The sequence below is a fragment of the Petaurus breviceps genome, unplaced genomic scaffold, assembly GCF_028583685.1.
Source record: "Petaurus breviceps papuanus isolate PSGF00001 unplaced genomic scaffold, PetGlider_PUasm1.0 688, whole genome shotgun sequence".
NCBI classification, from domain to species: Eukaryota; Metazoa; Chordata; class Mammalia; order Diprotodontia; family Petauridae; genus Petaurus; species Petaurus breviceps.
The window spans coordinates 27414985-27559163 of NW_027186457.1; the positions used below are offsets into that span (position 1 = coordinate 27414985).

Here is a 144179-nt window from a genome sequence, read left to right on the forward strand (position 1 = left end):
CTTCACTTTAATTTGATGATATATGTGTATTGACACAGATATTTTAGATCTGTACATCAAAAGAGGCATAGAAGATATCATGAAAAATATATAGGACCATAAGAGGTGAAGGGTCACAAAAAGAGAGTAAAGGATACACAATAGGTAGGCCATGTGTTCTACTGGTACCTACATAATGTCAAGTGATCTAGGATGACTTCCAACAGCAGAGAGAGCATTCCCAAGTGGAGGATTTTCTGGAGAACAAGGATTACCCAGGAATGGCAAGCATGGACGGGTTGTGATTTGCATCACTGAAGAGACTACCTACATCAAGGAAATCCTAGGTCTATCAAAGTTTTGGAGTTTGGGGAATAGGGAAAGTGAATCTTGAAATCAAGTAGTGATAAGGTGTCAAAACTCCTGAAAGGCTAGGATTCACTATTTTAAGGGTTTTTTTAGATGATGAGCTAGAAGCAATGTATGAAAGTTGCAGAGAAACAAATATAGGCTTGATGTTAAGGGAAACTTATTAACAATTAGAGGGGTCCAAGTGTAGAATGAGCCACCTCAGGTTCCCCCTTAATAAAGCTGTTCAGTAAAAGCTGAATGACCACTAGTTGAGGGTCTTGTAGAAAAGATTTCTTATTCAAATATGGATTGGACTAGATGGCTCTTGAAGGCCCTTTCTACTCTGAGATTCTACTCTGTGATTCAAGGGATCATATACTTAGTGTTTAAAAAGAATTCAAAGGCCATTTAATCCAACCACATCCCTTGCCCATCAATTGGGAAATGGTAAACAAGTTGTGGTATGTGACTGTGATGGAAGACTATTGTACTATAAGAAATGATATGCAGGATACTCTCAGAAAAACCTGGGAAAGACTTACATAGGTCGATGCAAAGTGAAATGTACTGTGTACCAAGTAACAGCAATATTGTGAGATGATCAGTTGTGAGTGACTTAGGTATTCTGAGCAATACAATGATCCAAGACAACTCTGAAGGAATTATCACGAAAAATGCTATCCATCCCAGAGAAAGAAATGATGCTGTCTGAATACACACTTAAGCATATTTTTTTTTAGTTTTTTTTGTCTATGTTTTCTTTCACAGCATGACTACACATGTAAAATCTCTATCAAGTTGCTTTCCATCTCAATGGAAGGAGGAGTAGGAATGGAGAGAATTTGGAACTCAACGTTTTAAAAATGAATATTAAAAATTGTTCTTACATGTAATTGGGGGGAAAATAAAAGACTAAATAAATTTTAAAAGGCAAAAAAAAATCCAACCTCATCCTTTTATCAATGATGAAATTAAGATCCAAAGTTATTAACAAGAAACTGGTATAAATCTTGGGAGTTTTGCCAATTATAAGTGTAAGGGTGTGCACCTTTCAAGCTTGATAATTTTGCTGACTGGAAGAAAGGAGCAAAGACAAATACAAATGTGAGACTTGTATACAAAAAATAAAATATGAAAATATTGGGGAAGGTGGTGATCAGAAGAAGTAAAAAACACTTGTGAGGAGAGAAAGAGTGAGAAGTAAGAGAGGGGTGGGATTAAAAAAAAGCAAAAAATAGAATGGAGAGAAATACACAGCTATCTTAACTATAAGTGTGAATGGAATGAACTCACCTATAAAATGGGAGCAGATAAAAGAATGAATTAAAAAACAAAACCCTACAATATGTTGTTTACAAGAAACACATTTGAAGCAAAATAATACACACAAGGGAAAGGTAAGGGGCTGGAACAGAATATATTATGCTTCAGCTGAAATAAAGAAAGCAGGGGTAGCAATCATGATCTCAGACAAAGCAAAAGCAAAACTGATCTAATCAAAAGAGATAAAGAAGGAAACTATATCTTCCTAAAAGGTACCATAGACAATGAAGTTATATCAATACTAAACATATATATGCACCAAATGGCATAGCATCTAAATTTTTGAAGAAGTTGATTAAGTTACAGGAGGAAATAAATAATAAAACTACTATTGGGAGACCTCAACTTTCCCCTCTCAGAATTAGATAAATGTAACCAAAAAAATAAACAAAAAAGAAGCTAAGGAAGTAAATAAAATTCTGGAAAAGCTAGATATGATAGATCTCTGGCAAAAACTAAATAGGAACAGAAAGGAATGTACTCTTTTCTCAGCAGTACAAAAAAATCTCACAACCAAATGCAGAAGAGCAGAAATAGTAAACACATACTTTTTAGATCATAATACAATAAAAATTACATTCAATAATGGACAATGTAAAGAAAGGTTAAAAGTTAATTGGAAATTCATTAATCTAATCCTAAAAAGCAAGGGGATAAAGGAACAAATTATAGAAACAATCAACAATTTCATTAAAGAAAATGACGAGACAACATGCAAAAATTGATGGGATACAGCCAAAGCAGTACTTAAGGGAAAATCTATATCTCTAATTGCTTTCATCAATAAAACAGAGGAAAAGCAGATCAATGAATTGGACATACAACTAAGAAAAATAGAAAAAGAACAAATTAAAAATCCCCAATTAAACATCAAGGAGGAAATTTGAAAATCAAAGGACAGATTAATAAAATTTAAAGTAAGAAAACCATCTAACTAATAAATAAAAGAGCTGGTTTTGTGGGGAAAATCTATAAAATAGTAAACCATTGGTTAATTTGATTTTTAAAAATGAAAGAAAACCAAATTGCTAGTATTAAAAATGAAAGAGGTAAACTCACCACCAATAAAAAGGAAATTAAGACAATTTTTAGGAGCTATTTTGCCCAATTTTATATACATATATGTGGATGTATATGTATACACACAAATATATACATTATAATACATATATATTATAAATGTGACGATCTAAATAAAATGGATGAATATCTAAAAAATATAAATTATCCAGATTAAAAGAAGAAATAAAACACTTAACCTAATCTTAAAAAGAAATTGAACAAAACATCAATGAACTTCCTAAAAAAAATCCCCAGGACCAGATGGATTCACAAGCAAATTCTTCCAAACACAGAAAGAACAATTAATTCCAATACTGTATAAACTATTTGGAAAAATAGGTGGAGTCCTAACAAATTCCTTTTACAACATAAATATGGTGCTGATATCCAAACCAGGAAGAACCAAAACAGAGAAAGAAAATTATAGACCAATTTTCCTAATGAATATTGATGCAAAAATTTTAAGTAAAATACTAGCAAAGAGATTACAGCAATATATCACAAGGATCATACACTATAACTACATGGGACTTATTCCAAGAATGCAGGGCTGGTTGTGACCCTGAGCAAAATAAGTTTGCCTCCTTCAGCCTCAGTTTCCTTAACTGCAAAATGAAGGAAATGGCATCCAGGACACTAGAGTTTTTTCTCAGACTCTAGACGATAGACCAACATCAGAACAAGAAAGCTTTGCTCACCTAAATCAACTAAGCCCTCAATGAATATCTCCACACTGCTCTGAATATCTTTCCCCTGCTATGGATAAATCTCACCCTCCTTTCTTTAACTGTTAGGGGTGGGAGGGGGTAATGACGTGGTTGGACTCTAACTTTTAAAGCCTCTTTTAGTCTAAATTTGTGACCTTGTGATTCCTGACTCCAAGACCTTCATCTACTATAATGCACACTCCATTGTAAAACAGAAGCTGCTAACGGTTACCCTAGGCACTGAATATAAAGGGTGAGTCAACTTTAAGGATTAGGAAATTTAAATTTAAGCCGGGCTCACATATCCAATCTGTGGCCAAATCTTGTCATTTCTGCCTTACTCTGCCCATTCTCAACACTCACACAACCACCACCCAGGTACAGGCCTTTGCCTTCTCATTTGCAATGGCCTGCTGGTTGGGCTCCCTGCCTCCAGTCTCTTCCCACTCCAGTCTATCCTCCCCTCAGCTGCCAAAGGGATCTACCTGAAGTGAAGGGCTGACCTTGTCATCCCACTAGTCAATCAACTCCAATAACCCTCAATTGCCTTTGAGATTGAATATCAAGTCTTCTGCTTTGCAAAGCCCTTCATAATCTGGCCCCTTCCTACCCTTCCCTCTGAGATTGCCTGCCATCTGTTCTGGTTAGATCTGGTATGTACCTGGTTATTCACAGGTTGTCAGAAGGTGAACCCCTAAAGGGCAGGGACCATTTTTGTGCCATAGAAGGTGCTTGAGAAAAGCTTGTTATTTTGGGATGGGGCGTGGGGGAAAGAGAGGGAGAAAAATTTGTAACTCAAAATCTTGTGTAAATGAATGTTGAAAACTAAAAATAAATAAATAAATTGGGAAAAAAAAGAAAAAGAAAAGCTTGCTGACTGACAAACTTCATGATGTCATACATAGGGCACTCTTCTGTCTCTAGAGTCAGAACCTTCCCTTCTACCCTACATAGGGAATTCTTGTTCAGACATGGGTTGGATTGGGTGAGACATGACCACTAAGGTCTTTTTCCAACTCTATAAAGTTGGTGGAATTATGGGTGAGGGAATATCAGCAATCCATGTCCACCAAGAACAGGGATGAAGAATTGATCAGTTCTCTGTTCAACCCCAGAACTGCTTAGAAAAAGAGATGGAATTTCAGTAAGTGTTTAAATGGAGAAGAAAAATGTTGAGGTTAGGGAAAGGGGGCAAATCATGTCCAGGGTGGAAAGGGGGAACTACAGGCAGTTAAAAGAATCGAGTTTGGGGCAACTAGGTGTCGCAGTGAATAGAGCACCAGCGTTGGAGTCAGGACCTGAGTTCAAATCCGACCTCGGCCACTTAATACTTGCTAGCCGTGTGACCTTGGGCAAGTCACTTAAACCCAATTACCCCGCCTTCCCCCCTCCAAAAAGCAAAATAATAATAATAATAATAAAGTCTGGTGGGGAAGACTCTTGTTTAATGACTGATTAAAACCACTAATCAAGCTGATATCACACCCTCTCCCAACATCAGGGCCACACAGAGAGTTTTATAGGCTTGATGGCTTTCAGATTACACAGAGGATCAAGCCTTGGACTTGGAATCAGGAAGTCCTAAGTTTAAATCCAGTGTCAGACATTTACAATGTGACACCTGAGCAAATCACTTAAAGCCTCAGTTTCCTGATCTGTAAAATAAGGATAACAATAGCACCTACCTTCCAGGGCTGTTGTGAGGATAAGATGATGTAATATTTGTAAAGCATTTTGCATATGTTAGAGGGTTCTATAAATACTAGCTAGTAGGTAGTAGCAGTAGTAGTAGTAGCAGCAGCAGAAGCAGAAGCAGCAGTAATGATAATAATAGTAGTAGTCTGCCACAGGTGTCTCCTATTAGCTCATAAAAATCGAGAGTGATATCTGAAAACCGAAACAGCTGCACACACCTTAAAGGAATCACAAATTTTCTTTGGAGATAAAACACACACACACACACACACACACACACACACTTCAAACTTTAATAAAACAAATTTTTCATCCCAAAGTTGCAGCTTGAACATGAGGAGGGGTAGCTGGGGTAGGACATAGCTTAATTTTCATAGTTATGAAAATTTCTGATCTTAGTGACATTTAAAAAGATTACCTGGGCTCTTAATTAAGAAATCACAAGATGATTTGACACAAGAGATAGTTGGTTCTTTGGGAAGATGGGTGACCAGAACAAAATTGCAGCACTCACATTCTCTAAGGTACCAGGAGGTCAAGGAAAGAGTGATGGATTTCAAGTCAGAAGACTAGGATTTGAATCTCGGCTACTTATTACCAGCCCTGCTGCCTCTCTGGGCTTAGGTTTCTTCAGCAAAAAAATGAAAGGGTTGGACCAGCTCATCCTTAATGTCCGTCCCAAATCTAAATCCTATTATCTAACCTCAAAAAAAAAAATCCACTTCAGAGCAAGACTTTTTTATGGGAAATATGATTCTAAATAGTTCTCTAGAGTTGAAGACCATCATAAAAAGCTCTTTATCAAAAAATATCTTATTGAATATTGAACTATATTAGGTAGTATGTTGCTTTCTTTTTTCATCTTTTTGAACTGAATTGGGATTTATAGGGAATTTCCAGTCAGGAACCTTGTTCCACCAATGCAGGTCTGGTAGCTGTTCTGCAATTTGGAATCAGAAGAGCTTTCTGGGGCAGTGAGAACTTAAATTCTTTAAGAACTTAAACCAGGGCCCCAAAGCAAGGATGTCTCAGAGGCAGGGCTTGAATTTAGATCTGTCTAATCTAAGCTCGATTGAAAAACCGAGTTGGATGCTTAACTAGCTGTGTGGTCCTAGACAAGTCACTTAACCTCTGTTTTTCTTAATCCCCTGGGCAAGGAAAAGGCAAACCACTCCAGTGTCTTTGCCAAGAAAAGAGTCCGACACAATTGAACAACAACAAAATCCAGTACTCTTACCTCTTCCCCCAAGCCTCCCCTGCTTTAACAACAAAAATCTCCCTTCTCTTCCTTCTTGTCCTATAGATTAACAAAATATGTTGATTCACCAAAGGATGAGAATCAGAAGAGAGTGTGGGACATTGGCAAGATCACTGCATTTGGAATCAGAAGCCATGGGTTCAAACCTCAGGTCTATTACTTTACTAGCTGCATGACCCTAGGCAAGTCACTAGCCATTATCTGCCTCAGTTTCTTCATCCGTAAAATACAGATAAAAACAGCACCAAATTTATAGGATTAATATGAGGATCCAATGGGATGATAATTGTAAAGAGCTTAGCACAGTGTCTGGCACATAGCAGGCAGGACATGAATGTTAGTTCTTCCTGCTGCTACTATTATTACTACCTTGGACTGTGGTAGATGGCCTCTCAGGGCATCCTCACATCAACCCAATGACTTCAATGCTATTATTATACCCATTTTACAGATACGGAAACTGAGGTTAAGAGCAGAGTTGTCCAGATCCACACTGCTAGTAAGTGCCTGATTTGACTTTAATTTTCCTGACCCCAAGTGTGAAGCTCTATCCACTGTGCCACCCTGAACTGAAGCACAGCAACACCCTCCTCCCCTCATCATCTTGGGATCCCTAGCTTCCTTCAGATGCTCCTTCTTACGGAGAGATTTCTTGATCCCCTCAGTTGCTGGCCCTCTCTCCCTCTCCTTCCATCCTGGGCAACAAATGTATGCAATTTGCATTTACTTATCTACGTACATGTTCCACTCTACTGCTTAAAGGCAGGGGCTGATTTTTATGTCTCTTTGTATCCCCAGCACCAAAATAGTCCTGCAAATAGTAGGTGCTGAAAAGATAATTGTGGACCTGAACTGAACAAGCTTTTCTCTTGTAAACATTCCCTTTGACCAGACCAGGACAATGATTAAAATGCCTATTTCCAAGACAGTTGTTTGCTATATTATATCATTCTAGACAATTCTGTAACATCTCCTCTAAATGCTCCCTTCTCTCCTCTGACACCGCCACCATCTGGGTGCAGGTCCCCATTGCCTCACTGCTGCCTGGTCTCCCCACCTCTACTCACTTGTCAAGCTCATCTTCCGAAAGCTTAAGCCTGACCATGTCACCTTGGTAGTCAAGAAACCTCACCGGTTTTCTGGTCACCACCAGGATCAAATAGAACACCTTCTTTGGCTTTTCAAGCCCTTTATAACCTTGCCCATTTCTACCTTTCCAGGCTTTTTACACTTCTCCACATACTCTTCAGTCTAGTGACGTTGGCCTCCTTGCCCACAGCTTTCCATCTCTTGGGCATTTTCACTCAGTATCCTTCAAGCCTGGCCTGCTCTCTCTCTGTCTCTCTCTCCCTCCCTCCTTCTCTCTGTCTCTCCCTCCCTCCTCTCTCTGTCTCTGTCTCTCTCTGTCTCTTCCTCCTTCCTATGTCTGTCTCTGTCTCTCTGTCTCTGTCTCTCTCTTTCTCTTCCTCCTTCCTCCCCCCCCCTTCCCCACCTCTCTCTCTCCCTCTCCTTCTGTGTGTGTGTATGTGTCTCCCCACCCCTGGATCCCCTAAAGTCTCAGCTAAATCCCCACCCTCAGCAAGCCTTTCCCAAACCCCCTTTAATGCTCATGCCTTCCTTCTAAAATAATCTCCAATTCATGCTGAATAAATCTTGTTTGTACATTATTGTCTGCATATTGTCTTTCCCATTAGGCTGTGAGATACTTCAGAGAATGGCCTGAGTTTTTTGCCTTTATTTGTATCCTAAGCACTCAGCACAGTCCCGATACAAATTGGGAGTTTAATAAATGCTTGTTAACTAACTCTTTTATTAAAAGAAATGCTTATTTGTGAGCATCCTATACCTACATTAAATAGAGAGGTTGGATTATACAGAATAGTGAAAACTGGAAAGAGCCTCAGGAGCCATCTAGTCCAAATTCTCCATTTTAACATGAAGGAAACTGAGGCCCAGAGAAACAAATTATTTGCCCAAAGGCCACATGGGTAAGAAGTGGCAGTGCTAGGATTGGAACCCAGAATTCTGACTTCAAATCCAGCTCCCCCTTGGGCGGCCAGGTAGCACAGTGAGTAAGAGCGCCGGCTCCAGTGTTGAGAAGACCTGGAGATCGAATCCTGGGCTCAGATACTCAGCACCACACCCAGAAATAACTGGCCGTGTAACCTTGAGCAAGTTACTTAACCCCAATTGCTTAGGGGTGGCCAGGTGGCCCAGCGATTAAGAGCACCGCTCCAGTGTTGAGAAGACCTGGAGATCGAATCCTGGGCTCAGATACTCAGCACCACACCCAGAAATAACTGGCCGTGTAACCTTGAGCAAGTTACTTAACCCCGATTGCTTTAAAAAAAAAAAAAAAAATCCGGCTCCCTCCAATTCACCTCCCACCAAGTTAATATTCTAAGAAATTCAAAAAGTTGGGGGGGGAGGGCGGGTTCAATGCTTTATAACATGTCAGTTGCTTTTGCCTCATGGGCATCACCATCTATCTCTACCCGTTTGGAAGCTATGGCAAGGAACACAAAATCATGGCATACAAAATCTGTTATTTTAAAATATGTTGTTGACAGTAGCAAATTCTAATGGCATTCTTGGCAGTGACCTCAGGAATTATGGTCAACAGAGTCCCAAAGATTAAGAAAGAACCCACTATCAAATTTTCAGGGAATGGTCCTAGAAAGGCTCTTCTCAAGTTTAAAATAAAAGGAGCAACTTATGTAGATGGAAGGGGGAAAGTGATTTCAAGGCAGAAAACTCTAGAGGAGACTTGACTCTGCCCCTTGCTAGCTATGTGACAAGCCACCTAACCTCCCTAGGCCTCGGGTTCCTGTCCTGTAAAATGAGGACATTTGGACCAAAGAGTTTTTTTCAGTCCTTCCAGCTCATTAGTCCATTAGCCAAGGAACAATTATTAAACACCTACAATGTTCCAAGCACTATATTAAGGATACAAAAAAAGGCCAAAGAGAGTCCCTACGATCAGCTATAATCCTGTGATCTCACTCAAAAGTCATAAAGGAAAAATAGATAAACAGTTTACAAATTGTTAAAATCCATAAAAACTATTTCTGGCCTCACTTTTTTTTCGTCTCACTTTTCTTATTTGCAAAATTAAGAGGGTTAGATTACAAGATCATTAAGCTATGATTCTATGAGTGTCTTTAGTTAGCCGAGGAGCAAAAAGTACTTTAAAATCAAAAAAGTCTAGCAGGCTGGTAAAACATGTCTCTGGAGTGTCCCACAGGCTGGTTTGCCTTCCCCAGAGACTGTCTGACAAAGATTGTCACTGCTTTGTCGCTGACTGAAGGAGAGATTCAGCCAGCCCACCCCCCCTCCCCAATACAACAGCCAGAGGGAGACCTGCTGGATGACATATGAGCTCCAAAGAGTGTGGGTAAAAATAACCAGTCCTCAAAAAGACATGATAAACGCCACACAGCTGAGTGACTTGGGAAGTGATTTCTGACTCCTCAAAAGGGAGACTCAGTTGTTTTCGGAGGGTTTGGGGTTTGTTTTTTGTTTTTTAATTTCACGCAGGCACAAAAACCATGGAAATCTGAAAGCCACCAGCCAACCACTCATGCTTGGCCCTGACAACTGTAATCTACCCTTCACTTCCTCCTCTAGCCACTGAGGCCAAGATTTGGGCCAAAGTTTTTCAAATTTGTGTTGGTACGTTTCAAGCCCCAAACCTCACGTTGGGGGGAAGGAAGTTTAGTAAAAGTAATCTCGATGCACTCGAAACCTGAGGACTACTTGTGCCAAAGCACTGTTTTTTCCTGTCACTCAGAGAGGAAGCAAGGGGAGGGGGGTGGAGGGGAACCATCAAAATCACAGAAGAACTCACAACTCTGGAGGGCTAGTCCAGAGACTAGGAATCCCTAACCAGAATCGACAATCCCAGAAAAAGAAGGTTCTGCTTGTGTGTGTCCTCTGCCTGCAGCCCTGGGGGCGGGGGACAGACTGCACTTGGGAGGTGGGTGAGGGGGCCCCCGAACCTCAGCCTGGAAAGCCAGACGCAGGAAGGGCGCTGGGGTTGCTGGCTCAGGAGAGCTCCCGGCCGCAGCTCCCTGGCTCCCGCAGCCGAGGGCTTGGGGACTTGGAGGGGCCGGTTCTCACTTCCAAAGCTCCCCAAAGTGGCCGCGCGCGGTGGGTGCACTGTGCACCATCCCCGAGCGTGACTGGGGCCGGAGGGGGGCGGGGAAGTGTCCGCGCAGCCCGGCTCCCGGCGAGGGCTGGCTGCCGGGATCGATGGCTCTCTCGGACAGAGCCCCCCCACCCCTCGCCCCGCGTCCGCCTTCCCCAGCCGCCCAGCCCGCGCCTGGCCGGCACTCACCGGAGAGTCGTAGGAGAAGGCGCACTCTGCCTTGTAGACGCGATCCCCGGACCTGGGGACGCGGATGGTGGGCATGTAAGGGACCAGCAGCTCCCCGAGGTCTCCTGCAGCCATCTTCCCGGGGCCGGGGCCAGGACCCGGGCCGCTGCCGCCGCCGGGGCCGCCGCCGGGGCTGCCGAACAGGGCGGCCCGCTGCATGCTTCCGCGCGCGCGGGAGGGCCGGAGGGAGGAGGACGACGAGGACGAGGAGGCGGCGGCCGCGCTGGCACCGGCACGGGCGCGGGAGGAGGCGGAGGCAGGGCAGCGGGGCTGCGGGGCCCGGGCGGCCGAGCAGACGGGGGCAGGCGGGCGGCGCGAGGCGGCCAGAGCCCGGGCGGGGCGGGGCGCGGGAGAGCAGGGAGGGGGACCAGGCTATTTTTAATCCAATGGCGAATCGCATCACCAGCTGCAGCGGCCGCGGCGGCAGCGGCAGGAGGGGCAGGGATGGGGAGGGCAGGGGAGAGGAGGAGAGGGGAAGGGAGGGGGCGCATCTGCTCCCCGAGCCCGGAGGAGAGGGGCGGGGGCGGAGGACGGGGGGGCCGCCAGGGAGGGTCAGCCCCGGAGAGGAGAGCGGGGTGACGGGGAAGGAGAGGGAGAAAGAAGAGGCCGGGGGTGGGGGCTCTCAGTCGGGCCCCTTCCTCCTGTGACAGTGTCTGCCTGGGAGGAGGACAGGCTAGTCTAGCCCTTCTGAGACCCAGAGCTGGAAGAGACTTCAGAGGCAGTTGGTCCCGTTCCCCCTCCTCGCCCTCCTTTTACAGAAGAGAGAAGAAATAAGGCCTAGAGAGGGCAAAGTGACTTGGAAGCAGAGCGTGCAGCTGGCAGGGACCTCAGAGGGCATCTCGTCCACCCCCTCATGGTGCAGACGAGACAACTTCACTCTAAAATTACACAGAAGAGTGTCTGCATGAGGGGAAAGGGGTGCCCAAAGTCCCCACTCTGGGAGACTTGGCTTGAAAAATAAATGAGGGTCAATTGAGAGACAGCATGAAGGATCCCTGGATCTAGGCCACTGAGGACCAGAGTTTGAATCCTGGTTATGCTGCTGATTAGCTGAACGACCATGGCCAAGTCACTTCCCCCTCTCTGGAACTGAGGGTCCTCCTCTATCCCAAAAGGGGGTCTGCGATCTGGGATGGGATCACTAGTGATGCCTTCTAAAGGAGGGAGGTTTGGAATACACAGCATCTGGAAGAACTATAAGCTTGATCCTCACCACAATCCTGGGGCTGGGGGAGGGGGTAGTTAACCCGATTTGTATTTTCCTCATTTTGCAGAGGAGTGAATTCAATCTCAGAAGTGGAGTGACTTCTCAATGCAGGGCACCTCCTGTGGCAGGGGGTCACCTTAACTAGATAGAGTTTGGTCACCTTAACCAATAGAGTCCCATCTTCAGCAAAGGCATTTACTCTAATTTAAGCAAGGATAATATTTCCAAGTATTTCCCTCAATCATCAGGGGCTTGCTCTCTCACAAACACACCCAGATGCCAGGAAGGGGAAATAATGGGCATGAAACTTAAAGATCGGTGGTGATAAGCTGCAGGTAACCAAGGCCACTTAAACTCCAGAATCCCAGGACTTCCTTTTTCTCCCCAAGAAAGGTTCCTTCAGGTTGCTCTGCAGTTGTTCAGCTTTGGATGGCTCTAGGAAGAGCCATTTTCTTGCAGAGTACAGCATCTCTGATGGACCAACAGCTCAGCTGGGCTGCTCCTCTTTGGGTGCCCTGTCTCACCTGGAAGGGTCAGTCTGCTGTTGGACTGAGTCAATCAGGGCACTTGTGGATGTTCAGGCTCCTTACAGGAATCCTTTGAGTTGGGCAGGGTGTTAAGTCATTGGGTTAAGTCAGGACAAAGGCATCTCTTTTTGACTGGGAGTCCTACAAAGCCCTATCAGCTAGGATGATGACTCTTACTTTAGCAATGGCAAATGAGTGCCTAAATTCAATCAGTTTCACTTCCCATAGTACCAATTCTATTTCTAACCCTAATTCCACAGAGCCAAGTGCAGGGAGAAGTATAATTTAGCTCTCCCCCAAAACTCCTCTGCAAAGATCTAGAAAATGAATCAAAGTCCTAATAGGGAAATACAAGAAAAGATCTCAGTGAATTGTTTTCCCAGCACAGATCAACAGAGAGATCTATGGACACTAGCGATGGAGTATAGTTAGAACTGCTGTATCAAATATTCCAGTTCAGTCTAAAAGACCAAGGTTGTACACAGGGAAAGAAGAGGTCTTGGATACATCCAGAACTGCCTGCCCTTGTGAAGCCTTCAGGAACAGGTGTTCTTCATTGGCTACTCTGTTGCTCACTGCCTGGTTCCAGACCACAGATCCAGGGAAAACTGAAGAGGGGACCTGTACCTATGGATGGTGGTCCAAGGCAAGGAGTCATCATGAACCATAAGCTAAAGATGGAACAAGGCACAAATTCAGAACCAAGCAGTAATTGTCATTTCTGGGCTCCAGTCCAGTTTGAATCCTGTAGCCAAACAACCAGGGAGGGAAATCCAAACCAAAGGGGAGCCTACAGTTCTATCACAGAGCCAATAAAGTTTTCCAGCTGACTGAGTTCAGCAGCAGTCTACTGGAACTCTAGCCAGGGGCAAACCCACCAGTATGTTGCTCAGACCCAAACCAAGGTCAGGACCTTGAAGAGTTCAAATCAGAAGGGCAGTGATCAGACTTGGAGCAGAGCACTGAAGTAGCACTGAAAGCTTGTAGGTTTCCAGCCTGAACTGTCCCTGAAATCTTAGAATAACCAACACTCAAAAACTCAATCCAGACATTACCTCCAAAAGTGCATGGAATTTGGCCCTAACAAAGTCAGGAAGTATGTCGCAAGAATGAACAAAGAAAAAATAAAGAATCCCACCATAAAGAGTTGTTATGGTGACAGGGATGGTCAAGACACAAACCTAGAAGAAGAGAATGACTCCAAAACAAGAAAAGATTTAAAGAAAAACACAGCTTGGGCACAAATTTAACTGAATATCTAGTAGAGATGAAACAAGAGTTGCTTTTTTTAAATGAAATGACAGCACTAGAGGAAAAATTAGAAAAGAAATGAAAGAATTAACTGGTCACTTCTGAAAACCTCAAATTGAAAACCCCCAGGAACAGTAGAGACAAAATCGAGAGCTTCCAGATTACAAAAAAATACCACAAGCAATCATAAAAAAAGAATTCAAGCACTGAAGAGCAATAGTCAGGATCACATACAATTTAGCAGCCACCACTATGAAGGAGTGGAGAGCTTGGAATATGATATCCCGGAAATAAAAAAAAATAGACCTGCAAAAAAAAAAAAGACTTACAACCAAGAATAACCTACCCAGCAAAACTGAGTAAAATTATATGGGGGAGGGGGGGAGAAGAATGAATCTTTAATAAAATAGAGGACTTTTAAGCATTCCAGATGAAAAGACTAAAGCTGTGTAAAAATTTTGAAGTTCAAACATAGGAGTTAAGAAAATATAAAAAGGTAGACACAACTAAAGAATCATATGGTGCTAAACAAGGATAAACTGCTTACATTCTAATATGGGAAGATGATACTCATGTCCCCTCAAAGTCTTATCAGCAGGAGTCATAGAGGGAGTCTGATCTGTCAGAGGTCCTGAGAGTGATTTGTTATGCTTTGATGATCTTTAAAAGAATAGAAAGGGAAGAGGGGAGGAAAGGAAGGATAGGAGAAATTATTTTACATAATCTGAGTGTGCAAGTATAAGTCTTATACAAAGAAGAAGGGGGGAGCAGTCAACATTTAAACCTCTCCTCTGAACTAGTCAAAGGAGGGGAAAATATACACACAGAGAGATGGGGACAGAAATATGTTTCACTCAACAGGGAAACAGAAGGGAAAAGTAAGAGGAGAAGGGAAGGGGAAAAAAAGAGACAGTAGATTAAAGAAGGGATCAGTCCTAAACAAAAAAAAAATCAAATTAGGGAGGATCTGAAAGAGGGGTTTGAAAGAAAATATAAACATTTGGGATTAGGTTCTGGGTGAGGGAAAGCAGGGCAAGGAAGCAGAATCAGATTGTACCAAATCTAGAAACCTATGCTGAGCACACATCTTTCTCACAATCCTCTTCTTTATAAAGAGGGAGAGAGAAATAAAGAGAAGGAAAAGTACAAGAGAATAGGATAGAGGGAAATAAAAAAATTAATAATCATAACTCTGAGTGTACAAACAAAAATGCAACTAAAATTAGAAAAGTAGGAAAATCTTCGCAGCCAATTTATCTGATAAAGATCTTGTTTCTAAGATAGATAGGGAACTGATTTCAATTTTTAAGAATAAGAGCTATTCCTCAAATTGAAAAATTGAGTCTATAACCAGGCAGTTTTCAGAGGAAGAAATCTAAGCTATCAATAGCAATATGGAAAAAATGCTCTAAAAACACTAATAATTTTTAAAATGCACATTAAAACAAATCCAAAGTCTCACCTGACACTTAGGTTGGAAAAGTTGACCAAAATAGGAAAAAGGCAAATGCTGTGGAGGAATAAGTACATTAATGCACTGTTAATGGAGCTGTGAATTGCCGGAAGGTAATTTGGAGCTATGTCCAAAACGTTATTAAACTATGCAAACCTTTTGGCACAGGGATAAAACTACCAGGTCTATATTCCAAAGAGATCAAAGAAAAAGAAAAAGGATCCATATGTGCAAAAATATTTATAGTAGCTTTGGGGGGTTGGCAAAGAACTAGAAACTAAGGGAGTGCCCATCAGTTAGAGAATGGCTGACTGAGATATGGTATAGGAATGTGATGGAATACTTAGGTGTTATAAGAAATGATGAAGGAGATGGTTTCAGAGAAACCAAGGAAGATTTGAATGAACCTATGCAGAGTGAAGGGAGCACAAAGCCAAGAGAACAATTTGTGCAATGGCAACAATAGTATGAAAACACCCAACTTTTTAAAATGCAGGCATTCTGATCAGTGCAATAACCAATCACAATTACAGAGGACTCGTGCTACCCACCTCCATGGACTCAGAGTACAGACTGAAACATTTTGGGGGGACATGGCAAATGTGGTCATTTATTTTGCTTGACATGTTTGTCATAGGCATTTTGTTTTGCTTTCTTTCTTTTTTTTTTTTTTAAAGCAGTCGGGGTTAAGTAACTTGCTCAAGGTTACACAGCCAGTTATTTCTGGGTGCTGAGTATCTGAGCCCGGATTTGATCCAGGTCATCCTGCCTCTGGAGCTGGTGCTCTTACTCGCTGTGCTACCTGGCCGCCCCTGTTTTTCTTTCTTCAAAGAAAGGGAGGAAGAGTTGGAAAAAAAAAAAAAGGTGAATTTTCATTGATTGGAAAAATAAAACAATTTTAAAAAATGGATATTATGTTGATGAATAACTGGGGCAAAGTTATGGATGCCATCTGTGCCCTGGAGGCAGAACCGCTTCATGTGCAATTATGGTACTCACACCTCTCACCCTTTCTGGGATAAGGATTGTGGTGGCAAAGAGTTAGAAATTGAGAAGATGCCCATCAATTGGGGGATAACTGAACAAATTGTGACACATGTTAAGTAATATCTCTTTTGTATCTGAAGACTATTCTCTTTATCTTTGTTTCTCACAGTCATTTAGTCTTTGCTAACATCTCACTGGCAATGATCCCCACCTTATATCTATGATATGAGCATGCAAGTGTATGAGAGTCACTTAGGTAGTAGTGAACAAAGAACTAGACTGGGAGATCTGAGTTCAAATTCTGACACTTTTTAACTGTATGGCCCTGAACAAGTAATTTAACCTTTGGTTACAGTTAATCTTATCGGTAAAACGGGGATAATAGGGGCGTCTAGGTGGCTCAGTGAGTAAAGCGCTGGCCCCGGAGTCAGGAGGACCCGAATTCCTTCTGGCCTCAGACACTTAACACCCACACACAAAAAACTAGCCCTGTAACCTTGGGCAAGTTACTTAACCCCAATTGCCCTCCAAAAAAGGCAAAAGGAAAAAAATGGGGATAATAATAGTACCTATCTCATAGGGTTATTATGAAGATCAAATGAAATAACATAAAATACTTTAGAAACCTTAAAGCCCTATATAAACATTAGCCATTATTATTACAAAGGAAGGAGGGGAGGCTGAAGCATCAGGAAACCATAATCTTTTAAGTGTATATGACATTTGTCCCTCCCACTGCCCAAAGAATGTAAGTTGCTTGAAAGTAGTTGGTGACATTACAAATTGATTTGTATCTTTTGTGCCTAGCACTGTGCCTGGAACAAAATAAATGCTTGTTGATTGATCTGTCCCTTGTCACATAGATAGTAAATGCTGGAAGTGAAGTTTGGCTCCTAACTTCAATTCCAGCAATCTACCCACTGCCCCAAGGAGCCTCACTGCATATCTTCCAAATCTCAATTGATCTTTCCCACCTCAGACTGTTACCTACAGAAGCTTGATCATCTGCCATTTATTCCCTTAAGTCTTTGTGCCAATCACTTAACACCCCTGAGCCTGTTTCTTCATTTGTAAAATGAGAGACTTAGGCCAGATGCCTTCTAAGGTCAGTTACAGTTCTGTGATCTTTCCAGCCATTGTTTTATCAGCTCAAACTGATAAGAGAAAATGAAAATCAGGCTTGTTTTTAAAAAGTGTGTCCAACAAGCACTTCAGCTTCTGATGGATGCTATGCCATTTTTCCTTTGGCTTCCTTTGGAAAGTTTTCTGTTTCAGGGTCACTCTGGCAAACTTCATGCCTGTCATTTTAAGATATCCATATTAGTTCCTATCTTCACATATGCTATTCCTCCATAGACATTCATTTCCCTCAAAATAAATAGCGAATGGTATTAGATTCAATATTGTTCAGGCATGATGGGTATAGTACCTCTCGCCTCTGCTGTTCCTCTTACCCAGAATGCTCTACCACCTCACTTCTGCCTCTTGGGACCCAGAGCTCCCATCAAGCCTCAGCTCAAGTGGAGCCTGGGCCCCTGACCTTTCCAGACCCACCGGCTTGTTGCTGCTCCCTCTCCTCACCCCTTCCCCAATCACTTTGCATTTACTTTATATACAGTATATTGACTTAAATTCCCCCCAACAGAATGTGTGCTTCTTTGAACCCACACCCACCACCATGCCTGGCAAGACCAAGCACTTTGATGCTTGTCAAGTTGAATCAAATCACATGCCTTGCATTTCTTTTTCAAATATTCAGGAATACTTTTATATATATTAAACTCCATTTGGATTTTCTCTAGCTATATCTGAATTTCTTAGATACAAGTCACCCAATATTCACCTGATACATATGGAGTTAGTAGGAATAAATGAAATTATCTGGGACATTTCTTTGAGTAACAATTGCTTTATTTCCTACCTGCCTTACATTGATTCAGCTCTGGCTTCTCCTCACTCTTGCAGTATCAATCTTGGGGACCCTAGAAAAGGGACCCTAGCCTGGAGGAAAGAAGGAAGCTTAGAGCTTGAGATCCCTAGAGCCAGAGTCCCCCTCCCTCCACTCCCAGCATCCCCCCCTGCTCTGGTGACATCCTCTTAAACATGGGGCAGAGCCATTCAGGCTCACTTGACAGTTCAAACTTGTGCTCAGTCTCCTCATCTATAAAAATGAAGGGCTTAAACTAGACAATCTCTAGTCTTGGTGCAAAATTTGTTCTCACTTGTCGGCCTTAAGTAAGCTTTGTACCCCAGTTTTGAATATGTGAAGGTCTATAAGCTTATTTAATTATGGAGACAAGGTTGGAACAGGACTTTTTTTTAAAAAGGAGAATTTAAATTCCTCTTAGTAATTAAAAAGACATATAAGATCAACAAAACAACTTATTAAAAATGAAAAATTTAAATAAAAAACTAAGCAAGTGGGGGAAAAGATTGAAATGAATTTTGGAAAATTCATTAAGTTTAAAACAATCAGGCTATATAATAATAGCTAGCATTTATATAGTGCCTTGACGTTTGCAAAGTGATTTTATATGTTATCTCCTTTGAGTCCCACAAGAACACTGTGACATAGGTGCTTTTATCCCCATTTTGCAGATGAAGAACCTGAGATTAAGTGACTTGTCACACAGTGAATGCCTGAGGTCAAATCTGTACTAAGATCTTCCTAACACCCCATTCAGAACTCTAGCCACTGCTCTACCTACCTGCCCCAATATGAGTGATTCAGTTGGCAGGTGTTTTCTGGGAACTCTCAGTTAAAAAGACCCACTCAGAAATGAGCGAGTCTGGCATAGCCCCAAAGAAGAGGTATGAGAAAATACCTTTGGAGAGGGAGGAGGTCCCGGAAATGGAATATTGCATATATTTTCAAATTGTTTTCTGTGAATTGATCCATTTTGTTGATTTTTTTCTCCTGAGTTCAAATCCAGCCTCAGACACTTAACACTAGCCATGTGGCCTTGGGCAAGTCACTTAACCCAAATTGCCCTGCCTTCCCCCTCCAAAAAGCAAATATATATATATTTTTTTCTTTTTTTAATATGGGATGACTCTCCAGGAGGGGGGAAGGGAAAGGCTATAGGAAGAAAATTAGATTATTAAAAACAAAAGATATCAATAAAAATTTTTAAAGAAGATGTAACCTTCTCCATGAAACTAAAGAAGGAAAAAAAGAAATGCCTGGATTTTTATATATGGGATTTAACCAAAGGTATGTTGGTAAATGTTTAACAACTGGATTAACCCAAGGCACCCTTTTAAGTTTAGTCAGCTTTGGTAACATCTGGGTGAAAGACCCCAAGGAGAATAGTAACCCCACAATAAGCCTAGATTAAGCCTCAGAGAAAAAAATGTCCTGGACCAAAAGAACTGCAAGAATATCTGGGGAAAATAATATAGATACAAAGTGGAAAGTCTAGGGAGGAAAGAAAGGCAAGAAAAATTAACATCTTAGAATAGATGGTTTAGAACTTAGAAAATAAGTCAAGGAATAATAAGAATTATATAAAACCCATGATTTTAAAAATATACTGTATACAATATTTCAAGAGATTATAAATGGAAATTGCCCAGAACTGTTAGGACCAGAGCATAAAGTGAAAACAGAATCTGCTTATCACCTCTGGAAAGAAGTCCCCAAATTAAAACTCCGAACTACATCATAGCCAAAATCCTGAGCTACCAAGTCAAAGAAAAAGTACCACAAGTGGTCGTATAAAAAGGAGTTCAAGCCCTGAGAATCAGAGTAAGGATCACATGTGATTCAGCAGCTCCCACCTTAAAGGAGAGGATAATTTGGAATTGCAATACCATAAATACTTAAGACAAAAGATAACCAATCCTGGAAAACTAAGTGTAATCCTACAGGGGAAAAGATAGATCTTTAATGGAATAGAGGAAGAATAGGCAAATTATAACCAAGGACCAAGTCCAGTACACCATCTGTTTTGTACTGCCTACAAGCTAAGAATGGTTTTTACATTTTAAACATAATAAACCTGTATTTTAAAATGTAAAAAAAAAAAAAAACACTCAGCTTGGAGGCCGTACAAAAGCAGACAGTGGGCCAGATCTGGCCCACGGGTTGTAGTTTGCTGATTCCAAACATTGCTGATGAAAAAAGTCGATACTGAGGAGATTTTTTAAAACAAAAATGCAGGCACCAAGAGAAACACAGAAAGACTCACTTATTTAATTGAAAGGGAATATGCAGGGATGAATTGTTTATATGTTAACAGAAGGATAAGAAACAAATGTCCTCTCAGAACCTTAATATCTTTGAGGATCATAAAGGTAAAAAAAAATGATAGAGTCTGCAGGTGGTTTTGTTCTGTTTTAATCATCTTAGCAGAAAATAAAAACATGAGGGATAGGGGAACTATACTGGAGAAAATAGGAGAAATAAGCCAAGGGAAATAACTATTGCATAATAGAGGTATATAAAATGAAGAATATATCGGCAGGGAAGGGAATGGGTTTACCATCAAAGTCATTCTTATCTGAACCAGATAAAGGAAGAATGAACACAATTACAGAGAAGAAGAGAGAGACCTCAATCCACAAATACATTAAAAGGAAATTTAAAAAAAAAAAGGACAAGGACAAGGGAAGGTTAGAGAGGGGTCTAACAGGGAGGGCTTGATAGGTAAAGAAATGTAAGCAAAATAAATTTAGATGCTGGAAAGAAGATCATGAAGGGGGAATTAAAAGAAAAGTAAGAAAGACTGAGTACCTGGGATGAAGAGCACAGGATAAGGTGCAAAGAAAAGCTGTGACCAAGAGGAAACCAGCTGTTTCACTTGTAACATCACAGTTGTCTGGCAAATTTCTTCCCTTTTACCACCTTCTAATTTGTAAAGGAGAGGTGGAAAGAAAGCGAAAAAGAGGACCAGAGGGCATGATGAAGGAAAATGTTCAGTTAGTAATCATAACTGTGAATGTGAATGGGATGAACTCACCTATAAAATGGCAGAAGATAACAGAATGAATTAGAAAATAGAATGACAATATGTTGTTTACAAGAAACATATTTGAAACACAAAGATTCATAAAGTGTTAAAATATAGGGCTGGAGCAAAATCTATTATGCTTCAGCTAAACTAGAAAAAAGCAGAGAATAGAAAACATGATATCAGGTAAGGCTACAATAAATACAGTTATGATAAAAAGAGATAATTTATATAAACTAGAGACTAACAGTTCTAAAGAACTGGTTGCTCAAAAAACAAATTATAGTAATGACAAAAAACAAATTATAGAAATTTCATTACAGAAAATGCAATAAAACAGGTATACAAGTACATTGTTGGTGAAACTGAATTTGTTCAGCTATTCTGAAAAGCAATTTGGAACTTGCCTGCAAAGACACCAAACTGCATACTCTTTGACGCAGATATATCACTACCAAGCCTATATCCCAAAGAAATCAGAAAAGGAAGGAAAGGACCTATGTCTACAAAAATATTTATAGTAGTTCTTTTCATGGTAACCAAAAGCTGAAAACTAAGGATATGGCTAAACAAACTGTGGTATATGAATGTAAAAGAATATATATATATATATATATATATATATTTTTTTACCATAAGAAATGATAAAATGAGCAGTTTCAGAAGATTCTGGGAAGACTTCTATGAACTGTTGCAGAGTGAAATGAGCAGAACCATCCATGAGAAAATGTTTGTAAAACATCAGAGAAAAATAAGATGTCAGAACTTTCAATCTATGAAATCAATGCAATGATAAACCATGAGTACAAAAGAATGAAGATGAAATATGACACTCACCTCATGCCAGACAAATGAACCTAAAATAGAGAGAGAGAGACATACATTTCCAGATATGGCCAATATGGGGATTTGTTTTTGACAGATTATATATGCCTGTAAAATGTGCTCAATGTGGGAGATTTGCACAGAGGAGAAAGGAGACACTTTGAGAGTGGAAGGCATTAGCCGATGGAGAGGTTGGGATTTGAACAGTCTTGAAGGAAGCCAGAAAAGGAGTGTGAGGAAGCAAGCACATTCCTGGTGTGGGGCACAATTAATACAAAAGGCACAGACAGAAGAAGGAATGCTGTGTGTGAGGGACGAAAGTAGGCCAGTGTTATTGGAAAATGGTGTATCTAGGGAGAAGGTCTAAGAAAACTGGAAAGGTAGGAAAGTGGGGGTGGAGAAAGGAAAGGTGGGAGGAGAAAGGAAAGGTAAGAAAGGTGGGAGGAGAACTGGCCTCGGTATAAATCCTGCCTCTCAGATCACTTGATCTCTCCATGTCCAAGGCAACTCTTTAGGAACTGGCTGAGTAGGTGAAGACCTGCATTGGCAGGGTAATTTAATTGTCTTTGAGTTCCCTGTGCCAATGAAATCATGAGTCTAGGCCCATTCCCAATCATAATAATTCACATTTATATAGTTGTAACAGTAGTGATCAGGGGAACTCCTGATTTGATGGACAGGGGAAAACCCCTATTTGCCAGGAACTAACAAGTAATCTTTCCTTCATTCCACAAAGGGGAATGGCTAGGTGGCTCTGTGGATAAAGTTCTGGGTCTGGAGTCAGGAAGACCTGAGTTCAAATATAGCCTCATATTTACTAGCAATGTGACCCTGGGCAGTTCCCTTAACCTTTCTTTGCCTCAGCTTCCTCATCTGTAAAATAGGAATAATAGCACTTAGCTCCAAGGGCTGTTGAAGGGAGATAATATTTATGAAGTTGTTACCACGGAGCCTGGCACATATTTCCTGATAACTGATTACTACTCCCACAGTGTTGTGTATGTAGTAGTCACTGAATACTGAATGAATAAATCTTATCGACAAAAGTGTACAACCTTAGTTGCTGCATCCACGACATTTTAGGAACTTCAGTGGAAGACAGTATGAAGACTATTCTGACTAATACCAAGAAGACAGTGGCAGAGTTGTAACTAGGATGGAGTGCCTGGGGCTCTGTCCTCAAGCATTAAAATTTAAAGGGTACAATATTTCCAAATGACAATTCAAAAAGAGGATGCATTTTTTTTTACTTGTCACATTTACATTTTGACAGTTCTTTCATTCTTTCAGCAGTATAAATACAACTAAGCTTATGGCTTCTACCGTAGTTAGCAAGAACAGCTAAACCAGGATGATAATGCCTCCATTTCCCCAGTGGCCCATTCTCTGACAGAGCTCCTAAATGATTCAGTCTCATCCTGTTCCCTGATAGGAAGCAGCCTCCCTTAACAGCAACCAGGTGTAGCCTTACTTTACCCAGTCTTTGTCTTTGGTCTCCTCTCCCACTCAGCTGAATTTGCCTTCTCTACTTCCTTTATTCTTTTCAGATCATGAATTGTAAAGTTGATTTGAGAGGTGTGTAAAGTGGAACCTCAGAGTTGCTTTCATTTGCACTTCTCTATTAGCAATTTGGAGCATTTTTTCCTATTTTAATGAATAACCATTATGCTTCAACTTACTTCCCAGAACTATATTAAGATCATAGTTGGGAAAACTATCTGAGTACTAGCTTCTCTGGGTAGATAGGGGAAAGAATGTGGCACAGGGTAAAGAACCCTGATTATGGAGTGAGAAGATATTTGCCAGCTGGCATTTGTATAATGTTCTTTTCCCCTGTTCTAGCACTTCCCATAGGTCCATAGACTCAATTGATGTCCTAAATTCCTAATCTTCAGGTATCTCCAGGGTATCTAGATTAATGGGCATAAAGTAGTGGTTGGGCCGGGGAGCCAAGAACTCCCGAGCGTTTTCCATAGAAAATGCTTACTGTCCCTCTTAATCAGCATTGCTACTTCACATTGCTATGGGTGGACCACAGGTGCACCCATTTGCCTATAGAAGGTGATCAAGGTAGGTTATTCATTTATTCATTAAGCAAACAAAATAATCACACTTTATTAAGCACCTACTAAATCCCAGGCACTGTGATAGACAAGAAATGAAATCATCTCTGTAGTCAAGTTTATATTCTGGTGGGCAGGGTACAACATGTACTTAGACAATTAAATACAAAGTGAGTACAAATTAACTAGGGGCAAAATAAGGGAGAGCCCTAAGGACTGAGAGGATTAGGAATCACCTTCTCCAGGATCTAGGAACTGGAAGAAGTTTGGAATTCCAAGAGGCAGAGGTGAGGGGGGAGAATATTTCCAGCATAAGAGACCTCAGAAAGACAGGAAGTAGAATTTCATCTAGGGGAAATAGCAAATAAACCAGTTTGGCTCGCCTATTTAGAATGTATAAAGGGAAGAACCATGAAATGACTGGGGCCACTTTGTTGGTGGCTTTAAATGCTAAACAAAGTCACTTATATTTGATCCTAGAACCAAGAGAGAACCAGTGAATACTCTTGGCCCGGGGAGTAACATAATCAAACCTGTAGTTTAGGAAGATAATTTTATAAGCTGCATGGAAGATGGATCAGAGAGATCAGTTAGGAGACTTCTTAGAATATAAGTGAGATGTGGTAGCCTTGTGAGTGAGCAGAGACAGTTGTAAAGGATGTGAAAGGGGCAAGAATTGGCCACTGATTGGGGAGGAGGAGAGGGAGCATCAGGACCATGTTAGCCATTAAACGGCTAGGCATTTCTAAGAACACTCTGGACCTTTTCCTTCAGAAGAGACATAACCAAATTAAGTCCTTTGTGAAAGTGGAAGAGGAAATATGACTCAATAAAGAATCTGAGGCTTGTAAGGATGTTAATCTGCCGGTGACCAGTTTGAAATGAATCCTACAACTCTTGGTGCTACAAAGTGTGTGTTGTCTGTGTAAAGTGAGTGTCCATACAAGTTGTCTAAATGTGTAGAAAGAAGAATCCAAGGAAGGCATTGAAAGCTGGAACTTTGCCCACTCATCTTCAAGGGAAACTAGGATTTCTACCTTGAGTGGTATAGGAAGAGAGGTCAAAAGGCTGACTGCTCTGTTCTCCACTGAGAGAATAATATTGGACTAGAATTATCACTCTGTGACTCAATAAAATATTACTGGTTCAGGGTCGCAATTGATTCAAAACAAAAAGCCCTAAGTTTTTCCTATTGCTAACCCTTAAAGAGGGGTGGAAGGTAGCCCTTAGCTCATACTTGCCAGTTTGACTCCTTCACTCAAATGTAAGTTACACAAAAGATCATCCTAAATAGTGAATAGCAAGTGAACTCATTTATGCAAGCAAATAGTAAACAGAAACTGGAGTTGTACAGATTAGAATATACCAGAAAATACAGAAGAGTGAATGAGCTCTTGAGATGAGAGTGAGGTGAGATTTCAACCAATTGAGAAAGAAATTCCAATCTCACCCCAGGGGAAAGTTCCTGAAATCTCTAGGGAGACTGAATAGATATCAGGGACATATTGAGGACCCAGCTCTTCCTCCATGTCTGCAAGAGTCTCTTTTTTTTCACTTTTCATTCTGGAGTTGGTCCTAAGATAGGCTGAAACCACAAGTGTCTCAAAAAGAGAATGAGGAATATCTTTCCTCTCCAAAGCACTCACATTAACTCTGTCCCATTGCAGGCATGCAAGATCACATCAGCATTCTTTCCACCAATTAGGAGAATCTCATGCAAAATACTACAGGCTTGGCTGGAAACCTGAGTTACATTCCAAGTAGGAAAGACAGACCACTCCCTGCTCCCTCCCAACAGGTCCCAGAGGGGAGTAGAGAAGACTTTTTCCAAAGAAGAGTGGCTTTCTCACCACTCCAGAGTAAGGGTCAGGATGGTGAAACAGAAATGTATAATTAGAACAAGAAGCTAGGCTGTGAAGGATGAGGACCCAATGGTCAAACATTGGCTCAGGGAAGAAATTGAGTTTAAGGGGGCAGGATGCAATTGTTGGAACTTGTTCTAGATGAAGGGAAATCCATCTCACAAAATTCTCACAGACACATCCTTCAAAACCATATTTACTGAGACAGTTTACAAAAGCAGGGTGATTTAAAAGCTCAGATATATCAGAACTGTGATGGACTTGGAAGTGAGATTACAGCAGCTGGGTTGAAAAAAAAATCAGAATCTAGATTCAATGCAGAACTGCTTACGCAATGAATTTTTTCTGGATGACAGAGTTTATTTGCAAATGCCACCCGGGAGCCCCCAGGAATGTTTCCCAGTGAAGGACATTCCAGGTGGTTAGCTCAGAATTAAGGCAGTATGCCATAGTGGTAAGCATACTGACTGTTGAGTCTAGGTTAAAATCCTGCCTCTGACACTTACTTGTGACCCATGTGATCACAAGCAAGACCCCCTTTGAGTCCAGTTTCTTCAAGAGTAAAAGGAGAGAGGTGGACAAGATGGTCTCTGCGGTGCCCTCCGGCTCTAAATTTATGAACCTATAAAGCTTCATTAAATGAACTGGATACAAGAGGCAATGGCTACCCAACATGGTGCAGAAGAGAAAATATGGAACTTGGCACCACAAGAGCAGAGTTCAAATCCTGCCTCGGTCACTTCTTTCCTATGTAACCTTGAGCAAATCTCAGCTTTTTTAAGCCTCAGATTCCTCACCTATAAGATGAGGGAGCTGGACTAGATGATCTCCAAGGCCCCTTCCCACTCCGGATCTAAGATTCTAGATCATACACAGGAGGCAGCTACATACCAGGGCAGGTACTAGAATCTGTTGGGCTCCACTGCCAACTCAAAAAGGATCTCAAGGGAGCCCATTATCTCTTAGGATGACTCCAATTGTTGGAACTTCTTCCTAACATCTACCTCTTTCCAACTTTGACCCATGGCTCCTACCTGGGTCCTTTGGTGCTGGGCAGGACAGGTTGAAACCCTCTTCCATGTGATGGCCCTTCAAATCCTTGAAAACAACCCTCATGTGCCACTCTGAGCCTTCTCTTCTCCAGGATCAGTTTCCCCATCTCTTTCGACTGATCTTCATGTATCACTCTCCTGCATTCTTCTTCCACACAACTTATTCATGTCCTTGCTAAATTGTGGTGTCCAGAACAGAACCCAAGGCTCCAGGGGTGGTCAGACCAGGGCAGGGGATAATGGGCTATCTGCTCCTCTTCTCACAGGCCAAGATCACACTTGCCTTTTGGGCCACCATAGCATGATGTGCCCTTAAAGCCAACAGTTGCTTTCATTTGAACAGAAATGGATGGTAGCTTGGATCAACTCAGACTGGCTGACACAAAGTAGCCTCAAGCATGTTCTACATTAGCACAATGCGAATTAATAGTGGGTTGGCCTTAAAAATGAGGGTGAAAACTTCCTTTGGGGTCCCCTGACAAATGAAGAGCTCTACTGGCCTAGAAGGTCAGAACTCCCTGGGCATTGCAAAGAGAGTGCTTACTTAGCAAGTACTATGGAAAACAGATTGACTAAATGACTCAACAGATGGAATCATACAAGGCCAAGAGGCCAAAAATTCATTCAATGGAATAAGATAGCAGTTAATTTGTATCATAGGGGAGCTCATACCTGACACAAGAGGATCCTGAAGCCTATCCCAACTTCAAGTCATTTTTTAGGTCCATATCACCTCTAACTCACCAGGAGGACAAGTTATTTCAAAGCAAAATATATATAATTAAATAGGGGTTTAAATCTGTGATTTCATTGGCAGAAGGAACTTTTAACAGACAAAACTTCATCCACTAATGCAGCTAAACAACTTCTGCTCAGAGAACTGCATAGAGTATTAAGAGCTGAAGTGCTTTGCCCTGGGTCTCACAGCCAGTATGTGTCAGAGTCAGGACTTGCATCCAAGTCTTTGTGGCTTCCATGCCAGCTCTGCATCCATTACAGTGTGATGGTGACTATACCATGCTGCTTCTTGGGACAAGGGCCCTGTTGAAGACAGCCTCCCAGAGGGTGAACCTAACACCTCATCTCATTGCCCTGGTGCCACCACTGCTTTTACAGCCAGTCCCAATGGGGATTGGCTTTGCCGGTCAAAATTTTCTTCTTCCAGATTATCCTTCCAAACTTTGTTGTTGGTGTTGTTATTGTTTCCAAAAAATTCCAAGGCTCTGAGAGACTCCTTCCGCTTCACGTTCAATGTATCCTCTCTGGTTGTGATATTCAGGACCTCCCTCCTCTCAAGCAGTGAACACTCTGAGCCCCAAAGTTTTGTAAGGGCTTTAATCCAGAGAATCTGTGCTCTCTCAGGCATATGTCCTTTACATTCATTTGTACAGAAATGGAAACACAAGTTTCCTCGTTTGGGATTCAAGGGATCCATTCTCTCATTGCAGAACCCAGATGTGAATGTGAATAAACAATTTTAAAATATAAATCCTTTTTCAATTTTTAGACCAGACCGAAGATTCATTGGTATTGGAAATTCCTAATGAATAAATCCCTTTTACTATTGTAGGTCAACCCTTGTTCTAGACCTTTTTTAAATTTTTTCATTTTGATTAGGATTTTGATACACATCAAAAAAATCATAAACATATAAAGAACAGAAAAATAAGATAATATATGATATTATGAATCTCTATTACCTATAGCTTTTTAAGGTATATGTTAAAACTCTGAGGTACCACCTCACGCCTACCAGGTTGATTAATATATCAAAAAAGGAAAATTATAAACATTGGAGGGGATGTGTGACCCTAATGCACTGTAGGTGGAGTTGTGAACTAATCCAACCATTCTGGAGAGCAATTTGGAATATGCCTAAATAATAACCCATTAAAATCATATACTGCCACTTGTTTAGCCATTCTCCAACTGATGGACAACTCAATTCGACTAATTCTTAGTCACTACAAAAAGAGTAGATATAAATATTTTTGTATAAATCGGTTCTTTTCCCTTTAAAAAAAAATCTCTTTGGTATACAGACCTAGTAGCATTGCTCAATCAAAGGTTATACACAGTTGTAGAGTCCTTTGGGCATAGTTCCATGTAATTTGTAGACTTGAAGGAGTTGCCTAAGGACCCTCGAGGGTAAGTGATTAGGCCAGGATCACAAAGCCAGTATGGTTCAGAAGTGGTTCTGAACTCAGGACTTCCTGACTCTTAGGCTGGCTTGCTAGCTACTGTGATCTACTGTCTCTCCAAATACAAAATAAATTACAGAGTAAAAATTAGACCAAATGATATTTTTAATTCACAAAATGTACTGAATTCTTGATGGAAATGAAGTGGGTGTCGTTGATTGAGGAATGACTGAACAAGATGTGACGTATGAATGCAATCGAATATTAATTGAGCCTCAAGAAAATTAATGATTCAGAGAAATATGGAAGACTTATATAATCTGATGTAGAGAGAAGAAAGCAGAAACAAGATAAGAACATACACAGTGACTACAATATTGTAAATGAAAACAACTCTAAAAGGGTAACTATCTTCTACTAAATGCAATGACCAATCTTATACTTAGGGCAGGTAATGATGTAGTAGAGTGCTGGGCCTGGAGTCAGGAAGAATACAGGTCACATCTGACCTCAGACACTTAACCAGCTGTGTGACCCTGGGTATGTCACTTACCCTCTTGTTTCTTCATCCATAAAACGGATACAATAAAAGTACCTACTTCACAAGATTGTTGTGAGGATCAAATGAGATGATATTTGTACAGGGATTAGCACAGAGCCTGACACATAGTAGGCACTATATAAATGCTATTTATTATTAGGAGGAAGAATTATCCTAGGAAACATATGATGAGACATATATATGCCCTCCCTGATTAAAGTGATGGGGGGATGGGGGGGACGGCTACAGATGCAGAATGTTGCATATACTGTCAGATGGGATTTCTGGGTTGCTGATTTTTCTTTATTATAAAGGAGGCATCCATGGGATTGGTGTATTTGGAAATATCTGTAGTATAAAAATCAAAAGACATCAGTAAAAAGGATTCTAAAATTGGTTGAGAAGAGAAAAACATAGTTTTAAAATAAGCCAGGTAGGGAGGAAGAACAAGTGAAATGAGATGAGATATCAGGAAATTCATACCATTCTGATGGAATTTTTAGGAAAGTCATTCTGTAGTTCTTTATCGGATCTTTCCACCGATCATAGCTTCTTGTTACATTTTCTCAGGGAGATTTTAATACATTTTGGTGCCTTTTTTTTTTACCAGGGTAATGAAGGGAAAAGAAATCAGCCTAATTTTCTTGCCACTTTTTCTTCCAATGCCTCATTGAGTCTGTGATCTCCAAAGGCACACACACATTCTAAGTCATTCATGCCATCTTCTCAATCTGTCCATGCTCTCCCATAAATCCTCCAGAGAGGAAGGTTGAGACCATTCCCTGGCTCTCAGTGCTATGCTTGCTCAGGATGTCCATCTGTTAACCATCACTGTAATAAAGTGACTGATTGACCAGCAAACCTTGGCTTGCAATCATATGTTTCCTGGATGATGTCTTTCCTGTTGCTTCTTATGTGCCAGTCATCATTGGCTGTCTCCTTCATCTTACTTTTACACACCTTAGATCCTTCCTTTGCCCTAAACATCGCCTGTGATTTGGGGTTTTTTCAGAAGAGTAATTGGAAGGGACAGCTCAGTGGTGCAGTGGATAGAGCATCTTAACTTGGGGGTCTGTGAGCTTTAAAAAAAATTTGAGACTCATATTTCAAAATCATTAGTTTCCTATTAGTCTATGTATTTTATTTAAAGTATTTAAAAATAGTCTTCTGAGAAGGGGTCCTTAGAACACCAAGGGAGTCTATGACACACAAAAAAAAGAGAATCCCCACTGTAACATACCCAAGTCAGTCATCTGGCCTCTACTGGTAGACCTCCATGGAGGGGGAATGCAACATCCCCTAAGACAGTCGAAGATCAAACAGACCTAAAAGTTCTGTTATTTGTACTGAGCAGTAGCCCATATTCACATAGTTCTCTAATTAGTCAAATAAGCATTTATTAAGCACCTCCTAATGAAGGGAGATCCACTAAATTAATCATAGCGAATAGAACTGTCTTCTTCCAAAGCCCTGTGATGACTGCCTGGAGTTGGGTCAATTTGATTTCTGAAAGACTCCACCAGGGGAGTTTGAAGTCCTGCTCAGCGAGAAAGTCTTCAGGAGCAGGTCTGGATATAAACTGAGGTCACCTACCTTGATGCTTAAGAAAAAGAAAATAAGTATGAACTAAAGCATGAGCTTTTATGAAGGTTCTAACTCAGTTTTAACAATCATTTGTTGACCATATTTTAAACATTGATCAGGTGTCAGGCACTACTGTGTTGGGTGTTCTAGAAATTAGAGGCCGTTTACATACTACCAGGGGAATTTTAAATAAAAACCCACACACAATCCCCCTTGGTATTATGGAGATTTGGGTTTTATATAATATGTGTCTAGAAAAAAAAATCAGAGAATGACAGCTGCAACACATTCTCCCTCTGAAGTCCACAGGCACAGGCTTCCATTTGGATGGACAGGAAGAACATGTATCAGCACCCCCTCAAGAGGAAGCTAATGGATCCTCAGCTTGTCAGGGAACTCAGTCCCTTTCATGTATACAGATGCCAGGGTTTCAAGAGGAGTGGACAGAAGGGGATATAGTGGCTATATATGGTTGCTATCAGGAAAAGCAAGCCAGGCACAGAGATGCCGATGACATCAAGAATAGGAATGTTAAGAGGGACATTTGTAGGAAGAGAGAAGCAGGGCATTAGTTACTGGGCAAACCCTCCAATGAGGGTCTTCTCTGTGGCTCAGTATGGTATGGAAGTGATCCTGGGGTTGGCCTGGCAGTACAAGCTTGGCTCTTGGGGGTTTTGTTGGTTTTTTGTTCATCTTTCGTTTTCAAAGAGGACCAATGACATCACAGGGTGATGTCTTACTTGTGAGTGAATCGAATTTAAGTGAGGCAGAATGGCACAGAATCATAGCCCCTGCACATCCCCAGCTTTTACAGCCACAGATGAAAGTTGAATGAAAGGTGGGTACCAAGACAGACCGGTGTTAATCCCAGCTATCAGGGAAGCTGAGGCTTCCTCAGGAATTCTGAGCTATAATTGGGCTAATATGGTAGTACTAGGCAACATGGCAAGCCTCTGGGAGCCAGGGATACTCCTGCCTAAGAAGGCATGAACCACCGAGGTTGGAATAGAGCAGGTCAAAGCTCCTATTGAGCAAGTCAGGGTGACATGACTGGACCTGCATTTAAAGAAAATCACTCTGGCGGCTAAGTGAAAGACATAAATGCTAGCTGTTATTACAATCAGCTTTGGGTGCATCAGGATTCAAGGCCAGACATCAGAGACCTTCTCAATGGACCTTGTGGGAAGTACATTTCTTTTCCTTATCTCGAGGCCACAGTGATACCCATTAGTGTCTTTCACCTGCTGTTTGACAGTCAAGGTATTAGGCCCCAGGCATCCATGGAGATAGAGGAAGCAATGTCTCAGTGGTATTCCTCCATTGACTGAACTGAATACAGGAAGGCATGCAATCCCAGCAGCAACAGAAGGAATGTGACAGTCTTGAGAATCACAAACCCTTTTCATTTATCTGCCCAGGACACCAGGATAGTGGAAAGGATTGCGGATTTACAGGGGCTAAGGCTAGATCTTCTCAGAGGATTAAGTTGTTAGGACTGGCTCTTGGAGTAAGCATGTCTATTTGAGAGGTGTTAAAAGACTGGATCACCCCAAAATAGCTCTCCCATTAGCTTGTCACTGTACCAGTAATTCCCAAGGTTCTAATCAATTCTTTGGATTAACAGACAGACCTGGACACTGTCCGAGTACAAAGAGTGGTGTTAGCTACTCATGGCAGCTTCATTGATCAGCTTAGTTAGAAGGGAAGGGGACTCCAAAATAATACAAGAAAAGACAGGTATGTTTTGATATAAGGTTCAAACCTAGAAAACACGTGCAGTCAAAGCGTGTTAGAAGTTCCTTTCTCCCATTTTGGGGGGGTGCTCAAAAAGTTCCCCTTAGGCATGTTGTAATTTATTTGCCGGGCTCCTTTGTGAAGTTGTGAATCTAAGTCTGTCTGTAGCTGCAAGGGCAGACACTGCCATCAGCTGATCTAAGGATGCCAGTCGGACAGAGAGGTTAAGCAATTTGGACAAGGTTGTTATGTCATGTCTGCTTTGTGACCCCCGTTTGGGGTTTTCTTGGCAGAGATACTGGAGTAGTTTGCTGTTTCCTTCTCCAGCTCATTGTACAGATGAGGAAACTGAGGCAAACAGGGTTAAAGGACTTGCCCAGGGTCACACAGATAATGAGGCTAAATTTGAACACGTCTTCCTGATTACAGGGCCAGCACTCTATGCACAATGGTACCACCTAGTGGTCCTGGTCAAGGTTATACAAGTAGTACGAATCAGAGTCAAGTTCTCGGATTACTCTTACCAAAGGTCTTCAATCAAGCCAGACATCTGTTTGTTGGACAGGAACATAATTGGAGATTGTAGGATCATAGATTTGGAATTGGAATAGATACCCCTTGTTAGAGGCCTTCTGGTCCAATCCTCTCATTTTACTTTTTAATTAAATGTTTTATTAAAAACAATGATGAACATCAATAATATGTACTAAACTTGCTTAGTAACCATTTACATTTTTATTATTTCTTTCAGCACACTAAGTATCCTAGCAACTTTTCAGTCCCTCTAAGTACTCCAAGTTCCCATCAATGGAGACTTAGTTATCAAGTAATTAATATATCAGTTAAGGTTGGAGAAAACAGTTGATCAAATTTTGTTTGTTTGTTTTTCTGCCAGCACAAATACTCTTTGGACTAGAAAGGGAAGGGGCGGGGGGGATGGTTAATAGGGAGCTATTGCCCAACTGAACCTCCAGGGCACTGTAAAATATTTTCTCTCTTTGCTTGAAGAGAAAGAGGAATCACAATTGCCCTTCAGAAAAGCCATACTTTGACTTGAACTACAGGATGTGCTAAGCTCTTCACCCTTCTCCTGCCTTCCTTTCTAACAAAATCGGTTGTCATTTTCTCTTTTCTAACTGTTTGTACAAACCCATGCAACTCAGAATCTCAGATACTTCTTCCCAGGGCCAGAAGAAGGAACGGGAGACACTGATTCTCATTCTCATTCTCACTCTCCATCAACAGTTTCCAAGGTATTTTACTGCCAATATCCCTCAATAATCTTTCCTCTTTTAAAATTCATTCAATCTAGTCATCCAACCCTTTCCCCATCTGCAGAGGGAAGACCTAGAAGGAGCCTCAGAAGTCTAGTGAATTTGGACAAATCATGCAATTTCTCTGGGCTTCCATTTCCTCCTCTGTAAAATGAAAGAGTTGACCCTCTGAGGAGTCTTGTTCCCCTGTCTGCCCGTTTTACAGATGAGAAAACTGAGGACTAGACAGCGGAAGGTCAGAGCCCTATCAGCAGTTTTTTGCACACCTGAACTAGTAGCCCAAATGGCCAAGTATCAACCTAGACTCCCATTACCAGATTGTTTCAATGGTTACTACTTTGTAATACAGTTTGAGATCTGGTACTACTAAGCTATCTTCCTTCATATTTTTTTTATTGACTCCCTTGATATTCTTGACCTTTTGTTCTTTCAGATGAATTTTATTATTTTTTCTAGCTCTATAAAATAGTTTTTTAGCAATTTGATCATCATGACAGTGAATGAGTGAATTAATTTAGGTAGAATTAGTATTTTTATTATATTGGTTTGGCCTACTCATAAGCAATTAACATTTCTCCAGTTGTTTAGATCTGATTTCAACTGTGTGAAAATGTTTTCTGGGCTGGCAAGGGCCAGTAGAATGCCGAATATTACATGTCTACAGCTATTTTAAATGGGACTTCTGTTTCTATCTCTCCCTACTGGGCTTTGTTGGCAATCTATAGAAATGCTGATGACTTCTGTGGGTTTACTTTATCTCCTACAACTTTGCCAAAGTTGTTCGTTATTCAACTAATTATTTAGTTGAAATAATTACAATTTAGTTGAAATAATTATAATTCTAGAATTCTTTGAGTATAACATCATATGATCTGTGAAGAGTGAGTTTTGTGGTGAGAGGTGATTATAAAAACTAAACTATTATTTTAAAAAAATTCACAGGCAAAGGAGAAAGAATCCAACCATAGGGAGCTACTATTGAAATAGACAAGACCAGGGTTTATCTTCAGAGGAGGATACTGAAGCAAGAAACCCTCTTCTGCTCCAAGTAGTAATGTCAAATGGTTGGTCACCTGTCCCAAAAGAATTCATTGAAGAGCTTAAAAAAGACTTTAAAAATCAAATGAGAGAGTCTGAGGAAAAATTAAAAAGAAAAAAAAAGAATAATCTAAGAAAAACAAGAAGATTATGAAAAGAAAGTCAACCAATTAGAAGAGCAGATCCAGAATCTTAAAGAAGAAAATGACTCCTTGAAAATGAGAATTTGGCAAGGGGAAGCCAGCAAAGTTATAAGAGATGAAGAAATAAAAAACCAAAATAAAAAGAATGAAAAAATTGAAGAGAACGTGAAACCTCTCTTAAGAAAAACAAGTTATCTGGAGAACAGATCAAGAAAAGAAAACATAAGGATAATCAGATTAGCTGAAAGCTATGATCAAGAAAAGAATCTTAACAGAATATAAGAAACAATTAAGAAAATTGTCCTTAGAACAAGAGGGGAAAGTAGAAATTTAAAAAATCCACCAATAACCACCTGAAAGAAATGCTATGTGGAAAACTCATAGGAATATTATAGTTAAATTCTGAAACCCCCAGATCAATGATAAAATATTATGAGCAATAAGGAAAAAAATTTACATATGCAGGTACCACAATTAGAATCATATAAGATCTAGTAGTGGGGTGACACTAAAAGAATTCAGGTCTTGGAACACTTTGTATCGAAGAGCAAAAGAATTGGGTTTTTTGGCTGAAAATATGCCTGGTGAAGTTAGCATAATTCTGAATGAAAAAAAAATAGACATTTAATGAATTGTCAGACTTTCAGGACTTTGTTTAAAAAAAAAACTGAACTTAATAGAAGATTTGACATACAAGAGCCAAGAGAAATATAAGGTACATACCAATGACCAATTACAAGGGACTCAATAAGGATAAACTGTTTACCTTTTATGTATGTAAAATGTAAAACCTATATCTAAGATTGTTACTAGTAAATAGGTAGCTTATAAGAAAGATTGGGGTAGACCGGAGTATGATATGACCGCCAAGAGTAAAACCATTCGAGAACAGCTAAAACAGTAATAATCTTATATAAATGAGGTGGAAGAGGAAGAACCAATATAAAGGAATTAGATGGCTGTTAGTTCTGGAAACCTACTTTCATTGGGAATGGGTTTAAGAGGGAAAAATACATATACATCTAGAAGAGTATAAAAGCCTTCTAAATTTAGAAAGAAATAAAACTCTAAGGGGAGAGAGGGGGGAGAAGATAAAGGAAGGATATTTAGAGGGGAGGATGAGGGAATAGACTAAAAGATAAATATAGTGTTTAGATTTATGGAAATGGGAGGACAAGGGAGGAATTGCTGAAGGGGTAGGATAGGTTAAGTTACAGGAAGACCAGGTAGCGAGTAGAAGTAAAGTAGAGGACTTAGGAGAGAAAGGAAAAAAGATAAGTGAACCAACATAAAAACAAAGATTAGGAGTAGAATCTATTAGGGAAGGTATATGTTTATATATCTATGTATATGTAGATGTGTGAATATATATATATATATATATATATATATATATATATATCCGTGATTAATTATAGCCTGAGGGGAGGGGGTAGGAAGGGGAAGAAAGAAACAAAGTAAAAAATATACAGCAGAGAACAAAAGAAAATCTGCAAGGAAGCAAAGAAAATATAAACAGCTTTCAACATAATGGGCAGTATTTAATACAGAGGTTTTCTTGAAATGGAAAGTTATTGCTATATATTCTGAATCCTTTCCTATGTTCTGCTGTGCACATGGCATTTTTTCTTTTCTTATTTTATATCTAAGTTTATGTTTTTTTTTTGTTTTTTTTTTTGCTTTTTGGAGGGCAATTGGGGTTAAGTGACTTGCCCAAAGTCACACGGCTAGTGTGTCAAATGTCTGAGGCTAGATTTGAATTCAGATCCTCCTGACTCCAGGGCCGGTGCTCTATTCACTGCACCACCTAGCCACCCCTACGTTTCTTTTTCTTTTCTTATTACATATTTTAGTTTTAGTATTTGTCTAAAATTAAAAAGATGAAAAAATTTGTTTCCTCATTGCTTATCCTAATTCTTTCAATTTCTTTTTCTTATTAGTATAACTAGTATTTCTAGAACAATGTTGAATAATAGAAGTCATGATGGACATCCTTACTACACCCTTGATATTACTGGAAAGGCTTCTTATCTCCATTACAGATAATGCTTGCTGACGGTTATTTATAGATACTGCTTATCATTTTTAAGGATAGCTCCATTTATTCCTGTTTTCTAGTGTTTTTAACAGGAATGAGTGTTGCATTTTGTCAAAAGTTTTTTCTGCCTGTTTGAGATAATCATATGATTTTTGTTGATTTTGTTATTGATATGATTGTTTTCCTAACAGCAAATCAGCCGGGCATTTCTGGTATAAATCCCATCTGGCCATAGTGTATGATCTTTGTGATACATTGCTATAACATTCTTGATAGCATTTTATTTAAAATTTTTTCATCAATATTCATTAGGGAGAATTTTCTTTCTCTGCTTTTGCTCTTCAGCACCATATCTGTGTTGCAAAAGGAATTTGGTAGGACTTCTTTGACTATTTTTCTAAATAGTTTACATAGTATCTGAATTAATTGTTTTTGAAATGTTTGGTAGAATTCTCCATACCTCTTCAATGGCTCTCCCTTCTCACCTGCCTCATGGCTTTCTTCAGAATTCAGCTCAAGTCCCACCTTCCACAAGATTACTTCCATTTACACTGTGTTCATCATGGACGTATGTAGTTTTATGCATGTTGTATCCTCCAATAGAATGTGAGCTCCCTGAGGGCAAGGATTATTTTTTTCTTTTTATCTCCAGTGCTCATAAGGGTTGGGGGTGGGAATAAGCATACTGGCATACCCAGAGATATGGTTTAGGTTCCAGATCACTACAATAAAGCAAACATCGCAATAAAGCAAGTCACACGAATTTTTTAGTTTTCCAGTGCATATAAAAGTTATGTTTACACTATACTGTAGTCTATCGAGTATGACTAGTATTATGTCTATAAAATGTACATACTTCAATTTAAAAATATTTTATTGCTAAAGCAAGATGAGCCTTCAGCAAGTTTTAATGATTTTGCTGGTGGAGGGTCTTGCTTCAGTGTTGATGACTGATGACTGATCAAGGTGGCAATTTCTTAAAAGAAGACAATGACCTTTTGACCCCATCAGTTGAGTTTTCCTTTCATTTGAACACTTAAAGGCCACTGTATGGTTATTAATTGGCCTAATTTAAATACTGTTGTATCTCAGGGAATAGGGAGGCCTGAGAAGAGTTGAACAGGTGGTGTTGGAGAACCCAGAACACACCCATTTATCAATTAAGTTCACCATCTCATATGGGCAATATAACATGTTACAACAGTAACATCAAAGATCACTGATCACAAATCACCATAATGGATACAATAATGAAAAAGTCTGAAGTATTGCGAGAATTACCAAAACGTGACCCAGAGACATGCTATGAGTACATGCTGTTGGAAAAATGGCACCAATAGACTTGCTCGAGGCAGGGCTGGAACAAATCTTCAATTTTGTAAAAAAAAAAAAAATCCACAAAGCACAATGAACAGGGTACAAACGTATATTTACATAGCATCTACACAAAGCCAGGGCTTTGAAGATATGGTCTCATTCAATCCTCACAACAACCTTGTGAGGTCGATGGTATTTTACAGTTGAGGAAACTGAGCTTATTAGCACAGTGCCTGGCACATAATAAACATTTACTAATTCCTCACTGACTGACTGACCCACCTTAATGATACTTTCATCCTTCAAAGGTAAGAGGAATGAACGAGCAAAAGGAAATTTAATTTTCACTAAAAAGGAGGAACTGGTTGCTGAGGTGGAAATGATGAAAACCTTGAGGGAGAAAAAACCAGGCATAGATTTGTCATACATCTTACATTATGGGAGAACAGGTTTCATGTGGTTCAGAGAAATATATAGGTCATCAAGGCAAAAAACTCCATAGAAGGAGCCAGTTCGGGAAGGATAGGAGCCTTCCAAGAATGAAAATGTATAAGAAGTCACAAAGAGGGGCGGCCAGGTAGCACAGCGAGTAAGAGCACCGGATCCAGTGTTGAAAAGACCTGGAGATCGAATCCCAGGCTCAGACACTTGGCACCCACCCAGAAACACCTGGCCATGTAACCTTGAGCAAGTTACTTAACCCCAATTGCTTTAAATAAAAAAAAAAAAGTCACAAAAAGAAAACAGTTGTGATGAGGAAGGAAAAGAGGAAATCTTCTCAAGAGATCCATAAAGATAGGCAGGGAACTCCCTAACTAACATAGATTTAAAAAAAAAAAAAAAGGCATGCATAACCACTAGGTGCTGCAGTGGATAGAGAGCACTGGGCTTGGAATCAGAAAGATCTGAGTTCAAATCCAGCCTCAGAAACTTCCTAGTGTGAGACCTTAAGCAAGTCACTTGACCTCTGTTTGCCACTGGAAAAGGAAATGGCAAACCACGCCAGTATCTTTGCCAAGAAAACCCCATGGACAAAGGTCTACAGAGTCACAAAGAGTTGGACACGACTACATTTTCCCTACATACGTGCTATCCATGCATGCTTCCCATTACTTGTGTTCTCTACGTTGTATTCTCATTGCTGTATGTGGGTGATTCTTTGGTTGTCCACTTGCTAAGCTATTTGATTAAATATCTTTTGTTTGGGATAGAAAAAAGACATGTACAAAGATGGAAGCAATGGCAGATGATGGAGGATGAATGATACAAGTGTATCATAGCACATCCTGCCACAGGTCCTGAAGCTCTATAAGACCTGAAACACGAGAAGAAAGACAAGGCTAGCACAAGGTCAACAAAAGACAGGAACAAAGGCCCAAAGTAGATCAAAAGCATTCTTCGTGGTAGCAGAGAAAAGGAAACAGAGGGCATCTACTGATTGGGGAACGGCTGAAGAAATTATGGTAACAAATGTCATAAATATAATTATACAATAAATGATGGAGAAACATGAAATTTGCATAAATTGAGATAGGGAAATAAGCAGAATAAGAATAGACATGATAACAATGTAAATGCAAAAGTTACTAAAAAGGAACTTGTTATAATTGAAAAACTAGTAATGACTCCAGAGAGCAGATCATGAAACAAACCTTCCTCCTCTTGGCAGAAGGGTAGGAAACTAATGCTATATGGTAGAAACGCTGTCAGATATAATTACTGTTAATTTGATTCTGCAGAAAAGGAAATCTATCCAGAAATGATTGTGGTAACAAAAATGGTGTGTGTTTTGCCATATTTGGAGAATATATAACCAGTATACTTCTTGGATGGCAATGTTACCAATTAATAATAAACTTAATTGAGAAATCAATTAGTCTTCATTAAGTACTCACTATATGCCAGGCAGCATACAAAAACAAAGGTGAAATATTCCCTCCCCTCAAAGAATTTACACTCCATTAGGGTAAACATGTACATACCGTGTTTCCCCGATAATAAGACCTCTCCCGAAAATAAGCCCTCCCCTTACTGTGTAAGATTCCTCTAAAATAAGCCCTCCCCAAAAAATAAGCCCTATTGAGATTGCTACTGTAGTGAAGGTAATCCCCTGTGCTACACGCTACATTACGGTACCCTCTGTATGCACTGTCCCCCCCCCGTGAAACGCACGCTGCGCTCCGAGCTGCATCTAATCAGAGCTGCAGCAGTGAGCGTGTCATCCTGTTCTTCCCCAGTGATTTGCTTATTGAATAAAGGTACATTTTTTTGTTCACATTTACCTGTTTATTAAAATTGCTGTCAATGTTCATTAAAATAAGCCCTCCCCTGAAAATAAGCCCTCTGGTGTTTTTCTGTCCAAAAAAATAATAAGACAGTGTCTTATTATCGGGGAAACACGGTATGTTGTATGTAGAGATTATATGTAAAACAATTATAAAGTAACTGCTTTAGCAGTTAATGACAGAGGAAGTCACTGAGATTTTGTTTTCTCTGCCAACAAGAATGATCTTTGGACTGGAAAGGAGAGAACAAAAACAGGTTAACAAGGAGTTCCTGACCAAATTCATCACTAGGTAGAATGAACCACTTTACAACAAAAGATGAGTTCTTCCCTCAGTCAAGGTCTTTGGGTTCGGACCAAATGATGACTTAAGATGCTGTAAAAGGCACTCCCGACAGTCATGAGATGTCCCCTCCAACTCATAACCTGTAGTTCCGGCACTATGTCACCAGGCAGCCCTGTGCATTCCTGGACCACTCATATTGTTTGAAATTCTGAGGAAAAGCCAGGCGACATAAATCTCAATCGCTGCTTCAGGTGTCATTTCAAATAGTTCACATTTTTATATAATTAAATTTTAGCCTTAAAAAGCTAAGATGTAGACAAAACATTTCCAAAGGCACTTCTTTTGGGCTTACAATAAACAATCACAATTAACATTTGGACATATTTTTTTTTCTGAATAACATGCATTGTAGGAAACAAAATTTTGCAAACATCATTCTACAATGGATCACATCTTCATCACTGCACAACTGACTGAAATATGCAGAGAATACAAGATTCCACTGTGTTTGATATTTGTTGATTATGAAAAAGCCTTTGATTCTGTAAAATCTTGCCTCAAAGGCTCTCTTCCAACAAGGTGTCTCTCAATCCATACATAAAAATAATAGCTAGCATTTACATGGCGCTTTACAAACATCATCACAACCTTAACAGGTAGGGGTTATTATTCTCATTTTTACAGATGAAGAAACTGAGGCAAACACTGAGGTCAAGTGATTTGCCCAAGGTCACAGCCAGTAAATCTGACATCGCTTTTGAACTCAGGTCTTCCTGACTGCAGGTAAAGCACTCAATCCACTGCGCCATCTAGTGGCCATCCAAAGGTACATGAAAGATGTAACAGAACTGTTCAAACATACCCTGATCATAAATACCAGCTGAGATATAAAATCAATCAGTTGATGAGGATTTATAAAGCTAACAAAGTAATAACAAGCCCTGTTCTCAAGGAGCTTACTTTCTGGTAGAGAAGACATGGGTAGAGAAAAGAATTCCAGCACAGAGCCAAGGTGAAGGAGAGATTCCCTGTGGATGGTGAGGTCCCGGGCCATTGTTTATACATGACATTGTGCTGCTTGCATGAAGCCCCAGGGCATTACTGAACCTCCTAGATCTGTAATCACTCAAGAGTTTGGCCCGACTGTTCGCAGCATTTGGGACAGGATGTCTACTGCAGGGATGATGACATCTAATTGGAGGAACACATTTGCCCATCAGGATGTATACCTGGGACCAATAGTTCAAATGAACCATGAGCTGGGCCCAGAGATAAAAGTGGGATGGAATGCCTTCAGATAATTGCAAAGCTCCTTTAATAACCCCCACACTTCTTGGAAAAGAGGCCCATCTTTTTAATACTAACACCCAATCAGGGTTGTAAGCAACAGGACACAAGTCTCTGAAGAACTAAAAATGTGTATCATAGAAGGCAAGGAAGAGGCATGTGGGGGGAGAAGATAGTCTTTAACAAATGGAGAAGGATCTCTGAAGAGGTGGAAGAAAAGCTGTCTTTAGGAAAATGTTTCATGGGAAAAAAATGTGTGAGCAATGATGACAGGTGAGCAGATGGAGTATGCCACTTGTATCATCTAAAGATCAGGAGAGAGGGGCAGCTAGGTGGCACAGTGAATAGAGCACCGGCCCTGGAGTCGAGGACCTGAATTCAAATCCGGCTTCAGACACTTGACACACTTACTAGCTGTGTGACCTTGGGCAAGTCACAACCCCAATTGCCCTCAAAAAAAAAAAAGAAAAAAAAAGATCAGGAGAAAACAAAAACAGCCTCCGGCACATGGAGAGTCATAGATACATCCCACCAAATTAATGGGAGGTCCCAAGAAAGAGTGGTACAGGAAAGGCAGGTCTGGATGGGCAGTAACTTTATATACAGCAATGGGAACATCCAAATTGATGAGATCACAGACCCATCTGTTTCAGCAGAAAGCACATGTGTGCTGGTACAGTTATCAAAGGACTGATGGTTCAAAAATTCCTTTAGGGCAAAGACTGTCTCATTTGTGTTTGTATAACCGCAGCCCCTAACAAAATGCCTGGCACATAACTCCTTTAAAAAGAAACTTTTGTTGAATGACTGAAGTTAAAAACACTTTATGTTCTTATTTTGGATGACCTGGAAACATTTACTTCCCAACGCCCTCCCCAACTCCTGCCATATGAACTTATTGTTTAGAAGAATTGAAATATATATGATTCAGAGGATAGTACAAGTAACTCCTCTATGTGTTGAAATTTATTAACAGAAAGGAAAGATGTGCTATAACTTCAATAATTTGGAACGAACATTGTCCACATCATCTTTTGTGTGAGTTCACTGTATTGAGTTGTATTGTCCTTGTGTGTTTTTATTTACATTGAGGTCATTGTTCATGACATACTGCAATAGTTCACAGAAGCCTTCCTACGCTAAAAAAGACTACTTCTGATTTTTATGTTTATAAGGAAAACAAAGTGACTAAATTTGGTTTCTATCTTCATTCAGTAGTAGACAATTAACTGAGTCAGAGTCTAACAAACGAGTAAGGTGGTCTTAGTCAATACAAAATTACTTCTACTTTTAAGAAAGGTTTACCAAAAACATGTAAATCTTGACTTTTAAAAAATAATTTTGTCCTCTACAAAGAGCCTATTTAAGTTATACTTTAAATTATTTTCAAGAGAATTTTCAGATGTTGACTTTAAAATTTTATGCATTCCAATTTAACAAATACTTCCTGTCTTTTATAATTTATCATTTTTAAATTCTTTACCTTGACACCAATTTTTTAAGAATTTTTATTAGATCTCAGCAGTTAAGATCCTTGAAAAACTCACATTCTTTAAAGAGATGCAAGAAGTGTCTTGGCTATAAGAGGTAAAAAAAAAAAACAAACATAAAAATTCTGTCAACTTCCAGAAGACTTGCTTACTGAAGCTTTTCATTTTTCTGATTTATTAAGGTGTTCATCTTTTACATAATCCAGGCTAAAAATTCCAATGCCAATTGAAAAAGACGTGCTATCAATGATGAACCAAGATGCCTATGTTCTACATGCTTAGGTACACAATTCACTTCCGATACAGTTATACTTCTTGTCCACAACTTTCATTTACTTGGGCATATCGTAAAATCATTTCCAAACAATAAATACTATCCTTTAGAAGTTCACAAACTTTGATCTCATCTAATTTTAATTGCCAATATTCATGACCTTAAAAAAGAAAACCATCCCATAACAACAAAAGCAATTCTCTCAAACTACACTGAAAACTGACTACAAGACCAAAAGGGAAATGTCTGTTTTATTCAGAGAACAATACATTTTTTTTTATCATTTCTTCATTTAACCCTCCTGAAAGACAATATATATCAGATGTGTAGAATCAATAGCTTAATGGTCAGGTACTGCTTTAGGAGAGTGATCAATAAGTTCCTTATCAACAGTTGGGTAATGAAACCAGGGTCCATCCCCTCTTCCTCGCATAAGTCTTTCTGTTTCCCGATATTTCAACCTGTAAGAAACAGAATCCTTAAATTAAACTCCAAGCACCAAGAGACCTTCCATTAAAAATGTAAACAGTTCCTTTCATCACAAAGTACAATTGCTAGCTAGTCTTATACAAATGAAAACACCTGTTTCTCTCCAAGGACAGATAAATACATATTTTAATTGTAGACACTCTACATGTAAAATCTGAGGGTAATTTTTTAGCTTCTCTTCTCCTGCTCATTCAGGTAACCCCACCAAGTCTTTGTGCTTTTATGGTCAATTTCCTCCATCCATTCCTTCCTCTGTTCTCACTACTGACACCCTTATCTGGGTCGTTGTCACTTTCACTGGGATAATGGCCATCTCCATGGAGTACACTTGCTTTCAGTCTTCCTATCCAATAATCTATATCAAGTCAGACAAGGAAAGTCATCTTCCTCCTTGACCACGTCATTCTATGCTTAAACTAATAACTCCTTATCTAGAGCACCTTGATCGAGATAGAAAATCTTAATTGTAAACTTTATTAAGCTCGCTCTTTTCTCCACATTTCCCTACCCTATCCCCATCTTCTTTGTACTAGAAGTTACCTTGCAAAATAAAGGTCATTTTTGTGAGCCCCATTCTTTCCCCAGACTCTATAGCACTAAACTCCCATGACATCACCTCCCCTCTCCAATTCTCTCCTCCATCAGATCAGATGAACTTTATCTTGATCAAGATCAAATCTTCTTCTTGTACCTTCGGTCCTCTCCTCTCCTGTATACTTTGATAAACTGTCCCCACAACTGTCTCCCCTGTTCCTCCTTTATCTTTAATCTCTCCCTATCAATTGGTTCACTTTCTGCCACCTACAATCACTGCCAGATCTCCCTATCCTTAAAAATCCCTCACTGGAGCCTATCATACCATACCCTCAAGTTATCATTGTGCTGTAGACCTCTTTCCTTTCCCAACCAAACTCCTAGGGAAAACCATCTCTATGTGCTGCCTCCAATTCTTCTCCTTTTACTCAATTCTCAATCCCTGCAATCTGGCGTTTCTTACCTCATCATTCAACTGAAACTTCTATCAATCCTCATTCTTCTTTACCTCTGTGTAACATCTAACCTTCTTGAGCACTCTCCTCTCTCTCCCGTTCTCTAACCTGTAGGCACACTCCTTCTCCATCTCCTTTGCTAGATCTTCATCCAAATCCCCTAACTTGGGGATAACCCAAGGCTCTGTCCCTGGACCTCTTATCTAGGTGATCTCATCAGTTTCCCTAGGTTCAATTATTGATCTACACTGATGACTCCGAGATCTAAATGTCAAGTCCTGGTCCATCTCCTGAACCCCAGTCCCACATCAGGTACCAACAGAGGTAGCTCTAACTCAACATGCTCACAACACAACTCATCATCTTTCCACCAAAACTCACCCCTCCCATTAACTTTCCTATCTCTGCCAATGACACCATGACCACTCTTCTTCTCACCCAGTTATCTTTCTTCACTCTTTAATCTCTTTCTAGCCACATCATTTCAAGTACACCTCCACACCTGTCAGAAGTGTCTCTTTTTCTCCCCTTACAGAGCTACCACCATCTGAAGGTTCACACCCTTATCAATTCTCATGGGGACTTTTGTAACACCCTCCCATAGTTTCCCTACCTCATGTTTTTCCCCCATTAATCCATCCTTCCCACACAGCTGCCAGAAATATTTCTAAAGCAGAGATCTGACAAGGTCATTATTGACCCTCGTTCAATAAGTTTCAGTGGCTTAAAATGCCTTTCACAAACTGGTCCAATTTACCTTCTCAATTATTTATTACTCCCCTTCACAGTCTTGATGGTCCAACCATGCCCACCTTCTTATTGTTCTTCCCACATAATAGTCCCTCTCCTATATCCATCTCCAGCCTTTGCACTGGCTTCCCCCATACTTGGAAAGCTCTCCCTCCTCATCACTGCCTCCTATTTAAAAAATTTATGAAACAAGTATTTCCATAACAGAATAGAACTTACAGTAAATTAAAAGGCATATCAACTGGTGTCCAGGTAGAGTTTTCTATATTCTGTACTTGTGCAGCTGATTTCACTTTCTACTGGCCCTTACAAAGAACTTCTACTCTAGCCAGACTAATCTTCTGAGTCCTTGTACAGGCTCTAAGGCATCTCTTGAATGGCCAAACCCTTTCCTTCCAATCTTTGCAAAAAGAATCAACATTAAAGCCTATCCCATCATAAAACAAACTGGCACTAACTGTGCAGCTCACCCATGCCCACTCTTCCTTCGCCTCTCCCCCACCATCTCCCATGTATAAGCAGGCACTTGTTCTTTGTCCTGAGAGTGTCAGTTACCCTTCTCTCCTCCCCCCTTGCTCCCATCACCCACGCACCATCTGCAGTAATGGGTCTCAGGCTCTCCTGGCCCTGCTCAGGGCCTCAGTCTGGAGAACTAAGAGCCCCTCCTACCAACCCTTTTCCCTGTCATGTGCAGAGATAAGTAACAGGAGTTTCAAAGGGCTGTTTTAGGCCCAGGTGAGTGTCATGCACACATGTCCTTGATGATAGTGATAGATGGGCTTGCAGAAAGTGTTCTTCTTTATTATTTTCATCCTTTAATCATTGATCAGTTGTATATAAACCAGCAAGGTCAGAATAAAATGAAGACCAGCTTTTGAAACAGATCCTACTTCCTCCTCCCCATGCCCAGAGTCTGTTGTACCCAGATCCACCTTGTGAGCTGATAACCCTGATGTATGCAGGCTTCCAAAGTCTAATGACCTAGCCATCAAACAGCCTTCACCTGGCCCTTTTATCACCCAGCTCTGTTCCTTTTGTATTCGAGTGGCATGCTGAGGCAAGCACAGAGATGGCATCCCCTTCCTCTCCCCAACCCAGGGACCTCTACTGTTTACCTCAGATCAGCCTTTTCAGCTTCCAACTGAAGGATTGCCATGGTTCTTTCATAATTCTTTTCAGGAGGGTCATAAACATAACGAGCAATCCACCTGCTTATAGGATGCTATGAGAGACAACAGTTCACATTAATTTCTTAATTAATCCACTCCCTCATTTTACATTCAAAATAATTATTCCCAATAAGTAGAGAATTAGCAAAGAAATGAAACTTTAGCTAAAGGATTAATATTTAATTTTAATTTTATTCAATTAAAATTTAATTTTTATTTAATAAGGATAATTATTTCTTTTCTCCAATATAACTCATTTTGACTAAGAAAATAACCATTTATTCTTTTAGGTATAAAGCTCCAGAATGCATGCAAAAACAATTTTAAAAACTATAATCTTTAGTTTTTGTAAATCAAATTCCAAGGCTCTTCCTAATTCCTCCTGTGTCTTTGTAAAACAGTAAAATAATTATCCTAATGGATTTAAAACTCAGCTGGAAAATTTGGGGATTATTTTTTAAAATTTGTATTGATGTCTTTTGTTTTTTTACATGACTTTATTTCCCCAAACATCTCTCCCCTTTTTTCCCCCAGAAGACCATCTCTAGTAAGATAAAGGAGAAGGAAAGGAAATTCAGCAAAACTCCACACATCCGTCAAGTCCTGAAGGGTACAAAGAGATTTCACAGCCTCTACATGCTGAGGGCCAAGAGCAAATATATCCTGAAGGGCCAGCTGTGGCCACTGTAAGGACATGGTATTCTGGGTCACATCTGCTGTTGGTTCTTTCCTTGTTGTATCAGTGAGTACGTTTTCCCAGTTTTGCTTACTTCGTTTTGCATTAGTTCACAGAATTCTCCTCATGAGACCCTATGTTGTTCGTAGCCATTTTTTTTTTTAAAAGCAATAGGGGTTAAGTAACTTGCTCAAGGTTACACAGCCAGGTGTTTCTGGGTGGGTACTAAGTGTTGGAGCCCGGATTTGATCCCCAGGTCTTCCTGACGCTGGAGCCGGTGCTCTTACTCGCTGTGCTACCTGGCCGCCCCGCAGCCATTATTTCTTACAGCACAGTAATATTCTATTACCTTCAAGTACCACAATCTGTTTGGCCAACCCTCAATTAATGGAGATCTATCCTGTTTCCAATGCTTTGCTACCAGAAGAAGTGCTGCTATGAATATTTTGGTGTATACAAGTCCTTTCTATTTTGGGGAAGTGCTCAATGATTGAGAAAAGTACCCTGATGTTACACCTTAATATCCTTCTAGTCATTTAAAGATTAAAGGTTTTTTAATATCATGTTTAATTCCTGTGATTTTGAAATGGAAACACAACATGCTGAATTTTATAGCAATTTAAAAAAAAATTACATCAAAATAAATACCAGTAGTTTAACTATAAAAAGCAGAAACATACATACTTAAATACATTAAAGTCTACAAGCAACAAGAATGAAACAATAAGAATGGCATTTACATCATCTTATTCATTTCATCAATATCGAAATAAAAATTCAGTTCAATTCAACAAACACTTATTAAGTATCCTAGCAAAATTTCTGGCACATAATAAAAATTAAATAAATGTGTGTGTGATTATTTGGCTATCATTAATCTACCTATCATGTTCAAGTTCGTGCACGTGTGTGTGTGTGTGTGTGTGTGTGTGTGTGTGTGTGTGTTTTAAATGACAAAATGCCTACCTCTAAGGCAGAGGGTCTTAACCTGGGGCCAGTGAACTTGGATGGTGAAAAAAAAATCTATTTTCACAAATGCCTAACAAATTTGGCACTTACTTCAATTACTAATGTAGGCATCAAAACATTATTCTGAGAAGGGTTTCATAGGTTTCACCAGCTGCCAAAGCATCCCTAACATAAAAAAGGTTAAGAGAAGCTCTAAAGAGCCCTCCCCCCAACAACCTTTATATTCTACTAGGATAAGACTAAGTATATGCATTAACAAGGGTAACAGTTCATTTTTCATGTGAACAAAATGCTCTAGGAAACTATGAGAGAAAGAAAACCTATAGTGAAGGATGGGAGAAGAGGAAGGGAAGGTTTCATGAAAGAAATGATATCCACACTAAACTTTGAAAGAAAAAAAAAGATCCTGAAAGTCAGGGAAAAAAATAGTAACAGCAGCCAGCATTTCTATACTGCTTTAAGGTCTGCAAAGCACTTTACAAATATTATCTCATTTAATCCCAACAAGAACCCTGGAAGCTAAGTGTTATTACTGAAATAAGAAGGGAATAGATTCTCACCATAAGGGAGGGCTAGTCATTGGCTGGAACACTGAGGACATGAGGGATTTGAATTAAAGCTGAGAGTGTCTGGTTGGAGCCTGCATCTGTTGGTTCATGAAATGCTTTAAAAGCCAGGTTAAGGAGTTTATACAGGCCAAAGGGAGCTACTGAAGGTTGTTGAGCTTTCAGAAGGAATATCCCGACAAACAGACCTGTGTGTGGGAAGACTCTTTTGCCAGCTAGAACGAAAGATGGATGAGCTGTCCCTATAATATCACTGTTCACAGAACAGAGAGCAGCTGAAACAACTACACCCTATAACATCTGGGGTTCTGTACCAACCTTGAAGTACTCCCAGTGTTCTGGAATGTAGCCTTCTGGGATTTCTGCTAACTCAGCTTCACCTGGTAGGAGACAAGGGAGATTTTTAACACAATCACCAGAAACTCAGTATTATATTCTCACCAATTTAAGCAAGAATCAACTCGCTGCAGCTTCAAGAGCCAGATTTTCCCTTTACCTGGTAACTAAAGAATATGCCTGAAATTTTTGACTCATTTCAGTCTGGAGAGAAATCATTAATGGGAGATATATTTATTATTTTCTTTTTAGCTTTCGTGAGATGAGACCCTTTGGGGTTCAAAGGTGACAAAGCACCTTAGCAAAATTTCCCACAAATATTTACTGACGTGTCAGATGCAGAATGGGGGAAGGGCACAACTAATCATTTTGTTCCTTTCCATAGGTGACAGCTCTGTGAGCTCACCAATGTGAGGTCTCCCTTTGCATCCTGTGCTTTTTTCTATTTCCTTCCCCAGCAGACCATCCTCTATACCTCTTAAATGTCCTGTGGACACCAGGGCAGAATCTGCTCTGACTGCATCATCAGTCCACCTCTACATCCAGCAGACGTGTCCTTAGGGTCGCCTTCTACAGTATTTCTGGTTCTTAAGTCATAGATGGAAACAGATCACAGATCATCAGATCCTAGATCTTGAGCTAGAAGAGACCTTAAAAGTCAGTCAAGACCTCCTCCTCGTCCCCCATTTTAGAGATGAGGAAACTGAGGCTCAGAGAGATGACATGACTCTCCAGTGTTCACCTGGCTAAAAGTGTCCTCAGCAGAATTCAAGCCCAGGCTTTCCCAGCTCCAAGGCCGGCATCCGCCCCTCTCCCTCATGCCCTTGAAACTGTGTGCATTTCTGTATCTGGCAGCCTACATGCCCCTGCTCACTAGGTATCCTTTCACAGCCCTGTGTAGGGCCCGCACTGCTGCTTCTTCTCACTCCTGTTGCACCAGCCTGAGGAAGCCTCTGATTCTGATGGACTTCTTTCTTCCCTCCTGTCTTCTCCCAGGTTCCAACCTCTAGGGTTTTCTCTTACTCTTCCCTCACCTTTCCCATTAGAGCATTAACAAGTCAGTGGATTCCACCTTAGAAATTCTCTTGTAACCATCTCACCCTGTGGGTTCTCTGAGGGCAGGACCTTATTACCACCCACCTGCACCTGGAGAATGCAGCCTGCTGGCAGGCTTTCCTTCCTGCCCACACCCTCTCCCCCATCCAATCCATGCCAGTGACATCACATTTATCTTCCTGGTGCAAAGAGCTGTTCATGGGACTCCTCTGTTTACAACTTTTCAATTGCCCCTTCTAGCTGAGTGCATAAAGCTGGAACTTCTGCTACCTGGGGCCACACTATCATTCCAACCCCTGCTCGTCAAACTAGACTGGAGACTTTTCATGCCCATCTAAGACTTCCACTGGCCTGACATGCTCTTTCACTATTTCAAATGCCCGGAATGTGCCTGGCTCTTCCACACCTACAGAATTACTACTTGTTTCAAATGCCACCTGCTCCTTGGTGCCCTCCCTGATAACTCTCTTTGGCAAATACATGAATTATTTTGTACTGGTGCTCGTGTCCTTCTCCCCCATGAGGTCAAGGCATGTGTCTTATTAAACTTCATCTCCCCTGGTCTGCACAGATCAGGCACGGAATGAATATCTGCAGAATTGGGTGGGGTGTTCCATCACAAGCACCCACAGTCAAGCCATGTTTGTTTTCCAAGCCTACAAAATCCTGACAATCCATGAGTTAGCTCATAATTGCAGGTTCACCTATCCCAAACTGGCGGATGGCTGTGCTGGCACAGAAGGGTTAACAGCACCTAACTTCTTGAATGACCATGTTCTTGAAATGCAAAATTAAAAATCTTTTAAGTGCAGCAAGGCACAAAGAGGCAGTGGCTCAAGTCTCACCTTGCCTGTGGGAGTGGAGGGTGTTTCCCTAAGATTCTAATTTTCGAAAAGTTGAAGATCTAAGTTTCCTCTGCCAATGATGCCATAGGTGAAAGAGGTGGGAAAAGCTCATATTTAAAAAGAATGCTGCAGGGAAAGATTCTCAGAGTCTACATTTAGATGAGAAAATCCTACCCTGGAGTTTTCTATCTTCTACTAACCAACACTCACATCCCTGTAGTGCTTTAAATGTTCTAAAGAGTTTTCTTCAGAACATGCCTGTGAGGTAGGAAGTACAAACATTAACTCCATTTTAAAACAAGGAAACTGAGGTTCATAAAAGCGAAATGACTAATAGAGTCACCAGCTAGTAAGTGCCAGAGACAGGATTTGAACTGAGGTCTCTCAACCTTAATTCTGACCCTCTTGCACCACAAATCCTCCATAAATGTTAGAAAAGGTATTATATGGTAAGATCACAGAATAATAGACATAAATAATAATAATACTAATGATAGTATTAACATTTATATAAGTGCTTTAAGGTTTGCAAAGTACTTTACAAACCTCATCTGATCCTCAACAACCCTAGGCGAGAGATGCTATTATTATCTTCATTTTACACATGAGGAAACTGAGGCAAACAGTATTTAAGTAACTGACTGGCCCAGGGTTACACATCTAGTAAAGTCTCTAAGACAAGATTCAAACTCAGGTCTTCCTGAATTCAGGCCCAATGCTCTGTCCCCGCCCCACCAGCTGCCCGAGAACCTTGAACTGGAAGGGGCCCAAGGGGTCCCTGGTCCATCTTAGGACCTGTTCTGGCCCCATGTGGTTGTCTGCTGGTCCAAATCACAGATTTCAAAAACCTCAAAAGCAGAAGTACCAAACCAAAAGTTTGCATGACTGTGACCGGCATCAACAGCCAGCCTTAGTTCAGAGTCTGGCTCAGGAGAATTAGAAGTTAGGCCAAAAGGGAAAATGGTTACAATGGAGGGGAAGAATAGGAAGGCAAAAGGGAATGGGTCAGCCTTATTCTCATTGAATTTGGCTCAGAGAGGGAATGGAATACACACTAAATAGGGTATCTCACCCCACAGGAGAGTAGGGGGAAGGGGATGAGAGGGGGGATGATAGAAGGGAGGGCAGGCTGGGGGGAGAGGGAAGTTGGAAGCACCCACTTTTGAAAAGGGATGGGATCAAAGTAGAGAATAGAACAAGTGGGAGGTGGGATAGGAGAGAGGGAAATATAGTCAGTCTTTTACAATATATCTACTATGTTAATGTTTTGCATTAGCTACACATGTACAACCTATACTGAACTGCTTATCTTCCTAGTAAGGGTGGGTGACAAGGGAGGAAGAGAATGAATCTGGAATTCAAAGTTTTAAAATCAAATGTTTAAAATTATATATATACCGTGTTTCCCCGATAATAACACCTCTCCCAAAAATAAGCCCTCCCCTTACTGTGTAAGATTCCTCTAAAATAAGCCCTCCCCCGAAAATAAGCCCTATTGGGATTGCTACTGTAGTGAAGGTGATCCCCTGCGCTACACGCTACATTATAGTACCCTCTGTATGCACCGTCCCCCCGACCCCGTGAAACGCACGCCGCGCTCCGAGCTGCATCCAATAAGAGCTGCAGCAGTGAGTGCGTCATCCTGTTCTTTATTGAATTCATTATTGAATAAAGGTACATTTTTTTGTTCACATTTACCTGTTTATTAAAATGACTGTCAATGTTCATTAAAATAAGCCCTCCCCTGAAAATAAGCCCTCTGGTGTTTTTCTGTCCAAAAATTTTAATAAGACAGTGTCTTATTATCGGGGAAACACAGTACATACACACACACACACACACACACACACACACACACTATTATTAATACTATTTTACATGTAATTGGGAAATAAGATATACAGGCATTGGGGCATAGAGATCCACCATGCCCTACTGGAAAAGTCGAAGGGGATATGGGAAAAGATATGGGAGAGAGCAGATTGGAGGAGGGGATATCCTGTGGGATTTCTATTTTGGGGTGGGTAGGGGAAAAACAGGGTGAAAATTTGTAACTCAAAATCTGGCAGAAATTAATGATGTAAATCAGAAGTTAAGCATTTGAAAAATGAAAAAAATAAAATAAAGCACATAGAGTTACACAGGAAAAAAAAAAGCTAGGCCAAAAATTTAGACTAAGAACAAAAATAGCAACTCTGTTCTTCACTTTGCCATAAAGCTACTTATAAGCCGATGGCCACCTGGGTATAGTAGTAAGCCCCAGGGCTTCAAGAAAAGGACCAGTAAGTTTCCAGAATTAGCTCTGGAGCCAGTGAGTCTTCCCTCCCACTCTCCTCACTACCCCTTTCCCAATCCCTGTCCTTTTCTTCCTCCTGCCCCCCCCCAATTATAATGCTCAAAGATCCCAAAGCAAACATCTGGGAGCAGGTTAAAGACACTACACTTTGCCTACCTATGAAGCATGGTCCTTGAAGCCCTGGGAAATGAGGAAAAGTAGCCAGACAGTATTGACACATTCCAGAAAGAGGACCTTTTAACTTGGATGTTTCAACCCCCAAGACCATTGGAAGATCTGCCTCCCCAATGAGCTTATGTGGCAGAGTAGACAGCTGGCTAGCGAGCTGGCGGACGCTGGACAGCAGATGCAGACCTCAAGACACACTGCAGCCTCCCCATCTCCAAACCTCAGCTGGCCAGAAACAATATCCTTCCATAGATCTCACTAAGTTTGATGGATACAGAAATGTTATGATTAGGCTGTCTTTTCCTCTCTTGTCATGGCTGCTAAATTACCACAAAACTGCTCATTCAAGAAAATATTTGCAGCTAAGTAGTAGGGGAAAATGAGCAGTAGATCAATCTCCTTTTCATTTCCCCTACTGACAAAAAAACAAACAAACCAAAAACACAAAACACCCACACATTCATAGTTCAACTTGCCTTATTTTATAAATGAGGAAAAGATCCAAAGACCCAAACCTCATTTACTTGCCTGAGGTCACACCCATTTAATGAATGGCAGAGCTGAGATTTGAACCCAGGTCCTAATTCTAAATTCAGATTTCTTCCATTATACCACCACTGCCTTTATATTAACAGAGGTACCTAAAAGTTGGCTGTTTACACTTAATTGTCAAGTGTAAGCTCAAATTATTATTAAAGACATTCTTTATTATGACATCCATATATAAACATTTTTTAAGCTTACCAATGAATACATTCACCAATGTTATGCCAATTGCTACTGGAATACCAGTCAACAATAAATAAAATCTCTGTAAGATAAAGAAAGAAAATAAAATACATCACATAATGAATTTCTAGGCCGCGCTTATATTTATTATCTGATATCTTTCCATATAGCTTTACCAGACCATCTTCTACCCCGATACCATCCCCATTCCCCCACCCGGGTAAAAAAAAAAAAACAAGCAATTACTGAGCTTTCCATTCACTGGCTTTAAGATGACCTTCACCAACGGCAGAAAAAAGCAAGGATCAAGGGAGGCAGGCAGAACAATGGAAGCAGGGGCAAGGCAAGGTATGCTGTGAGGCTGATCAAATCTAAAAACTAATAAATAATTTTTGTTCCCTTTCTTCCTCTGTGTTTTCAAACCATTCACAGTGTTTGTCTACTGAAAATGCTAAAACTCTTGGTAGGTACATTTTTTTTACTCCTTTAAAATCTTTTGTACGAGCACATTCAAATATATTTTTAAGACTCATTAAAAAACTGTGCAAGAGAGGACTAAGCAATCTTTTGTTTGATGCCAAATCCCCAAGGCTTCAGAAGACACTTTCAGAGGCTACTGGGGTCAAAAGAATTCAGACCATGGCAGTCTCGGTTCTGGTGAAGGGCCTTTATCCACTGAGCAGAGCTGGTCCACAGATACCCAGTCTGTAACTGGGCCTGGACTCAAAGTGTGTCCATAAAGTTTACTACAATTATAATTATTATTAATAATATAATCACAACGAGAACAGGATCCTGACAAAAGAGATGACTGAGGGCAGTCAGGCCTTTGGGAGGGCATAAGGGCTGGAGGGACAAGGGAAAAGACAGTTCTTAGCAATGGCAGAATCAAGAGTCTTAACCATCAATTAGCTCTCAAAGACCCCTAAAAATGACCCTGTCCTAAGTACAGGGAGCACCCTCTCAATGGGCATCATGCCTCTCACAAAGGTAGTGACAAAAATAACAGATCGGTTTACCTCACTCTATAAAATCATCATGTTCCTAAACTGGAAGAGTGAACACTCCAACAATCTTTTGATTCCTTAGGATAGGATCTTCCTCCAAGAATACCTATCACTGCCCCTCCAGGCCTTCTAGATGCTTTAAGAGACATAATGGCCAGTTTTCATCATCCTGCATTAAGCCTCATAATGAAATTCTCTGAACATATACTGTATGTTTTGTGAACAAAGTTGCAGAAATGAAATCCTACCATGTATGCAATAAATTTACTGTTGTTCATTCATTTCAGTTGTGTCCAACTCCATGACCCCATTTGGGGTTTTCCTGGCAAAGATACAGGAGTGGTTTGCCATTTCCTTCTCCAGCTCACTTTACAGATGAGGAAACTGAGACAAATAGAGTTCAGTGACTTACCCAGTCACTCTAGTAAGTGTCTGAAGCCAGATTTGAACTCAGATCTTCCTGTCTCCAAACCTCGCATTCTATCCACTGCACTACCTTCCTGCCCTGTGCAATAAGTTGCTTTCATATTTAAGAAAAACATAAAGAAAATCTTTCTTACATATGATAATAGATATTATAATAAGTAACATGTTTATAATGCACTAATCACTGCCTGATCAGCTTTTAAAATCCCTTTCTTAGTATACTATTTTTTTTAAACTAAAGCAGGAAGTTCAGCAATTTGCTCAAGGTCACACTGTGAGTTCGTGGCAGAGATATGGCTCAAATCCAGCCCTCTTTACACTAGACATGCTCAAATGGAATGCCTGTTCTTTTTGTTATCACTGCTATTAGTGTGATTTCATTTCTCATAAGAGATGTGTTCTTAAAAAGTTAATAAAATCTCTGTAAAAAGCTTTCTGTTTTAGATGCACCAAGGGAGGTAAATAGAAGAAGGTAAAGGAATCATACACTGAATTATTCTTCACATGTATTAATATGAAATTTCATTTTATATTATTTCATACTGTGGGTTCCCCAGGAGTCCTTTTTAAGGGAGGTGTTAACAATTACTGAATCACTGGGATCTCTGTACAATGCCTCTGGATCTTCTAAGGCAAGGAAAAAATACACCTCATTCTAAGAGAAACAAAGCCCACATTTATTTAAATCAGGAACTAAGTTTTAACATTCATGTTTAAAAAAAAACCAAAGTAGCAGAAAAAAAAACCTACCAACAACTTCAAAAATCTCTTGTCATAAAATTCGGAAGGTTTGATGACAAACATTTTCTTCCCATGGCCTCCACTATGTCGGACTGGAGCTAGAAACAAGAAAGTAAGCATTCAGCACTGATTAAATGTGTCAAGAGTAGAGACATGGCTTGCTGGAAGCAGGAAGGCCAAGGTCAAGTCTAGTCTTAGATGTCCAGGCTATGACCCTTGGCCTGGAGGGGTTAGGCTACTACACTAATCCTTTAGCAGAACATGAACATAATTACACCCATTAGGCACTTCAGGCCTTTATTCTCAGGAATGATCCTAAAGACTTATTTTCTTTTTTGGGGGGGTAGGGAGAAGGTAGATCCCTATTCTCTGCTCCCCTTTGGAGCTAGCCCTGATGTAGCTAGCCCATTGCCAGTTAGCCCCTGCCCTGGTTTGATAAATCTTCCAGATTCCTGCTCCTCTCTCCACTCCCACCCCTAACCCTACTTGCCTAGAACCACTCTTCTTTCCTCCCTCTGCTCCAAAACATATAGAAATCAAAGACTATTTTCACTGGATCTACCCCATTGCCAAGTTCTACTGCCTACCTAGGTCTCCTTCCCAAATCCTAAATATGATGGTAGGATAACCAACCACTCCCTGGGACAGCACTGGCAACACCACCACTCAGGGTGGTGAAACAGGACAAACTGGGAATTGTGGGAAGCACTCTGTGGATCTGTGTCATCTGAGATATTATGAATGCTGGCATTCCTTTCCATGGTACATATCACAGCTCGTCTCTGTCCTTTCATCCTTTGTCTCTCTCCTTCATCTCACCTAAAACCTTTTAGCATCTGTTCCCCCAAGAAGGTGAGGACCTTTCTCTAGATTTCTTCCCATGGAGTGGGCATTCCTGACCCAACTAGGCTGTGCCCTGGTTATCTCTCCCATGTTCTTACTACATGACTAGCCCATATATCCTCTTTTCTGGTCTGACACCACTCTCTTTGATAACACCTTTGTGTCAGAACACATGTGCACATGCATGTAAGCACTGGGACTGCCGGCAGTCCTGTGTCACATTGTGAGCAAAGGAACTGGGATGGAAGGCAGAGCGAGACTCTGAGAAAGGGTCACTCCTGGGAGAGAAGGTCATCTCTAAAGAAAGTAGCCATGAGCCAAGACGCATACAGATATCTCAGGCCAGAGCAAAGCAGAGTTCAAACCATTTGTGCAAAGTCTAGGAAGGGAAGAATGATAACCAAGGGACAAGGACAGAAGATGGAAATATGGGTGGGCAGGCAATGATAAGTCAAGAAATTCCAAAGAAGCCAAAGGACAGAGCAAAGAAGGCAGAACAGAAGGAGAGCTAACAATTTGATGCTGAGGCGTTTACTATACACTCCTCAGTCAAGCAAAAACCCCTCCCCGAGACTGGATAACTGGGGCTTGCTGATAAGGGAACGTGTAAGGGAGCTCGTCTAAGGCAATCCCGACAGCGCACAGAGAGACAGATTTAAATATAAATCCACACACGTATTTGTAAAACCCTAACTTGCCTTCACCTTGATGAGAACCCTGCTCATCCTACTTCTGCCCTTGTCCTCAAATACACTTTGTGATTCCCTGCCACCTCCATACTGAGTAAGGGATACATTGTATCCAGAAAAAGCTCTGGGTGAAACAGGAACAAACGCAAGTGGAGGGTTTAGGCTCCTTACCACTTGGGTGACCTTGGACAGGCCCTTTAAGCCCTATGGGCTCCAAGTCAGGAAGACCCGAGTTCAAATGCGGCCCCAGACACTTACTAGGAGAAGAATTCAGTCTGGAAGATGGCCAGGGTAGGCAGGGGGCTACAGACTGAGGAAATCCTTTTCAAGACCCTCTTATTTTTTCAATTGGGGAAACAGAGGCACAAGAAAGGACGCTGCCTTGGAGGTTTCTAGGTAGCAGCGGATAAATACCCGAGTTCAAGTCGTGCCTAAGCCACTTAAAAGCTGTGTGACCCTGGGCAAGTCGCTGCCTCCGTTTCCTCACTTGTTAAATGGGAATTAACAACACCTGCCTGCGAGAATGCTGTGAAGGACCGAATGAGGTGATATTTGTAAAGCGCTCTGCAAAGCTTAGAGCGCTACCAATGCTAGCTACCAGTTCTTAGCAGTTTCTCCCCGGGGTCCCGCCGCGCTCCTCCTTCCCTCCCTCCCCGGCTCCCCGAGGCCTGGCCAAGGTCACCGCGAGGCCGCGGGGCCCTCCACGCGATGCCCGGCACCTACCCACGGCGCCCGTGCCCGGGACGCTCCGGTTCAGCAAGCCGCCGAGGCGCAGCTGCGGCCCGAGCCCGCGGCGGGTCAGGGCCAGGCCGGCTCCAGTCGCCGCCGAGGCTGAAGCCCGCAGCAAGAGGCTCATCGCCACCATGGCCGCTCCCGGCTTTCTGTCAGGACGCCGAGGCCTGGGGCAGCTACGGAGGCCGAGACGGCTCCTCAAACCAATGACAGGCTCTGGCTGGCGGCGACCATGGCGATGCCGGGCAAACGGCCTCAGCCGGGATGGGGCGTCAGCTACAGGCGCCGAGAGGGGAATCCCTGACCAATAAGACGCCGTGGCCGGCGGCCATCTCAACACTCCCAGCAGCCCCTGCGCGGCTCCGGAGGGGGCGGGACGCAGGAGCCGGAAGAGGTGCGCACAGTCGGCGGAAGCGCAGTGTGAGGGAGAGAGGGTGGCTATGGCCGCGGGACGGCTAGTTACTCTCTGTCGGGGCCTGGCGGCCGCCCTGAAAGTCCCGGAAACGTTGAAGGCCTCGCTGAACCCCGCCGCCCGCCCGGGGTAGGTGGTCTGGTTGGGGAGGCCGGGGGAGCCAGGGCTGCGGCTTTCTCATCTGTAGAATGGGCATCCCGGTTCCGAGGCTTGGGCACCTGTAGTCCAACTCCCTCATTCCCCAGATGCAAACCGTGCAGGTCACCCCGAGGAACCAGCACGTGGGGAAGGCCAGACAGCCTCGGGCTTTCCGAGGGAGGGCCCCTCTGTTTCCGGAGCCCGGCGGCGCTGGGGGGCCGGGAGGCAGAACTTGGATCACGTTTGACACCTAATGGTCCTAAGCACCTGACGAGCATTCCTTGTCTGGTGGTCTTTCTTCTGGGATCAGGAAGAAGTGAGTTCAGATCCCGCCTCGGACACCGGGACTGTAAGGTGAAGAGAATAACGCAGCGCCAGCTCCCGGGGCTTTGTGAGCCTCAAGACCTAAGAGGGTGTTTGTAAAGTACTTTGTGGGGCTGTCAGTTCTGGGTCTTGGTCATAACGATCGTTTATTTGTTTCTTCCAAAGACCCTGTGGAACAGGTGTGGAAGTTACTACTCCAGGGTGTATATAGATATCGGGGTGACTCCTGTAAATGTTAAAACCAAATTTCTAGAACCTCTGTCGGATTGCATGCTGTCATGGGGGGAGGGGGAGAAAAATGTGGAACTCAAGGGATCGTGGAACTGAATGTTGTGAACTAGAAGTGAACAAATAAACTAAAAAATAAAAAAAAAAACCGCTAAGACCAAGAAAGGGCATTGTTAACATTATTAGTAGTTTCTCAATAATCTTCAATCTTCTCCCCGTTTACTGGCTTCTTCCCTTCTATGCCCCTGTCTCCCCCATCCTCAGAAAATCCTCGAGTGAACCCTCCATCCCCACTAGCCATTGCTGCATATCTCTCCTCCCTTGCAGTTAAAGTCATTGAGGAGGTTGTCTTTAACAGGGGCCTCTGCTGTCTTCCCAGTATGGCCTCTGACTTCCGTTGTTCAACAAAAACTGCTCTTTCCAGAATTACCAGCGATCTCTTAATGGCCAAATCTGATGGCTTTTTCTCAGTTCTTACAGCCTTCTTGATACTCTCCTCTCCCTTGATTTTGGTGATATTCTTCTTTCCTACCTGTATGACCACGTATCTATGTATCTACATCTCCTTGGATGGATCTTCAAATCCTACCACTAGCAGCAGGGGGTTCCCCAGTGCTCTATGCTGTACCTGTTTTCTGTAGTTAGTATTTCACTTGGTAATCTCATCAGCTACTGGGTTTTGTTTTTTATCTCTGCTGAGATCTACTTGTCCAGCTCTAATCTCTACTGACTACAGTCTTGCATTTCCCACTTCCCACTAGACATCTCAGACTGGATGTCCCACAGATATCTTTAACTCATCATGTCCAAAATTGAAGTTATTTCCTCCTCCTGCCTCTGCTCCCTCCCTTCTTCCTTACCTCCCTGTTACTTTCAAGTCTCTCTTACTGCTCTCCTTATCCAGTTAGTTGCTGAGCCCTGTGGTTTCTATCTTTGTAACACCTCTTCTCTATGGCCCCTTCTCTGATACAGCCACCGCCTTGGTGTTTAATCATGCCTGGACTGTTGCAATAGCCTGCTGGTTGGTGTCCTTTCCCCAATTCTCTCCCCATTCCATCCCATCCTCCACTCAGTTGATCTTCCTAAAGTACGGGGCAGACCATGCCATCTCCCTGTTCAATAAACCCTAATGTCCAATAGAATCCAACACCAGGATCAAATATAAAATTCTGTTTAGCTTCTTTTTTTTTTTTTTAAAGCAGTTGGGGTTAAGTAACTTGCTCAAGGTTACACCTTAAGTAACTGGGTGTGGTGCTAAGTATCACAGCCTGGATTTGATCCCAGGTCATCCTGACTCTGGGGCAGGTGCTCTTACTGGCTGTGCTACCTGGCTGCCCCTGTTTAGCTTTTAAAGCCCATTGTAACCTGGCCCCTTCCTACTTTTCAGTTTTCTTACACCTTAGCACTATTTATGACCTCCCATGTACTCTGCTAATCTAGTACACTGACCTCCCTGCTGTTCCTCACATACAAAACTCCATCTCCTGACCCCAGTCATTTTCAATGGCTGTCTTCCCTACTTAGAAATTTCTTCTTCCTCACCTCTGCTTCCTGGATTTCCCGGCTTTCTTTAAGTCTTTTACAAGAAAACTTTCCCAGTCTTCCTTAATCCTATTGCATTCCTTCTTAGGTTATCTATAATTTACCCCATATATGTCTTATTTGTATATAGTTGTTTGCATATTGTCACTCCCTTGAGAGTACAGACTGTGTTTAGCCTTTCTTTGTACCGTTTGCAGATTTACTTCCAGTTTGTTAAACAAGAATATAGCCAACATCACACCCCTCCACCAGTATAAATTAATTCATACTACTTTGTCAAGGAAAGGACTAGAAGAATTTTTTGATGACCCGAAAAACTGGGGAGAAGAAACAGTCAAATCAGGTAAGATATTTGCATTTTAAGTTCTTGCCTTTTCCTCGTATTACTTTGTACTTGTTCATATTGTATTCTCCTAGGAGAATATGAGCTCCTTTGAGAACAGGGGGAATTTCATTTTTGTCTTCGTATCCTTAGGACAATGTGCTCATCATAGGTGTTAAATAAATACAGAGAGTCCAACGTTTCTTATACTCTATTAATATGGACTTTACATGCTGATTATTACATTAAGCCCTGGAGCACTATAGCTCCCTCCTAGATGAGTTCCATAGTCATTTTAAAATATCAGAGCTAGTAATCCACACACACAGAAAAACAAGTGGTTGTAGGATGCATCTGGTCCTCTTTGTGGCATGCAGTCAAATAATCTGTCTAGTTACTCCCTCAGTACCTGTCTCCAGCCACACAGTAAGCAGGGCTTGGAATTGAATTAGAGGAGGAATATGGGCTGAATAACACTTCAGAAAATTTCTCAGTGCTTTTTGATGATTCCAAACTTCTCCTTGTCACCAAAGCTTACTGATACAAAATACTGATACTTACAAATACTTACAAAAATACTGATATTGTCCCTTTATTGCCATGTGATTGCAAATTATAGTGTACTATATCTTCAAAGAATCCGAAGGGCAGGTGACCCAGATCTTACTTGTAAAGGCATCCAGTGGGGGGAAGTGAGCTGCAGCATGTTGTCATGTGAGAAGTGGTATAAAAGATAACAAGGATGTCTATGTGACCAAAAAAGTAGTCAGATTACTCAAGGAAATCAGAGTGCAACAGCTGAGCAGTCTAAAAGAGACCCTGCTATTTATGCATTACTAAAAGAGTCAGAGAAAAGCCTGCAGCACACAGGATCGAGACACCAGGGAGTGTTTCTAGAAAGACAGAGACAAGAATTCTGTGGGACGAAAAGACTGGTATAGATTGTGATCTGTGCCACTGGAGGGAGCATAAACACCGGGGAGATTACAGAGCCATCAGACAATAAAGGTTTCAGTACTTCTTAGCCAAAAATAAATGCCAACAGTTGGCTCCTCATTGTTCAAGAGCTCTTGACCCAGATTGTGTCTGGTTTTGCTTCCCTTTCCTGTTTTAGTGCCACTTGAAGCTTCTGCCAGAATCAGCTAAAAGAGATATAAAAACTGTCCATTTTGCTATTTGTTGGTAGCTCTGACAAAAGGAAATGGGAGCCACTAAATGGTATATAAAGATAAAGAGCCTTGCAGGTCTCATGTTGGCCTAGTTTAAAAAATCAATACTATCTATGTTTTATTGTATTTTTATTTGTTTTGTTAAATATTTCCCAGTTAACATTTTAATCTGGTTTGGGCTGCACTCATGACACAGCATGTTTGACACCTCTGATTCAGAAGACTCCTTACTCTCTCTCACCTCACTGTTCCAACCAGTTGCCAGATCTTTCTGTTTCAAACTTCACAACATCTCCCATGGCTGGTTCCTTTTCTTAGCTACCAGCTTAGGCCATGCCCCCATCACCTCTCACCTACATCATTGAAATAGCCTCCTAATTGGTCTCTTGCCTAAAGTCTGTCCCCACTCCATACCATCTTCTTCCTAGGTGTAGAAATGATTTTCCTTAACTGAGAGTCTGACCGTGTCACTCCCCTACCCACTAAACCCCAGTGGTAATCTGTTGCCTCTAAAAGCAAAGGTAAACTCTTTGATTTTTATTGGATTCAAATTTAAAACCTTTTGCAACCTTGCCCTCACCTATCTTTGCAGCCACCATTATACCTCTAGCACCATATGGTCCAACCAGACTTGGGTCTAGATTCCTCACTCAAGGTACTCCATTTCCAGTCTCCATTCCTTTGCTCTGGCTGCCCCCCATGCCAGGAATGTACTCCTCATCTCATAGATTCCCTTGTTTTCTTCAAGACCCAGCTCAAGCACCACCTTCTACACAATGCCTTTCTTGATTCCTGACAGCTGCTAATGTCCTCCCTCCCTAGTTTAACTGCCTTGTACTTATTTTGCATATACTTATAAATATACATGTTGTTTCCATATAGAATGTAAACTCCTTGAGGGCAGGGACTGTTTCACCTTTTTTTCTTTATGTCCCCAGCACATAACAGAAAGTTTGGAAAATAGTAATAAGATAATAAATGAAGATTGATCAATAAGTTCATGTTATTACAGAAATAATGGAAAGCTGAAAACAAGATAAAGTCTTTAAATATATTGGCTTCTAAGAATATATACTTCACCTCTGATTTAACAGGTGCTGCATGGACCTGCGAACAGTTAAGGTGCAAGAGTAACGAAGATTTACATAAACTTTGGTAGGTATATTTAGTCTACTTAAGTAATATGGTCACATCATTGTGAGTACCCCTCCCACTGAAGTGGGCTACAATCTTACCACCCCATTCTTTAATAGACAGAGTTGGCTGTTCCTGAGAGAATTCATCCTGTAAAGACCAAATTTCTGACAATGAGCCTAAATCAGCTGGTCTCTGGAAGACAGATGTGGTCCTTTGTTGATAATTCAAATCTTTCTAGCTCAGAACCAGCCATGTAATCAACATACATATATTCAAGTAGATATGATTTACTAATGTAGATCCTTTCAGTAATACGGTGAATCCACAGACTGGAGGCATTCCTTGAGTTCTCTTGATATTATGGGGTTACCAGTGGAGCAGGTGAGTTACCCAGTGGTTAGTCCTAGTTTTTGTCGGTCACTTGACTATTCCGTTTTTCTTTCATGAATAACATCCTTGTATTTAGTAGTTCTGCCACATATTTACACCTAATTATTTGAAGCAAATGGAATCTTAGAGCTGGACACGGGACCTTAGGTATCATCTCTTCCAGCACAAGATTATTATATATCATTTAATAAGAGGGATCTTGTTTCCAGCTGGAAAAAAAAAAAAGATAAAGGCAACCTAGTCAATTCCCCTGTTATTACATAGTTGGGGTAGAAGTTCCCAGATTTATAAGACAGATTCACCAGGGATGGGGAATGAACCATGGTGTTTTACTCTGGATTAGAGGCCATAACAACGAGTTATATAGCATCCTAAGTTTTAGTACGATTTTGTTATGAATAATTAATAAGTGAAAAGAAGTAGGAATAAAATTGATTTCATGAACACAGCTTCATTTCCACCCTTTCACTACTTCAGTTTTGAGTCCCTGGATATGCTATATTTTTCTAGGTGGTTTGAGAATTTAGGTGTAGTTTAATTCATAATACCTGTAATTTTCTTTGAAATGGAGAAAACAAAAGGTGTTAGGAGATAATTAGTTTAGTGGGTAGATAGAACAACTTTTATAAAGGGCTCTGAAGAACCATTCCTTATGTAGGATTATTCTTTGTAAAGAATTATTATGAACAAAGCAGTGTCACTGTTTCCTTTATCTGTCAGTTTGGGTCTTACTCCTACTCCATAGGTCTAAAATGTTATTTGCTTTCCCTCTCTTCCTTAGCCTGGTGTTTGAGGCCTTCTACAATTCAGCCCCTATTAGATTTTTTAGCCCTTTCTCTAGACACTGTTTCTGTATATGAACTCTCTCTAAGCAGATTGGTCTGCTCAGAGTTCCCTGAAAAAACCTCTACATCTTTCCTGTACTTGGCATGTCCTGCCATCTCTACCCAGATAAATCCCTCCCCATCCTTCAAATCCAAAATTAAATCCTCCCTTCTCCAAGAAATCTGCTGAATTTTACCTCAGCCAGAAGTGAGCAAACTCCTGTATCATCTAGTATCTGTATTGCTGCTTTGTCATTTATCAAGTACTGCCTTGGTTTGCACAAATGTTAATACATCTCTCTCCCCAACCAGGTGGTAGCCTTTGGGAAAAGAGATGTGTTGTCTTGTATTTCTAGATTCCCCACAACTCTCTACATAGTAGAAGCTAAATAAATACTTGTTGAATGAACAAACAAACAGGAACATAGTTTTTTTGTACACAGCACAAACCCTGAACGTAGTTAACGTTTTTTAAATTAAATTAAGTTAAATTTGCTTCCAGGTAGTGGAGATAGCGTAAGAGAACCTTTTGTGGATTTCTAAGAAATATTGATGGTGCAGAACAGTAACTCAGTTGTTAGAAATCACTACTTTTATAAACATGTTCTGGTGAGTCACAGGCTTTATTATATTCTCTGTTTTAGGTATGTCCTACTGAAAGAAAGAAATATGCTTCTCACCTTAGAGCAGGAGGCCAAAAGACAGAGATTGCCAATGCCAAGTCCAGAGCGATTAGACAAGGTAGGACTTTGGGGAGTGGAAGAATCTGGGGTTTGGCGTGAAAAAGACTGAAGAAGCTGATGGTGGTTCTTTTGTTGTTTGGTTCACTTGGTTATTGATATATTCGTGACCATAGCAGTCAGCACAGGCCATATTTAGTTTTCCTATATCAGGTTGGATGCTACTTTTGGCTACTTTTTTGTCTCTCCTCACTGTCTTTATGAAAAGGAGACCTGGGGTCTGTGGAAAAATTGAGATGGTAGAGTAAAACCCAGATTATTGGCCTTACTTTTAGAGAAAGTCAACTTCACTCAGTGAGAATCTTAAGTTACAGAGAATTTTTTTCAAGAAATATAATTTTTTTCATTTTTGATACAGGGTGTTCCAAAAGTCTGAGTGTGGTTTCAAACTATTAGAGCTCAAAAATTCTAAGCTTTAATAGCCTAAAATCACACTTAGATTTTTGGGATACCCTGCTGACAGGGAGAAATACATGCTCCCTAAAACCTTTTCAGGGAGTCCACCAGGATGAAGCCTTTTCATACTAATTACTGAGACGACCTAATTTCTAACATGGCAAGTATCAATAGATATAACCCACATAAAGAAAAGCTCTTTTAAGGGGGCATCCTCAGTAATTTTTAAAAGCATAATAGGGTCCTAAAACCAATGAGATTGAGGCACACTGAGAGCATCTTGTGAGTGAAGGAACAAATAAAACAAATAACTCTTTGTAAATGCCACCTTATTGTTTAAATGAAAAACTTCTGCTTAAGTGGGCTCTTTAAAGAAGGGTCTTGTCCTTCGTGCATTTCCCTCCCTCCAATAATGCCCTTACCCCCTTGTAGTCTGCCTTCTGACCTTATCATTTAACTGAAACTCCTTTCCCAAGGTTCCTAGTAATCTATTCAATACCAAAGTGGATGACCTTTTCTCTTCCCAGAAACCCCTTTTCCTTTGGGAATGCTTCTCCTTCAGCCTGCCTGGTAGCTCTTTATCAGTCTTCTTCACAGGATCATTATCCTTAATCCATTCCTTATTTACTGATGTGCCTCCATTCCTAGCTTTTGGTCCTTTTCTTTTCACTCTCTACTGTATGTCCTAGTGACCTCACAAACTTACCCTGGTAATAAATATCACCTCTATGCAGGTGACTGCCACATCTGTATTAGACTTCTACAGATGGCTCTTGAGGGCAAGCTGGTTTAATTTGCTTTCAGGCCAAACTTTCCACAGGTCTGTTTTTTCCTCAACTGCTTTTCAGTTTTTTGTGGAATGACACGGCTTGTACTCTTTGATCATCCTTCTCTAAAACGGTTTCTAAAAGTGGATTTTTTGGTCAGTTGGTTTTCCCATGTGTTTACCTAAATGAAATTCATATATTATTGTGCATTTCACTGAGGGAGGGTTCATCATGTCCTGGGGCTTAATACAGTTAAGTGCAACACCATCTGTCCATCAGAGCATTTGGAAAACTTTGCCATCAGGAGGAAATCCTTCTTTTGTTTGGAAATTATCAGATATACATACACATAGATAATTTTTTTCCTCCAAATCCAGCTTATATTTGTTTTTCAATATATTTCATTATAGGTTTCCTTTGAAAGATGTAAGGGCAGAGGACTGAACTGTATTTGGACCAATGTGGTAATCTCAGTGGTCTCTCTCATGGATAGAGTCCTTAATAATGTTAACGAATTTACAAAAGATATTTTATCTGAGGAGAACTTCAAAGATGTGTTTTTCTTCACCAAATTTTAAAAAAAAAATTTTTTTAATCTGTGAACACATTGGCCTCTTATGTCCACTACACCTCTAATGTCAGTTGTGTGAATGTAAAGATAAAGTGACTCTCCTGTAGAAATTTTGCAGTTAAAAAAATCTCCCTAATTCTTTTTCATATTTTTTTTCAATGTGTGTACAGACTGGTTTCTTAAAAATTTGGAGATTAGAAAGCAGGCAGAGAAAGTTAATAATTGTTCTTGCCTTTTTAGTCTTTTTTTTGTGCAAGGAGAACAAAAGCAACACTTTAGGATCTTTCCCCTTCTTTTGGTATTTTTTTCCTTTTTGAGATATCTGGAGAATTGATCCCTGACTTTTTAAAAATTCATTGTTTTCACCCTGAATTTCTTATTCTGTATTTGTCTAACTTTTTCTGGCATATGTTGATTTATTTTATAGGATGATTAATAACTTCAGGAGACACTTGAATGTTTATTTGGAGGAATTTCTGAAATTCTGGCATTATGAATTAGCTCCTTATGTGTAATTGTTCATTTAGGCAATAAGAGACTTATCCTGAGTATATACCTTTCTCCAAATTGCTCGTCTCCCTGTTGTGCCAACAAAATAGTATTTATTGACAGTCCAAGCATATATGATTTTAGATTTGGGCACAGAAATCATAGATTGTGCTTCATTCCTTCTCTTCAACTGCCATGGTCCTAGTATATAACTTTAGCTTCTGATTATAAATTGAAATGTATGTGTTGCCTAGAGATTAAGCATATGCACAGTTTCAAGAGTTGGAAAGAACCAAAAACACCATGTAGTCCAACCTCCTCTTTTTTTTCCAAGTGAATAGACTTGAGTCAGAGGTAAGTGACTTACCTCATATAACACAGAGTAAGCAGCAGAGCTAGCAACTGTGTATTCTTTCTGCCAGTATCTTTATTCTCCAGAAAGTAAACAAGGTCTAGAAAGAAAAGAAAGCTTTCTTTCTTTTTCTTTTCTCTTTTTTGTTTTTTGGAAATTCTATTTTTTTCTGTAGTTCCTCGTTTGACTCCTCTCCGGTTAGTATGGGTAACTGAGTGTTAGTTTCTGGATTTGAGACCCGAGAATAATAGAATTGAGCTAGAAGTCTTGAATCTGGATCTTGTTCCTCCAAATTATCAGATTGCTTTGTGAAAGTTGAAATTGGTAAGTGGGCATATATTGAGTGCCCCTAAGATGCACAGGTCTATATGTTCTCTTGCTGACTACTTTGTCATGCTTTTTCCATTTTTTTACTTCCCAAAAATGTTGTAGGAACAAACAACCTATATATTTATAAAAAGTAGAATATATCATTGGAGCTGAAAGAAAGTTAGTTTATCCAATCCTTTGATTATACAGATAAAATAACTGAGGTTCAGAGAATAAAAGTACATTAAATGCTACTGCGTATATTAGGAGTTTTAATTGGCCAGGTCAATGCCAAATCTACATGTTGGTAGAGTAAGCTTAGTTATAATACATAACGGTACCTCATAATGATAAACTACAGCATGAGTTAAATGAAGTTTCCCCCAAACATAACCACATGCAATTATAACATTGTTTTAAATGAACTCAATAATGAAAATCTAGATATGTGTAACAGATTAGTTAGAGAGTATTTGTTGACACTAAGTATTACCATAGGATTGGCTTGACTCATTCTTTGGAATTCTGCAGCAGAAGATTCTAAGTTACCTGTTACTCTTCTTAGGTGTCAGAGTCCATGGATGCTTTGGATAAAGTTATTCAGGAAAGAGATGATGCTTTGAGACTTCTTCAGACAGGTCAAGAAAGGCCAAGACCAGGTGCTTGGAGAAAAGACATTTTTGGACGTGTCATCTGGTACGTACACACACAGGTTATACTCTCATTTTCTCCTGAGCTGAGGGTAAGCATGTGCCTCATCTTTCTGTGTGCACTGGTGCCCATGCCACTCTTGTGCTTATTCAGAGCTTCCTAAACCACAGCCACAAAATCAGAGCATGGGAAATCTCGAGACCATCATATTTACAGGAAAGACACAAGATAAGTAGAAGTATCCCAATCCCAAGACTTTTTAGTACCCCAGGGACTGACAAATCCTCTTTGAATTACTGACAAAAGTAATAGAGACCCTTCTTCAATTTGTAATTTAATTCTTTGCTTTGTCTGTATAAGAGTCTTTCTCTGGAGATCAGTCTGTGTAAGAGTCACCTTAGCACTTACATGTCCAGTTGCAGGTGACCCCTAGTAACTTGAAATTGCAGGCTGTTTCATGGTGCTCCTATGCCCAAGGCCACGTACTTTTTTGCTATCATCTGTCTACACTTTGCTACCATTACTCTCAAAAACTTGTGCCAAGTTATGAAATGAGTCAAGTTTATTTTCATTGGCTTATCTCTCCTTTGTGAACCACTAACCCCCTCCATTATACTGTTTGTGAGATGATTAATAGACCAGAAATTAGGCTTTTGATGGTATTTTTTCCCCACTTAAAGCTCTAATCTTTGATGTGCTGTTAAGGTGACCCTAGATTCCCAAACGTCATACATTTTGGATATACTCACTGGCAAGTCATCACAGGCTAAAAAGACTGGAGACTGGTTTGAGACTCAGCCTGAATTCAGAGTGGTCCCTCACCTGAGGCCACAGCAGCTGATCAGATACTAGAGAGGTAACAACCCACCTTAGTGGAAGGAGGGCCCACACAAACGAAATCACAGATCACATGAAGTCTTGAATCACTTTGTGGATTTTAGAGCAATGCTTTGTAACCTTCCAGTCATCCTGATCTATATCTTGGCCCCTGGGCCCAGATGACTCTGGAGGAGAAAATGAGGCTGGTGACTTTGTACAACCTGCCCTCACTTAAATCCAATTCACTTGCAAGCCATGGCATCACCTTCCTAGGGTCCTGACCCTCTTCAAGAACAAAGGACAAACAACACAACAGTCCCTCACCCATATCTAAAAATGGAGGCTCAATGTACTAACATTATAAGACAAGAATTGAATATGTCATCTAAGTGAAGATTTACATTTAGCACAAAGAAGGGTAAATAAATGGTGATGCTGTTTATGTTTTATCCACAGGTACAAGTACAAGCAGTGGCCAATACCTTGGTACCTAAACAAAAGATACAACAGGAAAAAGTTCTATGTAATGCCTTGTGTGGAACAGTTTGTCAGGTAGGCACGGTGATTTTGTGAATCTTTTGTAAACCTACAGGACAAAACTAAGGATCTAACTCTTTATGAGACCTCTTTGATGTATCTTGTGAAGTATCAAGAAAAAGTTCAATCCAACAAGCATTTATTAATCCCCTGTGTGCCAGGCACTGTTCTGGGTGATGGGATGGAAGAGAAAACCAAGTGATCACTCCTCCTTTTAAGGAGTAGAAATTCTACTGTGAGGACACAACACATAAAAATAAGTGTATGTGTCCTGCTCTGAGGGAGGAGAGTGCTCACACAAAGGGGAGATCAGGAATGCTTCCCATCAGAGGTGGCATTGGAGCCAAGTCTGCAATAAACCTGGGGATTCTAAGTCAATTCAGAGCATTTATTGAGGGCTTCCTTTGTGCCAGGCATTGTGCCTGGGTGAAAACACTTCCTGCTAACACAGAGTTTACATTCTGTTGGAGGGAAACAATTATGTGCACAGATGAGTAATTACAAAATACTTTTTTCAGTGGGGTAGTGCTATTACATGGGAGCATGAGTGCAGCAACAGATTCTAAGAGGGGGAGAAAAGGAAGAAGCACATTCTCTGTTAGGTGGATGGCATATAAATTACTCATACTGCCTCTAGGACTTGTGGCTTAATGTCCCTTAACAGTTTTCATATTAGCTGTGTTTACCTCAGGCAAAAAAAGTAGTCTTAGGCTCTTAATGCTAAAAGGGCTTAGTTTAGCTTTGTATTCTCAGTAATCAGTTAGAAAAGTTTTCTGTTCACTCACCAAAGTACAAGATTAAAATCAAAGGGTGTTTCTGTCCTTCAACATAGAACTGCTTTTTCCCTATTCAAAAGAGCAATTTTCCTCAAAAGGGGAAAAAACCTTCCCTCTAAGTTTCAAGGTTGTTAGCAACCTGCAACTCATACCAACTTTAGCAAGAAGGGCTGGTAACTGAGAATGGGGGAGGGTTTTTTGGTTGTCATTTTCAGTCACGTCCAACTCTTAGTGACTCCTTTTGGGGTTTTCTGGGCAAAGATTCTGGCATGATTTGCCACTTCCTTGTCCAGTTCTTTTTATAGATGAGGAAACTGAGGCAGCTGAGGTTAAGTGACTTGCCCAGGGTGGCACGCTAATGAGAGTCTGAGGCTGGATCTGAACTCGAGAAACTGAGTTCTGCCTGCAGGCCTGGTGCTCTACCCACTGTGCCACCTCACCCTTGAGGGAGATGTTAAGGAAGTGTATTTATCTTATCATTGCCTCCACCACCAAACCCACTCCCCCTTCTCAGTTTTCCTATTTTCTGTCAGTGGCAACGCTTCTCAAACCAAGTTTAAGACCCAAGTCATCTTTGTCTCTTCCCCTAAATAAAGCCAGTTAATTGCTACTCTTGAAGGGTCTCATCCTTTTTTTTTTTTATAACCACTGCCACTGCTTTTGTCTAATCCATTGTATCTGTATCACCATAAACTTGGATACTACTAAAGCCCCCAGCTGATCTCCCTGCTCCAGTCCATTCAGGCAACACTATAAGACTGTTCTCACTCTTAGATTGTTTTTTTTTTGGGGGGGGGGAGGGTAAATGGGGGCAGGGAACACTACCTGATAGTGGCTCGCACAGGATTAAATTTGTACTTCACATCCCAGCATGCAAAGCCCGCCACAGTATAGTCCTACACTGCCTAATCTTTACTTCCCACTACTTATTTGGTATGGTCCCTCTTATTTCTTCCAAGCTTGCAATCTCCTATTTTCTTGAATATATTTTGTTCATTTTTATCTCAGACTTTTCTCATGCTGTATCCTTTTTAGTGTTTCCTTTTTGCATCTGATTGAGTCTTTAGGGACCCACAAGGTAACTCCAAATAAAATCTCCCCTGCTGATAGTCCATGCTGATTTATCCAAATTTGATTCATATTTTTAACAGTCATATGACATTGATTGCTATTTCTCAGGATTTCTATCTTGAAATTGCATTTGGGGCCGATGCTACATTTCAAAAAATACTCATTGGTGACATCTTCATCCTTTTAACAGTGGGTTTGCTTTCTGAAAAATAGCCAGAGTGGCAGAATAGCAAGAAGTATTGCAAACTCCTCACCACCACCACCACCACCCCAACTCCAAAACACAGGTCTAGAAGATGCACCAGATTGAATCCTGATTGGGAAATACAAGAAAAAGTCACACTGAGTTATTTTTCCAGACCAGGTCAAGATTGGGTTTGTGGTTCAGAGAGACACCAAGGCTGTATGAAAAAATCAATTACTGGGGTGGCTAGGTGGCACAGTGAATAGAGCACCGGCCCTGGAGTAAGGAGGACCCGAGTTCAAATTCAGGCCTGAGACACTTAACACAAAAAACTAGCTGTGTGACCTTGGGCAAGTCACTTAGCTCCAACTGCCCTCCCCCCGCCCTCCAAAAAAGCGAAAGCTGCACTTTTAGGGGTGGTTAGGTGGCGCAGTGAGTAAAGCACCGGCCCCAGAGTCAGGAGGACCCGAGTTCGGTTCCAGCCTCAGACACTTTAACGCACGCACACACACACACACACACACACACACACACACACACACACACAAACTAGCCGTGTAACCTTGGGCAAGTTACTTAACTCCAATTGCCCTCCAAAAGGCAAAAAAAAAAAATCAATTCTTTTATTTTACTAACCCACAATACACATAAACGTTTTCACTTAAACTAAAGTATTCCTGATGTTGGGCAGCAGTACATCAGTTCAGGTAGATGTCAGATCATATGAGGAGAGAGAATAAAATGGCTCCCCAAACAGATCTAGCTCCAGTGATGGGTAGGAAGAAAGCATCAGTTGTACTTGTCCAATTGCTGCTCTGCTTTTTGTTTTAGACTGAGGCTTGAGAAGTACTTACGTGGCGAAGCCAAGAGAAAAAATTTGCAGAAGAAGAAACAGAAAATGCTTCAGAGAAAATTTCCACACATGTCTGCAGAAGCCCAAAATTAGAGTCTAACCAAGGATACAGTGGACTTTTTTCCTTTTCCTAGTCCTGTCTCACCTTGGTAAAATGGAACTTTCCACTTAAGTTGTAATTTAAGGCTGGCTGGTAAATAATGGCAAACTCATGGTAAGTGGTTTATTAAAAAAGTTATTTCAATCTTATAAAGTCTGACTATTCCTTCCTAATTCTGCCAAATGCTTTTCAGTATTGCTAACTAAATCTTAATTTTTATTCTAATTTCTACGCATCTTTTAATTTCATCCTGCTAGCGATATAAGGTTGATGTGACTTAGCCAGGAATACAGGATTATAGGATTAATTAAAGGAATTTAGATGACCCAAAGCAGCAAATCAGTTTTGTTGATTTTAACATAACAACCAAAAAGTTCTTTATTATACTGGATAGAAATCTTTATTATTTAGTTTTGCAAGTATGAGGTAAAGGTATAGGCAGTAAGTTTTACTAGTCAGTAAAAATCAATTCTACCAATCATTTGAAAATCAGTAATGCTAACCAGAGGGTTGAAAAAAGCAGTTTACTAAAAGGAAAATATTTAGAGAAAATAGATATTTATACAAAAATTATAAAATGCTTATAGGAGTTATTGCTTTACAAGAAAGGCAAAAACTCATTTTAAGTTATATGGCCTGTTAAGGCTTTAACATTTTGTTAAATGGAAATTGAAGTTTGCAAAAATGTATAAACACTCTACAAAAGACTTTAATTTTTGTTCCTGAGTGTACTAAAGCTATGAAACATAAGAGATCATAGGGAAGGCCACAGTTTTTTTCAGAACTGGCTTCAAGGGCATTTCCTTTCTACACATTGTTTTCCTCCTTCTTCATACTCTTGTTTGGAAATCCACATCTGTTGAAAGGTACCCTGTGAAAGAAAATGAGGAAGAAACATGTTAATAACCCATCTTCTACCTGCTAATTTCTTTTATCAGATAGTTCATACAGTCATTTAAACTAACTTAGAAATGACCAACCGTTAGCAAGGAAAGTGTGTGTGCATCTACTGTGCTTTTACTATAGGCTTGTCAGACCTGTAGGAATCACCAACACAGCCTACTCTTGCTTAAGGCTAGAAAGGGTTGTTAACCTCTTCCATAGGCCCACAGTTCTGTCATACTAATCAGGGACAGATACATGCACTTAAGTGAGGATGACCAGTGGCTTGTCTCAACCTAGAGAAAAATTGAGTTGGTAGGATTACGGGATTAAATGTTTATGTTTCTATTTTATTAGTAATCTAGATAATAGTAGAATTGGGAATTTTTTTCTAATGAAATGACATATGACATTGCTAATACCCTTACACAAAAAGTTAAATGAATTTTTATAAATCAGAGGAGCCATAAAACAAAGTCAAATTATTACTCTTCCAGAAGATAATAAGTAAGGCTTTTTATTTTTCTTTAAGATAAGGTTTCAACCTCTAAGTTAGTAGAACTTAAGCAAGCAAAACATTTATACTTAAATAGATTCTTAAGGAGGGATTGTGGAAACTCTGAATCTTTTAAAGAGTTGTCTTTAAGATCATCCTTTTACTAATTTTACGTATTTTGTATATTAAGATGATACCTTAAAATTCCCAGGACCAACTGTGAATCTAAAAATGTCTATTTACAAAATCCTATCTGGCTATTTCTTTTACTTAGCAAAGGACTTGACTCAGCCAGAATTACTGGCAAATCAAAAGAAAACAAAACTACAAGCCACAGGCCTGAGGTCCACAGGTAACAGGGCCAGCAGTACACATTTGCAGATTTCTTAGGGTAATCACTCAAATCAACACATATAAGGCTCCAAGAAGTTACATAGGTTAAGCACCAGACCTGGAATTATCGAAGATATTTGACTTATTTCAGAAAGGGAGCCAATCTGAGGAATCACCAGTGATGTGAGAGATAGCCTTATATTTTACTCCATGAGACCAGAGTTCTTACTCTGGGGCCTAAGACTATATAAGCAGCTTTGGCATTAAGTGAATTATAAACTATAGTTTTTAAAATGATTGTAATCACTGAGAATTTATTCTGCTTTTAAATATGCAAAATATCTTATATACCAACCAGAGAGGCTAGAATTGAGCCACCAATCCACGAACTAAATCGCCGTTCCACTGTTGTGTTATTTGCAATCAACTTCAATCTCATACTCTAAAAAGAAAGGAGGGGTGAGGAGCAGGGATGGAGAGAAGCTTAGACCAAACAAGTGGCACAACTCAGAAAATTTAACCCCAAGGAGAAAAGATCTCTAGATAGCTTTGTTGAGACATTTTCAGCAATGTATTTTCCCCATGGATCAGACATTGCCTACATGCTAACTTTTCAAGAGTGGAGGTTTGGGAAATTATTAGGATTAATAGCCAGTCAACACTGGCTTCTAAATATTGCATACGTGCAATGAGTGACTCATACATATGGCAAGATTTTTTCATATATTTGATATGTAGATTTTGGAAGAATTAGCAAAAGAAAGAAATGAGGCAAATGCTTGTAATAGTTCCTTATAAGAATTACAAACCACCCTTAGACATCCCCTACACCCCCAAAATTAGAAGTTTTAATTATTCAAGCATCTGAAATTACAACTTCTTTCAACCATTCTAGTTTGGGCTCTATTACTTAAATTAAAGCTAACCCTGGGCTTTATAGTTTTCTTCATCTTTTGAGGCAATAGGGTTTAGCTACTGTTTTTAAATAAAAGGGGTTTTATCTTTAAGGTTTCTTTATATTCCAGCTGAATTCCAATGATTCAAGTATGCTAAAAAATCTCAGTCCTCTCCTCTACTGATCCTCTACACTACTTTTAAGGATGCTTGCAATGTGACTATATGAAGGATCTGTACTGTGTGTAGAGTGTAGGGTCCAACCCATATAGGATTTAGCACTTAGCAGATAGTGCCTACTAAGGGAGAAGCTTGAGTCACATAAGGGTAAAGAGTACTTAGGGCAGGGGTGGCTAGATGGTGCAGTGAGTAGAGCACTGGCCCTGGAGTCGGAGGACCTGAGGTTCGGATCCAGCCTCAGACACTTGACACAAAAACTAGCCGTTTGATCTTGGACAAGTTGCTTAACCCCAATTGCCCTCCAAAAAGAAAAAAAAAGAGTACTTGGGGTCACACAGCTAGTTAATGTCAGGGACACTTTATTATGCATGCTGCCTCTTACTATTTTTTAAAAAGAAAAAGATTGCCTCACTCTTTCCTCATCGACTATATTCAGCTAGCAAAAAAGATTCCTTTGGAGGTCTTACATGTCCTACTCTGAGGGCCTGGAGGTACAAGGAAGATGTGACAGGTAAAAAATGGCCACAGTTGTACAGAATGGTGAGTTACTACATGCAGTGCATCTAAGCATAGCTCCTACAGAAAGCCAAGTCTGTCAGACACAAAGTGCTTTTCAGATGCAGTTACTCCTGCTTCTCCCGTTTCCATTTGTTTAACAAGCGAAAGACTCAAATAGTTTGAGAGCTAATGAAGGGAAAATGTGAGAATATACTTTGCAACACTAAATCAACCCAAGAAAACACTTATGCCTCAAAGTCCACTAAGAATGAGAATGTATTTGAACATGCGGTTCAGAGCTCACCACTCAGGGGCGGTGAGGGGGCACAGTGAAGAGAGCACCGGCCCTGGAGTCGGGAGGACCAGAGCTCACCACTTACCGGAGGTGTCTTCTGAGACAGCTCTCTATTCAGTCTATCAGTGAAACTCTGTATTAAAGTGTTTCCTCCTGCCACTATGACACTGCCATAAAGGCCCTAGAAAAAGGCAAGCAAAATCCATCAAAGATTTGAGTAAAAACTATAAATAAAAGAGAGATCTCCATTATTTGTTTTCTGCTTTAACTTTTTTTAATGGCTTCTTATGGGCTAGAGTTTAAGTACAAATAAAACTAAATGAGTAACAAAAATCTGTCCTCAAAACCTGAACCTTGGGAAAGGAGAGGAAACAATATAAAAAAGTAGAAATGAATGCAGTCTACCATTAGCATATTATATTGTAAAGCAGTAACTAGCAGATCTGTTACTATTAAAAAAAATAAGATTAGTGAAATCAACTGCATAAAAGCAAGACCTTGAAATAATTTAACAATAGCATAAATAAAACAACACAAACCAGGGAAATACTTCCAGTTCAACTAGAACTGCTAAGAAAACTGGAAAAGTAATTGGGCACAATTAGATTAAAATCAATATTTTGCTCTAGAGCAATCAAACTCAAAACCTGCCCCTAATACAACCTAAACCAGATTAAAATGTAATTGGGAAATGTTTAACAAAATAAAAATACAACATAGATAATATTAGCAGGAATCTGTTTCTATTTGACTTTAAAACCACTTATACCATATATCAGCTTCTAACTTGTATAGATAGAAATGAACTACCTTTCAAATCTATTAGGCTAAAATTCATAACCAAACAAGGGATAGATGTTTGTAAATGACAGAAGAGGCCACACAAAAAAACAAAATACATGTTTTTTAACATAAAATTAGTCAAGGGCACTTTATAAAACAAGTGAGGAAAAACAAACCTTCGAATTAAATATCCCCAGTAAAGGTCTGTGATCTGAGAAATGTAGAAAGAATCGATGAAGATATGTAAAAGCAAGGTACATTCCCCAAGTCAGTGGTCAGTAGATACAAACTAACAGTTTACAGAAGCAAATTATCAAAAACCACAAGAAAAGTTTCCAAGTTACTAATAAGAGACATACAAATTAAAACAATTCGGGTTTCATTTCACACCCAACAGCCCGGGAAAGATATTACAAAATGAGGATAATTCAGTGTTGGAGGGGCAATGGGAAGACAACATTAAAATCCTGATGGGCAGATCTGTGAACTGGCCCAAAATTCTGGAAAACATTTTGGAACTGTCATAGAAAAGCAACTAAAAACTGCATACGCTTTGATCCAGAGACATCATTATTTTGACCTTGACCTCCTTGACAGCAAGGAGGACCAAAACAAAAGGGGAAATTTCTTCTTATATATGTAACAAAATACAGCACTTTTTTTTGTGGTAGCAAAAACTGGAAAGAAAGGTACTCATCAACTGGAAAATGGTTAAACTAATTGTGGAATAAAAAAATAACGGAACAGCATTGCAGTAAGAAACGACAGCTATAAAGAATTGAGACTCTTGGTTAGACTTGTCCAAACTAATGCATATCAAAATATGTGGACCCAAGAGAACAATATGTACACTTACCACAATAATATAAAGAAAAACAACACTGAAAGAGACCAGAATGAAGCAATGACCAAGATGGATTCTGGAGATCTGATGATGAAACAAACCTCCCTCCTCTCAGGAGACTGAGGCAGGAGCAATATGTTGGTTTCTCCTGCTTAACTATATATTTTGTTACAAGGGAAGATGGTCCTGGAGGATGGTATAGGTTTTGGGAAAGGCCATTGATGTAAATAAAAAGTTGCAATATAAGGTTTAAAAAAAAATTAATGGAGAATGGGAAAGTTACTACCCTGCAATCCCCATCAGATACACAGATAGAAGCTCGCAGTACTAAGGGAAATGGAAGGCTTCTAAGATGTCCTGTGGTTTGATGCAAGCAGTGCAATACCATCCATAAACAAGAGCGTGCAAGGGACTTCATCTAAAAAGAAACTAAATCCTCTTTCATTTAGACTTCTTCCATATTTTGTTACAAGGGAAGATGGTCCTGGAGGATGGTATAGGTTTGGGAAAGGCCATTGATGTAAATAAAAAGTTGCAATATTCAACTGTGCTGAATTTCTTCTGTCATCAATAACAGCCAGATCTTGTATTCTCTACCCCTTTTAGTCTATTTCTATGGCAATGTTGTTGAACCAAAAGAGCTGTACATGTTGTCCTCCAACAGTCTTCATATATGTTAAGGATGCCCAGGGAACCATCTCCATTTTGCCCCCAGACACCATGCACATCAGTGGCAGGCCTTGTGCCTCTGGCAGTTGGAAGCCCTGGGGCATACATTGTATGGGCCTCTTGTGTGGCTCTGTGGTCTTCTCCCTAGGGGCACAGTGGTATAGTGGAAGACAGCTGGATTTGGACTCTGAACAAACTACTTAATCCTCCTGGGCCTCAACTTCCTTATTTGTAAAATGTGAAGATTAGACTAGGGGCTTATATGGTCCTTTCTAGCTCAAAATCTAGAATCATTAAACATTCCTTGATAAATCCAGCTACAGTTAGTATCATTCAGAGGCCTTCTAATGATTCATGCTAGTCAATCAAAGTTGCTGAGGGATTCAGAAATGTCATGGAAGAAGTTTAGGCGGTGGGAGTCTATTAAGTTTTCTTTGAAAAATATAAGGTGTATGTTAAGACTATCTGGTTTTTCTTTGTTTCTCTTACAAATTTCAAGTAGGGTTGGTTGAGTACGAGAAGAGAACAGGCAAATTTTGCAAATGATTTTTAGCAAACAACATTGCTGTGGCCATTTCCAGATTTATCAATACATAGATGCGAAGGACAAGGTGAGAGGCCAGTGCATTCTGGACTTTGGGACCCAGTAAGTGGGAGTGCGTGGCTTTTACCCCCGGGGCTGGCACAGCCTGCCAGTGCCACGTGGCAGCTACAGCTCCTGGCCTGCAGAGTGTAGGGGGACCAAGCACCAGTCTGAGGGGTAATCGCTCTTGCTTTAACCTGCTTGGATCTGGATTGCAGTCTAGGGTGGAGGTCCTGGGGTGTGTGTCCAGCTTGCCAGAGCGTGTGGAGACCTCAGAGAGGGCACCCATCTAATACCTCCGGGCAGCTGAGAAAACCCCAGCGTTTGGGACGAAAACTCCCCTGTCTGGTGGCAGAGTCCTACTGTGGCAAAAAGCCCAAAAGTCAAATCATTGAGTGGCAAAATGAGCAGGCAAAGGAAACAAAGCAGACAGAAGATTCCAACATTACACTCCTATTTTGGGGATAAGAAGGAGCAAGGCATGGAACAGGAGGAAATCAGTGAAGTCAGAACTCCTGCACCAAAAGCTTCAAAGGAAAATACAAGCTGGTTACAGGCCATAGAGGACCTTAAGAAGCAGATAAGAGAAGTGGAGGAAAAATTGGGAAGAGAAATGAGAACAATGCAAGAAAATTATGAAATGAGAGTCAACAGCCTGACTGAAGAAAATAATACCTTAAAAAACAGACTGACTCAAATGGCAAAGGAGGCTCAAAAAAGGCAATGAGGAGAAGAATGCCTTAAAAAGTCGAATTTGCCAGATGGAAAAAGAATCTCAAAAGCTCACTGAGGAGAATCATTGCTTCAGAATTAGATTGGAGCAAATGGAAGCTAATGACTTTATGAGAAATCAAGATGCTGTTAAACAGATCCAAACAAATGAAAGAATAGAAGGCAATGTGAAATATCTCATGGGAAAAACCACTGACCTGGAAAATAGAGGTTGAAAGAATCCACCGATCACCTCCTGAAAAAGATCCCAAAAAGAAAACTCCTAGGAATATTATAGCCAGGTTCCAGAATTCCCAGATTAAGGAGAGAATATTAACAAGCAGCCAGGAAGAAACAATTTGAATATTGTGGAAACACAATCAGGATAACCCAGGATCTGGCAGCTTCTACACTGAGGGATCGAAGGGCCTGGAATGTGATATTCCGGAGGTCAAGGGAGCTGGGATTAAAACCAAGAGTCACCTACCCAGCAAAACTGAGTATCATGTTTCAGGGGAAAATATGGTCATTCAGTGGAATACAGGACTTTCAAGCATTCTTGCTGAAAAAACCAGAGTTGAAAAGAAAATCTGACATTCAGATACAAGAAGCAAGAGAAGCTTGAGAAGGTAAACAGGGAAAAGAAATCATAAGGAACTTATCAAAGTTGAACTATTTTTTTTTTTAAAGCAATCGGGGTTGAGTGGCTTGCTCGGGGTTGCACTGCCAGTTGTTGTTTCTGGGTGTGGTTCTAAGTGTCTGGGCCCGGATTTGATCCGGGTCGTCCCGGCACTGGGGCCGGTGCTCTTGCTTGCTGGCCAAAGTTGAACTATTAACATTCCTACATGGAAAAACAATAATTGTAACTTATGAAACTTTTCTCAGTAGTTGAAGGGATTAGAAATATATATATGTCTTTATATGAGGGTATGCGGGCATATGAATACATATGTGAATGTGTGTATATACGTTTACAGGTATACATAGAGGGCACGGGACCAATTTAACAGGAAGGGATGATACTTAAAAGGTGAAATTAAGAGGTGAGAGGAATATAATGAGAGGAGATGGGGAGAGACAGAGTGGGGCAACTATCTCATACAGAAGAGGCAAGGGAAAATGGTTACAATGGAGGGGAAGAATAGGAAGGCAAAAGGGAATGGGTCAACCTTATTCCTATTGAATCTGGCTTGAGGAGGGAGGGAAATACACACTAAATAGGGGATCTCACCCTCCAGGAGAATAGGGGGGGAAGGGGATGTGAGGGGGGATGATGGAATGGAGGGAAGGCTGGGGGGGGGGAGGGAAGTTGGAAGCAACCACTTTTGAAAAGGGACAGGATCAAAGTAGAGAATAGAACAAGTGGGAGGTGGGATAGGAGGGAGGGAAATATAGTCAGTCTTTTACAATACATCTACTATGTTATTGTTTTGCATTAGCCGCACATGTACAACCTATACTGAACTGCTTGTCTCCCCAGTGGGGGTGGGTGGCAGGGGGGGAAGGGAATGAATCTGGAATTGAAAGTTTTAAAATCAAATATTCAAATATATGTATATACATATGTGTGTGTGTGTGTGTATATATATATATATATATATATATATATATATACTATTATTAATACCATCTTACATGTTATTAAGAAAAAAAAGATATACAGGCACTGAGGCATGGAGATCCACTGGAAAAGTTGAAACGGGTATGGGAGAAAATATGGGAGAGAGCAGATTGGAGGTGGGGATATCCTGTGGGACTGCTGTTTTGGGGGGATGGGTGGGGGAAAACGGGGAGAAAATTTGTAACTCAAAATCTGGCGGAAACGAATGATGTAAATCAGAAGTTAATAAAGCATTTAAAAAAAAAACATTTATGAAACATGGATATGGGCCTTGAGTCGTCCTGAGCCTTTGGTCTACTCCATTTGCTAAATCTGAAACTATTTTCCAACACACTTGTTGCCATCCCTCCCTAGGCATAAAAGTCAAGGCTGACCAAAGCAGATGCTGACATGGCTTGGAGAACTTTCTCATTTTCTTTACAAAATCTCTGCCTCTATGGCAAACATTCATGCACAGGCTGCAATTATCTCCGTAATGCTTATCAGGAACACTTCAAGTCAAGATGACAAATGTTCCATGAAAGGACATCTCTGATTTTCTTTGGCCACTCAATGAAACAACTCCCATCAAATCTTTCATTTACCTCCAGAAAAGAACTTGTAAGCCATCTATCCATTTAACTGTGATTTCCTTTTGCCTTCCGCTTTCACTTCCATCTCCATGATTTCATTAGCTCCCACGGCTTCATTTGCAGATGACTCTTGGGTATACCTGGGAGCCTTTGTCACTCTCCTAAGTTCCTTGACTGCATCACTAACTTGCCATGTTGGATATTTCCAGCTGGATGTCCCATAGGAATCTCAAACTCACGATGTCCAATATAGAATGTATATAGGTATGGGGCTTCTGCATCATGTAATACAAACCTTTGGTCTAATTAATTGATTAAATCTGAACCCTGTTTTCCAACATACTTTCTATCCTTCCCTAGACACAGAAGTTACTAATGACCAAAGCAGACACTGACATGGCTTAACTGATATACATATATATATGCAAACATACATATGTAATATATATATATATATATATACACATATATGTCAGTTACATACTTTAAAATATCTAGTGAAGAGGTAGATATACAATGAAAAGCTAACACTTACTGGTCTGATGTCAATGTCACACATCCCAACACTCGTGGTAACAACATGACTGACTCCCAACATTGTGTTACCTGATAACCCCTGCAATAAAAGAGTAGTCATCAGTCAACACCTCATACTTGAATAAAGTACATCAAAAGCCATTCTAAAAATAAACCTCATCTCAGGCTTTACAACTCTATGAAGGAAAAGAACCAAACTAGCAGCACTATACCAAAATTTCCATACCACCTCCATCATTACCTTCACATTAGATGGGTCAAATAACCCTTCAGGAATCTTAAGTCGCTCAGCACCAAAGTCACAGTTGTAACCATTGGGAAATTCATAGTGAACTGTTGGCATCTGTGCAGCCACTCTGAGAAAAGAAATTAAGGAAAATTTTAAAAGAGGGAAAATCGGTAGAGAAATTACTGAAGATGCTTAAAGACAATGCTTAAAGAAGAAAACTAGTAGTGCAATAAATTCATTGAAGTTTTAAGAAAATAAAATATCAGCAGCATTAAGTAACAATGTATTCACTGGCCTTCAACTGGTACATTTTAATTCATACTTACACTCAAACGTAAGCTATAATTTACTTTAAAAACAAAATCAATCCTTTCCTATCCGATTCTAAAATCACAAATATTTCTATAGCTAAGAGATAAAAAGCAAATAGTCCAGTAAATCACCAGACAAATATGGCCTCTAAAAGATGAAGTTAAGTCACAAGATTTATAGACACAACAAGAGAACATACTGTTCATCGTAAGTTGAATCTGAGACTTGGAGCACAGAAGCTTGAAAATCTTGGATCACACACTAGGGGAAAAAATTTTTTTAAACAGTTAGGATTTTTTAAAAACGAAATTTTACTTTATTTAATTATATCTTTTGACAGAAATTGTCTTTGTATGACACAAGACCTAAGGTTTACAATGGTTAGATTTCAAGGCAAAAATTACCTTTAAGCACTCCAAATGCCATAAAAATATAAAATCTCTAATAATATATGTCACATACAGTAGGTATTATATACTTGTTAAATAAAGAATTCCTTCTAAAAGAATCAAGATTTCAACAAACGTGAAATGCCTACCATGCATGAGACACTGTACCAGATACTGAAAAATAATGTTTAGGAAACTTAAGTTATTCAGTTAAGACTTGAATAAAACTCTTATGGAACACTGGAACTCTCAGAATCTTAATGTTGACATACCTTGGAGGCCTTCTAGTCCAATTTTTATCTATCCAGGAATCTCTCCTGCTTGTTTCGGACAGGCAGGCAGGCAGTCATCCAACCTCCCACCTCCCAGAAAAGAAACCCACCAAGAAATGTTTCCTTAAAAAGAGTTCAGATCAGTTCACTTTAAGTTGCACCTCTGAATGGCTCATAAGTCTGCCCTCTAGGACGAAGCAAAATGACAAATCCAGTCCCTCTTCCCCATCACGGAAGACAGCTATCCTGTCTCCCTGGAGACTCCTTTTCTCCAGGCTGACATCCTCAATTCCTTCAACAGATCCTCTTCTGGGACCATTTCTAGGTGCCTCCCTCTGGTCACTCTCTAACATATCAACATCCTTCCTACCTGTCCAACCCAGAGATGAACACGATAATTGAGACACAATGTGAGCAGGGTAGAGTACAGACAACTATGTGCTCCATCTTTCTGCCTGCTACACCTCTCAAAGTAGCATTATCTTTTTGGTTGCTAAGCCACACTGCTGGCTCATACTGAGCATGTCATCCACTAAAAACCTCCATCCTTATGGGGAAGTAGCTGAAAGCAAATAAACAGCAAAGCCCCCAGAAGAGCAATGAAAAGAGAAGACCTAATTTTACTCTCTTCCTCCCTGGAAGAAAGAAGACCTGCTATAATAATTAGTTTTCTTCCCCCCAGGTTTACTTTTTAAAACAAGTTATCAGGACAGCTAAGTGGCGTAGTAAATAGGAGCACCAGCCCTGGAGTCAGGAGGACCTGAGTTCAAATCCAGCCTCAGACCCTTAACACTTACTAGCCATGTGTCTTTGGGCAAGTCATTTAACCCCAATTGCCCTGCCTTCCCCCTCCAAAAAGCAAAACAACAACAAAAAAAAAAGTTCTCTCTTTCAGGTTGGGGAATTCAAATATATTAATATAAGATCTTCCTATTTAAGAAGTCCTTTCCTTTCGTCATATGTACCAGTTCATTAGCCACATGGGTCAGGAGAATAAAGAGCTGTTCTGATCTGGCCAATTTTATTGACAAATTTAGCAGGTAGGGTTGTACTAGACCAAACCCCGATCAAATCACTGCTATAAACTACATCAGCACAAAATAAAAATAAGAAGGCTACTTTTTCTTTTCTCCCTAGGAAGTAAACTTTTATAATCAAAAAGAATAGCCCTAGAATTGGAGTTAGTTATTTGAATATAATTTCACATTTTACTAAATTTTTCGTGTCAGCACAAAAGGTAAAACCTACAGATGTCCAATAAATATGTCTTCCTTGGATTGTCAAAGCAGAAGCCTTAGTGATGTCATCATCTCTGATCACTCTGCTAGGAATTAATCCCTCCAAGAAATCTTCATAATATTTTTATCTCTAATTCTAAGATTTAAAAAAAAAAAGAGGGCATACCTCTGGCATGTTCAAGTCCTTGAGTTCAAGTCTTCAAAACTTTTAATAGTTACATGCTTACAATTCATACTAGCTTATTCAAGTTCTTTGTATCTGACACAGTCGGCTAGGCACATATTAGATGAGACACCTTGAGTCAGAACTCCTGTTCTTTGGGTCCTCTGTGAAACACTGGAACTGTATGAGATATCTCTAAGGTCTCTCCCAGGCCTTGATTTTAATGGGAACAGAGAGAGACTGCACCAGTGTTCTCTACCTGTACCTGCTCCCCTGGAGTCCTAGCACACAAGACAACCAGGCAGGACTGAAGATGCTGCCAGTGGCCATTGAACATAATGGAGTTAATCAGTCCACACTGGACCATGACTCTGCTCGATAAATATCCTAGGAATACAATCATTTTCAGCATTTGATCCTGCCTCCCAAAAGAAAAATGCTGTTGTAACTCATGAGATTCATAACAAATAGCTATTCTTTTGTAAGCTATCTATTTGGCAAGAATCAAAATACCCAAACAAGCTAATCCACTTTATTTATAAAATGTTACTGAAGAGATGAAACACCTGTGAGGTACTAGGGACAGTACTAAGGTACTACTATGTCAGAAAAATAAGCCAGCATCTACTATGTGCCAGGCACTCTATTTACAAAGATAGCTCCTGCCTTCAAGAACTTTACAGTCTAGTAGAAGAGAGAAACACCCATAAGTATGTGTAAAAGATACTCAAAATAACTACAAGGACCTTTTTTAGGGGAGGGGAGTTCCTAGAAGTTCAGGGGGTCAGGAGTACCCCCTCAATCTCAGAGTAGTAATAGTTATAATACCAGGCATTTTAACATCATGTTTCCCAAGTCCCACTAAAGAAACACTGCAGACAGTGATCACATGAGATAAGCAGCTACTTACATTACACATATAATTGTGCCAAGACCTTGTAACCTGTGGCAACTTTTCTTTTCTCTTCCAATTTGCTGGGGATCCTTCACGAACAGCCTCCTGAGGTAAGCAGAAGGAGTGGAATCAATTCAAAGATTTAAACCTGGGAGGATGACAGGAGAAAAGACAAAACCATCCCTCACCAACCCAACTATGATTTACCTTTGATGCAATCATATATGGAGGGATCAATTCTACATTCATTTCTTGGAAGAGTTCTCTGCACTGCATGGTAATAAAGTCTCCTGCAAGAGGTGATTTCACAATGCCTGCAGGAAAAAAAAGAATCCTCAAGGACCATTAATGCCTACTCAAGTTCCCTGGGACAGAGGAGAAAGATAACACCAGCCCTCCAGGTCACCAAAGCCCAAATGAAACACATTAGTAAACCCACAAGCTCTCAAATTTCTGAGCATGTCATCTTTAACTATACAGTATTCCAAAGAGCAGCCTTTTATAAAATTATAAGACCAAAAGGCATTTTTTCCTTGAAAATGCCTAAGATAGTTCCTATTGATTTTTGTTTCTAAATAAATCATGTATGTGCATATGCCTGTGTGTTATTCCAGGACATTTACCTTGCTGAAGGACGTATCCATCATGGACTGGAATGGCAGTAGTATGAGTGGCCCCACTATCCAATATTAACCCTGTGGAACGACCATTAGCAAATCTAGTTTAAAGAGTTAAGGAGAAGACTTCAAGATACCTAAAATCCTGTCCAATGGGATAAAAGCCTCTTTAAGTAACAACGTTTATGAAGTTGGTTTTTTAATGAAACCAAGACCAGCTTCTTGTTGACAAATGACATGCATTAATTTTTAACATACACTTTCCATCTACTCCATAGGTATCTTGCATTTCCATGTCTCTTATCATAAGAGTGTGAGCCCCTTGAAGGCAGAGGCTGTTTCTGCCTTTCTTTGTATCACCAGCACTTAGCCTAAGAACTGGCACACTGTACACATTTACTAAATGCTTGTTTTGCTGTCCCAGGAGGCCACTTTAAACAATGAAGGTAATCTATGTGAAGTCCTTTCTCAACTACGAGGTGTGAAACACGTAAACAGTTACCATCATCTGCCACCATCTGCACTATTTTCGCTCATGATAGTCCAAGGTCAGGAATGCCCTCCTCTCTGCCTAGACAAGTCCTACCTGTCTGTCCTTCAAGATACAGCCAAAATATCACCACCCCTCTATAAAGCCTGAACTCATCCCTTACTGCTCTTAATTCAAAAACAATCAGAACCTATGCAATTCAAAATTAATCACAAATTTCTTATATTATGGTCTTTTATTGCCTAACTTTTCATATATTTGTCTCCTTAGCTAAACTAGTGAGAATAAGGACATATTTCATTTATCTCTGTATCTTGCACAGAGCCAAGCAGAATGCTTTGTGCACAATTAATATTCAGTAAGTGTTTAATGAAATTCCTTAAACAAATTAATAGCCAACTCCAAATTGTCTGTGGTAAAAGAAAACAAAAAAGTATGGCTAACAAAATGTAGATAATCTAAGAACTTGTATTTCATGACTACAATCCCATCAATGAACTTTTTGCCAACAGGGCTGCTAACAAGCAGCCAAAGTAATTGATTTGAATGTAGGCTTTCTTTTTCTCTTCTTACCTTCGAGGATAGCAATGTTAATGACAAGAAAAATACCAAAAAAGGCAGAAAGGGAAAAGAGCGTGACAATCTACAAACTGAACAATACCTGTGAATAAGAAAGAGCTGATTAATGCCTCAATTCCAATAGTGTTACTTTTAACAAGCACATTTATATTGCTTCTGAAAAAAAAAACCCATAAGTACCAATCCTTTAAGGATACGCTGTAAGAACTGCAGTTTTACAAAGGAAGAATGCAGGGATGTTGTAGTGTTCAAACATCAACTCTGTCAGTTTCTCTCTTTTTGCTCTGGTATTCCACTTGGGGGTTGGGTGAGAAAAAGGTGAGGAAGGAGAAAAACAATACTTAAGTGTGACTGTTTAGTTCATAATTTAAACATGTTAATCTCAAGACTCACTACCACAGAAGCAAAGCAATCAATATCCAAGATTTATATAATCAAATATCATTGCTGGTTTGGCAAAGAAAGCTCATCATAAAACTAGGTTTCAATTTACCTATCTCTTGCTATGAGTTCTTAAAAATAATTAATCTTCCAAGTAAAAGGAAATGAAATCAGACTTCTTGGAGACATTTTTAAAAATGTACTCAAAGTGTTTCAAAGTATCCAGTAACTAAACTCTAAAATATGCAACCAGAAGTTGCGAAATTTTCCTTTTACTTGTAGAGCAATCATGAAAGTAAAAAGAAATCACAGAAAACTATTTTCACAATTTATAATCATTGTTTTTCCTCTCTAAATCCTCCATTTAATAAACCATGTTATTCTCGATGTCAGACAATCTCAATTTCTGGTCAATATATGATTTCTCATCAAAGTGAGAGACTTTGGGATATAAAGGAAATTAATATACTGAAATGTGAAAGAAGTACACAAAATGAATCCAATGTTAATGGAATCCTTGGAGGAAAAAATGATAACTACGAGATTCCACCAAATTGAAATAAGTGAACTAAACACACAGGTGGGATAACTTATGGTCATTTCCAAAACTAGCACCCCTATGTTCAGGTTTCACTGAATTATTCCAAATTCATCATATTCTAAATAGGTATTTAAACAAAATTAAACTCATACTTCTTTGTTTTCAAATTCAGCATGAAACTGGCTATCCTTTATGAAAGATCTTATACAAAGGTCAAAATTACCCTTTTACTATTACATGTGTTGTTTTCTCTTTATTTCAGATCTAGAAGTAAATCTCAAAATGTATTTTATTTCAATTTAGTTAATCCCACGTTTAATTTAGTATTTGCTAGAAAGGAGTCTTCTTAAAATTCCAATTGAAAACATATTTTCTTTTAAAACTAAGTGCCCTTCTTTAGAAAGAAAGCTCAATAAACTTGAAGTTGCTGATAAAAAAGAGGAAGAGTGTGCATGTCTATATTAAGTTCCTACCTTCAAAGCACCAATTTAGATGCCTTCTCAAATCTAAACCAAAGAAAGATAAAACTCCTCAAATGTTTTTGAGACTAACAAAACAACTGTTAAAGAGAAATCAAGAATGTAAGATCTCCCTTAGCTCACCGGTGCTTCTGACATTAGAACAGGGTGCAAGCTGGCTTCTGATTTGACGTGCATCTTGTAAGTGTGATCCAAAATAGCCTGGAAGCTGTCCCAATCTTCAACTGCAATAACAAAGTTAACAGTTTAAAAACAAATATGCCATATATTGCAAAATACATTCCAATGATTTCTCTACCAAACCCGGAAGACCTCAGTAGCAATTCACAGACACTCTCACTTCATAGTAAAACACTCAAAAAAGATTTCCTTTTCCAGGCATAATCTTTCCTTTGGTCCCTCCACCCTTGTACTAAAATGTCTCCAGAATAGAAAGGTACAGCATAAAGGCCTGATGGAGTGTGAGGAAGGCCTTTACTGGATACCTTGTACCAGTAGTTCTGAAGACAAATCTAACTTAGAGGCACCACACTTGAGTGGGAAGAATACCAGAACTCCAGGTTTATACTCTTCTTCCAATGATCACTCTGGGTGAAGGTAGGCAAATACTCAACTTCTATGAACTTCACTCTCCTCTTCTATAAAATTAGAATAATTATGCCAGTAGTGCTAACCTCAAAGGGGAACTATGATTATTCAATCACATGTTAACAAAGTGCTTTTATGATGAGCTTTATAAACAAAGGTGTCAAACCTTGAGTGCTGCCTGAACCAGATTAAAACATCATTGGGAAATGTTTAACAAAATAAACAAAAATATAATACAACATAGATAATGTTAATTTGTGGTTTTCTCAGTCAATATGCAACCCTCAGGTCCCTTTTAGTTTGAGTTTTATACCACTAAGCTAAAGCTTTAATTAGTACTAACTGTCTAATTAGCCAATTGCCAAATATCAAGTGCCTAATCTGTAGCAAACACTATTCAAATGTAGAAATGAATAAGGCATGATCCTTCAAGACCCTCACAGTCAGGATATGGAGATGAAATGAACCAAGAGGAAACAATTAGAGAACAGTGACAATTGTGCAGACCCATACAAGTTTACAAGAAGGGATACTAGAAGGACCCTCATTTTGCCAAAAAGGAAACTGAGACCAATGGAATAAAGTAAACCATTCTCAGCCACAAGATGAAGTGGCAAAGCTGGCATCTAAATCCAGATGTCCTGGCATCCATGAGCCCTTCACAGCTGTATAATACTGCTATGATCAAGAGAACCTTTTAGAAAGATGAAAAAAACAAACAAACAAACAAAAAGCAGGAGAATACCACCTCCAAGGCTACAATACAGCGGGAAAAGCCAGACTGGAAGGACCAATGTCCTGGAGAACATACACTCTCCTGCCCTCAGTAGAGAGGCTGGGATTTATAAATGCAGAATGCTGCATACAACGTAAGATGGGGCTGCTCTCTCAGTAACTTTTGCTGAACTATTCCAAGAGTGTGTATACAGGGAAATTACTATAGTGGAAAAAAGATGTATAAAGAAAACTTTTTTAAAAAAGAAAACCTGTAGGAAAGCTGAAAGTGCTGTGGAGACTTGAGGTTTCCAGAGTCCATGCCTACTATTCCTAGCAGAGAAAAGGAAGGAGAACCTTCCAAGGGGGTATTAAAGTAAGAGAGTAGTTGGAGCTAATATGGACAGGCAAGAAGCTCACTGGGTAAAATTAGGTAGTTGGCTTTGTCCTGGGGGAGATGACAACTACTGCAGGCAGAATTTCTGACATTTCACTTCATCCAACTAGGTACTGACAGTCTCAGCATCTCAGATATATCATCAGGGAATGAGAGTTTCAAGATCTGGTTTGGGTTTCTTTACACCCTTATAATTTTATCTCTGTTCCTCAGTTTTCCCATCAATAAAACAAAAGGAGGAATATTAAACCAAACCCCTAACAAAATCTGCAGAGGCATCCTGAATATTCTGTGTGAACCCCCTACTATAATTCCTTCCCCTCATATATTTAACAACATGTTGTGTATTGTTTTGCTTTTAACAGAAGGAAATTGGTGTGATTTGATTTTCAAGCACATATCAAGCAGATTTAAAGAAACCTGGATGTACTAAGGAAAAATGTGGTAGTTTTTCTTCACAAATCCAGTACAACCAGCAAAGTAATGCATAATAAACAGATTTATTTTTTTTCTACTAAGAAGAAAAACTATTTTACATGTACAAGATACGCCATCTAATATACTGGTCGTTATTTCCAAGGGAAAAAAGTAGCATACTCATTCCATTCTTTAAAGGTGATATTGCCTCCATATTCTCCCTTGGAACACGAAGTGCATTGGTATCTATGTAATATGTGGGACCTCCTTGTTTGCCTTTATCCCCATCTATTTCCATCAATGTGCTCCCATCATCCCTTTCAAGTACCACACCAATAGCGGTGGGAAAATCAACCTGCAATAGAAGAAACAGGAAAAGGAGACAAGTTACAACAATACTTTTCTCCTACAACCCACACCATAACCATGGGTGTCTCATCCCACCTACTCTCACCCCCCTCCCCGCCCCAAATTCTGACCTGCCTTCTTGTCTATGTATACTCTCTTTGAGATGCCATGGTTTCAAGTATCAAGTATAAGCAGATGACTCCCCAAGTTAAATATCCAGCCCCTGTAGCTCTCCTGAGCTCTGGTCCCCCATCACCAACTGCATGGTACCAAAGGTATCTCAAAATTCCACATGTTCAAGACTCTTCCCTCTAACATCCCTATTGCTATTGAAGGCGTCACTGTTCTCCTTAGGTCCACAAACTTTAAGGTATCATTGGCTCTTTCCTCTCCCTCATTCCCCTTATGCAATCAGGCAAAAAAGTCAAATGAATTCCATCTCCTCGATACCTCTCCAATTCATCCCCTTCTTCCTACTTACACAACTTCCACTCTTGGTTCAGAACCTCCTCCTCTTTCTAGTACTACTGCAATAACTTCCTCCCTGGTCGCCCTGACTCAAAGCTCTCCTTTTCCCTAATCCAGCCTTCACCTGGCTGCCAAACTGATCTAAGTTCTAGCAATTCTCTCTATTGCCTCTAGGACAAAATACAAACTCCTTGACTTGGCACATAAAGCCATTCCCAGTGACTCCAGTCTCTAGGTCCAGGCTTATTTACACTATGTATTACTTTCCTTCATGGGAAGAGTGCTAGACTAAGAATCAGGAGAGATGCAACTTCATATTCTTCCTCTAATGATTACGAGTTATGTGAACATGAGCACATACTTTTTAAACTCTCTGAATCTGTTTCCTCATTTGTAAAATTAGAACAATTTCTATAGTGTTCACCTTACAGGGTCACTGTGGTCATTCAATCATATGTTAGCAATGTGCTTTATAAACCCTAAACTGATATATAAATGTCATCTATTATTAGGATTAGTTGAAGCAGAGGTGTCAAAATCCACGTGCCACCTAAACCCCATTAAAGTGGGGGGGGGGGGAGGCGGTGCCAGCAGCTAGGATAGAGCATTAGCCCTGGAGTCAGGAGGACCTGAGTTCAAATCCGGCTTCAGACACTTAATACTTACTAGCCTTGTTACCTTGGGCAAGTCACTTAACCCCAATTGCCCTGCCTTCCCCGCTCCAAAAAATAAAGGTCAAAGGGAAATGTTTAATAAAATAAACAAAAACACAATACAACATAAATAATATAATTTATTGTTTTCTAAGTCAATATGCAGCCCTGGGATGGGCCCTTTCAATTAGAATTTTATACTACTGAGCTAAAGTAGCTGCTATCATTTAATTATAGCTAATTGCCAAGTATCTATCAAGTGCCTAATATGAAGCAAACACTATTTGAGTATGTAAGACTTTGCCAATTCCTCATGAGTTCTGTTTGGGCCAAATTGGCCTATTTTAGGTTCTTTGTATATAAATCCCCCTTATGCCACCTCCACACCTTTCTAGAGGTTCTCCTAGTGCTTGGAATATCACTTGGCTTCTTGGAATCCCAATTCAAGGTTCAGCCCAACTGTCACCTCTACACAAGGCCTATCCTGAATCCTACATATTCAACTACTCTCCCCTAGAAGCTACTTCTAAATTCTTTATCTGTGTACATGCTGTTTTCTCCCAGTGGAATGTAAGCTTCTTAAGGACAAGGGCTGTTTCATCTTTGTCTTTTGATTCTCAGCACCTGGCACAAGGCCTGGGCATATAGTAGCATTAATAAATTCTTGCTGAATGAAATAGTTTTTCTTTTGAACTATATAGCCCTGTTTCTGTATTTACTGCTCCACATAAAAACTTCTTAAATTTATTTAAAGCTATGTAGTGATATTTTTACACACATCCTACAACCCAACAGTTGTACCTACCTTTGGACAGTCCTCACCAGCATAGCCAGCTCTCACTGTATAGGAGCCAATGTCAAAAACAAGAGCCCCAACTTCATCTGGAAAGATAAAAAAAGGATCACAAGTAGGTAGCCAGTGAACACTATCATTTTAATATTAAAGAGTTGAAATGCACCCTGCTTAAAAGGAAATGATATAAAGTAAAACCTGAAATTAAATACAAAACATTATATTATTAGCAGCATGAATGTGGAACTCTAAATTAAACAAAAAATGGATTTACTTTAACACTTGAAATCAAACAAAGAATTAAGCTCTCCTGGGTCCTACTTTTATGTCATAATGACAAAAAATATCAGTCCTGCAAAGACATTTGATAAAAAAGGGTAAGAAGTATCCAAAGTAAAAGTATGCCATATAAAGCAGAATAAAAATATTTCAAATACAGTTTTATACATACATACACACACAGTGCCCTGTGAAAAATAATTAAAATAAAATTATTTTAAATTGAATCTATTATATAGACTAATATAGATGAGTTTTGTTCTGGAAACTTTATACTTAAACCCCTTAGTGAAAGCTTCCAATTATATTTTTAAAACATATCCTAATTATAATTAATATAATAACTGAGAATTAATTTAGTTATCCAATAATTGCTAATAATTATAGTTAACATTTATATACCACTCACTATGTGCTAGGCATTGTATAAAATGTTTTATAAATATTATACCACTTGATCCTCACAACAACCCTGGAAGGTAGATGCCATTATTATCACCATTTTATCAATGAGGAAACTGAGGCAAGCAAAGGTTAAATGACTTGTCCAGGGTCACACAGCTAGCTTGAGGATGGTTATGAACTGAGATCTTCCTGACTCCAGGCCAGGTTCTATATCCACTGTGCTGCTCAGCTGCCAAATCAATTAGTCTTCATACTACCTATCTTTACGATAAAGAATTCCACAGGTTAAGAAACAGTTCCTTAACTGGTACACTTGGCTCAATTTCCTTATTTTACAGTCCTGACAAATTTCTTGAAACATTTCCTTTGGTTTCCTTAACTTCGTTTTTCCTCTTGCTTCTTCAGCCTCTTTTTTTGTCTCCTCCATAGGCTATTGTTTCAATTCTCCAACTCTGAAAGTCCCCAGGGCTGTCTTCTGTCTTCTATTTCCAGTTAACATGAAGTTTACCAGAAAGTCAGTAAGTCAAAACACCTTGTTCCCATTAAAGCTTTATTGTTCCACCCACCAGAGACCTTAGAAGGTATCTAACTCATATTCATTGGCACAATTCATTTGGTAAAAGAGACTGCATAGTCAAATGAAAAAAGCGTGAGATCAGGAATTAGAAAAGCTGAGGTGTCTCAGTTCTTAGTTAGCTGTGTACAGGCCTCAAACAAGTCAAATAATTTCTGAGACTATTTCCTTATTTTTAAAAAGGAGAACAATGCTTACTCATGATAGATATACTACAATACTGAGGCAACTTCTAGCTCTAAACATATGGAAAAATAAAACTCAGTGTCCGTGATTCCCATGAACACAGATTACAATTTCTCAACCACTTAGATGCTCTTCTGGAGGCTCTATGAGTGAAGTATTCTACATAATATGGTCAACCTAGCACTGAATCCCTCTGAACTGAACCGAATAGATCCTTGTGGAGAAAAAAAGGCCATCAGTCCATTCAAAACTTAACCATCTAGGTGAGATTGGCCAGCACTGTCATTATAAGATACCAAAACAGAACTTTAGTGGAAGATTAAGGTATTTGGTGATAATAATATAAGCTATTACATAAAAAACTCCCCAAATCCAAATGCCCAGGCCTGACCTCACAATTCCAACTTTTGATACCTTCATCAATACCACAAACCAAGTCCAATTCATCTCATCTCTTAGCATAGCCCCTGAATGACTCTCCAGCTCTGCTCCTCTCCCATCAATTAATTTTGCACATCCCTACCATATCAACTTTCTTACAAAGCCATCTTCATCATCTTCCTCCTTGACTTGGAAACCTGCAATGATTCTTTATTAGTGGCCTCTGGAGCCAAGTTCACATTCCTGAGCCTTACATTCAAGGTCCTCCTCATTCTGGCCCATTTTCTCTTTAGGTTTCTCTCCTCTCCTTCACAGGTCACGATCTATTATACTAGGACTAGTTTTTATCTTAGCCCCACTAACATAATTGTCATTCCTGCCCTGTGTGCTAATTAATGCTCATAAAATACCACATGGTTCCCAGCCTGGATCCACCTTCCCCTTTTCAACACTTCCTTAAGTCCTATCAACCCTAGAAATGAGGGAAATATAAAGACAGGATATTCATCTGGCTTCCCAGAAATGCTCCACTCACACACAGATACTACTTGAGTTCAGGCCCTCATTAAATCTCTACTAGATGATTGCAACAGTCTCCTAATTGGTCTTCTTACTTCAAATCTGGTCTATCCTGCAAGTGACTTTCATTATGCACAGATATGACCATAACACTCTTCTATTCCATTAACTTCAGTGACTCTAATTGCTTCTAAGATAAAATACAAACTTTTCCATTTAGTGTTCAGGTAATACCTACCCTATCTACCTCAGAGGGTTGTTAGGAGAATCAATGCAATAACATATTAACTATTGGTAGCACTGTAATGAGTGGTAGACCTGGAGTCAGTAAGGTCTAATTTCAAGTTCAGCCTGAGACACTTACTAGATGTGTGATCCTAGGCAAATTACTTAATCTTTGTCTGTCTTAGTTTCCTCATCTGTAAAATGGAGATGGCACCTATCTCCCAGCATTGTTGTAAGGATAGAATGAGATATTTGTAAAAGTTTTCATAAGGTTTACAAAGCAAACATTAAAATGCTACATAAATATCAGTATTATTATTAATTACATTCAAGTGTTTTATAACCATAAAATGATATATAAGTAATCCTGTAAACTAAAAGGAAATAAATTAATTTAAAAAAAAATTTTTTTAAATGATATATAAGTGCAAGCTAATACCAATAATAGTTATCATTAGGATCTAGGTCATCCTAAACAGAAACTACAATTTTTCAGGCTCTAGGGATCTAGATAGTAAAGAGGACTAATCTAATGTGTACTAACTCTTGCCAAACCATTTAAATCCTGGATAATAGCTTGTTACCTTGTGGTTCATCTGTCTCCTGAAAATCAATTAAAGTTATGATTTGGGTTTCATGAGGGCCTATGGCTTTTTAAAAAGTCTATATCCAATTTTTTTTCTTTGTTTCTTTGTTTATTTTTAATTTTCAACATTCATTTCCACAAGATTGTGAGTTACAATTTTTTTCTCCCCATCTTTCCCCTACCCCCCACCCCAAAATAGCAAGCCTACTGAATACTCCTTCCCCCAATCTTTTCTCTCTTATATCCTCCTCCATCACCCCCCTAACTTTCTAGTAGGGCAAGATGGGTTTCTATACCCCACTACCTGTATATCTTATTTCCCAGTTGCATATAAGAAATAAATTATATCCAATTTTTACAGGCTCAGCAATAAAATTAATATTGTGAAAATGAAGGTTTTTATACAAATTAACTCTCCAATTTGGTCAGGAATGGGCCCTGGATATTAATTAATCTTTACACCCCTCCAAGTGATATGGGAATCCTGAAGGGTAATACATAAATTGAAGCCAATATGTACAAACATATTTGTGACTAAAATTTTAGATGTAAACAATAAAGGAAAATATCATATAGAATATATCAGAAAAGTCAATTTGCTTTAAAGGTCCAAATATTAAGGCTGACACAAAATAGAGGCTACATCCCTAAAATGAAATCTTGTAAGAAAAAAATATTTAGGCATACATTTAATGCTGACTATAAACCAAATTCAGATTTCACACAAGCCAGTTCTGTATAAAACAGCCTATCCTAACAATGAATCAACGAACATTTTTTAAGCACCAACTGAGAGGCAGTGTGGCAGTGGCTAGGTCCATCTTGGAGTGAGGAAGACCTGATCCAAGTCTGGCCTCTAATATGCACTGGTGTATGACTCTCCAGGGAACTTCGTTAACCTCTCAGGACCCTCAAGCAACTCATTAAGAGGAGCTATTACAGAGAAGTTGCTGATCTATACAGGTAGAAGAGATGTTTTCACTAGGAGTTCACTACGCTAATAGAATCACAGGTCTACACTAAAATAAAATGGTCAAATATTGTCCCAGTTGCAGGTTTGCAAAGATAAATGAAACAGTCATTACTCTGAAGGAGCTTATGTTCTATTGGAAGAGATAATATGTATCTGCCTAAGTTTATATAGAAGATAAAGTAATTTGGAGGGGGAAATGGGCACTACTAGCAACTGCAAGTGAATCATGACTCAAAGTAAATCATGACTGAATTCCAGACATGGGGGATTGCCAGTACAAAGGCATGGAGATGGGAGATGAAGTATTGTGTGTGAGCAACAGGAATGCTGCTTAGGCTGAAATGTACAGTTTGCAGGAAGGGGAATGATACATAAGGTTGAAAAGCCAAGCTGGGGCCAGGTTGTGAAGGACTTTAAAACCAAAAAGAGTGTCCTATTTGACCCAGGAGGTAATAGGGAACTGCTGTAGTTTACCAAGTAGTAGAGTGTAACTTATGGTCAGATCTGTGCTTCAGGAACATCATTTCAGCAGCTGTGTAGAAGATGAACCGTGAAGAAACCTAAGGCAGGGAGGTCAGTTAGGAGGCTACTGCAACAGTTGAAGGTGGTAAGGACCTAAAATAGAGTGGTGGTCAAGTTCGCAAAAAGAAGGGGAGAGATGCAAGAGATGTTAGAAAAGCAGATACAATGAAATTTGGAACCTGACTGCATATTTGGGGTATTAATCCCAAACAGACAAAATATGGTTTGTTGTTTAGTCGTTTTCAGTTGTGTCCAATTCTTCAAGACCCCTTTTAGGGTTCTCTTGGCAAAGATACTGTAATGGTTTGACATTTCCTTCTTCAGCTCATTTGACAGAGGAGGAAACTGAGTTGAACAGGATTAAGTGACTTGCCCAGGGTCACACAGCTAGTGTCTGAAGCCAGATTTGAACTCATGAAGAGGAATCTTCCTGACTTCAGGCCTGGTGCTATATCCACTATGCCACCAATGATAATCTACTTTTAAATATTTTTGAATATCACCTAGAAATACACAAAAAGATTGGGGGGAGGGGAGTTGCTGTTGACATAAAGGCTACAAGTACTTTGGGAAAATGTTTTCCACTGGATATACCAGACCTATACAAATTGCTCAAAGACACGAAAAATAGCCAGGTGCTTATATTTATTTCCTTAATTAAAATAATGACTTGCATATCCATCTCCTAAAACTTTATGTAGAAAATGATCCTTAGTGCTCTACCCTGTCTTTATCATCCAGGGGCTGCTTATATTATCTAGATTTAAAAAAATAAATAAGCCAGAGATAGAGTCTTATTATTTAAATAAATATTAAAATTTAATTCATATTTTTGTTATTGCTGCTGAAAAACTGGAAGCTGAAAAAAACTGAAAAACTTCAGAAAAATATGTTCCTCAATGGATAGTTTTCTATAAATACTTCAAAGTAATAGAGATTTTAAAATAATCTCATAGAAATTTCCCTTTTAATCCTAAAACATTTTAATTAGCAAACACCCTATACACTTAAAAAAAATTTCCCTTGCCATTTCTTCTAATGTAGGTAGGCAGAGAAGGGTATCCCATTTCCTTTAAGAAACAGCTTAAATACAACTTTCTACATACTCCTTCACAATGCTCCCAACTACTATTTCCCTAAATGTCTTGTATTTTTACTCAGTATATTCTCATAAATGGTTGTGTTATCTCCCTCAAAACAACTCTAAGCATGTTGAGAGAAGAGATTATTTCATTTCTTCCTGTCTTTGTATTCTCCTGAGTCTGACACACGGAAGGCACTTAAATTCCTGCTAGATATTGGAAGGGCTGTAAGAAATCAGGCAAATTAATGTGCTCCTGGTGGAGTTAGTTGTGAATGGTCTGGCCATTCTAGAAAACAATTTGGAATGATGAGACAAAAAATTATTAAACTGCGTGTACCCTGACTCCTCAATACCACTGCTAGGTCTATACTATACCTCAAAGAGACCAAATAAAGAGAAACAGGTACCTTAAGTTCAAAAACGTTTATAATAGCTTTTTTTCTAGTAGCAAAGAACTGGAAACCAGCAGGGCACCTATCAATCAATCAGTCAAGAATGGATGAATAAAGGACATGCATACTGAGCTGAAAGACAAAGGGACTAAAAGAAAACTGGAAAGATTCCTAAGAACTGAAGCAGCTGAACCAGGAAAAACAAATTATACTAAAACAACAAATGCTGGCTCAGCAATGATTGTTTTAACATTAAATCAATGTGTGATCTTCAAGCAGATCATCTCACCTCACTGGGTCTCAGTTTTTTCACCTGTAAAAAGACCTATAAGAGAAGCTCATGTCCTATAATTCTGGAATGCAGTGCTTTCACTGAGAAAGAAAACTGAGGCTCGAAGAGAAAGTAACTTGTCTTCGATCATGCAATATGTGGTGAAAGCAGAGTAGACCAAAACCCATGTCTAACCTTTGGTTCAGTATTATCAGCTTTTTTCAGAATTAGTGACATTAAAACACTTGATACATGCTTCTTAACAATATGGCCTAGGAGAGGCAAAAAGTTATAAACTGGAAATGTACTGATTTTCAAAACCATCCACATGCCCACGATGCTTAAGCAGTTTTCCTTTGGAACTGGGTATAGAGAACGACTGAGGGGAAGTAGCTAACTGCTCTTTCAAAGCTTCGGTATTTCAAGTCAAAGACAAAAACGACCACAGAAGTAGAAAAGCCTGATATGCCTGTTGTTCAATACTAAATAAAATGAAATAATATGTATTACAGTATAGGTCCCTTGGCTGAGTTGCAGGAAGGCTAAGAGGAAGAGTTAATAAAGTAGCAGACAATGCAACTGGTGTGAGCCTTTCATGAATACAGGATTTTAGAAACCTTAGAAATCATCAAGGTGACCCTCTCATTTGAGATGAGAAAATGAGGTCCAGAAAGGACCCCAAGGACATAAAACTAATTAAGTGGGGTGTACAGCCTGAGAGCCTTCTCTTCCGACTCCCAGGCCCAGTTCTTATGACTACCTCATTTCAGGAGGTGCACAGAAAGGTTTAGCAAAGACTTCTAAGAACAGTATACAAGTATACAATCCCTTTCTAAATCTCCTGAGCCCACTTGCCAGAAGCTTTTCTAACAGTATCCCAACCACAAAACAACTTCTGAGAGCCAACTGTCAAAAGAATCTCTCCTGAGCATCATCTCCTGCCAGTGCCCAGCCCTGGCAGGACCACGAGTCTCGTGCAGAAGGGATGGGGGAAGGAAACCCCGGCCCTGACAAGAGACTGGACATGCAGGCTTCTTAACCTGTTTGTGCACCGAACCCCTCTGGCAGCCTGGCCAAGCCTAAGGACCCTTCCCAGGGGGTCTGCGGTTGTAAGGAAATGCCACATGTGGGTGAGAGCTTAGCTAAAAAGGACGTGGCTGCTCGCTGCTGTTGCTGTTCGGGGTGACCGGCCCTCCTGAAATCTATCCGCAGAGCCAGGTTAAGGCCCCCCCCCCCACCCGGCCGGATGATCTCGGAGTCTGCTCAACTTGCTGGTCTGATTCTGAGTGTCCTCGGGCAGGGCGGTCCCCGCAGCAGTCTGTGCGCCCCGCTAAGACCCGGACAAAGGGTATTCAGGCCCCACGAGGTGCCAGTGCCACCCCCAGAGGCCCAGGGGCCCCCACCGGGACAGGCGGAGCACTGACTCGGGTCCGCAGGTATGACCACCGGGCAGGGCTCCAGGCCGGGCTCGGCCACTGCTCCCTGGACACTCGGGACGAGGCGCGGGGAACGGGGCCACCGGTGTTAGCAGGGGCTGGGCGCCTGCTCCCGGGCCCGGGGGTGCCCCTCTCCGTCCCGGCCGGCTCCGCGCCCCGAAGCAGGCCGCACCTGGCCCCGGGGTGCCCCGTGAGCTCCTGCCCTACCCCGGGGCTCCCTCTGCCAGAGGTCGCCGCCTCCCCCCATAATCCGGGGCCGCCGCACGTTGCTGCCGGGCTCTCTCCCTTCCGATGCCGGCGTCCCCGTGGCCGTGCTGGGCGCCAGGACGTGGATGGCTGCCCTCTCTGGGCCTCGGGCCCCCGGCAGTGTTGGCGCCCGCGTACCGGCGCCCAGCCTGCTGCTGTGTGACTGCGCCTGGCCGTCGCTCCCTCCGGGCCCCAGGGGAGCCCGAGCAGGCCTTCCGGCTGGGACTCCGGGCTTCCCCCTCTCTCCGCGTCCCTGAGCGGCGCCGGAGCGCGGGGATGCCCGCTCTGAGTGGGTGAGTCCCACGAGGGGCTCTCGGGCCCGGCACTCTCCGGGGCCCGCGCGGCCCGCGCCCGCGCTCGCGCTCACCTCCTCCATAGACGCCGCCGCTCATGGCTGCTGCTACTGCCGCTGCCGCCGCCGCCGCCGCCGCCGCCGCGCTGAAGCGGCCCCCGGCCCCGGCCTGTGCGGCCCCGGTGCCTCCTGGGCTCCAGCAACTGCCGCCCGCCCCCCGGCTTCCCCCTGAGGCAACAAAGCGCCGTCCGTCCCGGAGCGCATCCACACGTGCTGCCGCCGCGCCGCGGGCCAATGACGAACGACCGGGTCTACGCGCTCGCCAATCCGAGAGAGACGTTGCCCCCGCCCGCTGTCGTCCGGCCAATCGAACGCTCCCGGGGGGGTGGGGAGAAAGCCAAGCAGCGGAAGGGGGCGGAGGAGAGACCGAGTTGGGTTGCAGCGTGGAGGGGGCGGGGCATGGGGATCTGGGGCGGGGCCTGCGGGGGGACGAGGCAGGACTTGCCAAGAGCGGGAGCCGCAGAGACCGTGCAAGTTATCTGGTCCCACCCCCTCTTGCCCCTAAAGCGAAGGGAAAAAGGGACTCGCCTGACGTCACACAGACCGTAGGGGCAGATCCCCTGTGAGGAGCCGCCGTGACCTCCAGCTGCAGGTCCTCCCTGCCCCTGCAGGTCCTGCACTCATGCGGGCACGCAGGCAGTGCGGCTCAGTACTGGGCGCCGCCCGCTTAGGGAGCCCTGAGTTCCAATCCCCCCGCTTCGGATTCGTGCTCCCTGCACTACCTTTTGCCTCTGAGGGCCTCCGTTACCTTCTCTGTAAAATGAGGACGCACTAGGGTCCCTTCCAGCTCCCCCAGCGGCTCCCACCCCATCTTCCGTGCACGCGCAGAGTAGGTGGAAGGTGCCCAGTGCATATCACCCCCTGTGGCTTCTACAGGGCCCGTAATGGATGCTCCTAGGGCTGAACTGAAGCTCTGCCACCCGCACATTTCCTCCCGTGTCTCTGGGGAAGCTAATTTGGCTTTTGGAGCAGCACCCAGAAGGTGGCAGGGCTGGGACTAGAAAATCGCCGAGCTCCCTTTGATTTGGGCAAGCAACCAAGTATATAAATGGCACCCGACTCTGTGGGTGATGAGAGAAACTCTGCACAACCAGGCCGATAGTACGGAGTTGGGAGACACAGAAATGAGGGGTCCTTATTCTAACAACAACAAATACTCCCTAAGAGCCTACTGCGAGCCCAGCACCGGGCGCTGAGCCTTGAGCCCCAAACACAGAAGGAAACAGCCCATGATGTTATGGAGACTTAATATTATCAGAACAGCTATGACTTTTCTTTAGAAGGCCTGTGTCTATAGACAAGCAGAGAAGAATAGAAAAAGCAAATCAAAAGACACGACCCTGAAGCAGTTTTCCAGAAATGGTCAAGTGCCTCCCCTGGGCACCAGTGTTGGTACATGCAGAAGCAAGCCAGCCTTTATGTTACTCACAGAAGCCACCCTAAAAAGCCTGGGAGCAGTGTTCTATCAGGAGGGCCATGGGATTCTGAAACTCATTGCATTTGCCAGTAGAGGGCTTACTAGTAAGGAGACTTGTTCTGTGCATTAATTGGAATTCTTGGCTTTGAAACAGGCTGCCCTGACAAATTTTTGAGACCGAGCATGGAGTTCATTTTCAAATATGAGGAGTCAATAATCCACTGACGTAATCCAACTAGCTCTAAATTGTATGCTGCCTGCAGAGCTGGCAGTCACAAACTAAGTATGCACTACTACCATGTCAGTCAACATTTATTAAGCACCTATTATATACCAACATTATAATGCTAAGCTCTGGGATACAAAAACAGGCAAAAGAATCCTGCTCTCCAGCAGTTCAGTCTAATGGTGGAAAGGATACAAATCACCATAGACAGCAAGATAGAGACAGGACATTTTGGAAACACTCAAGAGAGGGGGAGATTAAGGAGGCCTCTTGCAGAAGGTGAGACTTTAGATGAGACTTGATGGAAGCCAAGGAGAAGAGATGAGGAGGGAGAGTCCCATGTATGTAGTGCAGCCCAAAAAAGTGCTCAGAGTTGGGAGAGGAGTGTCATGTACAGGCAGATGTCACTGAATAGTAGAGTATGTGCAGGAGGAGGAGGAATAAGGTCTAAGAAAACTTTGAAAGGTGGGTTCATGGAGGACCTTGAAAACCAGCAGGAGAATTTCATACTTGATTTTGAAGGTGATAGGGAGCCATGGGGGTTTGTTGAGGGAGGTAGGGTGTGTGTGACATAGTGAGATCTTGCTTTAGGAAAAGCACTTGACAACTCAGCTGAGGATGGACTAGAGTGGAGAAAGATTCGAGACAGGGAGACCCACCAGCAGACTGTTGCAATAACCCAGGCTACATTTGTCAGCAGCTATGGTGATACTGCACAGGAAGGGTAAAGAAAGATGATGGGTGACTGACACACAGGTTGCTGGGTCACTAAGATGTGGACTTGAAGCTGAAAGTTTAGGTCTTCCTCCAGTCACTGGACCCTCATTAGACAAGAATTTTGTTGTGTAGAATCAATTTTTCTTGCTTTGTCCTTAGATGACTTGGTAAGAACAAATGCATGATACAAATTTTAAAGTAATGATTTTAGCCAAAGAAATGAGGGTGTGGCCCTCAAGGATGCATGTTTCATTCTCCAGAGAGTACTTTGCCGACGTTAGAGCTACAAAATGAAGTTCTGTGTCAGACCACCATTGATCTGATAAAGTAGATGGCACCACCCAAAGCATTCTAATCTGTGGCTATGGAATCTCTAACTCATGGTTTTGTACATGCAGGTCAATGGACAAATCTGGAACCGGTACAAAATAGACTTTACTGACCAAAATGGCAGTTGACATTTGTAAGACGTGTGAGACCTTCACTTTGTGAGTCACCATCCACTCAGAACCATAGCTTATGAACCCCTACTGACATGTTTACTTTTACTAGACCCACAAGGCAACCTATCAGTCCAAAGTAAAACATTTAACCAAACAGCATAGAAAAATAAGTGATGATGATGACAGACACAAAACACTTATCTCTCCTGCCTCTGAAAATTACCAACTCGGACCCAGAATATATGTGCAAAAATTCTATCACCTGACCAAACCTACCTTCTCATTTTAATTATTCAATTTAACAAGCATTTGTTAAGGGCCTATTCTTGTGCTCTGTACTGGGCTATGTGCTAGTGATACAAGGAAAAACCAAAATGGTTCTTGACCCAAAGGAACTTATATTTCACTTGGAGGAAACATGTACTCAGATACATATAAAACATACACAATAAGTACAATATAAAATATATACAACACAAATACAATTAGAAATCTATATACAAATAAATGGGGGAGAGGGAGACTAGCAGCTAGGAGAATTGAAAAGACGCTTCTAGGAAGTAGCATTGAAGTTGAAGCTTAAAGGGAAGGATTCTAAAGGATCAGATGCAAAGAGAAAGCATTCCCGACATGGGGGATATTAGAATATTCACTGTAATAATGACAAGGGACAGAGATTGTATAATTGTTGAAATATATCATATTTCCTCATCTTTTATCCCACTTCTGCAATTTTTTTGGTCAAAATGTATAGGAAAGAATATAAGCTAGGAAGACACTACATTGATGGTGATGATGCTGATAACTGACATTTATCTAGGGCCTTGTATGTGCCAGACACTGTGCTAAACACTTTCCAAATATTCTCTTATTTTATCCTCACAACAACCCTGGGAGGGAAGTGTTATATATATATATATATATATATATATATATATATATATATATATATATATATATATATATATACATTGCTTTTTGGAGGGGGGAAGGTAGGGCAATTGGGGTTAAGTGACTTGCCCAAGGTCACACAGCTAAGTTTTTGTGTCAGGTGTCTGAGGCTGAATTTGAACTCAGGTCCTCCTGACTCCAGAGCCTGTCATCTATTCACTGCACCACCTAGCTGCCCCTGGGAAGTGTTATTTTTATCCCCATTTTACAGCTGAGGAAACTGAGGAAAATAGAGATTAAGATGAGAATATCTGCCTTGTAGGAATCTGAAGAGGAAAAAAAGTCCTAAACATTCAAATCATTCCAGGTTCCACTAGCAGTCTTTTATCTGGAAGGAAAAGTTGGTTTAGAGGGCGTGTTTCAGACTTCATCTCCCAGCCAGCTGCACCACTGCAGACAAGCAAGTATAGGGAGAAGCTTCAGTTGAGCTTTCTTACTTCACAACAAGACTGGTACACCGGAGAAAACTCCAATCTGACAACCAAAAAAAAAAACCCCAAAACCAGCTGTAAATTGCAACTACAGTATATCCATCTTAAGAGAGATTTGCTTGTAAGGTAAGTGTTTTTTTTTTTTTCCTTCTCATTTGACATATATATAGTCTTCTGACTGACACACTCTCTCATTTGGAAAATTCATCCATAATTTCTGGCCAGCTTGCTTTTTGATGCATTATGGAGCTCAAATGCTCCGACTGAGTGGGGTGGGTTATGCCATTAAAAGAGATAGCAAAAGAAATTAAGTTACAACCAAGAAATTCAGCCTGCCATGATTTGTACCATGCCAGCCTGTATCAAAGTGCACTCTTAGGATTTTCTTACATTTTATCATATAAAATGTATGACTTTAATGAGATTATTTGCAGTGGAGTAGTGAACTTGCTAGAGAGGGTTTGGTAAGAAGGAATTTATTCAGCAGTAATGAGGAATAATAACTCAGGATCCTGCAGCTTTTCATTAATGGTGACCTGTGAACTACTCATTTATTATAATTTCTTATTGATTTGATGTTTCATTTTCTTCCATTTCCATGTAAAGCGACATGATAAATTCAATTCAATTAAACAAACACTTGTTAATCGTCTGCTATGCATCAGGCACTGTGCTAGACATTGGGAGAACAGAGGAAAAAATCTAAAACATTCTCTACTCTCTCAAGGAGCTTATACGCTACTGGGGGAGGGTGAATACAATTTGTTCTAACATTAGTGAACACAAAATATATACAAAGTAAATTCACAAAAGAGACAGCTCTAACAACTGGGAGAGGAAGGGGGATTGTGAAAGTTCTCAAGTAGGAGGAAACACCAAATTGGACTTGAAAGGAAGCCAGGAATTCTAAGAGATTTTAGGTGATGAGGAAGGGCATCCCTGGCTTGTGTAAAAGGCAGGAGCTGGAATTTCACATATGGGGAGGATTGAGTAAAGTGATACAAAAGCAGCAGTATCTTCTACCAAAAGAAAGTAGCTGGGCTTCATGGTGATTTCTTCTTGGCAGATAGCTAAGCTTCCCCTTCTCTAACATCCTAATATATCATAGGCTCATAGATTTCGAGCTGGAAGGACATTTGAGGCCATGGAGCCCAGCCCCTTGATTTGACAGGTAAGGGAACTGAAGCACCTAGGGGTTGGCTTGCCCAGAATCACACATCTAGTATCTGAGGTAAGATTTGCACCCTGGCCTCCCCGACAAGTTCAGTACCCGGTCAGCCATCCCACACAGCCTGTCTGTCACAGATAGGAACTCTAGAAAAATTCAGGGTCTTGGATTTTACTTCAATTTGTAATCTCAAATCTTTATCTAATCACTAACTTTCAGATTGTTGGGGGGTATGGTTTCTGAGTTGCTATTAAATATTTCAATTTAAATAGAAAAGTGAGAAATACCTAAATTTATCAAAATGAATAATTATAATAATATTTTGCCTTTCCAAAAATCCCCTATACACCCAAGCAATAAGGATTGCTTACTCTCTCTCTCTCTCTCTCTCTCTCTCTCTCTCTCTCTCTCTCTCCCTCCCTCCCTCTCTCTCTCTCTCCTTCTCTCTCTCTCTCCCTGTCTCTCTGTTTTGGAGGGGGGAAGGCAGGGCAATTGTGACTTGCCCAAGGTCACACAGCTAATAAGTGTGTCAAGTGTCTGAGGCTGGATTTGAACTCAGGTCCTCCTGACTCCAGGGCTGGTACTCTATTCACTGCACCACCTAGCTGCCCCCACCCTCCTTGATACAGCAAGTCTTTTTTTTTTTAATTGCCTCATTGGATTTCTAGCCTCCAGCTCTTGGGATCTGCCCAAATACCAGCACCATCACTATTCTGCCAGCATTTCAACTATGAGACCAGATCAGCCCCAATAATGGGCCACTGACTTCACTGTCTGACTGCCTCTGCCAGTTCCACCAAGTTCATAGTTGAAATAAGGAAAGCTTTTCTGTGATTCAATTTGGAAACTGCCATTAATGTAAACAAGGTTCAGATGCCAAGGGTAATCAATCATCAGACTGAGCTGGCAGCCAGCTGGAGCCAAGAGGAAAAGACACAGAGCTCATCCGGTTACACTTAGAGAGATTAGATTTCTTGCTGGGAAGCATGTAGCATTAACCATCATCAAGCAAGATCATGTAAATGGCCTTGAGCATTATCAAAGAAATCCATTTGGATAGAGCTATTGGGAGGGGGGGGGGATGTAGAATGGGGGAGGGTGCTCCACTCACTTCAGTAAGCCTTCCCTTAGGGTTTATTTTGTGCTAGGCACTATCCTTGGTGCTGGAGTTACAAACATAAGCAAAGCAGTCCCTGTCCTCAGGTAGCATTTATTCTGCTGAGAGAAAACAACATGTACCTAGGTAGATAAATACAAAATTATACAAAATAAATTCAAAGTAATCCGAGGCCAGGGGGTCACTACCAACATAAAGGATCAAAAAAACCTCCCTGCAGGAGGTATCACAGGAGGCAGAGGTTCTAAGACACAGAGGTGGGAAGGGAAAGCACACCAGGCATGTGGGACAGCCTGGGCAAAGGTGTAGAAGTAGGAGATGGGTGGAATATCATGTACAGGGAACAACAAGTAGGCTGGTTTGGCTGGAATATGGAATAAGTGAGGGAGGTAGAGGAAGGTAGGGAAAGAGAGAGGGGGGAAGGAAGGAGGGAGAGACAGAGACAGAAGAGAGAGAAACACAGAGAGACAGAGAGAGAGAAGACATTTATTATGGGCCAGGCAATAGGGATACAAAAATAAGGAAACAAAAACCAAGAAGGTTACATTCTATTAGGGGAAGACCAAACATAAAGGAAAACTAGAAAGTGAGGGGGGAAGTAGAAAGGCACAAGGCACTAGGCTGCCGGTGAGAAGGTGAAACAGTCAGTAGAGTGAGTCCAACCAGGAGGAAAGTGAGCCATGACTTCAGCCCATCACAAAACAGCAGCCCAGCTAAGAACTCAGCAATCATAAGAGCAGACCTCAGGGTGGAGATGTTTCTAGGTGGGCAAAGCTGCTGGTGAGATAGTAACGAGTGATTGAGACAGGAGTAGTAATATGAAATCAGTTCATGAAGATCAGACCAAAACTGGAAATTTTGGAATGTCTAAAAGAGGAATTTATACCTTATCAAAGAACCCATAGGGAATCCCTGAAGCACCCTGAGCAGACAAGTGATGTGGTCAGTCCTATGCTTTGGAAGCTGTGTGGAGAAAGGATTGGAATGGGGAGAGAGTTGAGGCTGTAAGACCAATTAGGAGGTGATTGAATTAGTCCTGGTGAGGAGGGGTCTGAACAAGGGAAGTGCTGTGAGTGCAGAGAAGGGGAAGGATATGAGAGCCACACTCTGAGAGACCAGAGTTTAATATGCATGAGCCTCATTTACCTGAAGGATTGAACAACTTTAAAAAATACCACAGAGGGGACGGCCAGGTGGCTCAGCGAATAAGAGCACCGGCTCCAGTGTCGAGATGACCTGGGGATCAAATCCGGGCTCATATACTTAGCACCACACCCAGAAATAACTGGCCATGTAACCTTGAGCAAGTTACTTAACCCCGATTGCTTTAAAAAAAAAATATCAGAAGCAAACAAAATAATCAGAGACAGAAGACTAGTACTCAAATTTTCTTTCCTATCGGAAATCTAAGGTTTCCTACTGATTTTTCTGCCAGTTGTAATATAAGAAGAGTCCCATATTTCTTCTTTTTCATTATAATAGGACAGTGGTGAAGTATTCGTATAGCAGGTAATGCTTTCTCTGTCCCAGTCATGTGCCTGAGATGTGCCAAGGAGTAAAATGTATCTTTTCTGGTATGGGGAATTCCAGGTATGGAAATTTCCACTGCTGATACAGAACAACAACTCTTCTGTAACTTCATAGTTTTTGTGAATTGCTTGGAGCATGGAGACATTAAGTGATATGCCCATGATCACAGAGCTAATATGTGTCAGAGACAGGCCTTGAACCTAGGTCCCCCTGACTCCAAGGCTAGCCAGCCTTCCAATCATTATTATTTAAAGTTATTTTTACTATACATGGATTTGATTATGTAAATTCTCAGTTCAATTTTTTTTAAATAAAATGATTATTTGTTCAACCTTGAAAATATGTCCCCATCCCAAGAAAAAATAGAAGTACCTGTATGTACAAAAATATTTATAACAGCTCTTTTTGTAATGGCAAAGAATTGGAAATTGGGGTGCCCATCAATTGGGGAATGGTGTTGTGGTTTATGAATATGATGGAATTGTGCTATAAGAAAAGACAAGCAGGTTTCAGAAAAGCCTGGGAAAACTTGTGTGAACTGGTACAGAGTGAAGTGAACAGAACTAGGAGAAAACTGTACACAGTAATAGCAATATTGTAATGATGATAAACTATGAACAACTTAGCTATACTAATCAGCACAATGATCCCAGAAAATTCCAAAAGACCCAAGATGAAAAATGTTCTCCACCTCTAGAAAAAAGAACTGATAAACTCGGAATGCAGACTGAAGCATACCTGTTCACTTTCTTTATGTTTCTTGCTTTTTCTGTTTTTTCCCCCTTTTTTCAACATAGCTAATATGGAAATACGTGTTGCATGATTTCACATGCATAATTTATACCATATTGATTGCCTTCTCAAGCAGTAGAAGAGGGGTTAGAGGGAGGGAGATGATTTGGAAATTAAGTTTTTTTGAGAAAGTTAAAAATAAATCATAATTTTTTTAAAAGATGAGATGCAGCGAGCTGCATACATTTGGCGAGTCTGCAGTGTGACCTCATCAGCTCTAAAACAATGTACCTTTGAGGGAAACATTGCTTTAATGATGAGGTGATAAAGAATCTCTAATATTTAAGCAGGCATCAAGTGACACCATGCCAAATACAGGGACAATTATTGGGCAAGCCACAGACCCAGGTTCAGGTGAGGTCTCATTAGTAGATGAATTGGCATCTGTCCTAGCAATGACAGCTTGAAACATCAACACTAATCTAGATCACTGCAGCAGCCTAAGAGAGGGGATCTTAAATGGAGGAGCGAGGAACCAGAAGTCAGAGGCCCGCTTGTATGGTGGCTACACAGGACCCTTTTAATAATTCTGAAATAACATCCATTTCATTTTCCCAATGCATAATAATGATTTTTATAAATGGTGAGCTAGAATGCTCTTTCAAAAGATCAAGACGTTTCTATTACATCAGTCCTCAGGTCATGATCATTCCTACGCAATGCAGCAATGGCTGCCTGTGTGTTCTGGGTGCTTCTTGGAGTACCGCCAGGAATGACCCGGAGCCAGATTGAACCAGCCCCCAAGAGCAGATTAGTCCATTTTCAGTGTGAGCGTTTATACCTCTGAAATCATCAGACACTACAAAACAGGGCTTGATGTATTATTTCATTGATTGTCTAGAATTAAGAAACTGATAGGGAAAAGTTAATAATGCATATTAAACCTAAAAGTGTGTAGTGCTTACATCCCCCCCAACCCCAAGAGTCAGTTGTTAAATATTTACCAGCAGACTCTTAGTACAGCCCCAAATTTCCACTAATTCAAATGCAAACAACAAAAAAAAAAAAAGACTTAAAAGACGTGGGTCATAGTATTGTTAGCCAGTATCCATAATATCTATGACTGGGCTTTCCTTCTCTGTCTCTCAGTGGCTTTCATCAGCTGTTGCTTTATGAGGCAGTACTTCAAATGAATAGCCTCTATTCCATGTTTAAAACTCCAAGCCCATAGACTCATAAGGTTTGCCTTCACTCGTTAGGAAGGGCACCAAAGAGTTTTAGGGTCTTCCCTCCTTGCCGTCCCTCACATGTGATATTCCATCTGCAGACTCTATGCACTTTCACTGGGTATCCCCCCTTCCTGGAGCACTCTCCCTTCTCATCTCTGCCTCCTGGCATCTCTGGCTTCTTTCAAGTCTCAGCTAAAGTTCTCCCTTCTGCAAGAAGCCTTTCCTAGTCATCCTCAATCTTATTGCCTGCCTTCCAACTTCATCTCCAATTCATCTTGTTTGTGTCTTGTTTGCAGATAGTGATTTGCATGCTGTCTCCCCCATTGGCCTGTGAGGTCCTTGAGAGCAGAGGGGCCTCTCTTGTTTTCCCAGAGTTTGGCACAGTGCCTAATACATAGTCAATGCCTAATAAATGCTTGTTGACTTGAGAATGGGAGACACCACATTAAATTAGACCCAAGCTATACATGTAGTGTAGGCTTGTGATTCCATATGTAGCCCTTTTTTTTTATTCTTTGTATATGGCAATGTTTGTGTTTGTTGAGATTGTCAAATTCAAAATAACAAAAAGGAAATTTTTTAAAATTCTCATCAAGATTTTTGAAAACGAATTCTCTTGTCATGTAGCATGGCTGTGTTGGTGCCTTGTCTTTCTACTAGACAATAAATTCTAAGAGTGCAGAGACCCTGTATTACCTAAGCTTTGTATCTCTACCAAAGCCCAGCACAACCACATGTGCAGAGTCAGTTCTTAAAAAGTGTTCACTGAATAAATGAGTGCATAAGCTAGACTCATTCCGAGCATGGCAGTCATTTTATAATCACAACATATAGAATAGCTTTTTAATGGGGAGTAATTATTTGGGAGAAGAGGATTGGAGGGTCAGGAAAGACTATATTTGTTTTTAGATACCAGAGCTTTATAAGGAAGTATCACTAATCAGAGGCATTCATGGTTAGCCAAATGAAAAATTAGTTGGGTAATTACCTTGTGCCCTTTGGCCTTCCCAGTCTGATATTACATTAGTTCCTTTCACACAATTCCTGTTGGAGTCAAATTTGTCTATTGACAATTCCCCATTTGTAATCTTGCTTCTGACACTACCTGGCCAAAGCATTTAACTTCACTGGGCCTCAGCTGCTTCATCTATAAACTAAGAGTGTCAGAATTGATCACTCATGAGGTCCCTTCCAGCTCCTAGATTTAGGGTCCTAGGGACTCTCCATCTCCCCCTGACCCACCTTCCACAAGGCCTTACTTCAGGAAGTCCAAGGCTTTAGTTTTTAATTACTAGTCTCTTCCTCTGTACAGCAAGGAAAGCATGAGTCTAGTTACTAGATAAGATCTTTTATTAGGTCACTGTGTGACCTACAGACATAGGTCATTCATTGACCTTATGAATGAATTATATCCCAGAAACTACTACAATAATAATGATAACTAATATTTATATAGTGCTTTAAGGTTTGCAAAGCATTTTTGAAATATCTCATTTTATGGGCAGTAGACATTGTTTTCTCCATTTTACAGTTGAGGAGACAGAGGCAGACCAAAGTTTAGCGAATTGCCCAAGGCCACACAGCTAGTAAATATCCAAGGTTGGATTTGACTCTGTGTCTGGAGTCAAGGGCTCTACCCACTGGACCACCTGGCTGCCTTGGATATATAGTGGGTGTTTAATAAATGTTCGTTGAGTCTAACTGATATTCCTGTCAACTTCAGCTTTCAGTTAAATGGAGTATAAGGAAACTCATATCTGTGGCTATCACTCTGTCTGGTGATTTTTCATTAAAGCATTTCTAATCATGTCCATTATTCCACATTACCCAACTGGAGAAAATCAAATGCCTCTGTGGAGCGGAAGAATGTGAGTCATCATTAGCTATTTGGATCTCAAAGGATGATTCCTAGACTTTAGAGACAGAAGAGGATTGAGAGGTCATCTCATTCAAATGTCTCATTTTACAAAGGGGAACTGACTTGCCCAGATTCACATAGCTAGTCAGTGACAGAGTCAATATCTGAACCCAGGTCTCCTGACTCCCAGTCAAGGGTTCTTTCTACTCTAACATATATATTGTTGCGTCCCTGCTCAAGCCCCCCAATACAGATGCATGCTGTCAGTAATAGCAATGAACATTTTATTCTGTTCCAAAATAAATTGCTTTTGTTGGCACGGTTCTTTGCTGTCAGGATTGAGGGCTACCATTTGTACCAGCAGTGACACACCAAATTCAGATAAGTGTGTTTCACAGTTATGATATTTGGGGGAAAACCAGGAAGGTCATTTATAAATCTCCCCTTTGATGAATCCCATCATCTTCTCTCACAAATCAAAATGATCCCTGGGTTGCTAAGTGCACTGGGGAAGAACTCTTAGTGAGGTATCAATGCTGACTTTCCTTAGGTGGTTGTAGATTTGAACTAAATATAACAGGTTAGTCCAAGGACTATACTTCCCAGAATGCCTAGGTCACAGTATGATCACTCCCAGGCCATGTTCCCAGGACTTCAGTTCCTATGAGACTGTGCCCATGCCATAGGGTAACTACATCGTGAGGATGATGACTGAGGATGAGAAAGGATGGTGGCAGCTCCCAAGTTTCAAGACCACAAGGGCAGAGACATAAACAAGAGATCACTAAGATAACTGTATGTGCACTCAGAAATGTGCATGAAATGATTTCCCTATTCATTTCTGTTCTGATTAAATATTTTAGTCAACAATAGTCAGTAATTCAGGACTTATAATGTGCCATGCACCGTGCTAACCATTGGGAATACAAAGAAAAAGAAAAATGGCCCCTGCCCTCAGGAAGCTTATATTCTTAACAAAAGAGACAACCTTTAAATAATTAGGTACATACAAGATATATACAGAGTAGATAGAAGGTAATCTGAAAGAGGAAGACACTAGAAACTAGAGAGACGAAGAAAGGTCTCCTTCAGATCATCTTGAAGTCTTGAAGGAAACCAGAAAAGCCAAAAGTAGAGGGGAGGGGGCAGGGCATCCCAGGCAGAGGTGATGGTCAATGCAAAGACAGAGTCGGGAGATGGAGTACTGTATATGAGGAACAGTCAAAAGTCCATTTGATTGGACCACAGAGTTTAAAATCCTTTCTACCAGTGTAGCTGGTCTACATGCAAGGCACTCTGTCTCTTACCTTGGGGTTCTCCCCAATGCCTGCAATGCTCTCACTCCTCTGCTCCGACTACTGACTTCCCTAGTTTCCTTTAAGTTCCAACTAAAATCCTACCTTCTCCAGGAAACCTTCTCCAAACCCTTAATTCAGTGCCTTCCCTCTGTTCATTATTTACTATTTATCCTCTATCTAGCTTGCTTTGTACATATCCCCCTTTAGATTATAAGCCCCTTGAGGCCAAGGACTGTCATGTGCCTCCTTTTGTATCCCCAGCATTTAGCAAAGTGCCTAGTACATAGATGGTGCTTGATAAATGCTTGCTGATTGATTTTATAGGTGAGAAAAAGAAGCCCAAGAGAACTGAATGTCGCATAGTAAGCGTCTTAAACAGGATTCAAACTCAGGTTCAGTATCGAGCTTACAGACCATGTCAAAGAATTACTCCAATTGCTCTTGGCAAAGTCAGGCTTTATTTTAAAATTCTTACCTCTTATGTCTCCAGTATAGCAGAGAGCTAGGGGACCTTGGCGGTGCTGCTAGAGGTGCCTTCATAACCCATTTATTTTCTAAGCTTTCCACCTCTCCCTCCATCAGTGCCCAGAAACAGACCAATCTCTTCCTTCAGCAGGCCGTCTTTTGTGACCCTCCCCTCTCAAGAGACACATACCTCAGGTTTACCAGAGGGAGAGCCTCATGGTGGCAAGGCCCAGCTTTGTTTGAAAATCTCTGCTTTTTCTCTCAGCCACACAATAACCCATGACAAATTCAAAGAACTTATAATAGAGAATGGATAGACTTGGAGTGAAGACTGAAGCAATTTGTTTTTTGTTATTTTTCTTCCTTTTTTTTGGAACATGGAGACATTTGCTGTGTGTGTGTGTGTGTGTGTGTGTATGTGTGTGTGTAATGAAAGAAAGAAAGGAAGGAAGAAAGAAAGAAAAAGAAAGAAAGAAAGAAAGAAAGAAAGAAAGAAAGAAAGAAAGAAAGAAAGAAAGAAAGAAAGAAAGAAAGAAGAAAGAAAGAAAGAAAGGAAATCCCAACCTTTCTTCTTCGAGTATACCAAAGATCTAAATAATTGATGGCCCACACCCATGACAATTGCAGCTTCTCCATTAGAATGAAACTCTTTAAGGGCAAAGACAGTTTTGTTTTTGGTGGCATGCCTAGAAGATGGTAGACAATTAATGCTTCTTGAATTGTCAAATTGTGGTCCACTCCTTGCCTTGTGTTCTTAATTTTAGTAACCAGATCCCTACCTGGTTCTCCTATGCCTAAGTCCCTGCCTTGGTCACCGAATTATAGATATGGAGCTGGAAGCCATATAGTCTAACTCCATTAGCATACAGATGAGGAAACTAAGGCCCACAGAAATTAAGTGACTTACCAAAAATTATATAACTAGGAAGTGACAGAGCCAGGATTCAAACTCAGGACCTGTGTCTCAATTCAGTTCTCTTTATTCCACACTGTTTTGATATCCTGGTTCCTTTCATTATGGGTCCTTACCCTTACTAATCTTTCCAAGGACCAGCATCCTGGCCTTGATCTCCACTGCTGGCACAATTAGGTTAAGTCAGTTGAATTATAGTGGCAGAAAAGTAGCAGCAGTTGTCAGAGTCCTAATGGGGGGATCAGGTTCTCTTACATTGTTTAAGTGGCATGTAAAAATGGAGAGACTGAGCTCTGGTTTGGTGCTCCTTATACTATTTCTATAGAGCTAATTGTTTTGAAAAAAAGGAAAACAAAAGATTCAAATCAGAGTTCTTTGAGTTATGTGTGTGGCTGAATAATCTGGTTGTCTGAAGTGGCCTTTTCTGTGTGTCTGTATCTTTATTTCCCCCATATTATTAGTTGCCTGGGAAATCTTGTGCATTGAACTGTGTTGTAAACTGCCTGAGGTCTTAAGTGCTAGAGATACCAAATGTCTAGATAGCTATAATTCTGAGTAACAAAGTCAGCTGTGGCTGCATATTTGAGAAGAAATTCTAAAACTGAATACTATATTTACAGAATAGCCAAGCTGGGCTTGACAAAGAGAAGAGAAAGTTACTTTCCTCCCTCCTTTGCAGAGGTGAGAGAATTGATGAATGTGGAACATTACATATTTCTGGCAGACTTGGTTTATGCGTTGATTTTTTTTTTTTTGCTGAACTTTCTTATCTATTTCTTTTTTTATTCTTTGTACAATAGCTCTCTGGGTAGGGTATTTGGAAATAAATGCAATGGGAAAATACATATCAATATTAATTAAGATACACACAATAAAATGTTGAATGATGGGGGGGGGAACCTTTCCAAATTTTTCCTCTGAATGTTATAATGGAAAGAGCTACAGTCTTGGGGCTTGGATTTGAATCCTGGATCTATTACCCACGTGACTTTGGTCTTCAGTTACCTGGGCCTCTTGGGCACTCTTTGGTGCATGCTAGGGAGGACAGGCACCCTGGGCTGGGGAGGGGAGGGTGGGGGATACTAAGAGGACACAGGCAGAGGCCGTGTGAGAGCAATGGCGAGCTAGCTTCAGAGGGGGGCACCCATAGGAAGGGAAATGGTCATCAAAGGAAAACTTGAACAGCTTCACAGTCCTGCTTTGGGCCAGCCCTGTCTCCTGCATCTCAGCTTGAAGCAGGCCTGCTTCCTGAAGAAATCCCTCAGCTATTAGCAGCTGCCTTTGAAGCCGCTGGTTAATGGAGTTTCCTAAGCGCCTCCTCAGAGCTCTAGGAGACTGTCCCCACAGGAGGTGCTTCGGTAGCATCCGCTGCCTGCCTGGAGAAAACTGGGATGGGCTTCCTGCTTACTTCCCCCTCAGTCAAGCCATAAGCCAGATGCTAAAACAGAGCTCAGAGCGAGCATGTATGTGAGTTCCTTTTCTAAGCCCTGCCCCAAAGCTAACATAGAAGCATTGTCTAGGAAGGGGGGTGGGGGGGGTGCTTTCCTACCTGGAAACCTGCACAGATGCAATCGCCAGACTTAGACCAGTGCTAGACTGGTACATAAACTGTACTATGCAATGGGAGTCAAAAGAAAGATAAAAAACACAATCCCTACCTTCAAGAAGCTTATATTCTAGTGGGAAATATAACATGTAACTAATTAGGCACGTATATGATTGAAGTGGAGATATTCGCAGCTGGAGGGACTTCCTGCTTCTAGAAGGTAGGCTTTCAGCTTAGTCTTGAAGGAGGCTAGTTAAGGCAAGAGCATGGGGGATGGCCAGTGTAAAGGTAATGAGAAAAGAAAATCAGGCATGAAGAATAGTGGGTAGCTTAAAAGAGTTGGATTCTAGACTCTATGGGAAAGAATAAAGTGTAAGCCTGGAAGGGTAGGAAGAGCTTTAAATGACAAACAGAGGATGTTATATTTGATCTTTTGTGGAAATCGGGAGCCACTGGGGTTCACTGAGCATCAGAGTGACATGGTCACACTTGAAATTTAGGAAAATCACTTTGGCAACTTAGTGGAGCACAGATTGGAGTAGGGAAAGGTTTAAAGCAAGGAGGCATCAGTCACTGACTGGCAGGAAGGCCCAGAATTTTTGGTGGCACATGGGGCAGTTGCCATCCCTGGAACTCTGATGAAAACTATAACATTTGCCTATGTTGCTTCCACCTTCCCCTTCTCCCTCCAGGAACTCATGTTTGTAATGTTGCCCCTCTAGTATCCAAAGGCTCCATTTGGGATGGGGGGGGCTTCCTTCCCCCAAAAGTACCTCTGCTCATCAGCATTTCTCTCTTCCTACCCCTTACTCAAGACTCCTATTCCTCCAGGGCCTCAAAATCAGCTAGATATTAAGAACAAAGCAATTTAATTAATCAAAACAATTCACCCTAAAATATTGATTACTAATAAGCTTAACTTTCACAGTTAATTTGAATTTTGAAATAGGGATTTGTAAGGAGAAAGGAATCTCCATTTGATAAAGTATGTGAAGAAACATAGCAATATTGTACATATGTGTATATATATTGTATGTGGTTATAATATGTTGCTGTGTCACTGCTATTCATCCAGTTGTCCATCTTTACCATCTTGGGGTTATTTTGGGGCTGTTTCACTTTTGTCTTTGTGGTGCCAGCACTAATCTATTATATGACACTTAAAAAAATCTTTGCTGCTTGATTGTGGGAAGCCCAAATGGTCTGGTACAGGAGGTAGCACCTAAAATATCCCTCTCATTTGCACATTATCCACAACCTTTGGTTTGAAGGAGCTTCTAAGAAAGATAATGAATGTCCTTTTGGAAATGTTGAATTTGAGCTAACTATGGAATATCCAAATGGGGCTGTCTATCAGGCAGTTGATAAGGTGGAACTGGAGCTCCTGAAAGAGATAAGAGGTAGACGTGTAGATATGGAAGTCATCAGGATAGAAATAATAACTGAACACATGAGAGCCAATGAGATCACAAGAGTGTGGAGAAAGAAGAGGGCCAAGGACAAAGCCCTAGCACATGTCTATACGTAGATGGTGGGATGTGGATGATGATCCAGCAATGGAGACTGAGAAGGGGCATCTAGTTAGGAGGAGAACCAGGAGAGAGCACTGTCAGGAAAACTCTTAGCAAAGAGTATCAAGGAGAAGAGGGATGTCAGCAGTTTAAAAAATGCCCTACAAAGGTCAAGAAGCTTAAAGATTGAGAAAAGGTCATTGGATTTAACTGCTGTGAGACAGTGGGTGACCTTGGAGAGAGCAGTTTTCAATCCAACAATGACATTGCATAGAATTGACAAGCTAGTAGGAAACAAAAAATGGAGACAAATAATTATAGACAATCTTTTCCAAGAGTTTGGCTATAAAAAAAAAAAAAAAAACAGAAGAAATGTAGGGTGATGATTTAAAGGAATGTCAAGGGAAGATTTTTTAAAAAGCTATGTCATATTCATTCCTAGGATGGGAGACAATTTTGGAGGTCTGGAGGCATAAATTTAGGTTGTGGACAATTCAAGACAAGGATGATCCTGGCCGTGGGTCATCTCTGGTTCAGAGCAATCCAAGAAATTACAATAGTGGTCCTATGACCAATCCAAAAGTTTGAGTACATTTAGAAATCTAGACCTACCTAGAACCTGGGATCCATTCCAAGCTACTTCAGGAAGTAATGAGAAGATAGGGTCTCTCCATTATGCCAACCAGATATAGCAGGATCTCAAAGATACTTGGATTTAGTAATCTCTTTTTCTTTGTAGAAGAATGGATTTTATGCTGAAAGTGGTATTCTGTCACATCAGATGTCGCTGGTATCATGCTTAAAGATTTGGGATGATGCTATTGGATAGCTCTTATACATGACTAGTACTTTTCCTATTTGTTAATTTTATAGAAACAACAAAGCTAAGGTAATATGTCTCTACTCCCATTTTGTTAGGCATCAACCTCTTATCTAGCTCAAATTTCAACATTTTCAGAGTCTATCACAAAAAAAAATATATTCTCTAAAACAGCAGAGAACTGAATGATGAATGAGAAACCCTCCTATTTTAAAAGTTTTATTGATTTTTTTTTTAATTTTTACGCTGAAGTCTTTTCTGGCTTTATTGTCACACCCACCCAGTGAGCCTTAACTTCAATGTATCTGTCAATATTTCTTTTCCATGTAAACACTCCCTGCAATGTACGGATCATAGCCCATCCACACTTCATCTTCTGGGAATCTACTTCATATCTGCTCCTATGTCCTATGTTAAGTATATACCCAATGAGCTGGAGGCCACCCTGTAAATCTGTTCTTCTAAGTTTTAATTATTTACAGTCTTTTAACATTCAATGGGTATCAGGGCAACAGACTGAATTGTCCATCTGCTATTTCTCACTCTGACTACAGAACCATCACACCTCCCCACCCCCATTTTACATTTCCTGGGTGATATCTTTTACTCCATTTTTTGTACTTGTACTTGACAATTTGCTGCAATTTGTTTGTACCCACTAAAAGTCTCTCTTATTGTTGTTGGAGTCACCCATAGTTTTGATGTTTTGGAGATCTGGCTGCTAAATAATATCACCAGAAAAAAATGTTGGTGTTAAAAAGATGAATTTTGTATATTATTAAAATGAAATGTGTATGTTTCCCTGATACTGGAGGAGGAGGGAGACATTATGTAGTCAACCACACTAGAACCCTGCTCATATAACACAGATTAGCTTCTGCAGAAACCTGCGGACAAACAGAGCTTGCTTTCAGGGAATGGCACCAAGACATCAGTGAAGGACAGTTCCTCATTTTCAAACAAAGGAGATTGTTATTAGAAGTACAAGACTAACATCCGATGGCACCAAAGCCTGAATGATCCAAGTCCATGCATTTGCTTCGATAGAGTAGATGTCGTCATCACTTCTCAAAACAATTCTGGTTTTTTTTTCTTCAGAAATGGAGTATTGAATGTTGTGCATTGGGAAAAGCACAAAAGTGTTATTTGGAGTTGTTGATAATGAAGCACTTCAGGGAATCAAAAGGCAAATCTCCCCAAAGTACTTTCACATAGATAAGTCATGGAACATACTAAAAACAGAAAAATCTAAAGCAGACTCCCAGGTTCTACTCCTCCTACCATATTTGGTTTGATTTCCAACATTGCTGTGAAAAAGATGATAGGCGCTTAATTTTGCCTTGCTCTGTGAGGAGTGGCAAAGCCCATCATCCAGTCATTGGGAGTGTTATATCAACCTTTAGTAGTAAATAGTCAATCTTCCTCTCCTGAGGGAGAGATCACCAAATCTCTGACATTTCATGACAGAGATGAGGCCTCTGTTCTCTGGAAAACCCTGAGGGAGAATAGATGAAAACTATTGAACTCTTTCTCACTATAAGATATCCTCGTGGGGGTAAAAGAAGCCAGGGAAAACCTTAAATAACTAGCAGGTATCAGTGTATCTGTGATAAGCAGTCAGGACCATGGATAAGAGTGAACGTCAATCAATTCTGCCCACACTGCTACCTCACCCCTAGGACTTTCTAGGTGTATTATTAAGTGGTACCACCCCATCCAACTGACCACTCCCCTTTCTTCCTTCTAGCTTGCTAAATCAATCAAAATCCCTTTGCAAGGATCATAACAATATGAATTGGTTTAAGTGGATTAGATTAATGCATAACAAAAGTCAATAACAAAGCTCAGAAGCAATAGCCATCTCAATTACCTCCCATTCAGAGGACTGGATATCCCTGTAGGGTGAAAGAAAGTTCAGGTTCTTAAAGCAAACCTCCCGACTCACACTTGTCAATCGATCTTGAAAGTTAACATTAGATCATGGGTAGCCTTCTCCCCTTAGATGGAATGGTTCTAGAAACTGCAACCACCACACTCACAGATTCTCAGCGATTCTCATTCATCAGTTCCACAGACATATACTAGATCATTCCACTATGAGTATTTCTACTTGTGCCATGGTCTAGTCCATGCCTTCTTGTCATTGAAGATAGCAAAGGGACCAACTGCTTTCCCTCCTCTGACCAGGGAAAAGAATCCTGTTTATCATCTATCTCTGACTTTCACCTTTAAAATCCTTATACCTATTCCCCCATTCCCCTTGCATAGACCCCTTGAACATCACTTTCAGAATTTAGTACTCTCTGCCCCGAACAGTCCACAGAAGAAATAAGCAAGTTGCCAGACACAAGACTGCTAAATAAGAAAATCAGAAACTTGTCTCTACCTGTGTCAGAATGTTAGCAATGAAAGAAACCTTAGGGGTCATCTAGCCCAAATCTACCACATGCTGCAGAAGAGGGAACCTTAGGACCCTGAGATGAAATGACTGGCCCCAGATAATATAACTAACAGATAATAGGCAGGAATATGAACCTAGATCTCCTAAGTCCCAGAACTCTTCCCACTAAATTATACTGCCTCTAACTTCTTTTGCTTCCTGGGGATAAGATGCTCACTTAAGAAGAAAGGACAGTTTGAGAGTCGGAAGGGATCTCAGCATCCATTTAGTCCAACTCATGTGAGAATGGAATCTTCACCATAACACACTTGGCAAGCCTCTGCTTGAAGTCTCCCCAAGAGGAGGAACCTATCTCCAGAGGAAGCCCATGCCACTTTTGGACAGCTCAGATTGTTATGCATTTAGATTTTGTTTTGTCTTTCCTGACATCAAAGCTAAATTCACGGTTTTTGCAACTTCCATCCAATGCTCCTCATTGTACCCTCTGGGGCCAGATAGAACAAGTCTAATCTCTCTCTCCCTGTGACAGCCTTTCAAATAAAGACAGCTCTCATGTTCCCCCTGAGGCTTCCCTTCTTCAGGATGAACATCCCCAGTTCCTGTAATTGATGAAGAGGAAACAATATAAAAGGCTGCAGAGAAAACCAAGGGGGAAAAAACCCTCAAAGGGAAGGTAGGGGAAAAAAAAAAAGATGAGAAGATGCAGTCGTCTCCATTCCAGCATTAACAGGAATCACATTACATGCATAGTCATGAGGGAAGACTGGGAAAGAGAAGATAATAAAACTCACACAAAATGTGATTTCCTTTTTAAAAATTCAGCTGCATTTTCAGAAGGAAAAAAATCTAGCTTAAAAGAAAAACATTGAATAAGCGGATTGTTTTATTTACACTAATACAATTTTTCCCTTTTGAATGGATTGACTGTTCTGGCATCTTGTAGATGCAACCTCAAATTACAATTTCTGTCCTTCACTGGCTGTGTGACAATGGGCAAATCATTTAGGCTCTGTGTGTCTGTTTCCTCACCTGTGAAATGGAGATGGATCAATTATACCTACACTCTGTCTCACAAGGTTCTAAGGAAATTGGGATGCTATCTTCCACAAACCAAGAAGGAATGAGTGTGTGTGTTTAATTTTAAAAAAAGAAAGAAAATCCCGACCTTTCTTCAAGATAAATATATGCCAAAGTGATTTGCCCAGGGTCACGCAGCTAAATGTCTGAAGTCACATTTGAACTCAGGTCCTACTGACTGCAGGGCCAGTGTTCTATCCACAGCACCACCTGGGTGCCCCCAAGAAGGGAAATAGAAATATCTATAAGACATTCAGACTAGAAATCCTAACATATAGAAAAAAGGAATATTTCTCCCAAATTATTCTGAGGAAAATACTTTGTTAACTATAAATACAAATGTATATGTTAGCTGTAAATACAAATGTCAGCTTTTATCTTGATGCCTTTTGCCAAAACCTTTCAGTGTTTTGTCTAATGGGACAATCACTTTCAGTATCACATGGATGGGACCTGCTACTTCACTCCTATTAAAGACACTCCATCTCCCACCTTTGAGCCTTTGCATTAGTGGCCCTCATGTTTGGAATGCCCTCCCTTCTCACCTCTACCTCTTAAAAGTCCCTAGCTTTTCCTTCAAAGCACCTCTGACATGAGGTCAGTTGTTAGTGCAAGAAGGGGTCTTTACAGTCATTGAGCCCAATTTCTTTCATTTTATGGGTAAGGAAACCATTATCCAGAGAGGCTTAAGTGATGGGAACAAAATTTTATAGATAGAAATGTCCAAACCAAAACTTGAACCCAGATCTGATGGCTCCCAAGCCAGCACTCCTTCCATTGTAGCAAAGAATCCCATTAAATACTGAGCGAAATGGTAAGTGACCTACCTGTTAAATTGGAAAGCAGATCAACATTTCCTTTACTCAGTCAAAGAAGGCATCTTAGAAACAAGAAGCCCTGAGTTAGATCTTAAAGATATATTTAAATTCAAATGCAACTTTCCCCTGCCAACAGAGATTTACCAGTGTCAACTATTTTAATGAGTTTAGCTGTGGCAGTGAGAAGAGACCACTTAAGATGTAAGCTGAATTATTCATCAAGATTTCAAGAGCCACTATTTCTATTTCAATTAAAAATGCAAGGATTCTTTCTTCCCATGCAAAAAGTTTCTCACTCATATTGCCCAGCATTTTTATGAAATGAAAGGTCCCTATTGCTCATTTTCAGTCAGCACACACAGGAGCTGAAATTTCCAGAATTATCTCTAATGCATGATGACTTCTGTTCTCAGTGGTTTCCCCCACTTTCTTGACGTCATTTGCCATTTGTAAGGGTTGCCAAGGTAATGGCTACTTGCGCCTAGCAATAAGCTTGCAAGAAAAGACAGGCAAGATTCCCCCCTCCTCATCTTTTTGTTCCTTTTAGCATTACATATGTTTAAAATTCATCACACCATCAGGCTTAGAACATTCTAGTTCCTAGGAAATCTAATGCTAATGTGGAAAATCCTCCTTACTTTGAATGTTAGTGTTTCTAGTCTGAATGTAATGTAGATATTTTTACTTTCCCTCTTGGTTTGTGGAAGATACCCCCCAAATTAGCCAGATAGAGCTCACATATTTATTATAGTAGGTTAGCTTACATTAAGACCATGGACAAATCATTTAGCCTCCAGGAACCCAGTTTCTTCACCTGTAAAAGTCAGCCAAATAGCCTCTGAGATACATTCCATCTCTAATTCTAGAATCCCATGTACTCAAAGACCACCATAATATAGTTTTCCAGGGTCTTATTCAGAAAAGAATGGAATACTGCATACTTCAATTCTTTAGTTTAAGAGAAAGTTGTAAGGTGGCACAGTGAATACAGCACCAGACCTGGAGTCAGGAGGACCTGAGTTCAAATCCAGCCTCAGACACTTAACACAAAAACTAGCTGTGTGACCTAGAGCAAGTCACTTAACCTCAATTGCCCTCAAAAAAAAAGAGAGAAAATTGTAAAGCCCAGATAAGAGAGAAAATCTAGGGACTGTTACAGCTAGAAACAAACCTCAGTTTCTTTCTTGGATTTTTTTTTGTAATAGCCTATCTGGGTCCTGGACACATCTCTCCTCCTACACAGAACCCCCTCCCTTTGCTGGAACCCCTCATTCAATGTACTTGCCCTACTAGAAGTTTCCATGCCTCATGTAAATTTGCTCATTGGAAATTTCTACTGAATTTCTGTGACATCAGCAAAGGAAAACCAATCAGATGTGCCTAATTAAGACCCTTCTTCTCCCTATGAAGTCCCTGAGTCTTGAGCAGTTTCAGTGCTTTTCCAAGTGGACTGGCAGTAGCATAGTGGATTGGCTTTCTACCCTGGGGAAGAATACATGACCCTAGCTATCTCCCGCATTGATTAGAAGTGAAGGGGGAGTGACCAAATAGCTCAGGCATGAGACTGAGGAGCAGCTTCTCCACAGGACCATTCCCACAGTCCCCATGGTAGTCACTCCAAACTTTTTCTTCTCTCCCCAAGCCTCCCACACCACCTTCTTCCCTCTCCTCCTTAGCAGCTGATTTCACTGCTTATTTTACTTTAAAAAGAAAAAGAGGCCATTCTTTGTGAATTCCCTTTACTGTTATTCTATATCTCAAAACCCTTTGATATCTTTCTCTAGCCTCTCCTCATTTGCTTCAATCTCTGATGAGTACCTCACCAACACCAACCCCTCTCCTTATGTCTTTTATTGTATCCCTCCTATCTGCTTTGGCAACTTTCCCCACAATTATCCAATCTCTCTCTCTCTCTCTCTCTCTCTCTCTCTCTCTCTCTCTCTCTCTCTGTCTCTCTCTCTCTCTGTCTCTCTGTCTCTCTCTCTCTCTCTCTCCCCCTCACTCTCTTCCCCCTCTCTTTTTCCCTCTCTCCATCCCTCGTGTGTTTGTTACTCTGTGTCCATCTCTGTCTCTGCTGTTCTACTTCTATGCCTCTCATTTTCCTGTCTTAAAAAAAATTTTTTTAAGTCTTTGGTTTTTTTTTAAAGTGGTCAGAATTTCAGTATTCTTTTCCCTCCCAGAAAGTCATCCCATATAACAAACAGTATTTTTAAAAACAAAAAAGAGAGAAAACACCATAACTGATCAGTACATCAAACAAGTCTGAAAATATGCACAATGTACAATGCTGGTAGATGTTCCACCTCTAAAAAGGGGTGGAGGTATCTTCTCATATCCTTTATGATTTTTCAACATTAACTTCTAATTGTTTATGGTTATTCTTTCTGTTCACATTGTCGTAGACATTGTATATATAGTTTACTTGTCTCTCCTTCATTCTTCATCAGTTCATACATATCTTCCCATGCTTCTCTGTGTTCAATATATTCATAATTTCTTATAGCACAGTAATATTCCATTACATTCATTTGCCACAATTTGTTTAACCATTCCCCAGTTGATAGACATCTACTTTGTTTACAACTCTTTACTATCACACACACAAAAGGCTGCTATAAATATTTTTATGTATATGGGGACTTTTTTCTTATCATTGGCTTCCTTGGATTATAAATCAAATAATGGAATCTCTGGGTTAAAGGATATGGACACTTTAATCACTTTATTTGCAGAATTCCAAATTGATTTTCCAAATGGCTATACTGATTCACAGCTCCACCAATAAGTGTCCTTATTTTCCCACTGCCCCTCAGTATTGACTATTCCCATCTTTTGTCGTGTTTACCAATTTATGAGGTATGAGGCAAAATCTCAGGATTGTTTTGATGTGCATTTCTCTTATTAGTGATTTGAAGCATTTGTTCATATTATTTTCTCTCTCTAATTTTCAATCTGACTCCATCTACTGACTTTTCCTGCTGCCTAAAATATGCCCTTGCCTCTCCTAATCCTTGAAAAGCCTTCATTTGACCTTATAATCCCTTAAACCCCCACCTTATAACTCTCCTCCCTTTACTGGATCTACATACCCAGTCCTCTCCTCTCTCCTGATCTCCATTCTACCTTTTGGACATATTAAACTAGATGTTCCATAGTCATCTTAAATTCAATATGTCCAAAACAGAACACGTTATCCTTCACATTAAACTTCTCCTTTTCCTCACTTCCCCATTTCTTTTTTTTTATTATTATTCTAAACACCAAATTTAAAATTTCCCATTTCTGTTGAGGGCACTGCTAAACTCCCAGTCACTAAAAGTTCATAGTCTTAGAGTTCATCTTCAACTCTTCTCTCCTCCCCCCAGCTGATCACTTGCCAAGGATTGTCAACTCTACTTTCATATTATCTCTGATATCCATCACCCTCTATATTCATATGACCACCACCCTAGCTCAACCCTGACCAGCTCTCATCTGAACTATTGCTATAGCCTCCTACTTCACCTCTTGCCTCTTCTCAAATCTGTCTCTTCTTTTATCCATCCAAACTGATGTCAAATGAATAATCTAAAACACAGATTCCAAGATGTTACTCCCCTGCTCAAGAAGCTCTAACAGCTCCCTCTTACCTCTACGATCAAATCCAGACTCCTGTGTTTGTCATTAAAAGTCCTTTTCAATTCATCTCCAACCTGCCTTTCCAGATTTGTTGGATATTAAATTGCTTCACACTATCCACATCTTTATGAAGCTGGGCTACTTTACATTCTTTACATCTGACATTTCATTTTCTATCCTTTTGCTGGCTGTCTGGAATGCTTTCCCTCCCCACCTTTACCTCATAGAATCTCGTTTCTTTTTAAGACTCAGCCCAAATTCCTATGGACTATCTGTGCCCTACTGGTGACAGAGCCTTCCAAGCCCATATTGGTCTGATTAGCCACAATCAGACACACTGTACCTTGACTCTAACATAGTGATGTCATTTTGGTCCTCTTGGAGAACAAAGGACAGCAACCACCACTACTTACCACCAAACACTACCGCCATCACCACCAAGTTCTCCCAAGTTGAGAGCAAGATATTACTTCACATTTACTTTCTCTACTATATTCTCTACCTACATATTATCTCTGTTCATGTCATTGCCAATTCCCATTCAAACTGAAGCTACTTCAAGGCAGGGACTACTTCATTCTTGTCTTTCTACACTAGAACAACATTTGGCATACTGTAGGAGCTTAGTAAGTGCTGACTGATTGATTCAGCAACATTCCTAAAATGGGTCAAACAAATCTGATCAAATCTTTCCCTTACTGCCTCTGCCTTCCCTTCTGTGTTCTCATCCTTGGGTGTCCCCTTGAGTCATAAACCTTCCTTTATGCAAGATCAGAATGTGCCCAATGAAGGTCTATTGCTTGTAATATCTGAGGCCATTCTGACTTGTTTGCCAATATTTCTAAGTCCCCGAAACAGACAGCAAAGGATCTTGCCATAGTAACCCATACAGTTGCTGCCAAATTGGTCAACAATACTTATGGTTATTCTTAAGCATTATATCAATAAAAGGATGAGTTGTCATAAGAGAATTTTTAAAGCTAGAAAGAACTGTAGAGATTAGTCAAACTCCCTCATTTTGCAGATGAGAAAATTGAGGCCTAGGAAGAGAAAGTATTTGCCCAAGGTGATACAGCTAGTAAGGGTAGGAGCTAAGATTCTACCCAGCATTCCTGTATTCTATATGCTGCATAAGAAAGAGGGCAGGAGGTAAGCTTAGGCAGTAGTGGAGGAAAGGAGGGAGATGCCATTACATTTATAGAAGCTGGATTTTATGCTTTCCTAAAAGAGAACAAACATATGAATAAAGAATCAGGTCAACTTACCTACTTTCTGGCTGCTAATATGATTGGATAGCATAGTTTGTGTTTGCCATTAAGATGTCCTTTTAGATTGCCATGTTTTTCAGACACTGAAACTATTTTCTTCCTTCTTCCTACAACAAAGATAAGAATTAATGTCTTTGGGAAAATCTGCCCTGAAAGAACATATTGAAAACTCATTTAACATAATAAATGCACCAAGGGACAGCTTATACTGGGGCATAGTTACCCTTGACATCAGGAGTCAAAGGCCAGGGATATGCTCCCAAAACATCCCTAGGTTCCTTTTATAATTCGTCATAGACCAGTCATGCCTGAATTTCTCTAACCCTTTTGGGAAACTTTCTATTTTCAGATGTGCCATCTCTTAAGTGAAAGGAAAAGTTTCCACGAGTTTGCTACCAGCTATGTGGAGTAGTGTTCTTATTTGTCCTAAGACTGCCCCCATTCAAACTTCAAAGGCAGGAGAGAAAGTGGTAACCCTTGTTCCACTGGTCTGGAATTGGGTGAAAAAGTCCATGCTCACCTTACCTGTTGTAATGGGAATGTAAATTTTTAAGATCTTCCCTGCCTAGGGGCTTGAAGTGTACCTGGATCCTGGGGTGGGAGGCTTGTTTTTCAGTAGATACTGTTTTGATTGGCCAATGGGTCCAGAAGGTTGTGACATTCTCTGAGCCAGGAGAAGGCTATATAAACCCTGATGTGAGGCTTTGCTTTGGGGCTCACTTTGAGAAGTGTCCTGTGATTTGATCAGATGAGACTATGGGAAGCCATTGTTGAGAGCCCCCTGACTTTGAAAAACCCAGATGTTGATTTGGTATGGATGTAATGGTTGGACAGTTTGGAAACCTGTCTACTTGATCTGTTTCTCTGTCTTGATAATTCTGTCTGTATACTCTGAAGTTCAGGGTACTGACCTTTTTCCCCTGAACTAGGTAAATGATACATATTTGACTGATTAAAGTAAGCTTGTTAACCCATTTTGAGTTGCTTTCCTTTAACAAAGCAGATCTAAGAACCTGTGTTGGCAGTGACCCTGGGGACGCTGGGGTGCTTGCTACTACACCTATGCCTTTCATGATTTCACCAGCTTCCATTATAGACCTTCCCAGTCTTCTTTCCATTCTAAAGAATTACAATCTTTTTAGTCCAGGGAATGGTGGCTCCTATGAAAATAGGAAGAAATTACTCTGGCTACAATTTCCCATAATCCCTAGACTGAGCTGCTTCCTTTTCCCAGGCACTTTTTTCATGCATAAAATAATAGTATTAGACAAATAATCTTTATTCAAGTGTAGAATCATATAATTCTATCTACTTCTTTTTGTATTCCCAGAATTCAGCACAATGCCTGGCACTTAGTAAGCCCTGAATAAATCTTTATTGATTGATGGATATGATTCTGGACCTGTAGCTAGAAGGGACCTTAGAAATTATTTTTGGCCAATGCCATTATTTTATGCATAAAGAAAGCAAGGACCAAAGAGTCCCAGCCCCTTGTTGCTCCTCCTAAGCTTCTGGCTGAGCAGAATGCCTCAGAAGAGGAAGAAGCTAAGTCCAGGGGTCTTGGACAATGGTAGCCTGGGGTCTCATTAGGGATGAGGAAGAAGGGGCAGGGGCAGAGGAAAGATAGCAGCATTAAGGGAAGTCCTTTCAACCTCAAGTCTGAATGACCAGAGTAATTTCTTCCTATTTTCACAGGAGCCTTGCTGCAAATTTAACTAAGTCCATATGTGGTGAGACGCTTTTACATGTTTAACAATTGGCTCTGAGCAGGGTTAGTGGGATATGCTAGACACACTTTTAAGTTTAATCTGTGTTATTAACATTTTCTTAAGTCTAGACAATCAACAAAACAGTAAATCAAGTGCCAATTTGTAGCTTTCTAAGGTCTAAATGGTCACACTGAAAATTTAACAATCAATTTATAAGCTAGGTCTGAACCGGCTCCAGAATATACTGCTATGTCGTTAAGTGGCAGAGTGGAGGGAATACAGGGCTTGGGGTTAGGAAGATCTGAGTTTAAATCCTGCCTCAAACGCCAGCAGTGTGACCCTAGGCAAGTCATATAACTCTTCCAGCCACAATTCCTTCATCTGTAAAAGAAGAGGGTTGGAGATCATATCCAGCTATAGACCTATGGTCTCTTTCATATATAGGAATTTGGGTTAAATATGAATTCAATATCTAGCCCCATCTGGTTGCTGATGGGCCCAACTGTTTCACTGCTCTCAGTGACCAGTGAGAACAAAATACAGGTGACTAGTCCTTGCAGACCACTAATCAGCTGATCAATAGCCATTTAGAAAGGGACTGCTACGTACCAGGTGTAAGACATTGTCTGCATGTTGCAATTCTGGGGCCAGACCCTGCCAAGGATCAAAAACTCTTCAAAGAAATAAGCCTGAACAAAATGACACAAGGCCTCGATCTGGCAGAGGGCCTACAGAAGTCAGCCTGGCTCCCTCCCCTGCAGGTTCCTAGACACTAAAGGGAGTCCCTGCAATTTATCAAATATCCTGTTGCAAGAGAATTGTGAATAAGGAGCTGTATAACTGGTTAGAGAGATGGGAGCATTTGCAAGGCCAGACGACTGGGCAAGAGCAGAAAAATACTAAAACAAAGAACAATGAACATGCCTGCCATGGGAAAGCAGGGACAATAATAAGATTTGTGTGTTGCTAGCGGAGGAGAGGGCAGCACTGAGCAGAGGTAGGGCTGGGGGTCTTGAAGAGAGCTGGGAGGGTGGCATTTGCCCTCCTCACAATGCTGGATTGAAGTGGCCTCTGAGCTCTGAGGGGGCTCCTTCTCTCTGATGACTCAGAGAATCTTCAGTGTCTCCTGTCTCTGTCGCCATCTTTGTTTCTATCTCCATCTGTCTCTCTCTGACAGCCCTCTCTGTCTCTGTCTTTGTCTCTTCCTCTCTCCCTCCTCCTTCCTCTGTCCCTGTTTCCATCTCTCTCCTTTTCCTCTACTTTCTACTGTGTCTCTCCCATGTCTGATTCTGTCTCTGTCTCTCTGCTTCCCTCTATATGATACTCTTTCTCTCTCTCCCCTCTGCCCTATCCATCTATCTCAAACTCTGCTTTTTAAAAAATTTATATCTTTGTTTTTTTACATGACCTGCATTTGCCAATATATCCCTCTCCCTTCTACCTACCAATTAGCCTTCCCTTATAACAAAAAATATATACATGTATTATGTGTGTGTGTGTGTGTGTGGGTGTGGGTGTGTAGGTGTGTATAAATGGGCAGCTAGGTGGCTTCGTAGATAGAGGGGTGGACCTGGAGTCGAGAAGATGAATTCAAATCCTGCCTTAGTTACTTACTAGCTGTGTGACCCTGGCCAAGTCATTTAACCCATTTGCCTCAGTTTTCTCATTTGTCAAATGAGCTAGAGAAGGAAATGGCAAACCACTCCAGTACCTTTGCGAAGAAAACTCCAAATGGGGTCACAAAGAGTTGGATATGACTGAAACAAGTGAACAACAAAACATATATACACATACATGTATTATACACATGTGTATTTGTGTGTGTGCTTATGTAACATACTCTCAAATAGACTTAGAATATATGTTGATGCTACTTACCTGTCTTTTCTTGTTCCAAAGGAGGGCTTATAGGCATGGGGCTCACTATATCCAGAAATGACTATAATTTAAAATGAGAGGCATTGATAAAACGTTTTTTACAAGAAGGAAAAGCCATAGAACTTCCCCTTGGGCCAAGAAAAAATTCATAGATATTAGAGCTAAAACTATGGTTGAATTTCTTTTATTCTGCCTTGACTGTAAAGGAGAAATGTGCTCAGAAGAAAATCCAGGGAGCTCTCACCTAGCTCGATTCTGCGGCAGTATAGTGAATACTAGACTATCTGTCTGGGGAGAAGCAGGCCATTGAAATTCAGGCTGCATAGCTTCTCAAGACTAGAAAGCTATTTTTAGCTCAAGCTGTAGCTTAATTTAGAAATGGAGTAGTTGAGGTCCTGTTTTCTCTTGGATTGGAATTTTTTTTTTAATGACAGTGACATACATATGTGAGAAAAGAGGGTAAGAAAAGGTGCATCCTCCATTTTCAGCTGGGTAAGAATCTACAATTGAAAGCTAGTTGGATGGAGGGTAAGATGGTAGGGGTGGGGGGTGGGGGAATATCAATTTAGCTCCCTGTCTCAGAGTGCAGTTATTGCTGTTTATGTCTTATGGTCCCTCACAAAGAAAAGTGACGTTTGTGACAGCATTTCTTCCTAGAGTGTGGACTAATAAGCCCATCATTAACCATCACAGACTACCAGACTGATGGTCAATTTCACATTGTCTAGTGATCTGGCTGGAGCTGAGGCTCTACATGGGTGGGTCAGGGTGGGCACGAAGAGCCAGCATTGTGTACCTGGAGGCGTTTCACTATTCAAGGTTTAGAGGGTTTTTGGCCTCAAAAAGCACATTCAAACTCAAACTCAGGCACACACCTAGGAGAGGAATGCATCCCTCCTCTCTCCATTATAGTTACTCTGTTTTGGCCATACATTAGTAAAGCTATGGATTGAGCTTCAGGCTAATCTATACATTTATTTACAAATATATGCTTCCTCCCCACCTTCCACCCACAAGGAAAAATAAACCATATTTGTCTACATTGTAATGAAAACATTGAAAATTTTTAAAAATGAGAAATCAGCAGACGGCTTAGAAAATTTTGAAATCATTTATTTTAAATTGCCTTAGCAGCCAAGGAAGACAATAGAGAAATGCTATTTTACAGCTCATAATGGTTGCCCCAGGCAACTCTCTGAGGCTATAAATTACAGATGAGTGGCTGATCTATCTTGGTGGTGATCGTTTTGACACTGGGATTTCCCCACACAATAAAATTATAGGTTTGGTCTCCTTTCCTACCCCCAGCAATCAATCAATCAATCAATCAACAAGCATTTATTAAGTGCTTACTATATTTCAAACTCTGTGCTAGATGCTAGGGATATGAAGAAAAAGCAAAAACAGTCCCTGCCCACATGTAGCTTATGGTCCAATGTGGGGGGTCAGGGGAGGGTACATAAATAGGTATCCTTAAAGGGGAAGGCCCTACCAGCTAGAAGGACTAAGAAAGGCCTGCAGAAAGATGGTGGCACTTGAGGCGAACCTTGAAGAAAGTGAGACGTTCCAAGAGTTAGAGGTAAGGAATGAGAACACTCTTGGCATAGGCATAGATGATGCAAAGGCCTGGAAGTTACAGGTGGAAAATGTGTGAGGAGAATCATGCAGGCCCATATGACTGGACCATGGAGTACATGGAAGAGAGTAATGTGTAAGAAGATTTGAAGAATAGTGGAAGGAAGAGGGTCACGCTGGCTTCAATCAGAGATATAAACGTTAAAGGCATTAGACTAGATGTGAACTAGTGTATTAACCAGTTTGGAATGTTTTTAGATGAAATAGAGTAAGGATGCACAGTAGGTTCATTGGCTTGGATGAGGAAAGTTGGTTCTCACCTTACTGCACAAAATAGCAAGCCAATTCAGCATCTGAATGTCTAGAAGCTGAGAAGAAAATAGTTCCAGTCACTATTGGAGAGGGATTTGGTTGTGGTACTGAGGAAAGAACAGTCTCTGTTTCCTTCCCCCCATCTTGATTCTTTGATGAAAATCTTGTGAACCTCAGGAATGCAAGGATCTGGACTCCTCAACAGTGTCCTAACAGTGTCCCAGAAGAGCTATAATGGGCAGCATGAGCTGAGGACCAAGCAGATCCACTGAGAAAAAGCTGATGTAAGACCCCAGCTGAAAGCTATTCCCTAAGTGGAAAAACGAGCACTTTCTGGAGCTACACATGTGCTTTCTTTTAGGCAACTGAGGTTAAGTGCCTTGCCCAGCATCATGAAGCTAAATAAATGTCTGAGGTCAGATTTGAACTCAGGGCCTTCTGACTCCAGAACTGATGCCCTATCCGCTGTGCCACCTAGCTGCTCCACACATGTGCTTTCTAGGCCTGAGCCAACATTCCCCTGAACTCTGTATGTACTTGAGGGAGAATGTGTTGCAGACTTTTGGGGAATGTTTTATACCAACTGTTCTTAGTACATCCACTTAATAATGCCCGTTCCCAAAACCTAATTAAATCTTACCAAGTAATTTATGTCAATTGATGGAGAAGGAACAATGGTAGAGGCTAATGAGGCTTAGAAATTAGAAAGAAGGTCCCTAACCCCTCAGAGCTACCCCTAGAACTTTGAAGGAAGAAATAGCTTCTGCCCTCTGGGGACTCAGGTCAAGTGTGAGTGGAAGTTGGAGGGTGGACCCAGAACATGCACTGCCTTAGAAAGGGGCCAGGTTATAAAGGGCTATAAATATCAGACAGGGCTTTCTATTTGATCTCGGGCAGCATAAGGAGCCACTTGAGTTTACTGAATAGGCAAGTGCTATGAGGTCAGAATTCTGCTTCAGGAAAAATCACCTTGGCAGCAGTGTGGAGGATGGATTGCAGTGAGGCTGAGAGGCAGATGGACCCAGTAGGAAGGCTGCTCTTATAACAGTCTAGGCCAGAGGTGATAAGGTCTGAGCTAGGATGGCGGTTGTTTGAACAGAGATTAGGGACCGTATATGAGAAGTGTTGTAGAAAAAGAAATAACAAAATTCAGCCTGATTGAATGTATCGGGTGAAAGTCACAGATGAAGTGAATTCTTGCTTCATGGGACCAGGCTTACAATCATAAAGTGAGGATGAAAAAGGATGAATTCGTGTGTTCTTTCCTACTAAAAATCCTTTGCTCAATAAATTCACTTTATTTTTAGACAAAGTTTTTTTGTTATTCTATTCTTAACAAACACCAATTAATACGAGTATTTTCACATACAAAGAAGAGGGGAAAAGGAATTGCATGTGAAGCCAAAAATCTCTACTACAAACAGCTTCTCTCTTTATTTTTAAAGCATATAATAAATTCAGCATGTTCGTTTCAACACTGCTCTGCTTGTGTTCCCCTCTGAGCCTTCCTCTGTTCTCTTCTCTGTGTGTTTTTAATGATTCATCACTATTACTCCACTCCCTGGTTTCTCACCAAATCTCTTCTCAGAATTAAAAAAACAAAGGATAGGGATAGAGATTGGCTCTGTGACTTCCTTTCTATAGGTAATTCCCAAGTGAAGAAAAGCCCTCTGCTAGTACAGGTTGGTACCTTCTTCAGCAATTTATAGTCAGCTTCATAGAGAGTCGGAGGGACCCATGTGCTTTGAGGAATGAGAATGCTGGACTTGGAGTCAGAAAAACCTGAGTTCAGATCCCATCTCAGAGGGCATCTTACAGCTGTGTGACCTTAGGCAAATTGCTTAACCGCTGCCTGCCTCAGTTTCCTCAACTGTAAAATGGGGATAATAATAGCATCTACCTTCCAAGATTATTGTGAGGATCAAAAGAGATAATATGTATAGAGCACTTAGCACAGTGCCTGGCACATAGTAAGTGCTATACTGTATTAGTGGGAGGGGGAGCTAGGTAGTGCAGTGAATAGAGCACCAACCCTGGAATCAGGAGGACCTGAGTTCAAATCTGGCCTCAGACACTTGACATGCTTACTAGCTGTGTGACCTTGGGTAAGTCACTTAACCCCAATTTCCTTGCTTCCCCCCCTCAAATAAATAAATAATAATAAATGTATTAATCGGGGGCTCTCCAGTCTGGGAGGTATGGGTTGTCCTGAGTATATGTATTCTATCCATATATGCCAAACTATTAATGTGCACTGTGTATGTGCCTTCTGTTCCTACCAACTCCGTGTATATTTGGTGGGAGAACAAATCTCAGATTTGAGAGGGGGGAGAGAGGAATGTTTTATAGTTTTTGTTCTTACTCTTACATCTTAATAAATGTCTTTACTTTGAGCTAATCATATCTACTGTCTGTTTATTAAAGGTAAGCAAACTGGTGGGGGCTCATGACACTCTGGTAGTAGATTTGAGGTAGATTTTAGAATACACAAAATTGCTTGAACCTAAAGCAGTCACACCCTGAGGACACAACCTACAACCTACAATGCTGAGCTGGGGATGTTGCAAAAGGGTTGCTACATTTCTTTCCGATGTTTCTGGTTCAATAAGCATATATTGAGTACATTTTACTTGCTTCATGATGTACTAGATGCTGTGTCTTTTTCCCAGAAATAAATGTGATGTAAAAATAAAAGGCATCCATTTTATTTTTGAAGACCACACTCTTTGTTGTTAGCTTATCTTGAGGGAATAATTGTTATTTTTATTTGACATAACTTTTCCTAAAATAGCTTCTCAAATAACTTTTTTAAAAATAGTGTTTAAAAGCAATTCCACAAAAAAGATGGGGTGGAGGAGTGCAGACCCAGCAGAAATTTATGAGAATCGTATTTATAGTTGAAAGAAATCTTTTCATTTGAAAATTGACTAGAATTGCAGACCATTTACAACCTTGAAACACTAAGATCACTCTCAACAGTGAAGCTCTGGTGTGAGAGGATGCATGCACTTTGTGAATAAGAGGGGTGGGCAAAAAGAGGCAAGTCATCTATAAATTTCCTATAATCTGTTTTCCCCTATAGAACATGACTTCCATGAGGACAGACACTATCTGGTTGCTTTTTGAATTGAATTGAATCTAAATTGTCATCTAGTTTGGGAACAATTCAGTCACACACTGCAACTACAATTCAGTCAGCTACAACTATCATTAATATACCTATACCTAGTGATAGTACCATCCATCAATCAGAGCTTTCCTGTTATTCAAAGTCATTCATTTAAAATCCATTATTCTTCGTGATGCCTGGTGCATTCGTGCTTCTTTCCTCCTAGATTTAAGAGGTGAAGGGCTAATAATAGCAAAGTGATGATAGTACTTAAAAGTAAATAAGATGTCCACAGGAGTGGGAAGTCCAAAACTAAATCTACAATAGGCAATTCTTGAATCTAAGGCTTTGGTCCACAAGTAATTTCCCTGTTCTGCTTGAGGCCTGATAGAGACAAAACTATCGTATCCACCACCACCACCACCCCCTTTATATGTATAGAAGGCTGTCCAGGCTTCAGTTTCCCCACTATTAAGTGGACATCATAAGCTAGGAGAATGAAACATTGCTAGAAGCTGATTGATAATCTTCTGTTCTTATATTATCTACATTTTCCAGTATGCCCATCCCCCATCCCAGAAACCCATCCTCATATCAAAGAATAAAAAACAGTTCCGCAAAACTATCCAATATATAGAAAAAGCCTATCAGCATATGCAGTGTTCTACACCCATGTTGTTGTGTTATTAAACACCTATTATGTGCGGGTGGATAAGACATTTAGCCATCATCAGACTTCTAGAATGCCATTCACAAAATGAATAAAAAGCATTTATTAGGCTCTCTTTATGTGCCAAGCACTATGCTAAGCACTGAGACTACAAATACAAAAGCAAGACAGCTCCTGCCTTCAAAGAGCTTATATTCATATAAGGTAATATATATATATATATATATGTGTGTGTGTGTGTGTGTGTGTGTGTGTGTGTGTGTGTGTATGGGAATAGTGTCCAGGTGCTTTGGTCTGGAAAGTCACAGAGATGATGACTAGAGTTGTAAAGATCTCAGCTGAAATGCCCTAAATGAATGCCATGGTAATATTGATTTGAAAAGTAATAAAGATTTAATATTCTACTTGCTTATAGTTATTTGGCTATTCAAAAGCAAACATTTAATGATAACATGCATATTTGTGTTATGACAAAAATTAAGATTAATCATTTGGTCTACATCAGTGGTCACCAACATTTCTTGTTCTGTGAACTCCCATAAACAACAACAACAAAAATGTGTTGTAAGGGGCAGCTAGGTGGTGCAGTGAATAGGGCACCAGCCCTGGAGTCAGGAGTACCTGAGTTTGAATCTGGCCTCAGACACTTAACACAAAAAACTAGCCATGTGACCTTGGGCAAGTCACTTAACCCCAATTGCCCTCCAAAAAGCAAAAAAAAAAAAATGTGTTGTAAACTCATATGCTTCATATGCTTCTATTGTCTGTAAGATTTCATACTAAATTTCCTTATTTTACAAATGTTGTCAAATGTAAATAACATTTTTAATGAAATAATGAATTATTATACAGTAATCATATATAAAAATTTCACTGTTGGACTTTCATTTGAACAAAGGCTTGCCATATTTGGCTCAACACCAAACAGAGTCTTAAGTTTGGTTCCACATCAAGTCTATTTGGGTATAGTAATATAAAACAAGAACAAAATGAAAATGCTTGCTTGCACAAATATATGACAGAGAACAGTAGAATTTTATAAGCTCTCTTGCCAAGAGATGGAAATTCATTTTTGTTTTTAGCCACCTAGCCAATCAAAAAAAATGAATAGCTAGTTGTGATATAAAGTATTATTTTTCTACTGGCTAATGACAAGCACTGTATTAAGTGATAAATTTTCTTCAAGTATAATTGCATATATTTCTTTTTTAAAATAATGTTTATATACACACAAATGTATATGCACACATGTATGTGTGCACAGTATCTCTGAATGTACATATATATAGTATATATAGATAGTGTATGTATATACATAGCACACACACATATATTATGTATACATATATATAGGATAGCTAAGTGATATAGTGGATAGAGTTCTGGGTCTGAAATCAGGAAGATTTATCTTCCTGAGTTAAAATCTAGTCTCAGACACTTAACTGGCTTTGTGACCCTAGGCAAGCCACTTAACCCTATAAATCTCTATAAAATGAGCTGTAGAAGGAGATACCATTCCAGTATCCTTGCCAGTCATTCATTTTTCCAGTCATGTCTGACTCTTCATGGCCCCGTTTGAGGTTTTCTTGGCAGAAATGTTTCCTTCTCCATTTCATTTTACAGATGAGGGACAGAGGCAAACAGGGTTAGTGACTTGCCCAGGGTCACATAGCTAGTAAGTGTCTGGGGCCAAATTTGAACTCAGGAAGATGAGTCCACCTACCTGCCCTAGTATCTTTGCTAAGAAAACCCCAAATAGGGTTATGAAGAGTCAGACACAACTAGAACAGTAAACATACATATATACTATCTTTTGTAAGGAAAGAATCTCTTCAGATGTTTCTTTATTCTCTTCTACCCCTGCCATACTGGCTATATTCTTACAGAAATGTTACTGAATGAATAAATGTTGCCAACTAGTTAATTGGAAAAATCTTCCAGATAGAAGAATAGTAACATAATTTGAGGACAAGTTTAAATCAGAAAACAACACTAATACTGCAAAGAGAAGCCATATAAGGCTTGTTTCTGCATAGTCTTAGTGACAATCCATGATGGTTGCAAGATGGCTCATAATACACATGCCCAGCAATCATGGTTTTCAAACAGATTGACATTTGTGCTTCAAGGACACAAATATTTGTAAAATTTTGATGATGTGATTAAATAGCTTATGAGAAATGATTACAAGGGAATGAAGAATATAGGGCACAGAATATAAATTATGTTTGCATGTATCTGACCATCCATGGAGAGAATAAGTTTGGACTTGAATGTCTAAACCTTGTGGTGGTTTGGAAACAATTTTATATCAGGTTGAGAAACTGCTAGAACATGTTGGGCTTACTCAGAAGTGTTCTGATGTAATCACCGCACAAACACCAAAATCATTGTGTGCATGATCATGACCATTTTGAATTGCTGCAGAAAAAAACCTATAATATTTCAAACACGCTTATTATCACAAAGTGAAAAATATATTTGTAACACAATTGAACTGTTATTTATTGTTTAAGGTCCAAGGAAGGAAGGAAAGAAGGAAGGAAGGAAGGAAGGAAGGAAGGAAGGAAGGAAGGAAGGAAGGAAGGAAGGAAGGAAGGAAGGAAGGAAAGAAGGAAGGAAGGAAGCATTCATTGAGCACCTACTACACTGAGGCACTGTGCTAAGCACTTTACAAATATCTCATTTGACCTCATGAAAGAATTTTTAGTGATAACTTCCGGGACAGCTAAAAGGGAATATTAATCTCCATTAACTATGACTCATCAGTCACTGTCTCTAGTGCACGCCCTACATGCATTCTCTATGGAAGCTTAAGTGAGCATTGAAAAGATTTAAGTAGTATTTGCTGTCATTTTACTTTAAGGCCACATGGCTTCTGTGCCTAGGACAATATTTTAAAATAGAACTTTAGAGTTCTTGAAGACAGTTTCCTTATGAGGGACTGTATAAGAATGTATACCACTGCTTTAGCATGTCAGAATCTAAGTGATTTAGGGCTAAGCCTTTAGTTAGGGCTAGGATAAAAAGATTTTGTCTCTTTACCAGCAGCAGTATCTCAGCTATCGTCTGGTTATTTCTTCCATGTTAATATCAAATCTTTTAAAGCTTTTTCTCAATTCATCTACCAACTATAGCACTAT

General features: G+C 40.4%; 4 protein-coding genes across 4 annotated transcripts in view; 1 reads left to right on the forward strand and 3 right to left on the reverse strand.

Annotated features, from left to right (window-relative positions):
* Positions 1–10924, reverse strand: part of USP13 (ubiquitin specific peptidase 13) — a 131489-nt gene extending 120565 nt beyond the window's left edge. Inside the window, exon 1 of the mRNA XM_069104415.1 lies at positions 10712–10924. Within this exon, the coding sequence (XP_068960516.1) occupies positions 10712–10909 (198 nt within the window). The 5' untranslated portion in view covers positions 10910–10924. The remainder of the gene's footprint in view (positions 1–10711) is intronic.
* Positions 10925–44584: 33660 nt separating this feature from the next.
* Positions 44585–60018, reverse strand: NDUFB5 (NADH:ubiquinone oxidoreductase subunit B5). The gene is made up of 6 exons (XM_069104817.1): positions 59828–60018; positions 57582–57670; positions 55414–55480; positions 50287–50348; positions 47704–47810; positions 44585–44821 (listed from the first exon to the last, which is right to left on the reverse strand). Exons 1-6 carry the CDS (start codon positions 59967–59969, stop codon positions 44701–44703), a joined length of 588 nt encoding a protein of 195 aa, XP_068960918.1. The 5' UTR covers positions 59970–60018; the 3' UTR covers positions 44585–44700.
* A 189-nt stretch (positions 60019–60207) lies between these two features.
* MRPL47 (mitochondrial ribosomal protein L47) lies at positions 60208–75090 on the forward strand. The gene is made up of 7 exons (XM_069104816.1): positions 60208–60377; positions 62678–62823; positions 65066–65126; positions 66967–67063; positions 70512–70642; positions 71873–71968; positions 74816–75090. The coding sequence occupies exons 1-7, from the start codon at positions 60277–60279 to the stop codon at positions 74928–74930; spliced, it is 747 nt and encodes a 248-aa protein (XP_068960917.1). The 5' UTR covers positions 60208–60276; the 3' UTR covers positions 74931–75090.
* Positions 75091–75311: 221 nt separating this feature from the next.
* ACTL6A (actin like 6A) lies at positions 75312–104389 on the reverse strand. Its single transcript, XM_069104815.1, has 14 exons — positions 104245–104389; positions 95811–95887; positions 93717–93891; positions 91544–91644; positions 90217–90314; positions 88957–89051; positions 88541–88647; positions 88349–88438; positions 85576–85637; positions 85077–85191; positions 84834–84914; positions 78601–78696; positions 77004–77090; positions 75312–75808 (listed from the first exon to the last, which is right to left on the reverse strand). The coding sequence occupies exons 1-14, from the start codon at positions 104267–104269 to the stop codon at positions 75728–75730; spliced, it is 1290 nt and encodes a 429-aa protein (XP_068960916.1). The 5' UTR covers positions 104270–104389; the 3' UTR covers positions 75312–75727.
* Positions 104390–144179: the final 39790 nt, after the last annotated feature.

What these genes read in the sequence shown, in the direction of transcription:
- NDUFB5 (XM_069104817.1), bottom strand. Translation starts at nt 59,969, where the DNA reads ATGGTGGCGATGAGCCTCTTGCTGCGGGCTTCAGCCTCGGCGGCGACT. An exon ending in AACACTGGGAGTACTTCAAG is followed by an intron (nt 47,811 to 50,286) that starts GTTGGTACAGAA and finishes TGTCTCTCATAG; the next exon opens with CATCCTATAAGCAGGTGGAT. An exon ending in GCTGAAAAGGCTGATCTGAG is followed by an intron (nt 44,822 to 47,703) that starts GTAAACAGTAGA and finishes TGTTTCTTACAG; the next exon opens with GTTGAAATATCGGGAAACAG.
- MRPL47 (XM_069104816.1), top strand. Translation starts at nt 60,277, where the DNA reads ATGGCCGCGGGACGGCTAGTTACTCTCTGTCGGGGCCTGGCGGCCGCC. An exon ending in GAAGATTTACATAAACTTTG is followed by an intron (nt 65,127 to 66,966) that starts GTAGGTATATTT and finishes TCTCTGTTTTAG; the next exon opens with GTATGTCCTACTGAAAGAAA. An exon ending in TGTGTGGAACAGTTTGTCAG is followed by an intron (nt 71,969 to 74,815) that starts GTAGGCACGGTG and finishes TTTTTGTTTTAG; the next exon opens with ACTGAGGCTTGAGAAGTACT.
- ACTL6A (XM_069104815.1), bottom strand. Translation starts at nt 104,269, where the DNA reads ATGAGCGGCGGCGTCTATGGAGGAG. An exon ending in ACCTTTAAAGAATGGAATGA is followed by an intron (nt 91,645 to 93,716) that starts GTATGCTACTTT and finishes TTGTTATTGCAG; the next exon opens with TTGAAGATTGGGACAGCTTC. An exon ending in GTGACATTGACATCAGACCA is followed by an intron (nt 78,697 to 84,833) that starts GTAAGTGTTAGC and finishes GCCTTTTTCTAG; the next exon opens with GGCCTTTATGGCAGTGTCAT.